General features: G+C 37.8%; 1 protein-coding gene across 5 annotated transcripts; it reads right to left on the reverse strand.

Moving 5' to 3' along the window:
- Positions 1 to 6,998: 6,998 nt before the first annotated feature.
- LOC128026493 (tight junction-associated protein 1-like) lies at positions 6,999 to 98,116 on the reverse strand. Of its 5 annotated transcripts, XM_052613692.1 has the most exons (10): positions 97,658 to 98,116; positions 56,941 to 57,089; positions 48,775 to 48,834; positions 40,373 to 40,568; positions 38,283 to 38,311; positions 29,463 to 29,624; positions 23,493 to 23,559; positions 18,492 to 18,599; positions 16,296 to 16,379; positions 6,999 to 12,203 (listed from the first exon to the last, which is right to left on the reverse strand). In XM_052613692.1, exons 4-10 carry the CDS (start codon positions 40,526 to 40,528, stop codon positions 10,767 to 10,769), a joined length of 2,043 nt encoding a protein of 680 aa, XP_052469652.1. In that variant the 5' UTR covers positions 40,529 to 40,568; positions 48,775 to 48,834; positions 56,941 to 57,089; positions 97,658 to 98,116; the 3' UTR covers positions 6,999 to 10,766. The 5 variants fall into 5 exon arrangements, with proteins under 5 accessions (XP_052469652.1, XP_052469653.1, XP_052469651.1 ...); XM_052613693.1 differs by lacking the exon at positions 56,941 to 57,089 and having other exon boundaries at positions 97,662 to 98,113; XM_052613691.1 differs by lacking the exon at positions 56,941 to 57,089 and having other exon boundaries at positions 97,658 to 98,046.
- Between the last annotated feature and the right edge of the window lie 11,866 nt (positions 98,117 to 109,982).

A 109,982-nucleotide genomic window follows, 5' to 3' on the forward strand; every position in this document is an offset into this window, starting at 1 on the left:
CAGCCAAATCCTGCCCCCTTCATGTCAAGGTCAGACTTAAAATTTAGGGGGAGGAATTATTATTATTCTTCGTATATACAGTGGGTGAGTGTGTGAGAGAGTGAGTGTGTGAGAATGAGTGATTGTGTGTGTGTGTGTGTGTGTGTGTCAGTCAGTGAGTGAGTGTGCGAGTGAGTGAATGTGTGAGTATGAGAGTCAGTGACTGAAAGAGAGTGTGTGAGTGAGTTAGTGTGACTGAGTGAGTGTGCGTGTGTGGGTGAGTGTGTCTGTGAGAATGAGTGAGTAAGATTTGTGAGCGAGTGAGAGTGTGAGTGAGTGAGTGTGTGTGAGAGAGTGAGTGTGTTAGAATGAGTGAGTGTTAGTGTGTGTGTGTGTGTGTGTGTGTGTGTGTGTGTGTGTGTCAGTCAGTGAGTGAATGTGTGAGTATGCGGGTCAGTGACTGAATGAATGTGTGAGAATGAGTGTGTTAGAATGAGTGAGTGTTAGTGTGTGTGTGTGTGTCAGTCAGTGAGTGAATGTGTGAGTATGCGGGTCAGTGACTGAATGAGTGTGTGAGTGAGTTAGTGTGAGTGAGTGAGTGAGTGTGTGAGTGAGTGACTGAGAATGAGTGAGTGAGATGAGTGAGTGAGAGTGTGTGTGTGAGAATGAGTGTGCGAGTGAGTGAATGTGTGAGTATGCGAGTCAGTGACTGAATGAGTGTGTGAGTGAGTTAGTGTGAGTGAGTGAGTGTGCCTGTGTGGGTGAGTGAGTCTGTGAGAATGAGTGAGTGAGATGTGTGAGCGAGTGAGAGTGTGAGTGAGCGAGTGTGTGAGAGTGAGTGTGGGAGAATGAGTGTGTTAGAATGAGTGAGTGTTAGTGTGTGTGTGTGTGTGTGTGTGTGTGTCAGTCAGTGAGTGAATGTGTGAGTATGCGGGTCAGTGACTGAATGAGTGTGTGAGTGAGTTAGTGTGAGTGAGTGAGTGAGTGAGTGAGTGTGTGAGTGAGTGACTGAGAATGAGTGAGTGAGATGAGTGAGTGAGAGTGTGTGTGTGAGAATGAGTGTGCGAGTGAGTGAATGTGTGAGTATGCGAGTCAGTGACTGAATGAGTGTGTGAGTGAGTTAGTGTGAGTGAGTGAGTGTGCCTGTGTGGGTGAGTGAGTCTGTGAGAATGAGTGAGTGAGATGTGTGAGCGAGTGAAAGTGTGAGAATGACTGTGTGTGAGAATGAGTGAGAGTGCTAGTGTGTGTGTGTGTCAGTCAGTGAGTGAGTGTGCGAGTGAGTGAATGTGAGTGAGTGTGTGAGATGTGTGAGCGAGTGAAAGTGTGAGAATGACTTTGTGTGAGAATGAGTGAGAGTGCTAGTGTGTGTGTGTGTGTGTGTCAGTCAGTCAGTGAGTGAGTGTGCGAGTGAGTGAATGTGAGTGAGTGTGTGAGATGTGTGAGCGAGTGAAAGTGTGAGAATGACTGAGTGTGTGAGAATGAGTGAGAGTGCTAGTGTGTGTGTGTGTCAGTCAGTGAGTGAGTGTGTGAGTGAATGTGTGAGTATGCGAGTCAGTGACTGAATGAGTGTGTGAGTGAGTTGGTGTGTGTGTGAGTGTGGGTGAGTGAGTCTGTGTGAATGAGTGAGTGAGATGTGTGAGCGAGTTAGAGTGTGTGTGAGTGAGAGTGAGTGTGTGAGAATGAGTGAGAGTGCTAGTATGTGTGTGTGTCAGTCAGTGACTGAATGAGTGTGTGAGTGAGTGGGGGTGAGTGAGATGTGTGAGCGAGTGAGAGTATGTGAGCGATTGAGTGAGAGTGAGTGTGTGAGAATGAGTGAGTGTACGAGTGAGTGAATGTGTGAGTATGCGAGTAAGTGACTGAATGAATGTGTGAGTGTGTGAGATGTGTGAGCGAGTGAAAGTGAGTGGGTGAGAAAGTGTTTGAGAATGAGTGAGTGTGTGAAAATGACTGAGAGTGCCAGTGTGTGTCAGTCAGTGAGTGAGTGTGCGAGTGAGTGAATGTGTGAGTATGCGAGTCAGTGACTGAATGAGTGTGTGAGTGAGTTAGTGTGAGTGAGTGTGCTTGTATGGGAGAGTCTGTGAGAATGAGTTAGTGAGATGTGTGAGCGAGTGAGAGTGTGAGTGAGCGAGTGTGTGAGAGTGAGTGTGTGAGAATGAGGGAGGGTGCTAGTGTGTGTGTGTTTGTGTGTGTGTGTGTGTACGTCAGTGAGTGAGTGAATGTGTGAGTATGCGAGTCAGTGACTGAATGAGTGTGTGAGTGAGTGTGAGTTTGTGTGTGTGTGTGAGTCTGTGAGAATGTGTGAGTGAGAATGTGTGAATAAGATGTGTGAGAGTGAGTGTGAACGAGTGAGTGTGTGAGAATGAGTGAGAGTGTGTGTGTCTGTGTAAGTCAGTGAGTGAGTGTGGGAGGGAGTGACTGAATGAGTGAGATGTGTGAGTGCAAGTGTGTGTGTGTGTGTGTGTGTGTGAGTGAGTGTGCAAGTTACTTAGTGAGTGTGCGAGTGAGTGTTTGAGTGAGTAAGTGTGTGAATGAGTGAGTGAGTGAGCGAGTGAGTGTGAGTGCGAGCGAGTGTGTGTGTGAGTGTTTGAGTGAGTGAGGTGACATGTAACCAAGTATGGGTCACTCACTCAATAATTGAGTAAATAACTGTAAATAATTGTTTCTTACTAAAGTAATTACAAAGCTAAATTATAAAATGATTTCGATTAGAAACAATCTACATATTTATTTTTTGTGAAGCTGTGTAATAAGTGACTGTGAATTGTACAATGACTGTACATTGTTCCTCACTTCCATCGCTTTCAACTGACCAGCGCTGGTTTTATGATCCAGACAGTCCCTTCTCTCCAGTGAACACCTGTCTGTTTCCATTACACAGGTGTGTGTGCTTCAGTGTGGTGTCTGATGTCCTCTAATGCTGTTTGATGTAACCATCTTTTCACAGTCTCATTCATTTGGATTCAGGCAGTTGTGCAGCGTAAATACGATACTCCTACTCGGAATACATCCAAGCATTAAAAGTGCTGTGGCGCAGTGAAAAAAGGCAGACATTACCATTACAGTCACATCGCCGTCATGTTTCAGTGCTTCTACTGTTACAGCAGCTCCTGTGCAAAGCTGATTATGTTGTTTATACCATTTAGAACAACTGTGATCCACATTAAAGCCTTCTCAGACCTTTGTGCTTCATGCAGTTTTAACCTGCTCTTTCTTTTTCACACAGCAGTGTGATATGGTTAAAAGCTTGCTGTTTTTAGTGATTTGTTTTTCTTACGAAATCACCTTTAGAGTCAGTGCAGTTTTTGAGCAATTCCGATGCAGCTGAGTATTATTAAAAGAATCTGTGCAGATTAAATAATTGAATCCACCATAGTTCACAAGCTTTGTGTAGCATGAAGGCAAAAAAAAAAAAATTTTCACTAAATCTAGGTTTGCAAAGAAAAATCTTGTCTTTCTTTTATGATGAGGAGCAGAATGGCCAGAGCAAATAATGGTACAGTACTACATGCACTATTTTATGTACAATAGTATGCATTATTTATTGTAACAATATTCATTATCTACATATATTTGCTTTAAAATGGCTTTGCACACCTGAAACAGCTAATCCAGGATTTGAAGATTACTAAAAACTAATTGCAAAATAAAAAATGACTAGAGAACTAGATTCAGGTGTGTTGAAGCAGGATTGATCCTTTATGTGTGTGTGTGTGTGTAATAATAAAAAGTCATAAACAGTAATATTTGGCCAGTAATTTGCACATAAAATCCAATTTTATTAATTTTTCTAATATATTAGGTTCAGAGTCACTTTTTTTAAATCAGAGGAACTATTACCATTTTAGCTCTGTGCGTTATTAGCTGACAGACACAGCTCAATGTTTTGTTCATTCTGAAAAAAATCATAATAATAACAATCGTTGGCAGGCATATGCATATAAAGACTGGTCCTCATTAATAACTGTTGCATAAAGACAACAATTCTCTTGCAATCATGCTGTTGGTCTGAATATTATGTCAGTCAGTACAACAGCACTCTTGTTTGTGTGATTTTACTTAAATATATTGTGTTTAAAATGTATAGAACAGAGATACAGACTGAATAAAGAATAAAGAATAGTTTGATTTCACTTTTTCTCCACTGTGCATGTAAAGGATGGCAGTAGGGAAATGCATTGAAACGTTTTAAAAGTTTGCAGTATTTTTCAGAGGATCTGATTAAATATGATCAGACTTTTTCATTATTTTAAATAGCAACTGATTTCTTTTCTAAAAGTACAAATTTGAAGCTACATTTCTTTGCAGGAACTCCAATGCTTGAATGTCTGAAACAGGGCTGGAAATATTCTGGGGCCTGTGGCAAAAAATGTCACAAAAATGAACCAAAATGCCTCACAAATTCAAGGCAAAGGGGCAAAGATGCCCAAGTACAATTAAATCAAATATAATACATGACCCTGGACCTTAAAGGGGTCATGATGTGATTTCAAATGTTCCTTTCTCTTTGGAGTGTTACAAGCTCTTGGTGCATGGAGAAGATCTGTGAAGTTGTAAAGACTGAAGTCTTAAATCCAAAGAGATTGTGGAAAAATTTCCATCTCAGGCTTGAGGCATTCAGCCAATCACAACGTGCTGGATAGCTGGCCAATCACAGCACACCTCATTTCTTAGACCGATGAGCTTTGTAAAAGTCGACCCGTTTCAGGAGGCGAGGCATAGAGGAGAAACAATAATGTACAGTCTGTGGAAGATGAACTGTTTTTTTTTTTTTTTTTACCTTAAACCGTATAAACATATTTCACTACACCAAATTCTTTTTAGCAGCATCATATGACCCCTTTAAGTCTCTGGGGTATATGTATATAAACAACCAAAAAAAATGTGTATTGGTCAAAATTATAGATTTTTATTTTATGCCAAAAATCATTAGGATATTAAGTAAAGATCATGTTCAATGAAGATATTTTGTCAATTCCCTACCATAAATATATCAAAACTTTTTTTTTGTTTTGATTAGTAATATGCATTGCTAAGAACTTTTTTCTCAATATTTAGATTTATTTTTTTGCACCCTCAGATTCCAGATTTTCAAGTATCTCAGCCAAATATTGTCAGATCCTAACAAACCATCCATCAATGGAAAATTTATTCAGCTTTTTTTATTTATTTATTCATGTATAAATCAAAATTGTTGACTTTATTTCAAAGGTTTTGTGGTCCAGGGCCACATATGGCTGTTGTGATGTAAAAAAAATAAATAAAAAAATTTAAAAAAAGGGTTTAAAATGCATGAAAAATGTCAGGACTTCTGGTCAGGAATCGAATAAAGAAATGGACACAAACACCAATCTAATGTCTATATCTCTCATTCAGCAGTTGCCAGGAAGGGCAAATAATAAGGCTGCAGATCGTTGTCTATAATTAATGAAAGGTCTCTAATCAATCTACCAAGCTGCTAAAGAACTGAGACAAATGGAAAGCCAATTTTCCAGTGGTTAATGCTGTAATGAATCCTCTTCAGTGACCGGAGTATGCTAAAGGATTCAGCATGATGAAATAAGCATTAGTCTAAACTATATAAGAATCTGGATGGAACTGAAAGGAGATTTGAAGCTGGACACACAGTGCACAAAAATGCTGAATGAGTCTGGAATCATCTCGAATCTTTGTTGATATGCCAATAGTTGTAATTGAGTCATGAATCATCGCTGAAAACACTGATTCATTAAGGAATCAAACAAAGCACTACTATGTCCATTTCCAAGATGCAATGGGTATGCCATTCTACACAGCTATGGCTTTTTCGTTGGCTGAGCAAAACAGTAAGTAGCTAACAATTTTGTGTCAAAAATTTCAGTTACAGTTTAGACTTTTGGTTTATTTAACTGCTGAAATAAAGGGGCATTTTAGCAGTTGCATTTTTTTTTTAGCCTTTCACATGCCCTGTAATGAAATGTGTCCCCATATTTCTAGGCCTTTACTACTTTTTTAATGTGATTATGGATGGATATAAAATGTCAGAAATACACACACACACTCCTGATTATATGACCTTTGATATCATCAAAATTATAAGCCTGTTTAACGATAGTAAGAGTAATTTCCAAACACAAGCATTCAAATAACATTTGAAAAGGTAAAAGTAGAGTTTCATCATTGGTTCTCATTTATTTTTTTAAATAATTTTGTAATATTGTTTTGAACCACATGCTATGGTTACAATTAACAATTTGCACAGTGTGATTTTTGGTTAAATTAATTAAAACCACACCGAAAATCATAATCATCAAACTAAACAATAATTAATTGGAATAACAGTATATGGAACCGTTAACAATTAAAAAACAAAAACCTTCAAAAATGTCTATAGTCTTTTTTTTAACTCAAAAAGATTTGAATGATACTTTGACCACTGAAATAGGAAAATCTGGTCACCTTATCCAGGTGTCAGTCGCATTTAGCATATTATCTCTACAAAAACAATCCATTAGGCTGCATGAGATTACAAACTGCCTTTTGGTGTCATATTAGTTTTAAGTTATTGTAGTAATCATAAACACACTCTGGTTAGTAGCACAAATAGTGTTACAGTCGATTGCATTATTCTTCCAGTCATTTACCTATAGCGTACATTAACAGAAAATATGCATGCTTTTGCATTGCAAAATAGGTTGGATATGATAAAGATCAGTTAAGTCAGATAAAGATTTGTCAGTAATATTCAGGTAACATGAAATGCCCCTGTATACTGAACAGGCAATTAAAAACTGCAACAGTTTTAGCACACATATACAAGAAGAAAAAAAAAGTTTTTGACAATTACAACAACTAAGGACTGTTGGCACACTGTTGCTACCCACCCACTTAAGAGCACTGGACCCTCATGACCAGCAGTGGGCGCTCCTGCATCAGCACTGCCGCTCCACGGCTGGAATGACATCATATGACGCAAAAAAACACACATCCATGAATCATAGTAGGGTCTGGAGGTGACACTGCAAATATGTAGAGTTCAAAACGCTTGTTTAAAATAGTTTTATTTGTTTTAAAATATACATCAGTTTACAAATTCAGAAAATAAAATTAATCCAGTCATAAGAATTGTGTTTTTTTAGGGGAAAAATCTGTGCATGGTACATCTACACAACCATGGAAGCTTTACCTGATCAAGTAAAAATCTAAATAAATTTTTAACCATGGTGAAAATGACAAAACTAATGTATGACAAGGAAAAAAGCACCATGTTGCTACAGTTTTAAGACATGTAAGACTGGCAGACAATGTGTGCACCAGAAACCTGTCTGAGGAATTATGGACAAGCAATCTGAAATGGGACTGAGTGAGCAAACATCAACATGAAATTGGTTTTTGCACCCTTAGAAAATCCCCTTATAATCGTATGAAATTCCACCACCATGTTAAAGCATCAGGACAATAAGATCAAGTATCACAAAACTTAAACTCCAACAATTGAAACATCAAAAACAATGCAGAGGTTTAACAAAATAAAGTCAATGAATCACAACCAACAAAGCAGAATCCAGATTTCTCAAAGAACTGCAAGGACTAACTCATTTTACTTGCATGATGTTACACATTTTCAAGAAAAACAGGATATAAAACGACAAAAATTAGGGCAGAACTTCATTTTGCCATTCAGGAATTGATTGGGTCGACAGGGTTGCCAGGTCTTCATAGCAAAACCTGCCAAATTTCTACTCAAAGCTAGCAAAAAACTAGCCCAATTGCTTTTCATGGACGAACCCCGGTAAAAAAAATTGCATTCCAGGGGTAAAATAATTTTTTTTTTGGTGTTCCTCCCCTGGTAAAAATCACATTCCAGGTGCTAAATATCACGTTATTGACAAGATGAAAAAAAACAACAAAGAAGATAACATGAATTGAATACTCTTTTCCATCACTGAGACGTCAGCTTTGGGTACAGTAGAAGGCAGATTGGAGTGTTGGTTGGAGGATAACCTTGACTTTTTTTTTTTTATTCTCTATGATTTCAGCATGACTTGTGCACAGCCTGCCAGAGGGTCACATTGGATTACAGAAGATGTGCACGTCTCTTATGCGTACGATTCAATTTGAGTTATTAAAGTTGCATGAGAGCAGAGGAGAAAGGCTTATTTATGCACTCGGTGTATTGCACATCCTGACCATTGTCCTGTCTTTTTTGTATTTATTTGCATGACCCATGAGACATCTGACAAGACTGAAATATTTAAGAGTCCACGGGTGTACTCTGCCGCTTTAAAGCATCACAGAACTATTTTAGAACATGATAAAATATTAATTATTCAGCATGGCGGGTAGTTACACTTCAATTAATCATGGGCTATTAATGGTAGTCCAATATATTGGAGAGCAAGACCAATAACTACATACGAAGACCACAGAAGAGTAACTGTAGACTTCGATCGCACATTCTGTCCTTCACTGAGTTACATATAGCTGAATTATTCAAGGCAAGGAGTGCTGTGGCAGACCAGCTATGAGGTGAATATATATACAGCAAGCATTTTACAAAAGTCTGATGTCCTTCTAGGAAAACCGTTAAAAAGTAATACATGCTGCTGTACCTTCCGATTCGATGATATGTTCATAAATAACAGACAAACCCCCAAAATCATACTCTCTCGTATGTGTATCACCAGTAGGGCAAATGTCACTATGGGTGGAGAGAATGGCGATTTTTAAAAGTACACTACTGCAGGAAGTACTTGACCCAGGGTGGGACATCTGGATAATGACTGGTCAACAGACTAAAACTAATTAGAAATAAAAAGAACACAAAGCAAGCACTTAAAAAGGCAACACAGAGTTTAATCGTCTCTAAAATATATCAAAAAAAGAAAATGAGGATGCTTGTAGTTGTTGCATTTGAAACTCAACGTTTGAAAAAAGCTGATAAATGTTAAAATGCTGTTTGAACAAGACTTGAAATGACTGAAGAAGAAGAATAAAACGTGTAGAATGTATCTTCAGGACCGACTGATCATCCATAAACATGAGAAATTAGATGTCCACACAAAAATACACACAGAAAAACGAACCAAATGATGCACATTCCCCTTAAAATACATACAACAGTACGATCGGCTAAAGAATAATAAAGGAATCGCTGAAAACAGATGCTGCATAAAGATGATTACATTCGTTAAGATCAAAACATGGCTTTTCTTAAAATCAGGGTTTAAGCAGAAATCATCTAAATAATGTGTTCTTGTCAGTGCCGCTCTCCAACAAAGGCATGTTTCTGGCTGAATCTCGGCTTTTTAGCTCGTTTTTATTTATTTTTAAAGTCGTCAGTAATGTAATCATAACAGACAGAATACTTTTTGTGGTGATTTTATACAGTACTATATGCATAGTTTTTGAAATGTTAATGTGCCCTGCCAGCCATCAGCAGCGAGGGGACACATTAACACCGCTCTAAATTGAAATACATGAAATACCAATGACACATATAAATGTTTTAGCCTAACTTGTAGAGAATTTATATATATATATATATATAAACCTTTTCCAGATTAATATTTAAAATGCCAATACAGCACTGGTTGCATTTCTGTTGTAGTACTGTGTAACAACTATGGTGTAAAAATGTAAGGGATTGAATACCATGTATATAATTTCATGACAGGATTCAGTAACCTGAGCACTTCTTATACACTTCTGCAAGTGCTTAACTGCTTTGATGGAAGTAATGGGACACTTTAGACCAGCAAAAGAGAAATAAACACACAAAAAAACCTCTAGATATTTACTTCAAAATCAAAATCAGTTTTAAATACCATTAGTCAAACAGGTGAGAATGAAAATCAGGAAGTACATCCAAGTTCTTGATCATTAAAACATATACTTAACTGAATACATCAAAATCAAAAATCTTTCATAATTCAAATCAAGTATAAAAGCGGTCTTTAGGTTGGGTGTTGAAATACAATGGTAGATCAATAAAGAGAGGTAACTGAAAAATTGAGGTGAAGGATCCCCTCAGTTTATGATGACAAAATGGTCTTTTAAAGGGTGTTGGAGATCCCCCTCTGTCAGAGCAAGGGTTAGGCACTGAAAATTGACAAGAGAGTCTCATAGATTACATTTAATCTTCTTCAACCAGTGGAATGCCTGACACAGTGGTATCTGTGAAGCTGTGGCCATTTGGTGCATCCCAATCTCAACAAAGGACTTGTACTGGGATACTGGAAAGATGTCATTATCTGGGTAGAAAACTCCTACCCGAGGGCAAAAGCAAATGTCAAAACATCCATTACGTGAGATGTTCCATGTCCGCACAGTGCCACACGGATCAATCCTAATGCTGCTCAATCTTGTTGCCTCTGAAGAACTCTTTCTCCTTCAGAAGTGTGATTGTATGGTTATATCGTGCTGTTGCCCACTCAATCAAGTCACATCAAACAGAATAAAGTCATGTACTGGTGAAAATCAGTAATTCAGACTATAAGATTCTTTTACGATCTCTGAAGCACCATCCACTCAAAGCCAGACTGACTGAAGTTGCAGCTGGCACTTCGCCACAGTTTCCATCAATACTATAGGTTCCACAGATAAAAGAGCTCCATGCCTCAGAGAGAGGACAGAAGAGTTACAATGATGCCTCAGCAACAGCAGCATGATCAGGGATAACTACAGCAATGCTGATCCGCTTCCTTCCACTTGTTGGTTGTGTGCTGCTATGCCAAGCGATTGCTAGCAAGAAGAAGAGCACTCAAGGTCAAACAAACAAAAAAGAAGAGAAGATAATAAGCCTGGAAGTCTCAGTCCAGCAAGTTTCCATGCTCTTGCGCTCTGGTAAGGCTGTCTTTGCGGTGTAAATGATGAACCCCCATTCTCTTGGGGCTCTTCAGAGGTCGTGAGGAGCCAGTCAGAGGGGGCTGGTCTGCATACTCCTCAAGGGCAGCTAGGACCCTTGAGCCAATGGCAGGAAAGTCCTGGGGTAGGATATCTCGCTCCTCAGCTGAACTTCCTGCTGAGCCGGCATCTTCAGCAATCTCTTGACACTTAACAGAGGCTGGACTGCTCTCAATGGTGACCATAGTATCACCACTAGCACCATCATTCTCAAGTGGATCAAGGGCCATCAATAGGTGTTCACCCTCTTCCTGGAAAAAGTCACCACCATATTGTGTCTTTTTTGCCCGGAGGTCTGCCATGCTGCTGGTGTCTGTATCCAAACTGGACTCTCTACTGGCTGTCCAGCTCTGGGCTGAGGATCCCTCCTCACCATCAGAGTAAGCACCTCTCAGAGCCCCTACTCCTGATTTTCCATTGTGACTTCTTTGGAGATCTTTTACCGCCTCACTGCTGAAGGACGTGCGGTTGACAAGGCAGCCTTCTGTGGATGGTGCCATTCTTTCTACAAACATGCGCTGCCAGTTGGTCAGTAGGTCCTCCTCAGAGCTACCAGAGCTTGCAAAGGCGCTTGGGGGCTGAGGGGGGCTGCTAAAGGGACTTGAATGACTGGAGAGGGTGTCCGTAGCATCCATCTGTGGATGCGTGCACTGGTGAGAAGCATGCCCTCCACCAGAAGATGAGGAGGTCCCAGAGCGCCAACCCCCATCAGATACAGCAGGGCTACTAGGCACAGTGCGCTGCCGATCGGCTGCCTCTTCTTCGTTCTGTACAAGACTGAGAGAAATGGCCTGACGAGTAGCATAGGTGCAATTGGGCAGTGGGCTGTTTTTGGGAATCTTGACTTTGTCATCAGAAGAGAACTCAATCACTTTGCGACCAGGGTACAGCGGGTTTGGTGGTGGAGGTGCTGGGTAAGGATTCAACTTTTCAAAAGAAGGGGCTGCCCCATCTTCTCCATTCGGACCATCCAGGCTGCCCTGGCTTCGACACATGCCGTTTACATGCTGCTGATCAGAGCCAGGTCCCACAGGAGACCTGGCATGAACAGGGCCCCCATTTTCACGGCCTCCATTATCGTCTTGGGGTCCTGTCATGTCCACGTGTACAAACACATCTTCAGCCACTGGCCGACCTGCACTGGTGCTAGACTGGGCTGAGTTGAGCACCAGGGGCTCCGGTTTCTCAAGAACACGAGCGATCACTGAAGTGGGCACTACATCTGCAGGTGTCAAGCTTAGAGTGTCAGGATCCTGGGCTTGAGCTCCCTGAGAGCCCTGAGTCTTGTTAGGCAAGCTACTCTTCATGTGCTTGTTCACCATGTCCTGTAGCTCATATGGCAACTGCAAAACATTATGTAGAAAATAAACACACAAACAAATGTGAAAATGTTTTGGGTTTTTTTCGGCAGTAGAGTTCTTTTTTTTTGACATTCAAAAAACTATTAAGTATAAAAGAAATGAAAATGAAATGTTATCCATCAACCTGAAAAAATCCTGGATAATGAGAAATGTATTGTAACCAGCAACAGGCATTCAAATGGCTTTATTTGAATAGATAATTGGGGTTAATTCATTTTCTATGCATAAGACTTTTTGAAGACCAGCATTAAAATATGAATGCAGAATTCTTACATCAAGTCATTTGCAGTCAAGCTCCAAAAAGGACAAGACAGTAGTATAAAAAGTCCATACAATTTTCTGCTCCCAAGAAAGTACGTTTGGAATAGGTTTGGAATAACATCAAGGTAAATAAACGATCTCAATCTTTTTTCTTTTTTGGGACAACATTTGTTGTTATGAAATCAATGTAGCTTGCAAATTTTGTGGATGAATCATTTTTTTTGCAAGTAATCTTAAAAGGTGCAATTTCACTAAAATGCACTGGGATATAAATAGAATGTTTAATGAAAGCCATCGGCCATACTGCCCGAATGAAGGTTATCTCAGTCTTTATCATGAAAAGCAGAAAATAGTGGTTTTTCATTTAACACCATCCAATGTCTGCCCTCCCTGATGTGGGAAAGAATAAAGAGAAAGAACCTCACCTTAAATTAGATTATTATTGAAGAGGGGTGAGACAGACAGAGAAAGAGAGAGAGAAAAACTAAAAGAAAAAAGGCAGATGACGAGGCCTTTATTTCATTCTGTAGTGTGACAAAATTTAACGAAGCCAGGCCAAGTCATTGATTTGTGGAAAAAAGGTCCTGTGGGGCAGCAATTACCCAACAAGCCCTAACTTCCTCTGAGCGTGGGGCACGGGAGAATTGATCAGTCCGGACCACACTACCAAACCTGACCCCCTCATTGCCTTCAATTTTAGAAATCCACATGATGCTCCCTAAATTAATTGTTCCAGGGGGCAGAGTGCATTTGTATCCCATGACCACAGCAGCATCACAGGCTAGTGTGGAAAGTCAGATGTTACCAAAAGTGCTGCAATACTCCAGTCACCACGGTACGTAAAACAAGACTTTTTTCTCCCACAGAAAATGAGGACAGCTCAGAAGTTTCCGGACCGTTCAATAACCATCTGATGCAGAAATGCACTTGCACTGAAATAATTCCATACATTCTAGATCACCTGTTTGCTATTTTCTGCTCTCATGGTCATATACAATTTCAGACTTTACTTGCCCCTAATCTTTACAGAAAATGAATGGAATTGTGGTTGGTAAAGTATACTTCAGTCTTGATGCGAGCACTTAGCGTTTACATAGAGCCAAACACATAACCACTCAAAGTAGACTCCATTTGTTAGTGAGTCTCACTACGCCTGACACATGCACACTAGAAATTGTAATCTTTGACCAGTATCAAAGCTATTTCTCTCCAAAGCCCCTTTCACACTGCCATTCCGGCAAATACAGGGGTAAAGTGTTCCTGCAATTGTATCCTGGTCGCTAGATTTGGCACTTTCACACTCCCAGTGATGACCCGGTATATGTGCGTGCTTTCACACACAACCCTTGAAGATCCCGTAACGACACGTGACATCAGCGCGTGACGTGTAATGTACGAGTCGACAATGCTAGGCAAGTTATACTTTCACTGAAGCTGGCAAACGATCTCGGCGTCAGCGCGGAAAGTGAGGAACTAACTGATCTCTGCTTCATTACAGTTTGCACATATGTTTTCGTCGCGAATGTTGATCTTCTTTCAAAACAGCCAGTTAAAGAGTCGCGCGATAACGCGCGTCATCACTTCGACACGGAATTAGATCTGGCTTTTGTTCACACAGCGCTCATACCGGGTCGAACCCCGCAATGTTACTAGGTCCCCGACCCGGGGTCAATTCGGTAATCAATTCCGGGACGTGGTTGCTTTCACACAGAAGGCAACCCGGCAATGTTCCAGAAATATTGCGGGTCCGACGTGCAGTGTGAAAGGGGCTCAAATGTTATATAAAATGATGGTAGTTTGTCTTAGGAAGTTTGTTGTTGTTCCGTCTCTTCCATTTCTTTTTTAGATTGTGAAATAAAGGCCTAATGTAGACACCTTGTGGACCAAATAATTCAAGGTTGTGCATGTGTGACCTAAGTGTACAAGGTAAACATTGTTAAAAATCCATCTGCATGCATATCTCTGTATGCATACTCTTCCATTCACATAAAAACGGAAGCATACTTTCAATCAAACACATGGTTCTTGGCCAGAATAATCTTCAATATGGACTGGACTTTATTCTGTATGTCAAAAGCCTGACTACATGAGACTTTATGTATAATAGCTCAGCTGTATTACGTTTAGGTCTACTAGCTTAGACCTCAACAGCTAGTTAGCATGCTAGTTGTCATTTATCTAAACTACCCTAACAAATAAAAAAGCCACAATTTTTCTTAGTTTTGCAGTGACCTACACGTAACAGTCAAAGACTAGCTAGAGATAGAGAATTGCTACATGAGAGCCACTATAATAACTCTCAGATTCCCCAAATCTAGACTGAAGCATAATGGCTCTCATGTTCTCAAAGCATTTCTAAAGCTGTGACAAAATACACAAGTGGCCTGTTTGATGCATATGCATTTCGAGAGCAGATTAGTTTGACATGCATACAAAGAATTTTCCAAATTATGTTTCACAAGTGGATATTTTACAACACTGACATTATGTTAGCAGTACCAACATGAAAACAAGTAATGGCTTTTTGGCTTTTGGTTAAAATAATCAAAAATCTGTGGTCTCTGCATACAGAGAAAAGAATTACAGAGTTCACGAGAGCGGGGCAAGAGGATAATCTGGACAGTGAATCAAATATCTTCTAAAAATACCATGGTTCCAGTGAGCTCACTCTATCACTATAGTTCTCCTAGAGAAATTATTCTACAGATTAGTCACTGCTGTCAATTCAATAAATTAAAAAGGAGGAAGAAAGATGCTTTGTTAATTAATTGCTGCCAAGAAGGAAGATCCTGTGCCCACTCACTCACTCAGCCAATATGAATTTACTGCCATCTTTCTCTGCATAACCAATACGTTTGGACAAACATAACCGAATTTTCATGATCTTCAAAACATGTTTTCATTTTAAGAATCCTGCTAAAATAGGAAAACTTCAATATTTGAGAATTTCAATATTGCTCGACTTGGCTAAGAGAATTATCATTTAAATTTTATACCTCTAGAAAAAAAATTTCATAAAAGTAACTGATATATAAAAATGTGCCTAAAGTTAATGTATTTAAAACAAGAGCTAAATAGCAAATATGCAAAAGTGTTGCCCTCGGTTTGATAAGTTTGATTAATGCTGTTTGCAGAATAAAACAACAAGGGCAGACAGAGTGATAGATAGGTTTAATGTAGATCGCAGGCCACAGGTGATAATGTCCCGATGTGTTCAAAACCCATATGAGGTCAAGCTGTCTTATCATGCGTCTCTGTTCTTGTACCCACAGCCTGAAATCTGTACTAGTTTCCCCCATGGACAGACACAAAGGCAAAACCAGACAGTTGTGTCTGGAGTTTGGCACCTTGTCAATATGGTGCCTTTTCTCTGTCAGCGAGACCGTCCGTATCCAAAGACCAACCATGTCTCGCAGCAGACTCTCCATGCTAAACACTGTCATAAAGCACATCCTGCGGACATGGCTGATTATTCATTTTTGTCAGTTAGTTGTGTTGCATAAATACTCATTGACTTTTTGGTTTGGGTGTGTTTCTCACACAAATGGCTTCAGAAGATTATAGAGTACAGGTAAATGGACTTCAATGGTAATTCTATTTTTGGAGCATGGAAACTATAAAAGTAATCCGTTTTCGTTGAACAGAAAAGTGATGCTCAGACAATGTGCTTAACATAACCTGCTGTTCTTTACAAAAGTCTGAGAGGGTGGGTAAATTACAGAATTAGAATTTTTGATGAACGGTTCTTAAAAATGTTGGGGGGGGGGGGGGGGGGGGTTGATTTACAACTGAGAAACAGATTCTACTACTTACATCAGCAAACTTGTGGTTCCTGAAATGCGATTTATTGCACTTCAACAGCTGCACAGCCAAATTGCAATCTTGCCGATACCGCTCCTGCATGAGGAGAGGAAATTGATATAAGAACAGGCCTAAGGGAAACAGATACGAGAATACATCATATAAAGACTAGAGTTATCATCATCCACTGTTTGGAACGACACTTTCCTTACATTCATCTGAAATCGTCATTTATGAAAGAAGAACAGCAAATACACACAGAGTCACTGTTTGGACATACATATGCTTCATAGGATCCTTACAAATCTGCTGAGTTAAAGGCTTATAGTTTGAAATCTAGTATGCTGGTGAACTCCAACACTGTTTAAAACGCATCCCAGGATGTTGATTGAGCAGAGTATAGACGAAGAATAATTCCGATACGGATTAATATTTTATTGACTTCCTGTTACTCTAAAATTAATCAAAGCTTAATATTCTCCCTACACTTTTTAACCAATGAATGAACCAATCTTCCAGTTGTTTGTAAAAAATATTTCAACCAAATAAAATCTTTTACAGCTTGGCATACCTAAGCCCCTTTCACACTGCCATTCCGGCAAATACAGGGGTAAAGTGTTCCTGTAATTGTTCCCTGGTCGCTAGATTTGGCACTTTCACACAGCCAGTGATGACCCGGTATATGTGCGTGCTTTCACATACAACCCTTGAAGATCCCGTAACGACACGTGACATCAGCGCGTGACGTGTAATGTACGAGTCGACAACTCTTGGCACATTATACTTTAACTGAAGCAAGCAAACGATCTCTGAGTCAGCGCGGAAAGTGAGGAACTAACTGATCTCTGCTTCATTACAGTTTGCAGATATGTTTTCGTCGCGAATGTTGATCTTCCTTCAAAACAGCCGGTAAAAGAGTCGCGCGATAACGTGCGTCATCACTTCGATACGGAATTATATCTGGCTTTTGTTCACACAGCGCTCGTTCCGGATCGATTACCGCAATGTTACTATGTCCCCGACCCGGGTTCGATTCGGTAATCAATTCCGGGACGTGGTTGCTTTCACACAGAAGGCGACCAGGCAATGTTACGGGAATATTGCGGGTCCGACGTGCAGTGTGAAAGGGGCTCTAGTAAAATATAGATTTGTTTTATAAAAATGCCCATAACATTTTAAGATTCTATTATTTTACATAACTTTTCCAGGTCTAACAACATTAAATAATAATAGCAATTAAAAAATGTATATATTATTTTAAATCATAAGAAGTCACCTCGAGGTCCCCTTAAAAGTTTGCCGAGACCCCTAGTGGGCTCTGGACCCCTGGTTAGAAACCACTGCTCTAATACGTTGAAAAATATGTATGAGTAGTTCTATCCAAACCTTTGACTGACACTTTATAACTAAAACAAGAAAAATGGCACTCAAGGTAGCAGTCTTCAGGATTAATAACTAAAAAGCCCATAAAACTGGTAAAAAAAAAATGGTCCTAACATCAACCTCAGAGGAACGAGTTATGATTGATGCATGCTCTATCTGTTTACGGAGATGAAGCGTTCTGTTTAAACACAGCTAACAGATGGCTATCAGTTTCTTCACTGCTATAATTAGTTCCCTGTGGCACTGTTTCATACATGTGGTGTAATAAAGGCACATTTCAGAACAACCTGCATTCTGGTGCTTTGTTATTCCTTGTGGAGTTATGCAAAATCAAAAAAAAAAAAAAGGCATTGTTAGAATATCAATCTGTCTACTTATTTACCCTCATGTGTCACTTGATAGCAAAGAGAAGAATACAGTGTTTATATAATGCAAATCAAATTTCTTATTATGAATAGCAAATAGTCCCACAAATTTTTTAAAAGGCTGTTTTTCCTTCTAAAAATGCTAGCCTTGTGGGAAGTGTGTGTTGAGTGTTGCTGTTTATGTGCTTTTGACTCAAGATTGAATCTTAAAATGAGAAGTAAATTAGTAAGGAGACTTCCCCTTGTTCTGCAGTAAAGCTCCAAAAGCCAGACATTATTTCTGGAATCTGACAGTAGACTTCAGTGAAATCCCAGCACAGATCCTCCTCATGCAACTTTCAATTTTTAGCACCAGTAGTTATCAATCCCTGTAACACTGCAGCACTGACAACCCAGATCCAAAACGTGCTTCAAACACACACACACACACACACAAAAAAAACTCTGATATAACACGTACATTCAGTTCCTCCAGCTTGTCGATAGTGTTTTTGGCATCCACGAGTTTATTTGTGAGCTCCACTATCTCTTGATCCATGGTTTTCTTGTCTCTTTCCACTTTACGGAGCTGTAAGGAGAAAAAAAAACCCATTCATATAAACTTTAACGTGAAAGGTCTCGGATGAGGTTCAACCTCTCTCAACAACAGACCAAAACAAGTTTTCCTTCAGTCCTAATTTCATTGCTGACATGGCACCAGCTGCAAAGAAAAAGTCATTCAAGAGCCTGGAAATGTGGCTGAGGCAGAGCCCATGAGGAAAACAAATAAAGCAGGTAAGGAATCAGATTGACAATCTCATTGCAAATAAGCATCACTCTCTCTTGACACTCTCTCTTTCTCTGTATCGCCAACATCGCCATTCCAATTAGGTCTGTCTTTGATAAACCAACTTTACTAAATGAAGACCTTCAGTCAGTTTTCCTTCTGTCTGTCTTCCTGTCCGAGTTCAGGGTTTTTTTCATTGAGGAGTGAAGGAGTCTGAAGACACTTCACTCCTGCTGTGATGGCAAAGTCATTAATGTCTTTGCACTAAAATGATTGAACAAAAGCTCTCGGAAGAACTTTATAGAGGACATACTTAACAGAAGCTTTGATACTTAAACACTTCAGCCCTGCTGGCTATTGGTTTAAATGGAGACAGAGAGATACAAAGAGAGACACTGAAGGAAAAGACAGACAGACACTGTGACCCTTAATCTGAAGCTTGGCATGTCCATAACAAAGCGTTTATCTTTATAGTCAGTGTTTGACTTAAGTGGACAATGTGGACCAATATAAGAGAGATAAGAGAGGGCAGCCTTTCAACACAATGCAGAGTCCACATGTAATAACAGCAATGCAACAGCCAGTAGAATGCACAGCACATCTGACGGAAACAGGGATAGAAAGAAACTGTTTTTATCAGTTTAACAGTGGGATTCACACCATCCGTTGTAGCCAAGCAGTCAAAATGCCAACACGCGTCAGCACTTTGTTGCTACTCTAAAAGGCTTTTTACATCGTACTTGTATTTTAAAAAATACCTGCATGTAATAACATGTGTAATTAATTTATGTAATTACGTTTACATTTAAACTGTTGAACTTTCCCTTAACATGAACTCACACTTAAACCTAACCAGACTATCAACCTGTCTCAAATGACCTGTTTCACACCTGAATAGAAGAAAAAGTGTTTTGAAATACAAGATGAACACAATATGTAAATTGTTCTTATTTTTGATGCAAGTACATAGTAGTTAAGGCCACTTAATATAAAGTGGGATAGAATATTAATGAACAACGAAAAAAGATTGCAAAGTAATTGTGGCATTAATTTTTTCACAAAGAAATAAAAATTTCAGCAAGCATTTAAAGAAAGTCCTAGCATGAAAAATATTAAAAATCATGTGTAATTCCACAATCCCCATGAAGTACTACACTTCCCATAATCCTAAAGAGAAATCAACCAATCACGGCAAAGCGGCACATTCACTGTGCACGCTCATAAAGGTCTGATAATCGAACCTCTCTACACTCTCAAACTATTCTTATGTTTGATTATTTTGTTATAAACACTGTTTTTATATATTGTTTTTAAAACAATGTTTGAATTGTTTCCAAACTGAATCAGTAATTTTATATTTAATCACAGCTACCTGTCAAAAAAAAATTTTAATTTGAGGAAACTTTGATAGAAATTTGGTATTTTACTATGTACAGTAGCACTTCTCAAAGCAATTATAACAATAAAATAATAATATGAAAATATTAAAAGTATATATAGTAATATAGTAATATAGCATTTTTCGTTAATTTTAAAATGAAAAGAAATTATTAAATTTTCATTTGATTACATTTTAAAAGATTACATTGTTAATGTTTTATTCCTTCATTTGATTACCGCTATTTTATAATATATTTACATTAAATTATGAATCCAGAAAACTTTAAACGGACAACAAAACATTTCATTATTTTTTTTTTTTTTACATTTCAGGGCCATATTATTGTTCAGTTAATAATAATAATAAAAACTAAAATACAAAACTAAAATAAAAAATTTAATAAAACTATTAAATAGTTCATTTAAGCTTTATTAATTTTATTAATTAGAGATATTTGATTATTAAAATTTTAGCTATTTATTCGAAGTCCAGAACATTTACACAGAAAACATGGAATTTAGAAAAAAATAAAATAAAAGATTTCATAGGGCGAAAAGTGATTAGATCCAGAGCCGGATGGTTCGGTTTCTTTAAATGAAAGTGGGTGGCCTGACTGTAGAGCTTTGCCATTATTGGCTGATCTCTCTTCAGGATTATGGGTAATGTAGTGTGTGTCCATTCTTACAGAAGACTTCACTGATAGTCTTACAGAAGTTTTTTTTTTTTTTTTTTGGCTCACTTTTACATAAAATGGCCTTATATAGTGTTTCTATCTCATAGTGGCCTTAAATTGTGTAAAAATATAATTTGTAATTCACAGTTTTTAATGAACATTTTCTATTCTTACCGTGTTTGCAAAGTTGTGCTGTGCATTTTAACCACTGTGTTAAACATTTGGACTGCAATCTATTGCGTGACATCTATCCCAGAATCCCTGTCCACACACACACACACACACAAACAGGCATGGCCATAGCTATATTCAGCCATCTACTGCAGGAAGAGAGGAGAGGAGACAGGAAGGAGATGCAATGAGTCATGGGAATGATATCCACGGCGATACTTATTGGGAGAGCAGACACAGACAGACAGAAGGAACTGGATAAATAGAAAGACTGAGAACGCAACTGCATAGACCCAAGTTTGACTGATGGCAGCCTGATGACGATGATGATGATGATGATGGTGATGATGGTGAAATACCCCAAGTCACAAGGCAGCATGAGGGGAGAGGAAAGAAAGGCAGAGAAAGATTTAATTTTGCACTTATTCTTATGTTTTCATTAAACTGTATGTCTACAAATATAAAGACAATCAAAAAAAGAGGACAGAAAGATAGAAACTAGTCACGATGGTAAAAACGATGGGCCCTTCACGAGGTGAAACAGGTCGGCATGGGATAATCCCTGAGCAGAATGACACCCGTTTCACCTGTGACTGGCAAAGCTCTACGCAGAGGTCATGGACATATGAACATGAACATAAATCATCGTGAGCTAATGCTGTCCTTATACACGCATGGAGTCTCCAGTCGTGATTAAGAGCGAGCGGCTCAATCTGAAGTCTCCCAGTCATGTTAAATTGCTCTAGAGATCATTTTGCCCAGCACCTAAAAGTGATAAAAGATTCCTAAAATAACTTATTTTAGATGCATGTTTGATTAAATTTTCATTTGAGCGAAACTGGAAAAAGGCAGAGTCTGGGAAAAATTTAGATTCAGATTGGCTTTAATAAGACATGAATCCTTTAAGAATTTATTACAACAATCAACAGCAGTTTCCAGCGATGCGTCCTGTGTTCAGAAAGCATCATACTGCACTCCCGACGCATGGTTCCTGTGATGCATTATCACATTCAAATAATCCTAAAACAGCATTCATCCTAACTGAAAAACATTGTAGGAGGACGACTGCGGTCTGGGACAGTTATGATACATTAGAAGATCCAGTGGGAATTGTTTTATACTTACTAAAGAAAAAGAGGCGTAGGAACAAATTTATACATTTATTCAATCTTTAGCTTTTGATGTTGTTCATTTCTCTCTCTCTCTCTCGCTCTATCTCTCGATTGTTCTCAGACAATTACTTCGTCTTTGTTTGAGCACTAAAGCACAAAAAAAAATTCATCCAAACAAAGCTTTTATGAAAAAGCATGCAAAAACATGCTGAATTCTGTCTGCTACCGAATCGCCTGACTGATCCATCAGCACAGCCTTAACCGTGACTATTTTGACCACAACCAGATCTTTCAGGGCTCTCTGCATTTGTTGTTCTCTTTTTTTTCATCAACATCAATGGCAAATCAATCATTTTTAAAGGGAGCGGAATTTGCTTTGATTTCTTGAGACTGAATTTTAAACCGTACTAGAGAGGCCGATAGATGACAACAGGTCAACACTCAACTGTAATGGGTATTTTCCTGCAGAAACGTTTTATAGCCTATGCCATGAAAAAAATTATACATTTAACATCAATGCTTGAAAATCTTTAAAGGGACAGGTCACCCAAAAAAGTAAATTCACATCATTCTCGCACACTCATGTCAATCCAAACCTGCATGACTTTCTTTTCTGTGCAACATAAAAGGTGAATTTTTGATGAAAACCCTAGTTATTCTTTTCTAATTTATGTAAATGAAGGACTGAAAAGCTCAAAAATAGCACAAATAAAACATGTGAATAAAAAATAAATAATGATGTGCATGAATTGTATAATCTATACAAAAAGTAAGAACTGTCCATTCTGATTTCATTTAAATTGTGTGATATGAGCAGCTGAAGTTTTTAGGAGAACCTTGACAACAGTTTTAAGCAGTGGGAAGTGACTATGATCATCCATGGCATGATTATTTGCCCATCACAGCTCAACTATAAAGGCAGGGTCCAAAATGAACATCCAGAAAGAGCCAAAAGTGAGTCAGAATTGGCTTTCCGCTTGGCGAGTAAACAAAACTCACAGTTGGTTTGAAGCAGAACTGCACCGATTTAAAACACAATGCAAAAATAACGGCGTTTTGATCTCAAGTGCCAATCAAAGCAACACAATCACTGTTGCTTGTCTTCCAACAACAATTTTCCCAGTGGAAAACTAACTTCCAGCATGCATGAGTGGCATGAGCAATACTGTTACTTGTTTGCTAGCCCCAGGAGAATGAAACAAAGCAAAAGGTTCCTACTCAACTACAGTTCATAATACTTATGACGAACTGACTGAGAGTGGCATCATTAGGGCACAAGGAACAATTAAACGGCAATAAAAGAGATCAGTGTTTAAGATAAAGGACTTTAGAAAGGGAAAGTGAAGTGTAGAGGTTACCAGGGCGTGAAGTTTCTCCTCCAGGTCTTGATTAGCTCTCTGAGACGCCGTGTAGCTGTTCTGAAGTCTGTGGGGGAACAAAACAAATGAATGTCACGGTCAAGGTATAAAACTATATCCAGATCTTATATGATATATCCTGGTGCGGTGTGGGATTGAGATGGACATCAAACAACACATACAGGATCACAGGACTTTATATCACAAATTTAAGAATGGGTATAATTCAGTTTAAACTTAAAATAAAGTAGCACATATACAATGTATGCAGTCTGTTACGCTCACCTAGGCTGAATTTATTTGCAGTACAAACAGCAATATTGTGGATATGTTATTATTATTTATAATTAAAAAAATTTGAATATATTTTAAAATGTTCCTGTGATCAAATCTGAATTTTCAGCATCATTTCTCCAGTCTTCAAAAATCATTCTAATCTACTGATTTGCTGCTATTGTTATCAAATGTTGAAAATACTTGCACTGCTTTTTTTTTGCTACTTTTTTTCAGATGCATGTGATAAACTCAGATAAACCCCGCCCCCTTTGTTGTGTGTTCCTGGGGGCGGGGCCATGTAGTGCTGCTTTAGAGAAGAGGAATAGAAAACTAGGGGTGCATGTAAAAATCTGTTCATATATGAATCACGATTCTGTCTTCTAATGGTTCTAATGATTCACAAGCTTCAAAACCAATCTTCTAAAGCAGCAGTTCTCAATCCTGTTCCTCACGTCTCCCTGCTCTACATCTCTCTCTCTCTCTCTCTCTCCCTCTCCAATAGTCAGATCAGCTCCAACAAACGGTTTCATTTATACACTTATTTTCACAGTAGCATTGAGACACGTTATACATGGATGCACGTACAGTTGCTGTGCTGTATTAAAGCTTTAATCAGAATAAAACTATTTATTAAAAGCTAACAGAAGTAGTAGCATTTACAAACAACAGCGTATCTAAAAGTATGAGATTACAACAAACAAACACAGCATTAAGAGCCGTGCTTGATCAGGTTCTGCCTTCTTCATTAATATTTTCAATCGGGCTCAAATTGATAAGCAATATAGAGGACGTTATTGTTTACAATACATCCGGAGCACATTCTGAACTTGAGAGAGGCGGGATGTTCAGACGCGCTCGAGACGGTTTAGCCAATCACAACACACCGAGCCAGCTGACTAATCTCAGCCCATCGTGTATTTCTGAGGGAGGGGCTTCATAATAACAGGAAATAAATCAAGCCGTTTGTCAGAGAAGGGACAGATCGGTGTGGAATAAAGCTAAATTATGTGAAAAATAATGTGTTTTTTTTTTTAAACGAAGCATGAACATGTTAGATTGCACCCCATAAACACAATCAAGCATAGAAAAAAATCTAAAATCAAAAAGTAAACCACCCCTTTAATAGCTCACACAAAATGAAAATCTCTGTTTCTGAAAACTATCCTGGCCTGTCTTTTTTCATATAATTGAAGTGATTAGGCATTATGATACTTTATTATATGGAAAAGAGCAGCCAGGATAGCCATATGGTATTAAAACTATTCTTTTAAAAATGTAGGTAGTCCTAAACAGGTTTAATATTAATTCAATTTTAATAATTTACACAGTAGATTTTCAGAGGTTAAAAAGTATTAGACCAAACACATCTAAGAAATGAAGGGTGGGCTACATGAAGTGTTGCTGATCCCTTTTGATTTCATATCTTCATTGAATCAACACTGAATTCATGAAATTAGCTTCAGCACAAGGTGCCAAGGCTTCAGTTTATAAAATGTTTAGAAGAAAGCATAAAAAAATACAGAATGTGCTTGCAAAGACCATCGGGCCTTATTGCCACATTATCTCCAAGTTCTGCCTCTCTGTTTACAGCGCAAACCTCCATCTCAATCAATCTTTCCCTCTCGTGGATCAATACTGTTTCGGTGCCTGGCAGATCATAAGGGACTTTCACTGTCTGGCTTCATAACAATTAGAATCGAATCAATTAATTTTAGCAAGCACTGGTGATTTGCGTCGAGCACAGTCATAAACTCTCGCAGCAGCTCATAGCTGCGGATGGCATGTGCTGATGGAACGCAATAATTACTCCTGTCTCCGAAGCTGAGTAAATTCAATAAAAATGCACCGAATAAACAAGTAATTAAGCAAACCAACATCTATAACAATACCTCTCATTCGAGGGTTCCCAGAGCCTCCAACACCTGGTGCAAATCGCCACAGCACATGTGACAATATTACGCCGTTAGATCAGAGATGGCATTCAAACGCCTACGCTGCAGAATCTCTAACCACTTTCAATCCAATTAGGCTATTATCTGCGAAGAACTGGCATGCAGGTTTAGGATGTGGCAGGCGGGGAAATGGAGGAGCAAATGTGAGCACCACACTTCTCTGATGGAAAGAATGCTGGGTAATTCAATCGCTCTGCCGTCTGAAAGCATATAAGCCTGAGATGCATCCTGATTGGAGATAAAGTGGCACGATTGCAGCCAAATTACACACCGACTCAATCACAAAGCACTGCACTCAGAGCGCCAGGGGCATATCAGGCCGATCCGAGCCCATGATTAAATCTGCACTCGTATCTGCTGATCTAAAGCTAAACTTATAACACTGATTCCGAACAAAGGATGTAGTGACGTTTATTGCGACAGTACATTTTTTTGTCCATCTTGAAAGCCAAAAAGCTGCATGAAAGAGACAATCACAGCTAGGGTTGGGAATCGAGAACAGGTTCTTATTCAGAACCGGTTTTGTTCATTGAAAAGAACCGGAACTGTGAGCAATTTCTATGTTTCGGTTCCGAAAACGGTTCTGGTGCGACACGTGACCAAACATTGTGAGCAGCCTTGCACCGTTGTTCTGATGATTTGGCATTTCCAAATCAAATAACAGAAATGCCGCCCTGCCTCTTTAATTACTGAGCACATTGATTTCAATGAAGTGCATTCCACAGATGCGCCGCGTTGCATCTTTAACTGCAGAGCACTTTTCTCACAACTGTGCGTGCACTCACACTTTTGATAACTGTGCACGTGGTTTTGTCTGACTGTACATGTACAGGGAACGCTCAGCACTTGCCGCCACTAAATTGCATTATATTTGTCCCATATTATCATTATTATACATACTGACTTCAACTTGGACCACTAAATAAATAGACTGCTATTGTTTTGCAAGTACGAGGGTTAGATTATTTAGTGTACAGGTCATTTCAAACGTGATAAAGTGATAGAAAATATTTATCTTCATGCATTTTAAATGTTTAAAAATGTGGAAACCACTCAATGCATCACACCATCTCCTGACTGCATTATTATTTGTAAAATAGGGGCTTAATGGAGAGCGTGTATACAAGTATAACAGTTAACAGTTTATATTTCATTAATTTAGGAAAATTAACAAGTGTCTCAGCCCTCAAGGGACTATTTGGCCAACAAGCTTATTCCTGCTTGAAAAGCAAAATGTTATAGATAGTGTAAAAAACATCAACTTTGAAATACATGCTGATTGAAAGACTAGAATTACACAACACTACATTCCATTAAGGTAAAATAGTAAAAAACATAATAATAGTTCATTTAAATGGAAACAAAACTAGAAAAAAATGATCAAAGCAACTAAATGAATGAGATGTATATATATAGATATACATATACACACACACACACACACACACACACACACACACACACACACACACACACACACACACATATATATATATATATATATATATATATATATATATATATATATATATATATACACACACACACACACACACACACACACACACACTATATTCCACTTCTGTTCATACAACCTGTGTAAAAAAGCAGCAAACAACAAAACAACCTGTCTGCATGTCAGAGGCAAGTTACACAGATTAACTGCTAAGCCCTTACACAAATAGCACAGCCTCACAGCGAGCTCACTCTCATTAAAATCAGCCACAGTCTTACTGCTGTTCTCCTCCCTTACCTGTAATAAAACTAACACACTATGGCTCTCAAATGCAGTTCTTAATTAGCTGGCAAAAACACAAGGCATTTGTCAAACAATAGAGCTGCTTGACGGCCTGTTAAACATTTTTTATTTATTTCCAGAAGACTAGGCTGTCAAGCACATTTTTTAAATAGCACAAATGAAACCTCATTTGTTGAGTCAATTTAAATGTCACTACTGTAATAATTCATTTTTTTAAATTACATCGTTATTCGGATTAGAAATTACACTGAATGAAAGAATGAAATAACTTGAACATGACTCAAATGAACACTGCTGTGGTGTATTAAATCCAAACTGATCAAGAGTTATAAATTCACAACTTGTTCCATTTCTATGAAATTCCTTAACCAAATGTGTTTGTTTTTTTTAATGTTTTTTTTAATGACATCTGGTTTAGTTAACGATTCTTTAAAATGTCTCCACCATGCTAAAGTACTGTTTCCTGTGCTGCCACTGATTCTTCAGCACAATGAGAACATTATTACGTTTTATACGAATTGTTAGTGTACAGGTCATTTCAAACATGATAAAGTGATAGAAAATATTACTAAAATTATTAAACCCTGATAAGAAAGGTCTTCCAGATGTTTTATATGTGGTTATTATCTAGACAAGTTTGCAGTCCCCTCGTCTTCTTCTGGACTGTCGTCTACCCAGCATGCTTTGCACTGCTGATCTTGCGGTGCTTTGTAATGCGGTCTGCAGCAGGGGTCCACAGCTGATGGTGAGTGGGATTAAAGTGAACGCTGCTAGCTTCATATAACTACAGAGAGCTCATTAATTTGGGTGCTTTGATCATAATCATTCAAATGAATTGCAGGGGTATGTGTTATCTCCCTCCCTCATCCACGCCTGCAACTTCATTAAAAAAAAACGTGCTGCATCCACCTCTTTCCTCAAAGACTCTTGTCATTTTGCGGTCAGAGAATTTGATTAAACGTTTTTGTCCTATGATTTTCACAATGCAGAAAATGCTGATGGATTTATAAATCCCAGTCAAACAAACTGAATTCACAGTATAACGCAGAATGTCACAGAATCAAAGTAGGGCTGTACAATCAATCAAATCACAATATAGACTAACGTCTGTGAATATTAAACTGCAAAAATCCTTGACATTTAAATGTGTCTGTTGGTTGCTCTGCGTGTTTCATTTACTGCACACACAAACATGCGTTACGCTCGTAGTTTTTTCTGCGTCTGTCGTCATTATATGAGGACATGAACACATGAACTTCAATCTCCAGAGCTGGTCTGAGTCACTTATCCTGCATTTCACTTTTTACAACATATCAGATACACAAACTCAAAGGTCTTCATAACAACCCGTCAAAATAAAAGCTTGTTTTAAGAAATTGTGAATCTTTCCACTTAATTTTCAAGCTTAAACCTATGGAAGCCCATTTCATCCTCTGAATAAGTTTTTTTTAAAAAAAAAGGTTATTACATCATTTTATCTTACAATTCTTACTTTTCATTCTCAGAATTTCACATTTATATCTCACAGTTCTGACTATTTTACTCGAAATTGAAAGTTTATATCACGCAATTCTGAGAAAGAAAAAAAATTGCGAGATAAAAAAAAAGTCTCAATTACCTTTTTTATTTTTTGTGCCGGAAATGGACTTCCATATAAACCATTGGCCACCAAAAATAAAAATAAATTTTTTCATTTTTCATTTGATTATATTTTAAATTAAATTATTAAAATGTAATTAAATCAACATGCTCCATGCCTTCGTTTGATAAATTTATGATCTCATGATTTCAGTTTAAATGTACTTTTTGATTTGCTGCTCAAGAAATATTTCTTATTATTAGTGTTAAAAAAATCGTCTTTTTAAGGGTCCTTATACTTCAAAAACTGTATTTGGAATAGACTATTTTTTGTACCAATATAAAAAGTCTATACAGTCACTTTTGACCTATTTAATGCATCCTTACTGAATAAGAGTAACGTACCTTCTGAACTTGTCTCTCATTTTCTCCAGGTCGTCTCTGGTTCGACCCAGCTCTGCCTGCATGTAATGTCGACCGGTTTCAAACTCCGTCTCCATTGCCTCCATCTTATGAGTGGTCTGGGAGAGCCGGCGACGGAGGTCTTCATTTTGCTGCTGCAGGATCCTGAGAAAAATGAAAAATGCATCACTGACTTGAGTAACTGTTTGTCAACTCGAGTTCACACTACTGTAGAGGTAAAGGGCAACACTTTAAAGCATTCTCATGTATTTCCATTTTCATTTTACTACAGTAGCATAAAATAGTCTTTAATATGAATACCAAAGTCTGTTCATCATTCCCTTCATGCCTGGAAAAGCATTAACGCACCCATTCCTGATGCGCATCTGTGCAAGCTCACATTTCCACTCAACACATAAAGCATTCATTTAATAGCTCTCTGTCATGTTTGGTATCATTTTACAGATCTTATTCTGAACAGAATTGCAAAGAAGAGGTGGTTGTGATACTTAAAGAAAAGGCTGTTATGGTGTCTCTCCGACATCATGAGCATCTTAAAAAGTGTGTGCAATGCACCAGGTTTGACATTAATGAAGCCAAAAGGCAGTAAAATGTGGCATGTGGCAGAACAGTTTGCATCATGCATGATTCATATGGGGTACTTTAATGACAATTTAATGGTGTTTTTTGGACCTCAACACCATCCATCTTCCATTTAGTGTGACATTTCAACTGTTTTTTTAAAATAATTTAACATAAGTGTTGAAGGCTTATCCCCAAAGTCTCTTGTTTATCCTGTCCTCTTCTCATGGAAGTCACAGCTTCTATAGTTCAACGTTTTATACATTAATGGGATCTGAACCTTTGGGTTAAATCCTGTTTCCAGTGAACGCTCAAAGAAACTGGACAAGACGTTATATAACTTTATTCGAGTCAGATTAAATTTATATGAGCCAGATATATAAAATAATGCATGCCATTGTTCAGCTGCTTTTTGTCTAGAGTATTCATTCAAACATCAGCTGTAATTTTTAGTCCATCATCATGTAAGCTTTGACTTCACTATTATTATTTTATCTATAAAACCCCACTTTGAGCACCATTTCTGTCTAGTTTAGTTTATGATCTTTCATTTTAAACCATTTTGGCTTCAAGTTGTCTTAATTTGATATATTCGTCTGTGTATTTCTCATTTACTTTTATACAATTACAAAAAAATCTTTAACTCCAAGTTCCACGTCCCATTTTTTTTATATAGATGTGAAAGTGCATTATTCAGGCTTAAATTGGTATAATTCATGGACGCTTTGGAATACAGACCTAAGGTTGGACTCTTTATAAAAAAATAAATAAATTAAAAAAAAGATAATCTGCAGATTATTGCAGAAGTTGAATCATTTCAAAATATTAAAGTATCAAAAAATTAAAATGTTTAAATTTACTCTTAAGAAAATGCACTGTACCATTTTTATTTTATATATAAAATATATATATTTTTTGGTTTATTCAAACAGCCAACGGGTGCCATCACAACTTTAATTTTTAAAAAGCATTTTAAAAATTTTTTAAAAGCATTTGTCAAGTTTATAAAAAGTTTTGATTCTAAGAGACCACCTGACTCCACCCACTAAGGGGAAGGGACTGCCAAAAGACATTAAAGTACCATTTCCATGGTAACACAATGTCCAATTTCAAAATGGTTTTCAAAGGATGAATTTTGAGGTTTTAATTTTGAGAGCCGGTGGCACTTAAGAGTTTAAAATAAATGCTGTTCTTTTAAACTTTCCATTCACATATGTGCACGCCTCTCACTCTTCACTGGTTGCTATTTGATCGCGTCATATCATTATTCGTTACAATTACATAATGTGGCTGCATGCAGATGAAATATTCCTTAGAAATATTAAAATTAACAAATATAAATATTCAAACAAATATATTAGAAAAAAAAAGGAGGATGTGTTACATATTTTATGACTTCACACGACTTAATTGAAAAAGTAAGACACTTTCTATAGATATGTTTCTCCTGTCTGTGTGTTCAGTATTCACTGAGTTTTGGTTTATTTTTGTGACATGTTTCAGAAAGTAGTACACAAAGACAAAGACTGCAGAAAGTGCACAATGTTTCTTTACTTTACAAAAACACAGCGTTCTGTTGTTATTATGAGTGTATACAAATAAAAGTAGACCCCTTACAGATTTGAATGATGTATTGCTTTTATCTGTAAAATCAAAAATGACAGAATAATATAGTTAATTTTGGCGTTATCAGGGGAAAAAAATGCCACAAACGGAGCCAGTTCGTTCGTCGAACTCAGAGAGCTAAATATATAATTAACAAAAATAAATGTAAAAATACAGTTTCATGGTCTGTACAACATATTTATGTCTGATAAATGTTCTTAAGTCTCAGACCTTATATACTCCGTAATCTTAACAGTCATGCCAATAAAGCATCTTGGACTAAAAAATAACAACAGTGCAAAACTAAGAGGACGGCCAGTAAACAAAACCCCCTATAGACTCCATCTTAGGACTGGAGGTGGACCTCAGCTACAAGAGCTTTCACAACCTACATCTAAGACACAGGGAGAAGGTGTCAAACACATAATGATGCCTCAGCCTACACCCCAGCCAAGACTCCTGAAAGCTGCCAATTACTCCAAAGAAAACCGTATCCACAATACTTTCAAGCAACCTGAAGGTGATGAAATGGGGACTGGTGAGGCTGAGGCATGGTTTCCAAGCCTGACGCACAAACTACATGTGTGCAAAACACTGAACGATTCTGAGCCCGATGATTAAAAGGTTCTCTGCAGTACAACATTAGGCTAATTGTTGTGCATACAGAGAGCGAGTTAAGTGTTAGCCATGCAGGTGTGTGAAAGTGTGATCAGGAGCAGTGTGTGTGTGTAACTGGCTCTGTGGTGCTTAATGGGCAACTGCAGCTTTTGGGGGTGGATTTCCATTTATATGTCAAGCATCAGACTTTTGGAGAAACAGATATGAATGACAAAGGGAAGTCTGGAACTAGCCTGTATAGTCTTGTTTTCCTCACAGAATCAATAGTTGAGTTATTCAGAGTAATAACTGAACTAATCTGAACAATTTATTTCACATTTCATGTGCTGATATAATTCCACAGATTTCCCCTAATACGTTATCACCATTAAGTCATCATTTAACTTACATAATACATTATTTTTAATTGTATACAGTATAATAAACACGAATAGAGGCAGAGCCTACAACAACATTTTAAATCAATGTAGTACTACTTACAAAATTTTACGAGTTTCTGTGGAATTCTGCAGGCAGTAAAACAATTCATTCAAAAAACGTGAATGTCACATTGACTTTATTTGATTTTATTTAAGCTTCCTGACAACTGGGTCATTAGAGTAGATTCGAAATCGCAAAAAGACCTTCTTAGTCTGTGAAAGTTTGCTTTAATTTGGCTAATTTAATGAGTTTGATTAATTTCTTTCAGTCAGTTCCATGTCTCTATTTCAGTGAGCTTACTCAAAACTGATTCATTTGTAATCACTATGTCCCAGTATGTCATTTTAATACATTAAATAATACATTGTAATTCAGTTTGGAGAAAAGCATCTGCCAAATGAATAAATTTAAATCTAATACTTTTTATAAAAACGATGTGTTGCTGAAACCGCAGTTTATTACGTTGACTTGATATCCTGCATAAAAATTCAAATGGATAAATACGGTTTGTTCTTGCCTTCATTTAAAGAAAACCAGTGTCAAACATGCCTTAATTTACTTTAATCAGACTTTGTATGGCATTCTTTTCTTTACATTAACATACTTGATGTAATATAATGTCTCTATTTAAAAATATCGAAGACATATGAAATGTAAATGGATGATAGAAACTGCATAATACAATTTAATTCTGCTTTACTCAATCTAGCTCGTTTAAAAGTAATCTGGCAGCATCTTCTATCAAATTCAGTTGGTTAATTATTACACAAAGAAAAGCACAAAACTTGATAGCAGTCTTTTTTCTTTTCTTTTTTTTTGGAAACAGTAAAATAAACCATGTTGCTGATCACAGCTTCACCTCTTACAGTTAAACCTGTTCTCATAACAATTCTATCAAGTGCTTCAAACTTAATGAAGAATCTTATCAGGACCAGCGAAAGCCTGAGCAGGAGGCATTTACACTTCCTGATGCCTGAAGCACAAAAGAGTAATTAAACTCTGGTGTAACGATGGGAGTTTAGACACGCTCCACCATTCAGGGAAGATTAGATTTTATTCATTATCACATGGGTTTATGTATAAACATACCCAATCTCAAAAATATTCAAGCTAACCCATTACTTTATTTCACTTTTTTCTTTTAACGTCATGAAGGAGTAAAATATTATACATTTTAGCTCCTTTTGGACTTCATAAACACACTTAACATTATAAAGGTAGTGAGAATTTGATTCAGTTCAGAATTCAGACCATTGACTCCTCTATTCAATTCAGTCTAATTTGCAGACCAATTTTAAGGATTAATTAAAGCTGCGGTAGGGAACTTTTGACGCTCTAGCGGTTAATAAACAGAACTGCTTGCGTCTTGCGGAAGAACATCGTAGCCGGAACTACTTCTCTCTGTTTATGTCTATGAAGAATCACAAAGGTACTGGGTTACTCCGCCGCGGGACCCCCGAAGCAATCTAAAATAGTCTGAATATAAACACTTATTATAGGTGCACCCTAGTGATTGAGGACAAGCTAAAAACACGGTTTGGAAAGTGGATTCATGGTGTACTCGCTTATTATATACATTTTTCTACATTTTGAACACAAAGTTACGGACCGCAGCTCTGATTGGTTGATTTTTACCGGGAGCACATTACTTTCTGCAAATGGCAACAGGATCACTGGGAGGAGCCAGAGGAGCTTGATTTTTTGCACAGATTATCTGTCTCATATTCTACTGTCAGGACATAATGACAGGTTTAATAAATATGTAAAAAATATTTTTTTTACAAAAGTTCCCTACAGCACCTTTAATAAGAACTGAGCAAGTGACAGTACATTGAGCTGCATGTTCGTTTTTGCATGAGCTCAGTGTTTAAAATGCAACAGAAAGCTGTGCTAACTAATTATTATCAAGATATATGCCTTATACAACTGATAATATTTATATATAACAGCAAAAATAAGGACTTTCAATGACTTTCATGACTATCAATGTTGGTTAATTAGCGCTTCTCTGATAATGTGTTTTGATTCCATCAGTGTCTATTAAGTGCACACGTTTACAACGGGTAAGCATGTGAGCCAACACATATCAGCTAAATGTTCCAAATCTCCATCACTGTGTTATCAGACGAGGATTGATAGCAGACAGACTCATGGGAATCGAATTCCACACAGCAGCTCAAGCGCCATATAACACACAGAAATCCCATTTGACAGAAATCAAATCTTTCATTGACAGGCTGCCGAGATTCCTAAGAATATGCAACAGCTTTTCCTTTTCTGTGTTTTTCCAGTTTCTCTCACAGTTCAGAGTGAAGGAAGCACAGAGAGCGGCACTCAAAACACACATCCAGACCAATCTTCATACACCTGCCAATGAGACACCGCTTAAAGCAACAGGAACATCAATGATTCATGCTAGAGACCTAGAAGAGGGCAAGGGTTTGAAGCTATAAATACACCAATGTAACTCTTTTTAGTGGCAAATCGCCTGCTCACAGTCACGTTTAGAGCACAAATGGAGCAAGACAAAAGAACAGATAAATGTTAAAAAAAAAAAAAAAAAAGCAAAGAGAAAGTGAGCTTGTGCTTTTAAGAGACATACCCCTAAGCACTAAGCACAAAAAAAAAAAACCTGAAATCATGCAGCCTACTAAGACTGGCTTCTTTTTTATCTTTTTTTTTCATCTGACATAAAAGATGCTTAATGAAATGTGTGAGGCACGTTCACCAAAAAACTGCAAAACCCTAACAGCTGTTTAGAAAATCCCCCACTTCATTGAACTGATAACCATCACACATACAGCTTTCATTTTCTGTCACACTTTTCTGACTTTGCATACAGTCTGCTGCTTTCAGGCATGTAGAAAAGCGGCTTTATATGTTGATAAAGTGAAACTGGAGAATGTTTACTGTATATGGAGTGTTCACATACAATCCAATATGCTTGTAAATTGCTCAGAGAATCCTAAAATGAAAAGATTTATCAGCACTGGTTGGCAGGAACTATGAGTGAGTGGAACATGGCTGTTTTTGACACTATTCATCTCAACACAAGTCACATGAATCTTGCAATGGAGATGTGCAAAGCTTCATTTCGCACCCACATTACCAATATGTGTCTCTTATGAAAACAATAGAAAACTGCTTATAAGATCACTATTATAAATCAATACAATTTTGATTCATAGTTATTGACTGTCAGTCTTACTAAAATGATCAACAATAATATAAATATACATGCATTTATATCAGTGCATTCCTTGAAATTATATATGCACATGCAATATACAACCATTCCAATGGACCAGAAAAAGCCTTTTCAAATCACATGCAGACTGGGCTTAACGTTTGTTACACTTGGACTGGAAGCTCCTCTTGTTTTGCTTCCCCAGGAAGGCAAATATTCCATCACTGAATCAGGATAATGATGCCGCACTGTTCCATGCAAGCTAAAAAGTGGACTTAAATCTTTCGACCTGTTCCAAAACCTAGTGAGCTACATCCATAGGCAGCAACTTCCAAATGGAAGATTGTTGGCCAAATATTACATTTATCCATTTTGGCAAAGTCAATATTAGTGTTCATTGTAAGGAGCCCAGTGAAGAAAAAAAAAATTAAACAATTGGCAGACAAAATGAAAGAACTGTCAACTAGAAACATCTCATTCAACATTGAAAATAGTATTTATTTTTTTTATTCACTACTTTACACAAGATATGTGAATGGTATAGCAACATGCTAATATCAAACTCTACTGAAATCAATCACAAATCGGTGCAAAACATTACTTGTGTGCTGTACAATGTTGCAGCTTTAGTAAAGCATTGGAAAGCAGTCACTTTTGAGTGTCAATTAATCTAAAATCCAAAGTATACTTCAGATTTGATGCTAATATATGCGAACAGCCCAGTAGATAGCCTTTCCAAAAAAAAAGCTTAAAAAAAAACATATTTGCACTAGAGTTAAACTAGTTAAAATATAGTCGCATGGATATGGCATGGATATTATAATCTGGCTGCATGGGTATAGTATGCACAAATTATGGTGATGACGAAATTTGTGTGACACGCACATCTAGTCTACATTAAAACCAAAGTATAATTGGGACTTAAGTGGGCAGTAGACAATGAGGCAGCTCACTAGGTTCTGAACGGAGTCAATGTTTGATGAAGAGAGATCAGCTGAAGTATAAAGAGCTCATTGTACAGTAACTGTTTATCAATGGTCTCTCAGAGTGCTAAAATCCACAGGCAATCTCTTGTGTGTCAGTAGAGTACATTAGGAAATACTGAAAGGGAAATACAGAGGGAGTTGGAAACACATGATGGAGAAACCCATCTTCAGACCACACCCACCATCCAAACAGACAACTAGGTCAATCAATACAGCCGCCTGCTTGACCGTGTCCTGCACGCTTCCGCTTGGAATCACATGAGCGGGATGGTGAAGGGAACACCAAGTCAGACTCAGCTCTGTTAGGATCCTGTCAATCCTACAAGCGACTAATCTGGGATGGATTGCAATGGTTTAATTGACCATTTTTTATTGTGCCTTAACTTTTAGACAGTTTACAGGGTTGCTTTGAAACACACTGAAAATTTTGGTCTCCAAATCATCCATTTTAATGTACGGTGACCGTATCACATAAAAAAAAGTGCTTTACTCTATTGAAGGCAGTGTTGTTGGTCAAACCAGGTTAAACCAGCCAAATTAAACAAGGATTTCTTCCAATTAGTCAAACAATAATTTAGTTTGGCATCAAAAGCCTTGCAGTTGAAGGTGATCCAAATGTGTGATACTTGAGGTACTTTTCAGTCCCTTCCCACTGTCTCCTACACATTTAGTTCAGTATTCACACAAGCACCACCTGTGTGTTGATGTCGAAGTGTGGCAACTTGAAGAAAAGGTTACAAAAATGTGAATAACTTTAAAGCTATACCAGATCTAAAGTGCAGACTTTATAGCGTTGGCTAGTGGGAGAAAAGCAGCAACAAAGGCAACACAGAGCAGGAAGAGAACATGAAAGCTAATGCGGTGCATGATAAAATGGCAGGCCTTGTGTTGAAAGCAGAACCTCAGTCACTAGTTAGGGTGCATCTGCTGGTTGGTTTTGGAGCCTAGGAATCCCTATAAGTCTGGAAAGGCGGCATGATGTCTCTGATCAAAGTGAAATCGACCTAGTACCCCAGTGAGCACCTGAGATGTAGTGGGTAGAAGAGAGGATGTCTGATATCATTAAAAGGTGGCCACTTTTTCTAATTACAAAACCTCACGGCTTGTCATTCTGACAGTCGCCCAGCTTCTGACTGCTCATAAGCCCAAGACTCTCCCTTTCCTTCTGGAGCTTCTAGGCCAATCAGCTGGTGATCTCTTACAGGCGTCCCCTAATTGGATCTTAGACAGCTATGCCATACAATGGCGAGAGGCAATAAATAATGCTAATGCCACCTAACACGTTAACACTTCAGTGCATGTCATAAATAATACAACAAATCTAAGTATTGAAAAATAAAATCAAACACTGCCAATCCACTTCAGCAACATTTGTGAAGACAAAAAATTCAAAACATCACAATGGAGAGACTAAAATCAACTTACTTGATCCTGTCGGCATCTGATAAGGACTCCTGTAAGAAACAACATTCCTTTAAGTATATGCAAACTGAATATCATCTTACACATAAATATTAGAAGAATCAGAGTTGTATATTCCAATAAATATTTCACATTTCCTTAATACCCACAGTGCTGTATATTTGTCTTTTATACCAATAGGGCAATCATAACATTTATTTTTTTATGGCCTCAAAATAGCCACTATGTCCCACAGAGCAGAAAATGTAAATGTCCAAAAAAAATTATTTACAAAATAAGACATTCTGAAGACTCACTACAAGCAATCTATACTAGTCATGCACTATTCCAAGTGTTTGAAGTCACACTCAGATAAATCACTTTAGCTCTCAAATCTCATTTGCTTAAGCCAATATTCAAACCTTCCGCATGGAAATGTCAAATGAGGTTTCATTCATTCAATCTGATGTATATCCTAACTGAACACAGCATGGCAAGTTATTGTCCATGCAACTGCAAACAGCATTTTAGAAGTACACTAATTATTGTATGACTTCAGAACATTTGGAAATACAGTGCACAAATCATGCATCATATGGACTACTTTTACTTCTAACAAGCAGTGTCAACATTCTTCAAAATGCATCAGGGAAGTAAGTCCATGGATCAATGCGAGGATGATAAACTGATAATTCCTACAATATTTAGTTATTCTCTGAAACAATATTGCAATAGTAGTCAGGCACACTTTGTTTTAAAGGCATTAAGTATAGTAGATAGATTCTTCAGTGCAAGAGTGGATTGCAAATGAGGAAGGGTTAAAGTCAAAAATGTTGTCAGTGACATACCTTGATCTGTGATAATATGGAAAAAGCAGTCACTTTTGATAATGGTGTTTTCTCCTCCTCCACACGAATGGTGGGAATCTCACCCAGACCTGATTTATCTATATTGTCCTTTTGCAGGGCTCTGCTTTCTATACGGGAAAACTGGTGGGCTTGAGGCTGATGTTGCATGCCCCGTAGAGTCCTGTCACCCCATTTGGAATCATCACTGCCCCCCACCCTACTGTAAATCAGGCCTTCGGCTTTGGGATGGGCCCCTTCGCGATGAGAATCAACATGTTGCCTTTCTGACACTCTCTCTTGACTGCCTGCTGACATGTGCCATGTCTTGGGTCTTCCCTCTCTTGATTTCCTGCTGGCTGTGCTATGCTGGGTGGCCCATTTGTCCCAAGGTTGGCTCCGCTCTTGCTCTTTGTCATGATGCTCCTTGAATTCAAGTTGTTGGGGATTGCTGTGCTGCTTGATTTGGCTCCCTTTTGAAGATACAGCTGGATCTGGAAGATTCCCACGCAGCATCTTTAGACTAGCTGGGCTCAGGACCCGGTAGGTGATTTCATCCAGAAATTGAGAAAATTTGATCTTTTCCTCAAGAAGCTGCATCTTCCAATCTGGTGGCATAGAGCTGGGAGATGTGGATGATGTGGAAGTGGCACGTCCCATGGGAGAGACTCGTACACCCTTCTCCCTGTCCAAGGACATACTTTTGGGCTTCCTACTGCGTCCACGACGTCGCGTCTGGCCTAACATCTCTGCTGACTTAGACTTGCGCAGACTGTCGGTAGAGTACACTCCCAGCTGATGAGACTGCTTGAGGATGCCCTTGGGTGGATGGGCATGCATTAGAGGCGCTGCATGTGGTGGACACTGCTCTTCTTTGGGTGCAAGTATCTCCGCTTTCTCTTTGAAAACCAAGGAGCGCTCCGCACTCCTGCTGGAGTGTGACGGGGAGTTGCCTCGGATGCACTGCTGTGAGCTTTCAGAGGAAGTGAGATCATTGTCAGAAGAGAGTGCCAGTAGGTCATCACTACGACTTATAAAGCGGTTCATTCTTTGTTGCCGGTGATCCTTTGGAGGTAGTCTCACACCAAAAGAACCATGGCCAAAGATCTTTGGTGGGGGGAGGACATTGATCTCCAAGCTAGACAGGCTTGAGACATCCAGCTCGCTGTCGGACGCTTGCGACCAAACAGGTCTCTCAGCGCACTGTGTATAAGGGCCTGTAAACTGGGTACGCTGCAAAATAGATGCATGATTTCGGGGGGAAATTACCTGGCAGGGGTCAAGCTGGGCTGACGGCGCAGGGTTAGCGGATGGCAAGGCACTCCCACTAACATCCTCTCGAAATACTGGCACAGTGTGGCGCGTCTCCCGGTGCTGCGGAGGTGCCTTTCGGTACGGTTTCCGGGCAGGAGCAGCAGTCGTCATTCTGGGAGATCAGTGTGGGTCCAGACACCATCCGTAAGTCCTGCCGAGAGAGAAGCATGAGAAACCAAAGTAGCAGTAGCCTTCAGCCCTGTTCTGTGCAAAAATATTTGTCCCTTTCCCCTGTCTCGCTCTCCAATGTGCTACCCTGCTTCTTTCTCTCTAAGCGGCAATGTCAAAAAAAGCAGTTTGAATCAATAGACATTGATGAGAGCTTCACCACTGGGCGGTTAACAACTCAACAACCAATAAAAAACAGCTATGGCTGTAACAGACAGCTGGAGCTGATAGAGGGAAAACGAGGGGCAAAGAAGACTCCTTAACCACCAAACATCTGTATATATTTCTATATTTCTCTGATGTGGGGTGCTATTAAAATATGTGAGGTAAATTGAGGAAAGAGAATGGGTAAGGCAAGACAAAGAGAGATACCGGATACAGGGTCTAATAGTCACAAATATAGAGGCACAATGGAAAAAGTGGAATCGCTTTAAAGCGGGTGATTGATTACATGTTGGAGTTAGTTTCCAATAGAGAAATTGTTAAACCACTGCCTGCATGACTCTTATTGATCACAGGAAGCTATGTTTGGATGGAAAAAAGTGGGTGTGCTGTTGGGATCCAATCACTTACAGAGGCACCTAGGGTTGACCCACAGTATCTTCATTGTCAATCGAAATATACTCAAAAGTTCATTTTAAACAAGAGTTTTCTCTATGAAAGTTAGGTTAACTTGTAAAATCATATTAAATCATATTCGAATAAAACAAGTTTTGGATTTATCAAGTTATTGAATTAATGACCTACTGTTTTTCAGCTAACTCGGGGTTCTCTGAGAAATGCAATCTCAGGCTTCTAGAAATGTCTATGACTGCAGTACATCATTTTTCACCTCATTTATTGACTATGCCAGAATACCACAAACGAAGCTAAATTTTGCACTCCCTGGTGAATCTTTAGGGATCTAAACAACTATGTAAAACAGAAGTATATATTTAACAGATGTTTTTTTATAATAGTTAACAAAGGCCACTGTCATCCCATGTTATTAATATTTGTGAATGTTGTTTAGAAATCTAATACTGTTCAAACTAAGTTATCCAGCAACACCATTGGATTGTAAGATGAACCCACTTGCGTCTGTTAATGCACAGAGCTTCCAAACACATGCGGCAAAATAAAATCCTGTTTAAGCACTTGCAAGTAACTAGGTTAACCTCAACCTGTTGATACAATATTCACATATTTGGCCATTCGATTTAATCTTGACATGTGGTTTCTTGAGGCACTACTCACAAAACTATTCACTTTATGGCAGAGTAAGTGTGAGTCAGTGAAAGAAAGTAAAGTTTTAGATCACTCCATTTTGCTTAAACACTTCAACCAGAGCATAGCACACAATAGCAGGTCATGGTTAGCACTCAGATTCTGTCTACTACTTCCTGGGTCACACCTTCCCCTGCAGGAGAGCAGCTTTCTTCAATGGTGTGGCTATTTTTATAGTTCTGACTGTTAAAATGGGAAAAAATGAAGAGGGAATTGGCTGGTGTGTCCCAGTGTGGTGCCAATAAGAAATCAATGGTGTCCCCTGTGCTGCGGGTCACCGGCTGGGACACACATACACACGTGAGGGCGTCACTGCCAAAATGTGCCACTTATTGGCAAACTGATTTTCCCTCCTGATGTCATTCTCTACCCAAAATACACACCAGGCCTAAACAACGATACACAGCAAGTAGAACTAAATGCGTTCGTAAATGCCGGCTTACAAATTGATGTTGACTTTAAGCAGATACACCAACTGATAATATATTTTAACCTCTACCTGACTAGGTCTCTTATTATTCACTGTCAACCTTTGGTCTCAAGTTCAAAATCTTCCTACACCAACAATAATGTAAACATCTTTCTATCTATTAGATATTAAACATGATGGTTGGGTACATACATCGGTTTTGAAGTCATGGTACATTTTCGGTATAGCAGGGGAGGAAAAACTAAAAACGTATTATTTTTTTTCCCATGTCTTTACATAAATATAACAATTGTTTTTTTATATTCATAAATTTTCAAAACATACATTAAAGACATTACCAGTGCTGTAAAATTTAGCGTTAAAGCAGTCAATTAATTTTTTTCAGTTTAACGCATTAATGCAGGGGCGGTGCTAGGGCCACCCCACTCACAACTGCTGCTTCTGTCTCTTTTTTTGACAATAATTGTTTATATAGATGGAGAACATCTTTAAAAAAAAATCAAACAGACTTTCAGAGGCACACACCATCTTCACCTCAGTGCCAGGCCCTAGTAAAATGAGCATGGAAAAGGTACAGGTGACGAGGAAGCTTCAGTAGAGCAACAGTGAACTGTGGTCAGATAAGATGTTGTCAGGCTATATGTCAGTAAAAAAGTTTTTTCCTGTTCTGTCAGCCAGTATACTGTGCTCGTCGCACTGCTCTTCAATTGCACACAAACGCGACAGTGTGTGCTGTAGCCAGTGTCATTTTATAGCAAAGTGTGAATGTAACTACGAGCATTGCAGTGTTCTAGTTATGTCATCAGTTAAGTCATTAAGTTACTAAAAAGGCAATTTAAGCTGCCTTAAAACTGTGCTAGATGAAAGATGTCACATTTAAGAACATGCCCAGCAGATGAGCCCAGTCTACCTCATCTAACACAACCGATTCAACTCCTCTGCTTATTAGTTGCCGTGAATACCTTTAAACTGACACTGGTTTTACTTAAATGAAATGGTAAAATGCTTGTGAAGTGACTCAGAACAGGTCTGGTGATGTTGTTTATGTATTTATGTCCTCATTGAGACGGCAGATGCTGAAATTACTGCAAGCGTCCCGCACTTCAGTCTATGTAGTAAACAAACCATTCATTCATTCACACAGAGACCTGCAGAACATGCAGGATTCATATATCAACCAACTTTTACAGATACTGGTCCATATGGAGATTTGATTTTATTAAAGGGGGGTTGAAAGGGGGGTGAAATGCTCGCTTTCACTCAATATCCTGTTAATCTTGAGTATCTATTACCTAGTAGTACTGCATCCTTAATAACTCCAAAAAGTCTTTAGTTTTATTATATTCATAAGAGAAAGATAGTCTGTACCAATTTTACCCGGAAAAACACGACCGGCTGGAGGCGTGACGTGTGAGCGGAGCTAAGGATGGCGGCACATATACTAAAATTGGATCGATACAGAGAAGATTAGCATGGCCTAATCGAGCCGCGCCCGGGCACGGTTCAGAGCACTCACACTAGTCAAACGAACCGCGCTTTGGTGGTCAAACGCACTCGGGCACGGTTCAAACTGGCTAGTGTGAGTACACCCTAAGTTAACAATACAGAGCTATTTGAAGCAGTTTTACTCACCGCCTGCGGTTCCAACACACGATCGTGACCCTTTTTCGTTGGGACTGCATTATCCTTAAGAAATAAATGATATGCAAATCCAGCGTCAAACTGGGCCTTGTTTGTAAAACAAGCATCTTTGAAATGCAGGGAACAAACACAAAAACTTGCACAACTCCGTTGATGCTCTGTAAAAATAAACTCCATCCACTGGTCCCTTAATGCTGTTTTTTGTTTTGTTTTTTTGGTAATCTGTGCAGGGTTGTCTTGCCCTGGCAACCAAAAACACACTTCTTTTGTGACTTTTCGCGACTCTCTCGCTCTGATCAGTGAATGTCTGTGCTCTCAGTGCTCTGCTATACGGGAGCGCGCGCTCTTCCAGCAGAAGTGCCTTAGGACCCATATAAGAAAAACTCCACTCCATCTAACGTCACACAGAGCCATACTCGAAAAAAACTTTCCGAAACTTCTGAGAAACCGGAAGGAGTATTTTTGGAACAGAAATACTCCTTCAAACGTCGGCTTAATTTTTGAAACTTTGTCCATGTTTAGCATGGGAATCCAACTCTTTAAAAGTAGGGATGCACCGAAATTTCGGCCACCGAAAATTTTCGGCCGAAAATGGCTTTTTCGGTTTTCGGCCGATAGACTTTTATCACCGAAACAACACGGCCGAAATGTTGTGATGACGCAAACAGAAACCGCGACATGCACGTGCACCTGCATAACGCAGACCACGAGCTCCACGCGACATTCACTTAACACCAGTGAGAACATTCTCTCTCTTCTTATTCCTTTATTCGCAGCACTAAAGCCTCTCCTAACAAAGAGATTAAGACGGACCACGAAGTAAAAACAAAGAAAAGTACAGTCTTATAGAGTCTGTTAGCACACGTCTCACTGAGATCTTGACGGATCCTCTGCACTTCATCGCGAATGTGCTTGATCCGCGTTATAAAACCATTACTTGGATGCGGAAATAAGGCAGCGCGCACGAGAAATGATCCAGGCCGCGCTGGATGCGGAGAACCCGCGTGGAGACGGAGAAGCGGTGTGTGTGTATATATATACACACACACACACATACACACACACACAACAGCTAGATGGTTAACTGTCTGAAGTCCCCATCCCCAGAAGAGACAACCTTCTTGCCTATACTGGAGAAGTGATGCACTTTCTAGTCCTACAGAGAACAATTTCAAATGCACTTCACCTAAATGCACTTTGTTTTTATGAGAGAACTGTTCATTTTAAAACCTTTCTGCAGGCCAGTAGGCCTGTACATTATTATTAAATATACACATGAGTGGGATACATTTTTAGTTTGAATTTTATTTTATACTGTGCATTGTTGCAATGTGCTTAATAAATATTTGCATCATTTGTAATTATGTATTTTTATGTTTTTTTTTTAATAAGTTATTAAATTGTAATTATCTTTGAAACTTTAATATTAATTTATGCAATTGCAATGTCTTAATTTTAGTAAAGCTAGTACACGGTCATAGCAATAAATGCAATTGTACTAATAATTGGCATAATTTCTTTCGGTGTTTCGGTTTCGGTTTTCGGCCTTGGTTTTCTCTTTTTCGGTTTTCGGTATCGGCCAAGAATTTTCATTTCGGTGCATCCCTATTTAAAAGTGTAAAAAGTACTCAGTATGCATGAAATAGCATTTCACCCCCCCTTTAATTTATGCTAACTTTGACAAATTCGGTGACTGTCCATATTAAAATATCCGTTTCTTTTTCATGACTGGATTTTGAGATTCCGTCCTGAGATTCCGTTTTCTGCTTCGTGGAAATCATTGCGCCGTATGTGTCAAGAACTGGGTTGACCACCGGTACTTAAAGAAACCTGGTACCGTCACATTTTCATTTTTTTTGTACCGACTTGGTACCGAAGTACCGGGTCTTTTGACAACACTCATATAACTGTGTTTTGCGAGAACTGAATCTTGTCCTTTTTATAACAGAAGTTTCCCTGTACATTCAACATTTTATAAATGTCTTGGGCAAAAGGCCTAATGCTTTTAATGTAAGTCACATAAGGGGTGAAAAGCAAAGGATCCTAGTGTGAAATTTCTGAGGGGCGAATAATTTTACATAAAGGACACCACACCTCAGAAGAGTCAGCAGTATCTGTTCTGACATGCTGTAACTTAAAATGTATGTTGAATCCCTCACACCATTTGATTGTGCTTTAGAAGGTGTCTGTTGTTGGCTAGTGATTCCAGCTCTATCAGGACTTACTTAATTCTGGATTTATGACACTTTTAAACACTGCAAGCCCTAAAAAGCATTCCAGCTAAGCCTTAAATTTGTCATGACAGAACTAATGACAGTGGGTGAGGGTTACAGCTCCAAGAGAACAGAAGGGATGAAATTACAGTACATACTGACCTTCACACAATCACATGCCTACACAGATGTTGCATAGTGTCATTTCAGAGGAATCTGACATCTGCTCCAAAGATAAATCAGGCCTCCCAGTTAGATGCACTCCAATAGTGATCAGAATTTCAAGAATTAAAGGTGTAGCTCACCCAAAAATGAACATTTGTCATCATTCTCCCCCCACAAGTTGTTTCAAACCTGTACAATATTCTATATTCTGATGAACACAAAAGAACATATTTTGAATAATGTATGTAACCAAACAGTTTGTTGTCCCCACTGCCTTTCATAGTATTTTTACATGCAAGCCAATGGCTACAGTCAACTGTTTGAGTACCCACAATCTTCAAAATATCTTAAAAACTTTTTTTAAACTAAGAGTGATTAAACTATGGCAATTTCCATTTTTGGGTGAAAGGTCCCTTTAAAAAGACAAGAATACCTAACATCACAAACAGAACTGGGCAGTATAATGAATAACAATAAAATGTGTTTGGCGATGAGATGAAATTGGCATCCATTCTAAATCACAAGACACCTCCCGCTCTCTCTCTTGTGAAGCCAACATGGAAGTGAATAAAAATGTATCATCGACTGGCCGCTTGAGGCTGGCTGCATAAGGCAGTCAATCCCATAGACTCCCCATGTTAAAATACCCAACTGTACAACAGAAAAAAAAATGTTCACCCTGGTGCAAAAAATTATTTTGGTCTATATAGCTAATTAATAGGTGCGCTCTGCACACTTTAAGCTACAAAAACACACTTCAGGAGTCTACGGGTGACGTCACGGACACTACGTCCATGTTTTTATACAGTCTATGGTCTAGACGTGCAAAGTTAGTAGAGAAAGAGACAAATCCCAACAGACTAAAGGTTGTAATTAAAGCAAAAGGTGGTTCAACAAAATACTGACAAGGGGGTGATCCTTTTTTCAAACTCATTGATTCTGTTTTTTTTCTTCCCTGACATGTTGGTGTTATATCTTTAACCTGTAAATCCAGCTGGACAAAACAAAAACTGTGTCCATCTTCATTTCAGACTGCAAAGCAACAAAATGTGATTATTTTAAAGGGGGGTGATTATTTTCTATACCCACTATACATGTTGCTAAATTAAAACCAGAATAATCCTTACTAGCTAAATCCATTCTGGCTTTGTTAAAGACACAGACCGTAATAACTATGTTCCAGTAAATACATTATTATGTTATTCAGACTGTGAGCTGATTTTGTATGTAGTTTAACCCAAATTCAGTAAATATATGTATATATATATACTTAAAAAAAAAAATAAGAAAAACTTTATGGATACCAAAAACTAACAAAATGTGGCTTTTCACATATTTGGACAGTATCTGTCATTCTTAAAAACAACAGTTTAATATTTCCCACAAAGTGTAAGTGTACTGCATAAGTTTGGATACTCAGTACGACAACAGGAAATTCAGAATTAGCCGTCTACATTTTTTGTTATGTGGCCACTGAGCCAATGTGACGCCCATTCCTGCACGGCCCCCCACACACTTCCTCTCACTCTCATTTCCCCTCTGACCTGCATATCTGATGATACAAGCCTAGGAAAACAGCCTGGTTAAATCTAGCTATTTAGAGAGGACAAGCAGAAAGGGTCACCCCGAGCTCTATGAGTTGTGTTGGGACTTGGTCTTGAAATGGTCCTTTTAATTCTGTTGCAACATGAACACTGCAACAATATTAAAATAGTAATTTATACTATTTATCTACATTAATAACAATTTCAATTAATAGTACTAAATTAATAATTATTTAAATTTTTAAAAGTGCTTAATATTGATTGCATAATTATTCTTATTCAGCTACAATATAACTGTTTAAATAAAACAAGTATGTTTAAAGTAATTTTTAGTGTTCCTGCAGCTTTAGCTTTTCCTGCGTTTTAGCTCAATGGTAGAGCATTGCATTATCAAGCGCAAGGTTGGGGGTACGATTCCCTAGGAACACATGATAGGTAAAAATTGTTAGCCTGAATGCATTAAGTCACTTTGGATAAAAGCGTCTGCTAAATGCATAAATTTAATTTTATTTTATTTAAAGGGACAATGATTCAACATATTAAAAGGATTAAAAATAATCTAATCTCAATACTGCTAACTAAAAATCTAAAGCAATTGTTAAATTTAATAAACTGTGCAATGAGACTATGAATGATAGAATGCAATGACAGAAGACAGTCAGATAGGAGTTCATGGGAAAATGAAAAACATCATCATCAATCAACAGAAAAAAAAGAAAAGAAAAAATTCTTCTAGAACAGCCAAATGTCAACGAATCTCTTTTATCATGCCTGAACTGAATATGACTGTATGAGAACATCAAGAGACACAGTTTGTATCACAAAAGAGCTCAGTAGAGGCATGTCATTTTCTAATTAGAGCTATTTCTTGAGGCCGATTGTCAGCTACGCGAGACAAGGATGCACAAACACAACGTATCATTTTCATACCTGAAACTGAAGTTGCTTTCAGCGGCGTCCTCATTCACAGGTCCTCAGGCCCCAAGCGCTCTGGAAAACACATTTACTTGGGTTACTACAATGTGATTTTAGGTTAAAAGAAATATCATCAATTAAAACTTCCAGGACAAGAAGTGAATCTAATCCAGGTCATCTGGTAAGAAAATCCTGACATGCATGTTAATATTAAAGTCAAATTTATTTATACCCCAAGGGGGTTATACAGAAAGAAAGAAGAAAAAAAAACAATATGCAAGGAATAACTGACAACAGAATGTTACAAAATAAATGTAGAAAGCAAAACTAGTAGAGTGACTGTTGAAAATATACAATTATATCTGAATTTTTATGTAATTGCTTTTAAAATGAATAAAGAGTTTTGTTTTTCTTCAGTCATGTGAACCATATATCAACCAAACAGCCCATCCAGCCAATTAAACTGAAAACATTTATTGCAAAAAAGTAAAATAAAGCAAATTTTCCACAATGTTTTCTCTCAAAAACATTAAAGAATAGCATTTAATTTTTTGCATTAAATGATTTTGTTTTTTTGTTTTGTTTTATGCACCAATACACAGTAAAAAAAATTACTCCGTAAAATATATTTACTCAAACATCAAAAATGGACAACAACGTCACACTGGTAATGTTTTGTGTGACAAGATAAATTACAGTTTTATTACTGTGATTAAATCACAGTTTTACACTGGTTCATTGAAAGTCAATGAACACTTGACAGAAATGAATCTCTAATTGCGTAATTTGGTACTGAGGTTTACATCAGAAGCACCATTTAAAACATTTGCATGCTCATAACCTGAAACATAATGAAGATTCCAACTCAACAGTGAAAAATAACACATCAGGATGGTATAATGTAAAACATCACATTAGCATCTGGTTTATGAATTCACTTTGTCTGTATAAACTCCAAGTGAACTCCTGTTTTGTTTTGTCTACCATGAGACACACTTCACAAGTTATATTAATATTAATAATATCAGTCACCACATTCACACACGGTCTTCTCGAAAATCACCTCTTTCAGTCACAACTCAAAGCAATTGTTCTTCCAGTGCCTAATTAACACAGAGCAAGCGACAGGTCTCCTCCCTCACAGTTACCACAGCACTGCAGACACACACTGTGACATTCTACTCATTACAATCAATGACTGTATGAAGTGTCAGGGCACTGAAAAAGGGACATTTTGGTTTTTTATTAAAGAAGGTAAAGTCAACTGTAGTTTGAATGATAGCTGGTACGTGTTCAGGGTAATAAGCAGTAAGATAAAATTTGATTAAGGACACACTGCACCATAGTACTAAATAAAAAACTATTTTAAGCGTTATCAAATGTCACAACAAAAGAAATTCAAGAAATGTGCACTGTTCTTCAGAAAAATCCTTCAGGTCCCACAAATTCTTTGGTTTTCAGCATCTTTTGCTTATTTGAACCTTTTCCAAAAATTAGAACTATGATGTTAATATTCAACTTTGCACAACTTTGCACACGCTCACTGATGCTCCAGAAGGAAAAACAGTGCATTAAGAGCCTGGAGGTGAAAACTTTGGAATGGAATGAAGATACATTTTTTCTTAAATTGCCTAAATATATTTTTTATTATTATTTAGTACTGCCATTCGGAAGCTACACATGATACTTACATGTTTCCCAGAAGACAAAATAAGTTCAGTTTACCCTGATCTTCAAATTCTAAAAGTTTTCTCTAGGATAGATCAGTGTGCCACGATGAGCGCGATTTCACCAATCAAACATCCTTAAAATCTATATTTTTAATAATAATGTTGATCCAGGATCAATAAAAGATGTAGATCCAGGAACATGCCGTACTTGGCAAAATCACGGTGACCCAGTGCGCCACACTCAAATGCTCCTTAATGTATTAATGTCGATTGATAGGATACATGAAGGAATGTTTTTGTGTGTGGGGAAATGGCACGTCATATTCTTAACATTCTTCGCGTTCAGGGATCGTTTATCAGGCCAGCAGACATTATTATTCATTTTGGATTGCAAAACTGTATTCTTTCTTTGCAAACGTGTTCATCGACTGCTGCAGTCCCCAGTACTATATAACATTGAGTGATGTGTGTGAGCATGCGCTTTAAAACATGTTCTTCCCTCTTTTGTCCTCCTCCTCCCCCTCCTTCATCAACTCTAAAAACTGACAACTTTGACCCATTCTTCATTTATAAAATTACAAACCTCAGTGCACAATTTGCAACACCACAAACTGTCAAACACACCAGCAAACATACACTGGTTTTCATCCTTCTCTCCACTCTCTGAGGCAGAAATCTCTAAATTGATCCTTTCCAATCATACTACTTGGCCACATGATCCTATTCCTGCTCATCTCCTTCAAGGCATTTCTCCCGCTGTCGTACCTGCACACACATCATTAACATCCCTTCACACTGGTGTTTTTCCCTCAACATTTAAACAGGCTTGTATAACCACACTTCTTAAGAAACCCACTCTTTACCCAAATGTTTTCAGGGCTGGGAAGGTTACTTTTAAAATGTATTTCACTACAGAAAAAAAAGTTACGGACCGCAGCTCTGATTGGTTGTTTCTTACCGGGAGCGGTAAGAGAAACAACCAATCAGAGCTGCGGTCCGTAACTTTTTTTGTGTTCAAAGTATACAAAATGTATATAATAAGCAAGTACACAATGAATCCATTTTCCAAACCGTGTTTTTAGCCTGTCCTGAATCTCTAGGGTACACCTATAATAAGTGTTTATATTCTGACTGCCTTGCTCTCAGTTGCTGAGCCCTAAGACTGGCAAGAGTGGCTGCCAAATCTTCTATACTTGTCTTGCTGGATCTGTCCGCTGCTTTTGATATGGTGAACCACCAGATTCTCCCATCAACCCTATTGGAAAATGGCATCTCAGGAGTTGCATGCCAGTGGTTTGAGTCTTACCTTTCAGATAGGTCCTTCAAGATATCTTGGAGAGGTGAGGTGTCCAAGTAGAAACATCCAGCTACTGGGGTGCCTCAGGGCTCAGTTCTTGGACCACTTCTCTTCTATGTCTACATGGCATAACTAGGTTCTGTCATTCAGAATCATGGCTTTTCATATCACTGCTATGCTGATGACACTCAACTATACCTCTCATTCCATCCTAATGATCCGATGATAGCTGCTCGCATCTCAGCATGTCTAAGAGACATTTATTGTTGGATGATGAACCATCACCTTCAACTCAACCTGTCCAAGACAGAACTGCTTGTGGCTTCAACAAACCCATCACTTTATCAAAATGTCACCATCCGGTTATGCTCATCAACCATAACTCCTTCAAAAACTAAAAAAAGCTAAAACTGCCAGGTTCTGCAGATTTAGCTTTATACAACATTAGGAAGATCAGGCCCTTTCTTTCGGAACATGCTTCACATCTCTTTGTTCAAGCTCTTGTTCTGCCCAGGCTGGACTACTGCAATACTCACTTGGCAGGTCTTCCAGCCAGTTCCATCAAACCTTTACAACTGATCCAAAGTTCCGCTGCAATATTAATCTTTAATGAGCCAAAAAGAAAGTATGTCACACCTCTGTTCATCAATCTGCACTGGCTACCAGTAGCTGCTCCCATAAAATTCAAGGCATTAATGTTTGCCTACAAAACCCCACTGACTCTGCACCCCTTTACCTAAATTCATTATTTCAGAGTTATGTGCCCTCTTGAAATTCTTTCATTAACTGTTCCTTCCTGGTGGAATGACCTGCTGAACTCACTCCGAGTCCTTAGTCATCTTCAAGAAACAACTAAACAGATTTGAAACTCTAACTCTAACACTTTCGTCTCTATTTTAATTCTACTTTATCTATTTATCTACATATATAAATACATATATATGTGTGTGTGTGTGTGTGTGTGTGTGTGTGTGTGTGTGTGTGTGTGTGTGTGTGTGTGTGTGTGTGTATAAATCCCTTGCTGCATGTACTGTGTTAGACTAACCGAGAATTGTCATTTGCACTTACATATTGTTACTCTTTTGTTAGTTTTGACTGCTTCTATTGTCCTCATTAGTAGGTTGCTTTGGATAAAAGCGTCTACTAAATGACCACATTTAAATTTAAATTTATAGAATGGAAAATTTGCCTTGTATCCCAAAATTTTAAGGGTGCTGAAAGCGATGGTGTCGGAGAAATGATAAGAGGTCTTATAACAATACTCGGAATTGCATTCTCTGTGCTGACTTTGAGAGGAAATCTGTGGAAATGGATTTAAATTGGTAAAATATATCAGATTGGTCATAGTACTACAATTATATGTGCTGAAATCAAATTAACCAAAATATTCAAGTCAACCCAACAAACAAAAGGCAAAAATTTAAAATAAAAAGGTTGTATGCAGTTAAGTTTCAATACCATTTAGTATCAATACTGAGAAACCAGAGCTCCAGAATACAGAATAACAGGTCTTCCCAATCAGAGCAGTCTGTCATTTGAAGAACTTTTTTTTTTTTTAAATAATGATGCTCTGAGGGGCTTTATAATTTCCACCTTTATACATTTAACATGCGAAAGCTGATTCAAAATCCATCACCTTCAGCCCACTTTCCAGATGATTTGTACAATGTTGGTATTCAGTGTTTAGAACGACCCATCTCCTAATGTCTGCACACTCTCATCATTCACAGCATAGAGTATTTTTCTTGGAACATGGATTGCGGACAACAGATGTTGTTCTTTGGACTGGGCTTCTTGGCTTGGTGCCTCCTGTTTCATGAGTGGCAAAGATGATGAATCAATCAGGTCTAGACTAGCAGAGTATGCTACAATGATCTCCTCTTCCTGTTCTTTCAATGCACTAGCCTCACTAAATCTCTAACAAATGTCTATAAACACTTGGGTAGTGGTGGGAATATTTTGGCATCTAACATTTCCGGAATCGGATTCCAAAGCTGATCCTCAATGCTTATCAATATTTCAGTGTTTGAATGGCTTGTTGTTTAATTCTGTGTGAAGATTCAAAGAAGCCACACAAACATGTCTGCTCTGATGTGCCAAAAGAAACAGAAAAAAAAAAATATATATATATATATAAATATTATCAGAAGAGGCAATGCCACTTTAGTTCAGAAGACACTGCACAATTGCATAAATGAGTGTGTCACAGAACAATGAATCATTTCTCTTTCCCGACCCCAGTATGGGGCCAATCTGGTTACAGACGACAGTCCCAAATGTGTCATTAAAATCTAGGAAGACTTATAAAAATCTACTAGACCAGTGGCCTCAAACTTAAGTATCTCTTAAGTGTAGTTTATCCTTTAATCTTGGTCCACAAAAACCTGGTGACTTTATTCATGCTGGTTTAGTCTGGAATGTTATCTAGTTTCCTTATTTAAAAAAAAGCAACAAAAAGTGAGTTAAATTATTAACTTAAGAGGGAAAACACAAATGCAAGAGCTTCAAACTGGAAATAACTGTTCTTATACAGAACACAGCTCATGAATGGAGGTAAAAGAGTGTCACTAATGATATGGAGAGACATAAACTGGGCAAATGATACGGTTCATAGTTTGTATCATATTCAGTAGTTAGTATTTCATGTCGTATTCTATTGCTATAAATATGGTGGTTTATTTGTGTTCTCTTTTGTCTGAAACTGAGCTGTAATTGAACACTGACTTGGAGTTATAAATAGACCATTCAGCTCAAATATTCCCCTCATCAGCACTACATGAACCTTTAAAATTTACTTATTAACTGAGATGTAGAATAAATCTAACATGATTTTTTTTATCTAAACTAAATATGACAATCAAACCAATAAACACAGCTATCAAAGCAGATTTTATTTAGCGATTCACAGGAAAATGGCTTTATTTTCTAGTACTTAATAATTTAAGGTACATTTTAAGCAATTAATTGCTGTTCCACCATAATGCATAAAATTTAAGTTTCTAGAAAATAATAGTAAATATTGATTATTATGGTAAAGTGTAATATTCAAGGAATTAGTCCATATGTGTTTATAGGTTCATAAGAGATTCAGTTTTCCTGTCACTGCCATTCAGAGAGCATCGAGTAAGGGAATAAACATAAAAAAATAACTTTACAGAGAGGCTTGACAATACTTCATTATTAACAAGCAACTGAGCTGAGCGTTCGGTTCTTCTGGCCCATGCTCACGTTTGTTAACGACTGGAGTTACACAGCAACACAACACAGCAAAGGTTCATGTATCGATTTTTCTGCAAAAAAACTAAAGTCATTTATTTTCCAGGTTAATCTAATACCTTGACTCAATATAGCATATGACACTTAGCTCAAGATTCATTCTCACACTCTTCATGGAGAATAATACACAATTATATATAGAAAATACAGAATAGTCAGCCTTTTGACAAAGTTCATAATTAATATTTGACCATGTATATTACTAGGGACCATATATATTAAATAAAAAGGAAAAATAAGTTAGAATTGTGTGTGTGTATACACACAGACACACATCATATTACATATAAATTGTTATATTATTATGTTTAAAAAAAGGAATTCTTTTTCTGCAGTATTGGTAGTAAAAGACTCAAATTTGAAACCTGCGCTGTCTGACTAAATGCAGGATCATTTCTAATGATTTGTGTGCTCACACTTTGCGAATATGTCATCAATATCTTTCTGTGAGGTATTAAGTTTATGTCTAAAGTGACTGGGGGTTATGGGATGCTTTTTTTAAAGATCATTATTTTGTGTATTTGGTTTAACAGAATATGTTGACATGCTTTAATGTTAAAAAAAAACACATTATTTTTCAAATACTGTACATAGGTCCTCTATGACCTGCCACCCTCAAACACGTTCCTTTCTACAATGTCCCTCCTTCCAACAAGCACAGTCTCCTCTGATTGGCCAGCTGACCCAGTGCATTGTGATTGTCCGAACACCACAAGCACTCGTAAATGTAATGCCCATTTCCAAATTGGGAACAGAGTTGAGTGACAGACACAGTGATGAAGCTCATATGTGTTTGCAGTACACAAGCCACGGACGGTTGAGACAGCTGACTCCGCTGTGTGACCCTCTCTCTCTCTCTCTCTCATAGAGATGCGCAAAACTCTGCATTTGAACATTCAATAGCAAATACTTAAACTAATAACAAAACATGCTTACAGTAGCTGATTCAGAAGCGCCAGATTGTTGTGGCAAAGTCAGAATGACCTCCTCTCCTATGTTCACGAAACTGTCATTCATAAAATGCATTGCTGTTCTGTCGTAAGTAATCTTAAAGATTCCTAAAAGCATCTACTTTTGGAAGGCCAAATAAAGTGCTTTTGCCTTGATACACACAGCATCTCCCGGACATGACTGCTTCAACATTAACTGTGTTACTGAAACCACGCCTTCTGGGGCGGCATTACGCAGATATTACCACATAGTGACATAGACATGTGGGGACATGTTTGAATGAGGTGTTTTAGGGGGTTATGGCAGAGTCTTAACTTTTAGAACGAAAGTCTCTTTGGATTTGAGACTTCAGTCTTTGCAACTTCACAGATCTTCATGCTTGTAACACTCCAAGGAGAAAGACATTTTTTTTTAAATCGCATCATGTGACCCCTTTAACATTTCATTGCTTTAATTCAATTTATTAACTTTCATTTTCAATATAGTTTGTTCAATAGGACATTAGTTCTTGCTGTAAAAATGTCACTGCCATTGGTATAAACTACTGAAAATTTTGTAAAATGACAACCCTAGTTTTCAATAGAGGCCGAAGAAAACCAGCCAACCACTAGAAACTGTTCAAGGCAAATTAGTAAAAAAAACAACAACAACACAATTATTACCATCAGAGCAAATGGCCGATTCATTATGCAAAAGACAGAATTGTAAAACATTTCAATGAAGAAATGAACTAAATTTCAATGAAGAAATGAGCTAATAAACTAAATTATATAAATGAATCCCAGCTCATAGAATGACCATTAGATGACCATTTATCAGTAAGAGCTCGAGATTAAGTGCAAACGATTTATTTCCAGAAAAATATCTGACTGAATTCCACCTGTTTGGCGATATCTGCCACAGGAAACGTATTCTCAATGACCATCACAAGAGACACAGAAAGTTACAGAATACAGCATCAAAATACTGCATGGTATCGCCCCTCACCTCAACTGTGCATGCTGCATTCTCCAGAGTCATCGCCCCAAATGGGTCCCTCCGGTCGCCAAGGAAACTCAATCTAGCTCACGTCTCGCTCCTCTTCCTCCCGCTCCTCCTCCACCATTCAGCATGTGAACCTCAAGGCTATCAATGACCTGAAACAAAAGCAGGTGGATGGAAAAACACCACCGTCATTGGCGCCGAAACAGCTCACTGCCAATCATTCAGACCTGGGATTAAGTGTCAGCGAAGACACGGCGGGACCCTTGGGACAACCAGAGCGTTTCTCAAATGAACGTCTGCCTGACTGCTTTGCATTCATACTCACTGATTCGCTCACTATAACGCCGACCCCTCGCGGTCCCCATGGGCCGGGGCAGAGACGCAGGCATAAAGCAGTTAGATGCTAATTAAGGTGTGTTCCATCCAAAAAAAAAAAAAGTGGCTTGATTAATGGATGTGAGGGACAGCTCTGCGGAAAGCTGGATATTCCCCTGACACTGCACACCAAACAAACTGCCTGGCACACAACGAGACTCCATGATGCTTGGGGGGGGGGACTGCAAGAATAAGAGTGAGAGCTTAAACGTATGTGATGGCGACTCAAGACCAATCTTAAAGTGTTTCTTTGCCAGCCAGTTCTTGTCTAAGCAGATCTATCCTAAAGTAAAGAGTTTGATTGATAAAAAGATTGAAAAGAAAAAAACAGATTATTGTCTGGTTCAGTTTTATTCTTAAAATTCTTCCAGCTTGTCATGTATGAACAATATATATAAAATAAAAGCCCCAGTCTTACTTTCTCCCACTCATGCCTTTACAAACTTGTAAGCCATTTGTTTTTTCAAGGAACACAAAAAGTACCCAAGTATAAAAATGACAGAATCTTCCATTTTTGGATAAAGTAATCCTTAGTTCAGCCAAAACAAAATACAAATTCTGTCATCAGTTACTCACTCCTGCATCATTTCAAATCATAAGACTTATTTATGGTTAAAGGGGAGCTCAAAAGTGCTTGCTTGATGCACTGATGAATGTTTTATATGTGAATGAAAGCATAAAGTAAATATGTTGATTAGATCAAAAAAATAGTTCATCCAAAATTGAAAATTATCCCATAATTTACTCAACCTCAAGCCACCCTAGGTGTGTATGCCTCTCTTATTTCACAATAAACACAATCAGAGTTATATTAAATAATACTCTGGCTCTTTCCAGCTTTGAACTAGCAGTGAACAATGCCTTCGTTTTTGAAGCTCAAAAAGAGCACATGATAAAGGTATCCATACTCCATTGGGTTAATGAATGCCTCCTGATGTGAAGCAATGGATTTTTGTAAGAAAAAATATCCAAACATAAAACTATAAACTATAACTCGCTTCCCGCAGCTGATGTACGAGAGCATTGAGTCCCAGCAGAAGGGTGACCTCTGACCCAATGTATGATGCAGGCTTAGAAGAAGCTAAGGTGATAAATGACGAATGCAGAAGCACACTTTAAGATGGATACTAATATAAAACCAACAGTATAGCCAAAACAACTCACTCTAAAGAGAGGCATCAATTTTTTACCTTAGCTTCTGCTACGCCTACGTCCAACATCAATACTCGAATCTCTGGAGAATGTGCGTACAGCAGCTGCCGAAGGCCAGCAAAGATAGTTTAGAAAGTTTTAAACATGGATATTTTTTCTTATAAAAACCCATCACTCCACTTCAGATGGCATTCATTCACCCCTGGAGTCTTCTAGATTACTTCTAGCATGGATACTTTTATCATGCACTTTTTGGAGCTTAAACTAGGGCAGCGAGTCAGGATATTATTTAATAGAACTGATTGTGATTATCTGAAAGAAGAAAAGCATATACTTCTCTCAATCAAGAAGCTGGACCAGAAACAAAAAAGACCGGAATCGGTCCATGAGCCGGAATCGAACTCTTGCCTCCTGCATGGCCACCAAAGCTTTACACAAAGCTCAGACTTAACATTAAAAAGTTTTAAAAGGTTAAATCTTTTAAATATGCATGAAATTACATTCACTGTTTGTTAATGTAATCTAATTCACTTACTCTACTTAAGAATGGAGAATCCGGCTGACCAGTGAGCACACTGAACAAAGTGCTGCAAGAGCAATAAAAGCCAAAGGAAATCAATTACATGGCTGTTTTAGCAAAGCAAGACTGCAGTTCTGTATTCCTGGATAGTTCCATCGGAAAACAAGATAAGGAGAAACAATAAGCAGATGCCGCAGCTAGTGAGTCTCAAAGACAGCAGCCGGTTTCCCAGGCCCATCAGCGTGATTGATGTCAATGAAGACACAATGATTGTAGAAGTGCAACGCTTTAATCAAGAATGTACAAAACAAAGAACAGGCCAATATTTAGCCCAGCCACAAATGATTTAGCACTGGCTGAAGAAATCTTAAGTTACTTAAGGGCTGTAATGCTCAAAGCTCAAAAGGCCTTTCAAGACTCTTCCCATTCGTCACTTAAAGACCAGACACCCATGCTGGGCAGGCTTGCACTTTGGCTAATGGTGTCTGGCTTTTGACTAGCATGAAAGCACTGGAATCAGATTAAGGCGTTAAACTTGCCATTATGTATTGAAGACCACTGCACAGCAGGTTGTAACACGATGGGAACTTCTCTAGCATTATTAGGGAATCATACTGACAAACTGATAGAAATATGTTTTCTAGGGCTGTCAGTTTAATGTGTTGATTCACTGTGACTACTCAGAGAAAGTAAGTAATTTATTCAATTAATCATGTCCCTTGATGCGTAAATAAATTCCATAATAAAGAATGCTCCAACTATCACACCAAATCAAGCTAGAAATGTGGAAACGGCAAAGCACAGCATCTGTACAAGGTGCTTTAGGCATCTGTGGATAAGACTCCCTTTGAAAGCCCTGCTAGAGTTGTGTTTGATTACGTGAAAAATGAACACCAAAGTTACAGCAAGATACTGGAGCGGCAGATGAAGGGGACATTTAATAACGCTGCATTGAGAGGTGGACGTCTTGTGATTGTGTCACGCCTCTGCATCATCAGCCGCCACGTCATTTTGCATCTAGAAAAACCCATATGGAAATTGAATAGATCAGTTGAGATTCAAGATTGTTTCTAACCCTTCAGAATATGGGCATGTAGCTTCATGCAAAAAGTGAACGCCCAGAACATTTAAGGCAAAGAGCAAATTCAGAATGCAATCATCATCCTGCATTATTCTGCCAAGGGTTAAAGCCTTTTATCTTTTTTTTTTCTTTCTGTCGACTGCCTTTAGCTAATGCAATCTCTGAAAAGGCTGAGTTTTCACGTCAGTAAGAAACATGCAAGCAAACTCACTTGCTGAAACCTGCAATCTCGCCGTAATGAAGTGGAGCCATAAGTGAACATTTGACAAATCAAATTTGCAGTAATAATATGATCTAAAGGGCAAATTCAGGGGATGTTATCAATTGAACATCTGAGGCACATTTCAGAGTGTTAAACATGACAAAATAAAGTTCATCTAAAAGTTGAAAGCAGAACTCTTTGGTGAAAAAGGTACAGTGGTGAGGTATGAAGGTTACTTTATACAGTATATTTTCATATAGGTACTTTTAACTTTTAGCATTAAAGCATGGTCCACATTATAGCTTATTCTGGTTAATCTTTAAAGTGATTAATTTTTTCGGTTTATATTTCCTTTAGAGTAGTTTTATCTGAAAAAGTTGAGACCAAGATAACAGACTGACTCAATAATAATAATAATGTATGTATATATATATATATATATATATATATATATATATATATATATATATATATATATATACACACACATATATACATACATATAATAACTGAACAGCAGTGTTGGTCCAGAACAACACAGAATTAGCAGAAATGTCTGTAGACCTTGTGATAAGAATCTAAGACCTTCCAAAAGTAATAGCTGGGTAAATGACAAATAAAAGTTTTCTGGTTTTCTGAAGCCCTGTATAAAGTGCATTAGTGCCCAGCCACTTTTTCAGCAGTGCTGGTTCTGGAAGTATTTGTCCATTCATTAATCAAATATATATATATATATATTTTGCAGAGCATCGCGGGAAATTTAGTTCAACCACGAATTCCAAAGTAGTAAACATGATTATTTTAAAAACAAGCTGAATTAACTCAAACGGATGGGTAAAGACTTAAACTCTGAAGATTTGCCAATAACCTTGGCACAACTTTGGCAACTCCAGAGATTAGATCTTCCTCAAGAGCGTTCATTGTTTTAACCCAGTACTCTTGTAAACACAACTTTTAGGTTACTAGGTTACTTGACGTTTTCATCCAAAAATGGGAAACTTTTTATGCGTTTTGCCTTTTCATTTACACAACAATGGCGTTTTGGGGACTCGAAATGCATATTTTACAAAACATTTTCAAAGATAATTTTTTTTTTTTAAACAGCATCGTTGCCTTTTCCATGTAAACACCCGATTTTATAGGCACGTGTGAACAAACATGCAAAACAATGATGGAGTACATTGTAACGTTACTGTTGTTGCGGTTTAAGAGTTTGCTAACGCTTCTTCAGTCAAGTGTGGATTTACTTCAATATTTCAACCAACGACAGAGATGCATCATATACAACATATAATCGTTACTTCCCTACAGGTACTGTTTACTAACAAGGGGACAGCGCCAACTACTGGCCTGGTATACGTAATACAGTGTTTTTGGCTGTTTTCAAGTATGTGTAAACACGAATTGTTTTGAAAAGATTGTCGTGTATGCGTGAAACTTTTTAAAAACGCAAGGGAAAAACTTCTCTGTTTTTGAATACATCAGCGTAACCTTAGAAAAGAGCTGGCCAATCAGTTTGGAAATTCTGAATTTTAGAAAGCCCTTCCCAGTTTTAGTGTGTAACACGCATCAGACAGTAAATAAATAAACCACAGCAGATTTCTGCTAAAAAAAGTAATCTAGAATCAACAGTGGTGCGGTCTTCTTTTGGTCTTCTGTGAGTCTGTGAAAATTGTCTACACAAAGACAGCTTCCCCCACAAAGGACTTAATCCTGCTCTGTTGATCACCATGTAATCCCATCAGCCCCTCTGCTCCTCGGATGCTGGCAAACACGGCACTGGTCACGTGGGCTCAGGGTCAGAGATGAACGGAGGGCACACACACACACACAGAGCAGAGGAAGGGATGGGCTGAGTCACAGACGTAGCTGTCGTTTGTGCGACAGATTGAGTCGAGTCAGGGGCTGGGTCTGGAAGCTGTCAGCTCAATGTGTAACAGACGTTTGATCCCCAGGTTGCTCTTGCTTGCCTGTCCATTGAGCATGTGGCAATGGGCAGCTGTCTCTGAACAGCATCTACCAAAACAACTTAGTCATTATGACGTTTCTATTGTAACCTCAGCTCACCAATTCTTACCTGTACACTCATGTAGCTTTCCTGAGGTTTCTTGACTGAATTACAAACCATCAGAATTTCATCAAATTCTTTGGCCAAATAGAGTATGAACTTCATATTTTCCTATTTTATACAATATGAACCCTAAAAGTATATGAGCCTGATGTATCAAATAATAATAAAACACACACACACAAAGTAAAAATATTAATGTCTAAAAATGTTCAATAAACTGTTCCATTTGAAGAGTAAAAATAACGTGTACGTGACATCTAACAACATTCAAATAAATAACCAAAAATTGGCAAAAAAAGTACCATAGTATTATCCTGTTTGTCGTGTACTACAGTTTGTTTGTTTATTAAGTTTTTTACGCCATGTTAGCATTATGGCTATTTACATGTCAAAAAGGTTCAGTATCATCCATAAGATTTACATTATATAAAACATTTCAACTTAACATAAGATAGAAAATCTAAAATACATTTAGGTGGTACATTTTCAAATTTTCCATGCAAGCATGTTTCTGAATAAAAGCGTTTCTAGCAGCATCATAAAAATTACAATTCAACAAAATATGCTTAATAGTCAAAGGAACTTTACATGGAAGACATAAAGGAGGAACTTCGCCTATTAATAAAAACCCATGGGTAAGTCTTGAATGCCCCAGTCTACACCTAGTAAAGACAACTTGATTGGTGTACTACAGTATTAGCAAGACTTGTTGTGCAAGTAATGCCACAGAACTGTGTAGTATCATGTAAATTACATTGTGCATGCTTAATATTTAAATCGTTCAGTGCAATGGTATATTAAATAAATACACACACATTTATAGAGTATATACACATGTATATCTGTGTGTAGTGTGTACCTCAACAGTAAATGTCCTACAGTGGGGAAACCACCAACTGTGTAGTATCAGCTGTGGCAGATCCACAGTATTTAATAGTTTGTTTTTCTGTGAATGGCAAAAGCCACCAAAGCGAAACCTAAATACAGAAACTGTTACTAATATTTTCACACGCATATCTAGTGTTTGTCATGTTGAACTGAAAAACCTAATCCAAAAAGGCACAAACATATAGTGTTGCAATGACTCAAAAACAGATCACCATGGAAACCATTACCACGGAGACAGCTTTATTTAATTAATTTGGTCTGATTAATTTTGTATAGAGGAAATTAAAATGAAATGAAACTTTAAAGCAGTTTGCAGTTCACAAATGGTTTTTTGATAAGTGTGTCATGCATTTACTTCCCAATGCAAATATTCTCTTTGAGTTGTTCATCTGATTGAGCTCCAGCCTCATATATCTGCACAAGATGATAACAGTTTATTTGTATAATGAATGATTTGGAGCAGCAAAATAACTCCAATAACAATGTGCAAGTTTTCACATTCTAAGACAAAACTGTCGATCCCTGGCAAGTGTCAAATGGCTTCCTATTGTGCTTTATTTTCACCTTACATTGAATATCCTCTCTTTGGACTCCCAAAAGTATCAGTAATTGTTTTCTTAAATATAGTAGCTGTAGGGCTGTGACGGTGGCAGATTTTTAACACCGAGATGGTAATGGACCAACTACCGCTGGTGGTGTGTATGTGTGTGTGTATATATATATATATATACACACATACATACATACATACACACACACATACATACATACATACATACATACACACACACACATAAATATTATATAAATATATAAACACCAATAATAACAAATGAGGCTCAAGCATCCATTAACAAATGTGCATGTTTATTGTAGCCCTTCCATCAGTGAATAAGCACATTTTTCAAGTAAAAAATGTGCTGTAAAATAAGTACTGACGGAGCATTTGCATACCGACATGGTTGGCAACTGTTAATGCACAATTATCAACTGTACTATATAAGATTTCTATTCAATCAAAGTCGGAAGTTGTGGGCTACTGGTTAGAGAGTTTGACTCCTAACCCTAGGGTTGTAGGTTCGAATCTCAGACTGGCAATACCACGAATTAGGCCATACATGACCATACATGCACCGATAAACTAGTGCTGTTAGAGACTGGAACATAAGATTAAATAACACCAGACATAAGCAGGGCGATTGTTTACAGGATACACCTGAATATTTTTTTTGTTTTCGCTGTTTCACTGATTCCTTGGCAAGACCAAACCGTCTTCCATCTATTCACTACATCTAGAGATTTTAACATCAGCAGTGAGGAGCAGTGATAATTACGGCTGACTATATTAAAGCCTAATTAAAATGCATTCAGAGACATATTCCTTACCTTTATTCAAATCGTGTGTTATCCAGTATCTGTGGAGCACAGGACTCTCAAGAGTCGGCAGCACTTGACCTTATCATTTATTCTAATAATAAATCAAACACTGAATAAGGTATTTCTGCATAATTCACAATTTTTCTTTTAAAGGTCAATGAAAGTCTGACAACCAAACCCGTTGTCATCACCACCTAAATTTCAGAGATGTTTTTTCTGCAGTCTCTCTTTAATGAGCTAGGCTATATGCATGCAAATTTAAGTGAGCAGTCTGAAGTTTGAGTGAACAAAACCCAGAGATTCATTGTTGTGCTTCTTATTTTTTCACCTTTAAACAATTTGAAGTAAATTGTGTCATTACCATGAATTACCCTTCACTGTATGTCAAATGCTTCATTATGGATTAGCCCTGCATTTCCATCAAAACAGTATTGTGTGTGAATCTCACTTAGAATTTATTTTTTTTCCAGTAGTAAAATTATTTTCAATTTAGATTTTTGAAGATTCGTCCATTCACACGGAAAGGTATAAAAACATGGTTTTACCCTGGTACTTTTACTAACAAGTGTTAGTAAAACAAACACTGGCAAACCGTTATCCAACTTACCAAAACAGAAGTTATTTTCTCTGAATGTGCAAGACTTGAAGAAGCCACACACATTCAAATACAAATGTAAAAAATCAGTGGAGTCTCTGGTTTAAATCTGAGACACAGATTTGCTTGCATCAAAGTGTGTCTGTGTGTGATGGCTCTCAGGTCCCCGTCAGCTAATGAAACTGAAGGGGTCTAATTAAATGAGTAACACCCTCTATTAATTTTGATCTTGCTCTTCACACGCACCTGAACAATACAAAGCACTTCGAGCGCTCATCCCCTCTGCCAAGTGCTCTCACAAAGCTTCACCAGAGCAAAAAAGCCACACTTCACTAAAACAATACATTCAATGACACGTCCCCAAACAACCCAAAAGCACACATTACACGTTAGAAAAACCAAACACTATTTTGAGGGGAAAACAGCTAAATCACGGTTCAGAAAAAACAGAGAAAAAACAGTGAAATATTGTATTATACTACACTGATCAGGCACAACATTAAAGTGATAGTTCAGCGTTTCCTGTGGTATCTGGTGCCAAGACATTAGCAGCAGATCCTATGAGTCCTGCCAGTTTTCAAGGTGGAGCCTCCTTGGACTCAGTCTGTAGGTCCAGCACATCCTATAGATGCTCAATCAGAGCTCCTCAATGCTCCTCAAACCATTCCTGAACCATTTTTGCAGTATGACAGTGCATTATCCTGCTGAAAGAGGCCACTGCCATCAGGGAAAACCATTGCCATGAAGGGGGATATGTGGTCTAATACAATTTTTAGGAAGGTGGTACGTGTCAAAGTAACATCCACATGAATGCCAGGACCAAAGGTTTTCCAGCAGATCATAAAATTACTTTCACAGGCCCACCTTCTTCCAGTACTGCATCCTGCTGCTATCACTTCCCAAGAAAAACAATGCATACAGCCACCCACCTGATCTACAAGAAAACATGATTCATCAGACAAGGCAACCTTCTTCTATTGCTCCATGGTCCAGTTCTGGCACTTACGTGCCCATTGCGGGTGCTTTCCCAGGCCATGTTACTCACTTCACCTGTCAGTAGTTTTAATGTTGTGGCTGATCAGAGCATACAGTGGAGTCTAAAAGTCTATAAACACACTCGACCTCAATCACAGTCAGTCAACAGTTCCTGTCTTTAACCATACCTCTGCTTTCACGGACTCATATCAAAGGCTGTTTGCATTGCACCTCGGACAATTCTCTTCTATTTGTCCCAGCAGGGTGCATGAGTGGGTCGTGAAATTACACAGCAGGGGAAGACATTATAAATAGCTGAAAGACATAGAGCCAAAAAGAAAAGGGGGGAAAAAAATCCCAATTTAATTTCAGTTAGCTCGAGACCAAACTGCTTTCACATGTGCTGTCTTTATACATGCCTAAAGAAACAAAGTACACACTGGAAACCACCAGCAACAATGAGATGGATTCAGATCCAGGGAGTGGAAAAACGCACTGGACAGAGAAGAAACCAGCAAGGGAAAGTGAAAAATACTAAATCAGTGAGCTGACACAGGCTTGTCTCTGAAAGACATAAGAAAAACTGTCTGCGTATGTGTGTGACTTCTTAAATTTTGACGTTTTTCCACTGCATGGTACGGTGCGGTATGTTTAAATACGGTTCACTTCGGTGGGGGTTTTCCACTAAGTACCTGGTACTTTTTTAAGTATCACCTCGGTTGAGGTTCCTAGTGAACCGTACCATTACCAAAAAGTGAAGTGTAAACTCTGATCACGGATTGGCCAGAGAGAATCGTCACTACCTGAGTCACTGAACACTGACACAAACACAACTGTTTTAAAAGACACTTTTTTTAACAACCAAAAAATGGCTGTTTCAATTTTGGTTAAAAAGTAAACTATTTATTTATTATAGTTCAGATCGTTTAGAGCCCCTTTGAAGCTGCACTGAAACTGCAAAGTAGGACCTTCAGCCCATTGGCCAAAAGTGAAGTCTATTATACAGAGAAAAATCCTGGAATGTTTTCCTCAAAAGCCTTAATTTCTTTGCAAATGAAGACATTAACATTTTGGATGACATGGAGCAAATTATCAGGAATTTTTTTTATTCTGGAAGTGAACAAATCCTTTATCAATTTAGAGTTTAAAGCCCATTAGTTTGTGGTTCATAGTCTGTTTAAGCCAGATAGAGTGCTCATTACAGCACAAGTTTTTTCAGGGCAATTCGAGGGAGTTCAGAGCATGGGAAATGTGTGGCGAGAACCCACCGGGGAGAAGACAGGAGAGGATAAACTGTTCTGCCTTGCTAGAATAGAATAGTGAAGCTGATATATCGGTGTAAAGTATAGAGACAAGACAGATGGAGACTCCCATGCAAGTGTGAAGTCACACTTATATTAGCTTGCATAACTTACAAACAAACTTCAGCGCTTTCCCTATTCATCTGCCTCTCTGCACCACTGGGCTCTTCAGAGGAGAAACACTGAGGCAGAGACGATCAGTTTCAAGGAGCTATTTAACAGATGTTCCCACAGTCTGCATCTCAAAGACACTGCAAGCAATGAGAGGAAACATTAGCATTAGCCTACTCGTTTAATTAGAAAAGAGCTCTCAGTGAGCTCAAAGCAAGACACAAACATACTGAGAATTATTACTGCGCTGAAAAAAACAGTAGAAAAGCAAGAGCAAGAAGAAAAAGGAGGGAGCAGGGAATTTAAGACATGGAATAAACAGAAAACAAACAAACTGTTTTCTGAGTTCACGCACCAGCAGTCAGGAACAAGACAGCTGCAGTGTGGTTTGTAAAGAGAGTTTCAGGAAAAATCCACCATGAGAGACCACAGAAGCTAGAGACACTGAGCTATGTGAAGCAAAGCTCTCTTAGCTTTTCAACTGCTTTTTCTGCTCTCCTCGAGCTAGAAGCCCACTATCAGATTTTTCCACCCATTTTTACCCATTAGCTTCATCTACTTAATCCAAAGAACGGTGACATTGGGGATCATAAAAAACAAAAACTGAACATTAACAGTTGAATCTTCAGTTCAATCATTACATGAGAAATCTTTTATCTTTTGACATATAAGGGTCTGTTTACACTTCGATTACAACGAACTCTGGTGTGAATGCTCTGTTAGTGAGGTTTGTTTGATTAAGTCTGAATAACCATTGGTATTTCACTGAAAAGAAAACCATGTTCTTGTTTCTGTATGAGAAGCGGTTTTATTTAATTTTAAGATATAAGGCATGTTATGCGTCACAGTCTCTCTGGGAGGAAAGGAGGAACGAGAAATCGCTGGAGTTAGCACAAACAATTGTCTTTAATAATCCAATGGGGAGACAGAGCACAAGGAAGACATTCAGCAAACAAGACCCAACAAAACCAAACTGAACAGACTAGGGCTTTAAACAAAGGATAATCAGGGGAACACAGGTCCATGGAATGAGTCAATCAAACAAAACAAGAACAGGAAAGACCATATATGGAAAACCAGGAACAACGTCAAGGGTAAAACAAGAGAAAACAAGTCCAAAACACTGACACAAAGCAGTTAAAGGTCAGTATATTGAATGTTCAAACCTTAATATGATTCATATTGAGAGGTTAATAATAGATGTTTTATTCATGAGTGTATAAAGAATGAGAGAAACTCTTAATAAATGCATTACATTAGATTTTAGTTGACTAATCCTACTGTAGATTTAGTCTACTAAATTCTTAGGATATTTAGTCCAAATCAAAACAATTCAGATGACTAAAATAGGGCTAAATATAAATGCCAAAATTAACACTGACATTTACAAATGAATGAAGTCACTGCATCTGAATGTCGCACCCTAGGCCCCGCCCACTAGTATTTACTCTCTTAATAACAGACATCTGCACTGCATTGCGTCAAAAGCAAATAGAACCCATTATAATCATTGCCGCTGTCTGAATACAGTATACAGATACACATTCAATTTCTGACGTACTCCTCGTGCTTGCCTCTGCTGACAACAAAACAAATGGGAGAGTTAAAAGAATATTGACGCATCAGTTTAAACAGAGCACACAAATATTGGATAATAGTCTATTTTAATTATATGTTCCATCTTGGATTGAGCATGTCAAATTGCATTCTGGGACAACTTTCTCAGCCAATTACCAATTTGATGTTGAGAATTTGTTAGCTTAGAAGTGAGCTTCCTCAGTGAATTGCAACATGTCTGCATTTCCCAGAAGGTATATTGATTTATATACAGGTCTATTTACAAAAAGCCTTTCAGCGCAATGTGATCGCTACAGAAGACATGCTTTAATGTTGATGGAAAGTGGTTTGCAATGAAAAATGTTTCATGACAGACATGGATCTCTCCGCTAGATAAGATAGGTTGAACTCGGTTGGACTTTATTATGAACTTCCTGACTGTGGGAGTAGTCAGAGCTGAGGGCAGGCATCCCGAATCACCGCTGCTTCCTTGTGGCAGCAAGCCCCTCCTGCAAATGCCTTAGTCCCAGCAGTGACAAATGAACGCCCATTCTGCTATATCCAAACATGTTCTCATGGAAGGAAGCAGATGAAGTGTGTAATTTATGTGCCATTCACAAAAACAAGCGGAAATGCAATCTGTTTGTTTGAGTGGACCAACTGTGCTGGACGTAATAACATTAGCAGTTAACATTAGCAGACCACATTAACAGTTACCGCTTAACATTACTGTAAAAAGTTGATTTTGGAAAGGTAGTTTTTCACACACCAACTCCTGAAAATCAATTCTAACATACTTTCTCTTCCTACAGTCTTGTGCATGATGTTTCTTCCATCAATCACTGTCAAAGCTGTGATTCTTCATGATGGAAAACAACAGAGGAAGAGGGACACCGGCAAATCTGGACATTTTCAGTCTATGTCATGTCAGAGATGAAGTCCCAGAAGAGCTCCATGTATGAATGCAGACAGAGGTTGGGGGGAAAGTGTGAGTGGTTTCCTGTGTCTAAATCAAGCTTCTTCTGGAGTGGGAGGGAGATTCAGTCTTAAAGCAACTCTCTCACACTCTGGGAGGCTCGTGGGGCTTCTGTGCTAAGGCATGTAAATACAAATCCCATGACGGTAGCTGCAGACCTGACTACACTGACCCTCTTTCATCAGCAGAACAATATCGCCAGCCAACCCCAGGAGCCATGGGGGAAATGTACCATCGCCTCATATAGGAATCACCTCTGAAAATACCTGAGAGACTACAGAGAATATTGGACATGGAAACTTCTAATCCAGAATGGGGCTCTTTCATTTTTTGCTTTTAGATGGTTTCGTTTATCCCCATACCTGCAGACCGAATTAGCACATAACCCACAGTAAAACTTTCTCCAAGGTCATTCAGTGTTCTCATTATTATACCCGATTTGTAGAAAAATGTGTATGATTTGGCATAAAAGGACTTTATCTTGTTGGAGTTTGTTGTTTCTAAATCATTGACTTGCTACACGGGTGTCTGTTACAGCAAAATACGGGAGTATTGTGGGAAGTCGTGGCCTAATGATTAGAGAGTCGGACTCCCAATCGAATGGTTGTGAGTTCGAGTCTCGGTCCGGCAGGAATTGTGGGATTGCATGTACAGTTCTCTCTCCCCCTTCAATACCACGACTTAGGTGCCCTTGAGCAAGGCATCGAACCCCCAACTGCTCCCATAAATGGCTGCCCACTGCTCCGGGTGTGTGTTCACAGTGTGTGTGTGTTCACTGCTCCGGGTGTGTGCACTTCAGATGGGTTAAATGCAGACCACAAATTCTGAGTATGGGTCACCATACTTGGCCGAATGTCACGTCACTTTCACTAGAAAAGACTATAAATAGTTTTTAACACAAACAGTAACTGAAATTTTAAACTGTTAAACGAAAAGGCTCAATAAATTGTTGCACAGATACAATACACTACATATCATCAATATTTCTTCCCTTTGTGCTTTGAACTTTTTAATGCAAATATTAATGTATTGTTTTCATGAATGCATTTTACAACAATACAAATAGCAAAGTGTAACATTTTACCAGATTTAGTGCTACACTTATTTGTTCCCAACTGAACGTTTTTCTTTTCACAAAATGTTTGAAATTATAAAATTATTGTGCATTGATTTTTCTAGAAGAACTTTTGCTGTTGGATTATCCATTAACCTAGTTTATAATATATATATATATATATATATATATATATATATATATATATATATATATATATATATATATATATATATATATAAAATTGGGAATATCGCAATTCAGAAGATTTATTTTGGGAAGATCAGTGACTCCTAGTCTAAAAATGAAATTGTCTATCATATACTACATCTCCTCTGTCTAAAATCTGCAGGCTGCTTAACAATTAAATATTCTCCAACATCAAAAATATATATATCCTCCGATACAGTACCAATGTATTATGCATCCCAACAAAACCTGAAAGCTTAGTTATAAACACGCTTTTCCTTCACAAGTAGGATAATACCAAAAACTAGACAAGTTTCACACTGTTTAAATACACTGTTGGATTAGTTTTCTTAAAAGGGCAAAAGTAAATGTAGGTTGCTCATCTGAAAAACCACAAGTTTACATCATGTTGGTAGGAGGTCAGATTATAGCTGAGGTGGCTCTTTCAGTTGAGTGATTTCATTTTCTGCTGCTCCAGGATGGGGGTGTGTCCACACAAGAATAATATCCAATCAGCACAACCGCCAGGAACCACTCAAGCCTGAATCAACCTTGAAAATGCTTCTAATAATGAAACAACAGGCAAATCGAAAGAAAGGGTAAGTTTACTCAGAAATTATAGATTTTTTTCCTTTCATCAAATTTAATAGGATAAATTTGCAAGGAATGTTTTAGCTGATGTTATCCATTCAATGAAAATGGATGCAATTTATTTATTTTTTTGATGTCAAAGACCATTTCGTATGCAGAGCTTTCAGTGGACAAAAAATAGAGCTTGAACATTATTCAAAATATCATTTTTGGAGTCCACAAAAAGGAGGACAATCATGGTTTGGAAAGGAGTGAGTGTAAGCATAATGAAAATTTCCATATTCAAGTGTACTATTCCTTTAAACACTAATTTTGACACCGATTTAGATTATACTTGGTGCAGGTGTCAGCTTCACACGTTTCTTCATAGGGAGAGAAAATGGAAGACTGTCGTGCAAATGGAAATGCCAATACTCAACTGTGTCAAGTGGATAACTTAAGACGTCTGCTGCTCCTGTAACACAAGCTCCAGGGCAACACTGAAAGAAATAGGCCATTCTGTCCATATGAACTTAATACGATCTCATATAAAGGTATCCAAGCCACTATGACCTTTCAGTGAATGACAGAGCTTACAAAACCCAGCACCTAAAGGGTCATTTGTAATTATCAGAGATATTAACATATCGCCACGAAAATGTCCAATGGGGACAAAAATAGTAGAAGTGCTGACGTCAGGAGGAAAAACTGAGTGGGATACTGAGGAAGGGACAGGAAGGGCAAAGCAGAGATATGAGTCAATGAACAGCCTGCTGTGAGCTGGCAGCTTATAGAGGTGACGTCCCCAATAGCACAAAAGCAACTGGCACGTCACAGTTTGGGTCTTTTACATGCCAATAAGCTTTGTTACGTTTTATATGAAACCAACCAGACAGAATTTATTTTATTTGTATACACTCGCAATAAATTCGTCTCGGCCTCCTCGAACTTCTGAAATGCTTCCCAAAAATGAATGAAAACTCAACGATTACTTGACACACAGACGTGAAATATGTCTATAGAAGGTAAATAGTGTCTACTTTTAAATGAATGTCAGTTATGTCGAAAACAAATATTCTCTGATAAAGAAATCCATATGAAACCAACGCAAGGTCCAGTTTTTCCCGTCTAAGCTCATTATCTGTAATGTGATCAGCGTGCGCTATTCATACGGCAATCATCCACAGGAGACGCGCAAACCTGTTAATGTCCAAGGTTCATCAAGTTCAACTCGGATACTTTTCGTTACTGGAAGACACGCTGAGAGGAATCAACCTTGTAATTAACTCAGAAGAAGAACGCGATCCAATGCATGGCTTGATCCAGTGGAGGAGATCATTTGATTCCGGATTCAGAAGTCATTTATTCTTACTTATATTAGTGTTATTTACTAGTTGGACTTTTCCCAAAATATGAGAAATCAAGCATGTAACATCTTGAATTATGATGTGTGATTTCATTGCATCCAAATTTTGTACAACTCGTCTGCATTATAGCTCACATTCTGGGGAGATTTTTTAAAGTGCATACTGATGCGCAAAACATAAATTAAAATGCAATTACTTCATATTTGTTCTTAACACTGCATTTGTAACTCAAGTAACAATTCAATTGACTGTGTAATTAATGCATTATACCATCTCTGTTCACTACCCAGCCCTAGTAAATGATGAAAGATTTTTACTGATTATACTGGTGAACGGTCCCTTTAACAGTGCATAATCATCAAGCTGGAAGACATGTAATGCAGTACACAAGCACACACTGCTGAATTATGGAGCGTTATGAAATGTCCTTGATGACCAGCATCACTCTTCAGATGAAATGGTAGGATGTTCCAAAGGAAGTGCAGGAAAAGACAATTATAATAAGTAGATCAGCTTGGACCTGATGTTGTCTGAAGACCTGAAGTCTACGGGACACTTTATGGCCCTAGTGTGGAAGCAGTGGACTACAGCCACCTGCCATTGTGAGATCTAGAGCACTAAGCTCTTTCTAGCAGCTGGTGTGTGTGAAGTCAGGCCTCATGTGTGCTGAGGATTACCACTCCTGGCTTCTCTTGATACCGTGGGCAAAAACAAGTGCAGGTAAAAGAGGAAACAAGCGAGGAAGAAGAGGAACATGCTGGAGACTTGAGCTCCCTGGAAAGGCAGTTGTGCTCATAAAGAGCAGTCAAACGTCCATGTGGCTTCTGATAGCGGCAGGAATGAAAGATGATGTAGTTTGAAGACACAGAATGTGTTCTTCCTAAAATAAAAATGCACTTCTGTTTAGGACCAACAATGCTCCTAATGACTTAACATTACAATAGACAATAGAATATACAATAGAAACAGGGCTGTGAACGGTTGATTTATCAAGGATTTCATTATGATTCTTTAATAAATGACGCAATGCATCATGAAATGTCACATTTTATTAAATTAAGTTTGAATCATTACAAAATAAAAATGCTGATAAAATGTGCTTTTCAAAAGTGATCTTAAATATTATAATGTCTTATCTTTTTTTATTTTATTTTTTTATTTTTTTATTATAAAAAGAAAGTAATATTTAATATTACTGTTATAAAATTCTAATAAATTCTGTAATCAATGTTTTATTTTTTAATTGTCAGACAAATTTACACCACTAGAAATGAATGCTGGCTTTGACATCAAAATTATATTTAATATTGTACTGTGTAAGATATTAAGTTTAAAAAAAATAATAAAAAATATATTAAATTATAAAGTAACAATGAAAAGCCTTTTTATAACCATTTTTTTTTACATCCCTAGATATATTTGTTGGCTTTGACATCAAAAACAAAGATTAATATTATAATGTGAACAATATTATATTTTACAAAATCTATAAAAAATGTTTCTACATAAGGCGCAAGTGTTTATTAAAAAATTTAAATATAAGAATTATATTTTGTATCATAAATGCAAATAATACTTTGCATAGTATTACTGTAATTAATATCGATAAATCTCTGTAAATAGTGTCTTTTCACTGTCAGATGCTTTTCACACCCCTAGAAATGTACCACAACACCAACAGTGAAAAACAGCTCTTCTTTTAAGGTTTAGCAGGTACAGGAAAAGCTAAGTTAAGGCAGAGGACTATAATGTCAGTGTGAATTTCGGAAATGAATAAATGCACACATTCTCCCTTCTCTAAAGTGCTGACCTTTACGAGACATTTCAGCTGCTTATTTGGTGATTACGGGCAAATGGGTGATTTCATTACCTTTGAGCAAGAATCTCCAAGCACTGCTTGAAAACTGATGAAGGTAGAGAACAGAAAGTGCTATGAAAGAGACTGATGGAGGAAAGAATCAGTAACCTGTGTCTGTAGCGCTGAGAAAAGGTCCAGGCTATGTTGCGGGTCATGGATAATTGGATTCAAGCAACAAACATAAAAACAGACTTGACAGGCTGACAATGGGAGCAAGCAAGCGGTGGGTAAATTTGCACAAGAACTGAATGGTGGTTACTGAGGACAGTTTCACCAGAATGGGAGCTCAGCCTAGCAAAGGAATGTTTCCACACAATCCTCACTACTCTCGCTCCCTCCCGCTCAAAAAACAGATTTGAGCGAATTCCAGAGGAGCTTCCAAAACACCGCAACATGTAGGTCACACAAAAAGTCCTTGCAGTCTATTCACCTCTAGCAAAATGTAAGCTTAAAAATATTACAAATATTTCTAAGGAAAACTTGCATTCAAGGGCACTGGAGCTTCACAACCTGGTAACAAAAGTCTCCAAAGAAGACCTGGTACTACCATGACTTTTATCTTCAATGCTATTATTGTGAAAACCAAAACCTAAAAATTTGTGCAGTCTAAAAATGTTCAGTAGTAAAATGTTTCTGGTTCAGCTTTCCAATACCATCCCATACAGTCAAAACAACTGTTGAATTTATCTTCATAAAACCATTCAAATGGCTGCGAAGGCCATGTAATGTGTGGGCAAACTGATGAATACAGTGTATCTGAAATTTTATTCCAATTTCAACTGCCAAGGTCATTTTCAACAGCCCTTCTTTGTGCTGTATTTAAAGCAAAAAGAAAAGAAAAAGAAGCCTTGATTCCTGCACTGAGTTGAGTATGTGTGTTGAAGGTTACAATCCAACATTGGTGATTTGAACTGCAATATGAGAATAATTTTACATCTCATACTGCTGCTGCTTAGATATAAGGGCAAAAAGGCATAAAATCACACACTGAAAGAGATGTTTCATGGAACTCCAGTTAAATTTACAACTGTTTTTTAAACTGAAAGACTGAATATTAAAAATAAAAATATAATTTTTTATTATTATTACAATAATAGGGCTGGGATAAACGATTATTTTTTAAACAATTAATCTAGCGATTATTTTTCGATGCATCGATTAATCTAACGATTATTTTTTTCCCAGTCCGATTCGATTCGATTATCGATTATCTCCCCATCGATTGACTAATAGTAATTTATACATGTTGATTTACATATCTGAATGAAAAAAACATGAATTCCTTAACATTGCAAAATATGTTTATTGCTCTTAAAATTCCAAAATAAAACATTTTACAAGTGCAAAGTAATGCTTTTCTTAGTCAGAGGTAGCATTCAATAAAACCTTGAAGCCTTGAAAACACAAAGGCCTAGGTTACTGAAAAAGGTGAATCTTGTAATTCTTTCAGATGAAAATAACAACGTGATGTCTAGCATTCAGTAAACAAATTAAAACGTCACCCAGGCTTTCCAGACTTTCCACTGTTCGATCGCGCCTCTCACACACACACACACACACAAATATCATCAAACACTCTGTGACTTTTAGCTCGCGTCCGTGACTCTCTTTCTTTCTCTCTCTCTCTCTCACAAACACACACACACAGTTAATTAGTAATTAATTACACAGAAAACATACACTGTAGCCTAAAACCTTAGGTTTCGACAACGTATTATAGCCTACTCCAACATCGAGTGCAAAGTGGGCGGCGCCTCTTCGGGTGCTGGTGCATTGCCGTAGTGCTGGAATGGAAGGCCATCTCCATTTTGCAAAGACGACATATCACGGAATTGTTTCCTTTTAAATTAAAGAATTCCCATACTTTAGAGGAACGAGTGCGTGTCATCTTGCACGTCTGAAAGTCTGAGGAGCGAATCGAGTTGCTTCTACTCTCCGACGCCACCATTTTTGTATTGGGTCTGACGAATCGACGTGCATATTGCGTCGACGTATTTTATGTGCCGACGTCGTCCCAGCCCTATACAATAATAATATCCATTATATGATATATAATCATGTACTTTGGGCTTTTGTTATGCACTAACACATTTCTCAAAATATTGATATTTTTGAAGCATCTAAAAATTCTGATTTGAGGAAAAAAAAAATCCAGGCTTGCTTTGCTTGATTGGAGGCCTCCGGAATATGACCAAAATTGTGTGATTATATATCATATGGATATAAAATAACTGTCAAATCAAATTGCAATACTTAGTCATACAATTTATCTTAATTTCTGTGTCAAATATTAAATTCATCACTTTTATTTTGAATTGATATTTTGCCCTTAAAGTGCTTCTCAATTCCACATTAATGTGATCCAAAATCGGAGGAGACGTGAAAATGAAGTTCATATTGAGTAGTATTTACTGTGAAATGAGCCCGCTGATTAATATTTTATTAAAATCACCTAATTTGCTGTATTATTGTTTATTTTGGATTAATCATGCAGCCCTATCTGTAATCATCTGCAAATTATCTTCAGCATATTTGAGACAAAATTATGAATTGTACTACCACCAATCTAATTTATGACCAAATTTGATGCATTTGATGCATTTTAGTAAAGAACAGTAATCAAAGCTGAAAAACAAGAAATGACTGTTACTAATTCTACACTTCTTTCTCCTAACAGAACAAACAAAACCTGACTGAAACAGCAGAAAGTCTCAGATTATTAGACCTTACTTAATGGAAGAAGACTTAACAGCATCAATCGTCCAACAATTATCCGACTCTCAACCACCTTTTCCCAATTAAACCCTCCAGGCTGCACACAAGCCCCATCTCTTCAGCTAAGCCCAGCTACACACAGCGGCACTTGACAGAGTAATCTTTCAACAAATCCCTCCCCAAACATTTTCACACTGGCTGTTTCCTAATTGATAAACCTCCACGGGGGGGCTGCACTATCACATGACACCACCTAGCACAAATCCACCAGTCTCTCCAGCAACCTCAAAGAGTCACACACAGCAGCTCTATGTGTGTGAGGCGCTAACAGAGCCCCCAGTTCAGCATTCGGAGCCGGAAGAGAGAGAATGCAGAATGCTGCTTAGACCCAGAGGCTGTTTTTAAGTGAACCAACAACACATGAGCGAGTAGAGGTCACTGAACTTTCACCCCTGTATTTAAGGCATGAGCACAGTTGAGTTTATGGAATAGCCCATGACTGTCCAATTAGACATCAGCAAACACCTGCTATTCAACATCAGCTGCTGTAACCAGTAAAGCAAAAAAAATTAGAACCAGCAACCAAAATTTTCAGTTCCAGCCTAAACAGAAAGAACTTTACTACAATCAGTTTATCACCTGAGAACATCGCACAAATAGTAACATTGACAAATCTAATTACAGAGATGATATTTTTTCTAGGGATGCATGGTAAATATCGTCCGATATTTAAAATTGGACTTTAGCGGGTTGATCTACAGTAGATGATGATGATGTCTTAACGTGAATTTTTTTATGTGCATCTTGTCAGTAATGCCAGTTCTGTAATCAGCGGTAAGTCTCTAAGCGTGTGTGATTTCACTGACAAGCTGCGCAAAAGACGCACAATATATGATCGTGGTTTGGTGCAGCTTGTCAGTGAACAATGTGTAGTAAATACTGCTCCACATGAAATCATGCACGTATAGAGATTTACCACTGATTACAGTACTGGCATTACTGACAAGATGCACATTGAATATCGGGCGATATTTATTGAGCATCCCTAATTTATTCATTTTAATTTTTTTTGGCTAAATTAAAACTTTATTAATAACTATCAATACAGGCCAAGCCAATGCACAGGCCATTCACACCAACAATGATAACTATAAAGATAACTTTATAATCATCCACACAAACAAACCGTTTATATTCTAAGTGTGTGCAAAGTTTTGTTGTCTGCTGCTTTAATGCTTGAGCTCTTTTAAAGTTGAATTCTGATTGGCTGTCAGTGTTTTTAGCATTAAACATATTTTGAAAGTGATTCTAACAAAGCATCGTTATCATGACAGTTGTGGTGTGAACACATATGGATATATTCTCGTAGAGTTAGAAAGAGTTTTAAGCTTGTATCTTTATCATTATTGTTATAGTTATCATCCCTGGTGTAAACAGGCCTTAACTCAGGATTAACCAGCTAACATTTGCAATAAAAATAAACTCTTTGTATAAACTGAACTGTCGAAACAATATTTCGGTTTCAGATTTCATTTAAATGTAAACTTTAATTTAGGTTTTGATTTTAAAAAATAATAATGTATGTGCGTCACATGCTGTAACACCTATATTTCCTTCCTGAAATTAATATTTTGGAGTCCTAACTCCAATAATCAATAACTCTCTACAAACCAGCTGAAATTTGCCATAAAATGTATCTGTTTGCATAAATTGACTTATTTACATTGAATTATATACCAACAAAGACCAAATGCTTAGCCTAGGGCTGTGCAAAAAATCGAATGCAATTTTCATGCGCATCGCGTAAGTAAAGGCGCTCCTGTGATTAGAACAACATATCCAAACCCTTACCAACTTGCTTCTCAAAACTAGTCCCAATCACATTTCCAGGAGGTTCCCCGATAAAAATTCCGTCCAGGGGTTAAAATACATGTTTTTTGGCCGTATTGGCCTTGTAAAATTCACTTTTTAGGGGGTAAACATCACACTATTGGTATTGGGGTCGCTTCAAACTGCAGACATGAAAAACAACCGCAGACTTGGCAACACTGGTTCAGGTGGAGCGGCATTTACTACACAGAGCCATAGTCCACTGACAAGCTACACAAAATCGCTTTCAAAATCGACAAAGAATCGGCTGCGATTTTGAAATCAATTTTGTGTAGCTTGTCAGTGAACTACGGCTCTGTGTAGTAAAGGCCAACCAGTGTCGAAGTGACCCCAATAAAAATAACGTGATGTTTATCTCCTGAAATGCAAATTTTACCAAAAGAACCCCGCCAAAAAAATGTTTTATTTTATCGCCCAGAACGAAACGCAATTGAGCTAGTTTTGAGAAGAAATTGGGCAGGTTTTGTTTTGAAAACCTGGCAATCCTGATCTGAACGCACATGCTGGAGATATACTACTAATAACAGGAGTGCCTTTACTGACAAGATGCGCATGAAAATCACATTCGATTTTTTGCACAGCCCTAGCTTAGCCCCAATTAGCAACATGAGTAGTAGTTATTATAATGCAGCTTCTGTCATGATGATTTATGACTTTGACCTTTGACCTTTTGACAGGTTGAACTTCCGGTAACCTTATGATGGATGGGCGGAACTTTCCGACTTCAAGGGTTAACCTATGACCTTTGCAAGCATCGATCATGCGGTTTTGACAGAAAGTTTTACCCTATTGACCTAATTAGTTCTAAATCATGGTTTTGACGGCTAGTTTAAACGGAACATGAAAGACTCCCCACGCATCGATCATGTGCTTTTGACAGAAAGTTTTACCCTATTGACCTGTTAGTTCTAAATTAAAATGGTATATGAAAGACTCCTCACGCATCGATCATGTGGTTTTGACAGAAAGTTTTACCCTATTGACCGTTAGTTTGTTTGAAGTCTGTGCCAGATAACTTGTTTGAAGTTTGTGTCAGTTAGCTTGTTTGAAGTTTGTGTCAGTTAGCTTGTTTGAAGTTTGTGCCAGTTAGCTTGTTTGAAGTTTGTGTCAGTTAGCTTGTTTGAAGTTTGTGCCAGTTAGCTTGTTTGAAGTTTATCACAGTTATACGGTTATGTGTGTGTGTGTGTGTGTGGATATACGGCTTCTCCCCCCTCCCATTACGTTTATGAGCGGTGTATAAATGGGATCGGTGTGTTCTACATTTTATATATATATAAAACATTATATAATTTATATAATCTCAAACAATTAAAGATTGAAAACACATTTTAATTATTTCACATTTATATATATAAAACATTATATAATTTATATAATCTAAAACACATTTTAATTATTTCACATTTATATAATATACATAATCTAAAAACAATTTAACTAAGGTTGAAAAAACATTCCGTTCTTTTAAAAAAAAAAGGTTATAAATGAAACCGTATAAAAAATATATACTGAAACCGACTGTTTCAGATAAAACAAGATCTTTTTTTTTCTTTTTTTTTTTAGAGAGCAGAAAATAGACGTTTTCACACACCTTTGATCCTGACCCTCTGTGTCCCCACTGTCTGCGTTTGCACGCCACAGTGCACACTCGTCGGAATTTACTAACCAATCATAATATCTTCAAAGCCATTTTTTTATTAAAACCAAACGTATCTCACGCGGGAGTACCATGTTTTTGACAGTTTTCTTACGGTTCACCTATGAATTACGGTTGGTGCGTGGCTAGCATCTCTTGTACCCCTCTCTCTCTCTCCCTCTCTCTCCCTCTAATGCCTGTGTACACACATTCGTCTCCAAGTCTTATTTTCTTCTTTTAATGAATATAAACACATTATACATTCACAAACAATATAAAACAAAACATTTACATTAGTTTTGTTCATCACTAAAAATATACATTTTACCAGGATCGGGGAAAAAATATATAATTGAACAGAATGAAGAATATGGTCTATTGAGGAACCCGGACGTGTCATTGACACAATTCAGTTAAATTCATTTCACATTATTTGTTGCAAGACATTTTCTATATTATATTTAAAACCTTTTATATCCATCTTTATATCATATCATTTATTTTAACCGTACACCTACAGTACCACCATACAATAAAATGCTGCATGCACGTACACTTTTAAGCGATCTGAATTATGACTAGCCTATAAATTTCATCATAAGCCACACGTACCTTGTTATATCACTATAATATCCACGGCGCTATACAAATTTGTATTCTGATAAACCGGACATGCGCATGGACATATCAAGTTAAAAAAGAGACTTATCTCTATTTTAAACAATATTAAATTATATATGACGGCATGTTACTTAACCGGAACATACATTTTAAACGTTTATCAAACTTATAAAACACATCGCAGTAACAGACATGTTACTAAACCAAAACAAATAATTTTATCATACATTTTTTTTAATCATGTATTCAACCAATACTTATACAACATATACAAACACGTTTTAAACATATTTTAAACAAAAACTAATCATAAAATTACAGACGTGTACAATCATGCTGATCACATATTATGGATATTCCGACTTTTATCCACTAATACGTTTTAGGATATTGAAAAACACCAACGTCTGAGGGCTGCCAAAATATCTCCAGTCCCCAAAACCCACTCAGACTCCAGGGGTTAAAGAATATGAAAATAAATAATTATATAATGACATCGGGCTACTAAAGCAATTCATTAAACAAAAAAAGGTATTCAACATTTAAGTTAATCAAACTTATAAAACACACCATACTCCTCTTTTTTAAAAAGATAACTTATTTTAAATGTGATAGCATAGTATATACAATAAACATTTCTGATGATACATATAAAAAATTACCCCTTACATTTTTAGAACGGTGAGAGATGTCCCAACATGAATGAAATATCCCCAAAATAAAATAATACCACTTAAAAAATAAAATAAAAATGATTAAATCATAAACAGAATCTCACAGGTCCTCGTAGTGAAATGTATGTGAGACCCGAGGGGCTGCTTCACACACACCCCGCGCAGGCGAGGGTGGAGTTCCAGACCGCATGATCAAAGTGTACATTAGAATGGATAGAATGGTGTACATAGAATAGTGTACATTATTTCAAAGCTAACATTAATGTAATGTTTTTTAATAATCAGTACCCCCAGTACATCTGATGTCCGTTGATTCTTAATTCATGATATATATTACCTAAAATATTTTATATTTTTATATAATATTATATAATAAAAAATTATTTATATCATATTATATCATATCATATGTATGATCATATTATATCAGATGCGTCATGCATTAATCACTTTAGATTCTTTAAAGTTCTTATTTTTAGCACCATCTTCAAAGTTTTCATACCATCTCTCTCTCTCTCCCTCTCTCTCCCTCACACCCACACACACACACAAACACACTCACTCTCTCCCTCTCTCTCTCTCTCTCTCTCTCTCTCACACACACACACACACACACACACACACACACAATATGAAACATGATGCCAAAGTCTTTCTGTATGTTTTTTAAAAATAAAAAATAAAAAATATTGATTTAGCTTTAAATCTATGCTGAGGAGCTCGTTTGTTTGTTTGTCACAGTATAGACTGTGAAGTTTAGATGAAGTGGCTTTATCTTTTAGAAGAAAGACCCTCGATCGTATTCAACCATTAAAGATGGTTCAGGAAAGACCCACGCGTCCTAGAGATGTAATTTATGTGCGTTGCTACGGTCGTAAACCTTTCACATATCCACGGTACTTTCAGACACAGAGCAGGAAAGACATTTGCAGGCCCTCTGCTTAGCCGTCCCAAAATACCTCCATTTAAAAGCAAAAATATTAAAATGACCGCCTGTACATCTAACAGGCTGTAGTTCTATTTTATATGTTTTGTATTAAAAGTACTTACTTTTGTATTTAAATCCTTATTTAAAACAATATATTTAACCGACAGTATCCCCCCAACGTGTGTTTTCCATCAGTTGTTTGCCCTTCAGCCTTATTACGTAGTGCTTTTCATTTAGCCTACTGTGAGATCCCTTTACAATAGTGTAATGAAAGTTAACTTTTCTTAAAGTTTATAGTTGTATTTTACTGTATCCCCATCCTTCTATCCTGTAGATTGTATGCGTACTGTAAAATAACAAATATACATCTTGCTTAAAGTCACTAAAATAATTACACCTACAATTTGAAACGTGTTTAAACACATTGTGTGTCACTAAAGCAAGGCACACCGTCTATCGTCTTATTTTTTTTTTATAACGCGATGACCGGCATCGTCTCTTCATATAATTTATCCACCCGAGTGCTTTTCTCACACGAGTAGAAAACTCTTTCTCTTTGGATATGTTTGGCAGAAACATAATTTCTACATCAGAAATTTTTTTAAATGTACGACTGAACTTTTCTCATTCGACAGAAATACTATTTTCAAATTATTTACCCGGCCTATAACACTCGGTGTAAATGTTCTTACCTAGAACAGAAAACATAAACTTTGACTGTTTTGTAGATGCCAACAGATTATGTGAAGGGTGTTTCACATCTAAGAATCACAATGTTTTGTAAATCACATTTTTCTTACACCTCGAGATTTAGCCGTATCAAGATTTTGGACGGACGTTCGCAATTTGTTTGTCGGACCGTACGTTTTTATGCGATCTTTGTGCGGCGTCATCGTAATAGGAATAAATGAAAATTAAGAAATTAAGTTACAGTTTTTCTCTTCGAGATATTTATTTTAGCTCAACTTTGTGTCTGTCCAAAAGTGTGATCGCATGAAGCATCGAAGCAAAAATGAAGTCTAGCTGTTTTACCCTTAAAACTATTACAACCTAAACAAATCAAACGGTACACTCGTTTAAGTTTGAGCGCGTTAAAGTTTCCACACTCTTGTGATATACATTTTATCCATAACCTTTCGTGTATTCGAGCAACCAAATCACTAAGAAAGAGAGTATAGTGAGAAAACAATTCAGAATACAATTGTTAAAGTATTTTATTTTTTGTTAAATGTTGATTTGTAAATTATATTTTTATTATTCCGTTAGATTTAGTCATCGTGTTCGGATAGCCGATGACACAATTCACATTTTTATTTTTAAGACTCCTGTAAGTCCATGCTAACTCTGGCGTGGGAAAGAGAGCGGGGTGAGCGCATTCTATTCATTTAAGAAAAATTATTAAACATTTCCCCCGAACATTTCTATTATTTTGACAAAACACGACACAACGACATTAAACAATGTTATCAGTTCCTACGGCCATCTTCTTCGATTCAAATAAAGCAACATCTCTAGTGTATGTGCTAAACATCTTTGCTTCTCCACTTCTCCAGATTTGTTAGATGGGCTACCGTTGTAATACAAACACATTTGAGAACTACGACGTTCTCACTTTTGTAACGGTTATAGAAAAATGCCGTACACACTTTTGCATTTCATAATTCAGTGATTTTAGCTGTAATGGTCACATAAGACAAAAAATTGTCAATGTGTGACTCGTAAACATGTATAATTTTATTTATTTATTTATTTTTACCAGAGATAGTCGACCGATCTGTTGACACGTTGTTTTGCAGTTTTCTCTGACTGCGGTCAAACATACACTGCCTGTTCATAGGAATTTTACAGCATAACAATATAGCCCCTACATCTAGAGCTCTTGTTTATATAGCCGATGACCACGTTCACATTGTTTCAACATTTCCGCATTACATTAAAGAGTAGGCCTATGCGTACTCCCCTTCGGTCGTAAGCATTATCATCTACCGCGCGCTGAGATTTTTCTGCTTTGTCTACTGTTGACGGATTTGCTAGAGGGACTATGTCGCCCCGTTGTAACGTGATTACATTTAAGATCCATAAGATTGCGCTACATTCACCTGAAAAGGCTATAGATATAGTCTTTTATACAGGAAATGTGTATCAGAATAACAATGACCTAATAGTGAAATCCACTCTTCTAAACTAATGTGAAAGTTTTAATGCAACTCTGTAAATAGCTTTTGTTTTTTTCTAATACCGTATACTGCACATTATTGTTTGGTTGTCTTTGTACAGTATTTCAATAAATAAACCGGTGTTGATAAGTCGTTCATTTAAGTGGAGGGCGGGATGATTTTGACCTTCTTTAGTCATTCGTCGTGCTTAAGGTCTGATCCGGGAAACCGCACTACGACTGGAACTGCGCTTTGTCGCGTCTAAATAACCCGCTCTTCTTTAAGAAAACCGCGAGGCGAGCAGTTTCTGACATCCATTAATTCACCTCATTTTTTCACAACCGCAAATGTTTTGTTTAGCATACATATTAGTTACATAGGTGTCACGCATGAAGTTTATAGTTATTTTAAATAATTATGATAGAGTTACAGGTTTAGGTTAGTGGGGTGCCTGTAAGCAGTGAAAACTTCGAGCATCGGAGACGACGGTGTTACTCAAACACCCCATAGCGTTATCTTTTAACAAACTATTGTATTGTGCGTTTCTAAGACAAAATCTGTAACAGCGTTCATTAATATGTTGAGATGAAAATAAACATACAAAACTTTATAATGAGCGTGAGTTCAATATAGCCTAACCAACAAATGTTTGTTCTAACGCTTTCGCACTAAAATTGCGAGATTTCCTGACTTTGCCGTGTTTAATGGATGCTAGATCTCATCACGCCGCAGCGAATTGTAAACCACACACTTCCTCATCGCATTACGCTAAGAAACTGCACATGGTTAAAGCTATTACACCATAAACTGTCTAAAGTTGTTAATGTACAAGCACAGTAAACTATTTCTACAAAAAATATCATTGCACTAATGTTTTTGCATATAATACATCATTCAACAATACTTTTGCACACTCATTCAACTATTTATTACCAGCCGTTCTCGCGTTCCTGCTGTTCATAATGTATATATAATCCTTCATTGCTCCGTTCATAATGTACATACGATCCCTACATTGCATTCATATTTATATTCTGTACTCTGATCAATATCGTATATAGCAACTACGCTGTATAGTCTGTACATCATAGCTTTACTTACTCTGCACTTTTATGTATACAAAACACTATATTCTTGCACTTCTGGTTAGATGCTAACTGCATTTCATTAGCTCTGTACTTGTACTCTGCATAATGACAATAAAGTTGAATCTAATCTAAACAAGTACAATCGTACGCTTCCAGGACTTTGCTCATTCTTTCTGTTTCAATTTGTTTAAACGACTTTCGCATTCTTATCTTATTTTCACCAACTAAGTGTTATTCCTAGGCCTCGCGGATTGTTTTCTAGTTTTGGCCCTCAACCTCCTTGTTCATACGCAGTGATATCTCTGCTCGATTTCATAAAATATCTTTTACGTTATTTCATCATACTATCCTAGTTTATATCAGATACAAGTTTGTTTCTTCATATTTCTCTTACATCTACTCCCGTCCATTCTACCCCCGTCAGAGTATCCGCGACTGTACACTCATTTTTAAGTCTCTTCGGACGTATGCTAAATCATTAAAATCCAAAAATTAACTCTGAGAAAGAATATCCGGTGAAAGGATTCAAACTTTTATTTCAACAAAACAGTGTTGAATTTACAATGAAGTAATGAAGAAAGTGATCAAATTGTTTTTACAAACAATAGGGATGACATGATATCACAAGTTATCTAGCCAGAAAAGAAAATCTCGGCAGGCCCTCAAGTTTTGTTCTACTATGAAATTGACGACGGTTTCAATAATTTCATGTATGGCGAAACCATAATGTTTAGCGACTAACATCACACACAAATCCGTTATGCACGTACACAGACAGAGAGTCTCGTTAATGTACATCTCGCCGCTACATTCGGCCGTCACATACAGAATTTTTCTGGTCGTTACACAAATCGGCGCCTTGCTGGTCGTATACATGCTCGTCAAATCGGGCCACGGGTTATTTTTCAGACTTCTTACAACGTCCATTTCTTTCTTGAGATTTGTTACGCGCTTGGAATCCGCCGTACAATCATGATTCGGATCAGACGCATCGTCTATGATTTTACGCATCAGATCAATCATTTGCTCTCTGTAACATTGTTTAAACATAGAGTCTGTGTTGGCTTTTACAGGACACATCTTTCCTTCGTCACAGCCGCACTCCACTCGATCATCTGCAGCAGCGCTGGTAGTGGCAGACATCCTTTTCAGATTTTGTTCCAAGAAGTAAACCAAGCGTTTTAAAATCCACTACGATCCAGTGTTTTTTTTTTAAATCCACAACGATCCAGTGTTTTTTCAAATGGTTCAGATCCGTCGAAGCCTTATTATTTGAAAATTTGAGAGTGCGTCAGTTTCAGACAAATTTGATCGTTGAAGACGATTCTGTCAGTCCACGTAGATACTGACAGATACTCCATCGACCGCGCTGTAAAACCCTTGTTCGCGGATCATAAGAAAACCTGCGATAACTGCAGAGTTTATGAGGTCAGCCGCTCACAGGGGATAAAGACTAGCCGTAGTCACAAGGAAGTAGCGGTGGATCTTCTGTACAATCTACCCAAAAATAGGTTGTGGGTGTTGCGCTCAAAAAGCGGAGGAGGGTGAAGGGCCGTGGTTAGGGGTTTGACTTACGAGAAATTATTGAAACCGTCGTCAATTTCATAGTAGAACAAAACTTGAGGGCCTGCCGAGATTTTCTTTTCTGGCTAGATAACTTGTGATATCATGTCATCCCTATTGTTTGTAAAAACAATTTGATCACTTTCTTCATTACTTCATTGTAAATTCAACACTGTTTTGTTGAAATAAAAGTTTGAATCCTTTCACCGGATATTCTTTCTCAGAGTTAATTTTTGGATTTTAATGATTTAGCATACGTCCGAAGAGACTTAAAAATGAGTGTACAGTCGCGGATACTCTGACGGGGGTAGAATGGACGGGAGTAGATGTAAGAGAAATATGAAGAAACAAACTTGTATCTGATATAAACTAGGATAGTATGATGAAATAACGTAAAAGATATTTTATGAAATCGAGCAGAGATATCACTGCGTATGAACAAGGAGGTTGAGGGCCAAAACTAGAAAACAATCCGCGAGGCCTAGGAATAACACTTAGTTGGTGAAAATAAGATAAGAATGCGAAAGTCGTTTAAACAAATTGAAACAGAAAGAATGAGCAAAGTCCTGGAAGCGTACGATTGTACTTGTTTAGATTAGATTCAACTTTATTGTCATTATGCAGAGTACAAGTACAGAGCTAATGAAATGCAGTTAGCATCTAACCAGAAGTGCAAGAATATAGTGTTTTGTATACATAAAAGTGCAGAGTAAGTAAAGCTATGATGTACAGACTATACAGCGTAGTTGCTATATACGATATTGATCAGAGTACAGAATATAAATATGAATGCAATGTAGGGATCGTATGTACATTATGAACGGAGCAATGAAGGATTATATATACATTATGAACAGCAGGAACGCGAGAACGGCTGGTAATAAATAGTTGAATGAGTGTGCAAAAGTATTGTTGAATGATGTATTATATGCAAAAACATTAGTGCAATGATATTTTTTGTAGAAATAGTTTACTGTGCTTGTACATTAACAACTTTAGACAGTTTATGGTGTAATAGCTTTAACCATGTGCAGTTTCTTAGCGTAATGCGATGAGGAAGTGTGTGGTTTACAATTCGCTGCGGCGTGATGAGATCTAGCATCCATTAAACACGGCAAAGTCAGGAAATCTCGCAATTTTAGTGCGAAAGCGTTAGAACAAACATTTGTTGGTTAGGCTATATTGAACTCACGCTCATTATAAAGTTTTGTATGTTTATTTTCATCTCAACATATTAATGAACGCTGTTACAGATTTTGTCTTAGAAACGCACAATACAATAGTTTGTTAAAAGATAACGCTATGGGGTGTTTGAGTAACACCGTCGTCTCCGATGCTCGAAGTTTTCACTGCTTACAGGCACCCCACTAACCTAAACCTGTAACTCTATCATAATTATTTAAAATAACTATAAACTTCATGCGTGACACCTATGTAACTAATATGTATGCTAAACAAAACATTTGCGGTTGTGAAAAAATGAGGTGAATTAATGGATGTCAGAAACTGCTCGCCTCGCGGTTTTCTTAAAGAAGAGCGGGTTATTTAGACGCGACAAAGCGCAGTTCCAGTCGTAGTGCGGTTTCCCGGATCAGACCTTAAGCACGACGAATGACTAAAGAAGGTCAAAATCATCCCGCCCTCCACTTAAATGAACGACTTATCAACACCGGTTTATTTATTGAAATACTGTACAAAGACAACCAAACAATAATGTGCAGTATACGGTATTAGAAAAAAACAAAAGCTATTTACAGAGTTGCATTAAAACTTTCACATTAGTTTAGAAGAGTGGATTTCACTATTAGGTCATTGTTATTCTGATACACATTTCCTGTATAAAAGACTATATCTATAGCCTTTTCAGGTGAATGTAGCGCAATCTTATGGATCTTAAATGTAATCACGTTACAACGGGGCGACATAGTCCCTCTAGCAAATCCGTCAACAGTAGACAAAGCAGAAAAATCTCAGCGCGCGGTAGATGATAATGCTTACGACCGAAGGGGAGTACGCATAGGCCTACTCTTTAATGTAATGCGGAAATGTTGAAACAATGTGAACGTGGTCATCGGCTATATAAACAAGAGCTCTAGATGTAGGGGCTATATTGTTATGCTGTAAAATTCCTATGAACAGGCAGTGTATGTTTGACCGCAGTCAGAGAAAACTGCAAAACAACGTGTCAACAGATCGGTCGACTATCTCTGGTAAAAATAAATAAATAAATAAAATTATACATGTTTACGAGTCACACATTGACAATTTTTTGTCTTATGTGACCATTACAGCTAAAATCACTGAATTATGAAATGCAAAAGTGTGTACGGCATTTTTCTATAACCGTTACAAAAGTGAGAACGTCGTAGTTCTCAAATGTGTTTGTATTACAACGGTAGCCCATCTAACAAATCTGGAGAAGTGGAGAAGCAAAGATGTTTAGCACATACACTAGAGATGTTGCTTTATTTGAATCGAAGAAGATGGCCGTAGGAACTGATAACATTGTTTAATGTCGTTGTGTCGTGTTTTGTCAAAATAATAGAAATGTTCGGGGGAAATGTTTAATAATTTTTCTTAAATGAATAGAATGCGCTCACCCCGCTCTCTTTCCCACGCCAGAGTTAGCATGGACTTACAGGAGTCTTAAAAATAAAAATGTGAATTGTGTCATCGGCTATCCGAACACGATGACTAAATCTAACGGAATAATAAAAATATAATTTACAAATCAACATTTAACAAAAAATAAAATACTTTAACAATTGTATTCTGAATTGTTTTCTCACTATACTCTCTTTCTTAGTGATTTGGTTGCTCGAATACACGAAAGGTTATGGATAAAATGTATATCACAAGAGTGTGGAAACTTTAACGCGCTCAAACTTAAACGAGTGTACCGTTTGATTTGTTTAGGTTGTAATAGTTTTAAGGGTAAAACAGCTAGACTTCATTTTTGCTTCGATGCTTCATGCGATCACACTTTTGGACAGACACAAAGTTGAGCTAAAATAAATATCTCGAAGAGAAAAACTGTAACTTAATTTCTTAATTTTCATTTATTCCTATTACGATGACGCCGCACAAAGATCGCATAAAAACGTACGGTCCGACAAACAAATTGCGAACGTCCGTCCAAAATCTTGATACGGCTAAATCTCGAGGTGTAAGAAAAATGTGATTTACAAAACATTGTGATTCTTAGATGTGAAACACCCTTCACATAATCTGTTGGCATCTACAAAACAGTCAAAGTTTATGTTTTCTGTTCTAGGTAAGAACATTTACACCGAGTGTTATAGGCCGGGTAAATAATTTGAAAATAGTATTTCTGTCGAATGAGAAAAGTTCAGTCGTACATTTAAAAAAATTTCTGATGTAGAAATTATGTTTCTGCCAAACATATCCAAAGAGAAAGAGTTTTCTACTCGTGTGAGAAAAGCACTCGGGTGGATAAATTATATGAAGAGACGATGCCGGTCATCGCGTTATAAAAAAAAAATAAGACGATAGACGGTGTGCCTTGCTTTAGTGACACACAATGTGTTTAAACACGTTTCAAATTGTAGGTGTAATTATTTTAGTGACTTTAAGCAAGATGTATATTTGTTATTTTACAGTACGCATACAATCTACAGGATAGAAGGATGGGGATACAGTAAAATACAACTATAAACTTTAAGAAAAGTTAACTTTCATTACACTATTGTAAAGGGATCTCACAGTAGGCTAAATGAAAAGCACTACGTAATAAGGCTGAAGGGCAAACAACTGATGGAAAACACACGTTGGGGGGATACTGTCGGTTAAATATATTGTTTTAAATAAGGATTTAAATACAAAAGTAAGTACTTTTAATACAAAACATATAAAATAGAACTACAGCCTGTTAGATGTACAGGCGGTCATTTTAATATTTTTGCTTTTAAATGGAGGTATTTTGGGACGGCTAAGCAGAGGGCCTGCAAATGTCTTTCCTGCTCTGTGTCTGAAAGTACCGTGGATATGTGAAAGGTTTACGACCGTAGCAACGCACATAAATTACATCTCTAGGACGCGTGGGTCTTTCCTGAACCATCTTTAATGGTTGAATACGATCGAGGGTCTTTCTTCTAAAAGATAAAGCCACTTCATCTAAACTTCACAGTCTATACTGTGACAAACAAACAAACGAGCTCCTCAGCATAGATTTAAAGCTAAATCAATATTTTTTATTTTTTATTTTTAAAAAACATACAGAAAGACTTTGGCATCATGTTTCATATTGTGTGTGTGTGTGTGTGTGTGTGTGTGTGTGTGAGAGAGAGAGAGAGAGAGAGAGAGAGGGAGAGAGTGAGTGTGTTTGTGTGTGTGTGTGGGTGTGAGGGAGAGAGAGGGAGAGAGAGAGAGATGGTATGAAAACTTTGAAGATGGTGCTAAAAATAAGAACTTTAAAGAATCTAAAGTGATTAATGCATGACGCATCTGATATAATATGATCATACATATGATATGATATAATATGATATAAATAATTTTTTATTATATAATATTATATAAAAATATAAAATATTTTAGGTAATATATATCATGAATTAAGAATCAACGGACATCAGATGTACTGGGGGTACTGATTATTAAAAAACATTACATTAATGTTAGCTTTGAAATAATGTACACTATTCTATGTACACCATTCTATCCATTCTAATGTACACTTTGATCATGCGGTCTGGAACTCCACCCTCGCCTGCGCGGGGTGTGTGTGAAGCAGCCCCTCGGGTCTCACATACATTTCACTACGAGGACCTGTGAGATTCTGTTTATGATTTAATCATTTTTATTTTATTTTTTAAGTGGTATTATTTTATTTTGGGGATATTTCATTCATGTTGGGACATCTCTCACCGTTCTAAAAATGTAAGGGGTAATTTTTTATATGTATCATCAGAAATGTTTATTGTATATACTATGCTATCACATTTAAAATAAGTTATCTTTTTAAAAAAGAGGAGTATGGTGTGTTTTATAAGTTTGATTAACTTAAATGTTGAATACCTTTTTTTGTTTAATGAATTGCTTTAGTAGCCCGATGTCATTATATAATTATTTATTTTCATATTCTTTAACCCCTGGAGTCTGAGTGGGTTTTGGGGACTGGAGATATTTTGGCAGCCCTCAGACGTTGGTGTTTTTCAATATCCTAAAACGTATTAGTGGATAAAAGTCGGAATATCCATAATATGTGATCAGCATGATTGTACACGTCTGTAATTTTATGATTAGTTTTTGTTTAAAATATGTTTAAAACGTGTTTGTATATGTTGTATAAGTATTGGTTGAATACATGATTAAAAAAAATGTATGATAAAATTATTTGTTTTGGTTTAGTAACATGTCTGTTACTGCGATGTGTTTTATAAGTTTGATAAACGTTTAAAATGTATGTTCCGGTTAAGTAACATGCCGTCATATATAATTTAATATTGTTTAAAATAGAGATAAGTCTCTTTTTTAACTTGATATGTCCATGCGCATGTCCGGTTTATCAGAATACAAATTTGTATAGCGCCGTGGATATTATAGTGATATAACAAGGTACGTGTGGCTTATGATGAAATTTATAGGCTAGTCATAATTCAGATCGCTTAAAAGTGTACGTGCATGCAGCATTTTATTGTATGGTGGTACTGTAGGTGTACGGTTAAAATAAATGATATGATATAAAGATGGATATAAAAGGTTTTAAATATAATATAGAAAATGTCTTGCAACAAATAATGTGAAATGAATTTAACTGAATTGTGTCAATGACACGTCCGGGTTCCTCAATAGACCATATTCTTCATTCTGTTCAATTATATATTTTTTCCCCGATCCTGGTAAAATGTATATTTTTAGTGATGAACAAAACTAATGTAAATGTTTTGTTTTATATTGTTTGTGAATGTATAATGTGTTTATATTCATTAAAAGAAGAAAATAAGACTTGGAGACGAATGTGTGTACACAGGCATTAGAGGGAGAGAGAGGGAGAGAGAGAGAGGGGTACAAGAGATGCTAGCCACGCACCAACCGTAATTCATAGGTGAACCGTAAGAAAACTGTCAAAAACATGGTACTCCCGCGTGAGATACGTTTGGTTTTAATAAAAAAATGGCTTTGAAGATATTATGATTGGTTAGTAAATTCCGACGAGTGTGCACTGTGGCGTGCAAACGCAGACAGTGGGGACACAGAGGGTCAGGATCAAAGGTGTGTGAAAACGTCTATTTTCTGCTCTCTAAAAAAAAAAAGAAAAAAAAAGATCTTGTTTTATCTGAAACAGTCGGTTTCAGTATATTTTTTTATACGGTTTCATTTATAACCTTTTTTTTTTAAAAGAACGGAATGTTTTTTCAACCTTAGTTAAATTGTTTTTAGATTATGTATATTATATAAATGTGAAATAATTAAAATGTGTTTTAGATTATATAAATTATATAATGTTTTATATATATAAATGTGAAATAATTAAAATGTGTTTTCAATCTTTAATTGTTTGAGATTATATAAATTATATAATGTTTTATATATATATAAAATGTAGAACACACCGATCCCATTTATACACCGCTCATAAACGTAATGGGAGGGGGGAGAAGCCGTATATCCACACACACACACACACACATAACCGTATAACTGTGATAAACTTCAAACAAGCTAACTGGCACAAACTTCAAACAAGCTAACTGACACAAACTTCAAACAAGCTAACTGACACAAACTTCAAACAAGCTAACTGACACAAACTTCAAACAAGTTATCTGGCACAGACTTCAAACAAACTAACGGTCAATAGGGTAAAACTTTCTGTCAAAACCACATGATCGATGCGTGAGGAGTCTTTCATATACCATTTTAATTTAGAACTAACAGGTCAATAGGGTAAAACTTTCTGTCAAAAGCACATGATCGATGCGTGGGGAGTCTTTCATGTTCCGTTTAAACTAGCCATCAAAACCATGATTTAGAACTAATTAGGTCAATAGGGTAAAACTTTCTGTCAAAACCGCATGATCGATGCTTGCAAAGGTCATAGGTTAACCCTTGAAGTCGGAAAGTTCCGCCCATCCATCATAAGGTTACCGGAAGTTCAACCTGTCAAAAGGTCAAAGGTCAAAGTCATAAATCATCATGACAGAAGCTGCATTATAATAACTACTAACATGTTCAGCTCTTGACAAACTGCACTTTAAATCTGTTTATCAGCATTAATGGCTGAGACATGCATGACTTATCAACTCACTTTAAGTGCATTCAATAAAAAGGGAGGAGGTATAGAAGCAGCTAGACTGTCATATCAAGCAAGCACTGTACCCTGAAACACTGCGGTTTATTACACCTCCACTGAGAGACGTTTAACACAGAGTCTTCGTCTCAAACTAGTGAGCTGCCTACACTAACAATAGAGGACCAAAGGGTACCATGTTCTCTGAAGTATGAGTACTATGCAAAAAGACATGTCCTGCACATTTACTTCTGAGCTTGGGGAATTTCCAAGATACAACCCTATAATGACCCAAAAATGCTGTCTGGGTAGGTAGCTCACAAAGGTTTTAAAACACAGCCATAGAAGTCAAAGACTGATATAGTTTACACAGAGCTGGATTAGGGATGCTACACTGTAGATACTGAAATAGGGTCGTGCATTTTGTTGCAAGCTCCAAGTGACTTAAAGTAGAAACTGAACATTATAATTGCATACAAGGAACATCTAAAAACTATTCCTTTATTGGAGATCCACTAGTTAACTGCACATAAATTGGTTTCATTTCACATTCAAATCAGAAAGGACGCTCCATACAACTTGACCATTTGATTTTTGGTGGGTTTAATACTTTTTAATAAATTAAAACAAACTTCAATTTGATTGTTAAAATGACACAGATTTTTAAACCTACTTTTTGGAGTAATAATATGTAAAGATATCTTATTAAAAAATAACAGTTTGACATAACATCGCCATTGGTTTGATTAGGGTTTTGTGATAAAGGTTTTAGATTTTTCGGGCTAATTCTACACTACAAATTGTATTCACACACTCTCATTTTTCTGAATAGTGTTCCCGTGTAAAAAAGCTATCCATTTCAGTTTCGCTCCCTTTTTTTTAGTTTCTTAAGAAGGTTATAATGTGCCATGTGTAAATCAAATAAATAAAAGCAGCTACTTTTGCTGCGGTTCGCGTCACATTCAAACGCAGTGTGAACGCACAGCGATCCGGTTTCACTCTGAAAATAGTTTATAGTTCGGACTTGGTGACACGTCAAAGTGAGAAAAAGAGAAATATTATTAACCTTTACCTGTGTTAGAAGTAAAAAAAAAATACATTATTATTTATAGCATTCACCTGAGCAATAGTATTTGTTGACAAAAACCTTAAATTAAATCATAGAATGTATAGCCTTACGCTGCAAGTTCACAAAAACAAACACGTAATTCTGAATCGTAATTATCTGTATGATAATTAACTATTCGCTGCAGATCGTGACCGTCGGAGATCCGACACAAGACCGCAGTCAGGTTTCTCAAGCGTTAGTTACCAGCTGACTGAGAGCATGATTGACCATTAGAGGACAGTTTCCGTCCAAATATCGCATCGCTTTCTCTTCACAGATGCATTCCACGACGTTATACTATTTCACGTTAAGACACGTGAATTAAAATGTTAATCCCCATCGCTTTAGGACATCATCATCATCTACTGTAGATCAATCCGCTAAACAGCCAAAGAAGTCCGTGTTACAGGATCGGTTGCACAACCGGATCTTGGTAATAAGCATTAACGTGAGCATATCTCTGATCAGGAGCACAAAAAAGATTAAAGAATTACATGTATGCATTTTAAATCACAAACAGTGAATACACACTTTCCACTGCCGAAGGTATCGTATTTTATTTTTTATTTGTATGGCCATGATGACTGACTCCAGCGAATAAATGCGCCTAAAACACCTGACATCGACACTTTTAAGATTAGTAACCTTCTCTAATCTGCTTTCTAATCAGTGCCTCTGGGATCTGATGATAATAGAGAAACATTTCACAGGTCTGATTACATGTTTAGGTTTCATACAACACCGCAGGGTGTGTTTATCGGTTCATCTGAACGGTGGCTGCCCGCGTTAATATCAACAATATGTGAACATGGATTTGATAGTACACTTCTAAAAGGGACTAACGCTAGTGTGCATTTATGAACTTCTTACCTGCCTCTAGTGATTTTTCCGCAGTTAAACCCAGAGCCTGGTGTAGATCAGTCTTGACTCTTGCTCAAACTGAATAAACTTTGCCCGCTTCTCCTCCTCCTACTCCCCTTCTTCTTCTTCTCCTCCTCCTCTTCTTCTTCTTCTTCTCCTCCTCGCTGGCGGCGCTGAAGTCTCTCCGCTCGCGCCTTCAGGAGCGACGGCGGATCCCGCGTCCTCGCGCCGCTATCTCTCCGCGAGGAGCTAACGGCGTCACCACGGATCACAGGTGTAGATAACCGCTGCTCCTGATTTCAGATAAAGTTTATCTCCCGTCCAACGCCATCTTTCCCGCGGGGCACGCCGGGTAATCCTCAGGAATCCCGACGTGACGCGACGCGTTCGCTGCTGTAATGATGCGATGAGACGGACAGCGCGGGAGGAGCGCGATGAAACTCGCCTCTAGCGTCAGAGAACATGCGCTCACCTCGCGTCTAGATGATGGTCTCGTTTTCAGAAATTGATCAGAAAAAGCATAAGTAAAAATATGTGTACCATATAGGCTACTTTCTTAATATAAACTATATGGAGTAATCCAGTAGCCTATCATAACACAAAAGTGTTTAGAATTAGCCTGGCTATAATGAATATCAATGTTACCATATTCATAATATTATATACGTAAAATATTCTTGAAAACCGTGATAGGCTACCATTCAAAAGTCTGGGATAAATGCAAATGCAAAAGAAAGAGGAAATAAACTAATACTTATATTAATGCATTCAAGTGAGTGAAGTGACAGTACAGATATTTATAATGGTACAAAAGATATGAAATATTGAATATTGAAAAATGCATCATGGTTGACACAAAATTAAACCGCAAAAACATCACTGATAATGAGAAATGTTTCTTGAGCAGCAAATCAGCATATCAAACTGATTTCTGAAGGACACTGAAGACTGAAGAAAATACATCTATGCATCACATGAATAAATTACTTTGTATAGTATATTAAAATAGAAAATAGGTGTCTTAAATTGTAATAATATTTTGCAATATTACTGTATTTAATAAATACAGCTTTGCCCGTGTATGGGAAAACATTCAAGCAGGGGCCTCAATGCAATATGTCCTGGAGAGAAAACTCAGCACCAGATGGCAGTCAAGGGTGCAAGTATATGCCTTCTGCATGCCGAATGTTTGTGTTGTTAATTGTGTCATATTTGTGTTTAATGAACAGAAAATTAACCGTTTAATTTTCCCTCCTCCTTTTTATTCCCCATCCTCCCCATGTAAGACTCATATCTGCAATCAGACCTTGTCTTCTTCCTCTCACCTTAGAGGAGTGGTGAACGGAGCAGATAAATAAAACAACGTTTTCCCACACTGTCTGGGTCTAACAGAGCATTTAGAGGAAGAGTCGTTTCACTGAAGAAACAGATCCATACGCGAGGTGCTGTTGTCTTAGCTGTCTTCATCTGACAGGTATAGCGTCAGGTGAATGCTAATGCTGAACCGGTCTGTCACCAAAGCAGACAGCTGACCTCAGAACAGCCGGCACAAAGCATGTGCTTTAAAAGAGGTTATGGTCTGCTTGCCCCAGACCTCCTGCTGGCTTGTATCGAAGAGCTGGGGAAGCAAACATTTGCATTTGTATGACTTCAAACCACCAGCCCTGGATGATTCATTTCTAGAACACCTGCGGACTTGTGTGGTCATGAAGCGGTCAGAGAGAGCCTACACAAATACAAGCATATCCCTCCAAATCCACACAAACAGAACTAGCATGCATGCATCCCTGTGTGTAGACAAAGAAAGGTGACTCTAATCTCGCTGATGTCTCCAGCAGGATTTTATATAAAAGCAGGCAGAATCTGAGAAGGCAAATTATTCTAAGTAGATTGCAATGTTTTCAAATAGGAAATAAATTTCCCTGGTGGAGAGCGTGTCGTGATGAAGTCATATAAAGATCTCAGGTTTCATGCCATGAAGTGCAGAGTTACTCAGGGCATTATCAGCTCAGAGCACTTGAACACTTAACCCCCGTGCAGAGCATGCAGTGTCATAAGGGGCTTTGGGTGACACTAATAGGAAAAAGGAATTTTTCTGCTCTTTACTGTAAGTTGTTGTGGTATGCACATCTATTCCTTATGTAAGCAGTAAGGCTGTACTGTATTGTAAATATTTTCACTGTTGTTATACAGCCTTGAGCATTTAAAAAAATCCAAAAATTAAAAGAAAGACATAAATATGCACATTCACAGTCAACACAAATTTTCATTAATAATATATATATTTCATTGATGTCGAATAAAATTATATTTGCACTCTTTTTAAAAAACCTGCAAAAATATGGAACAATGTACTATTAATATTAAGAAATTGGATGTATTGTTTTTGTTCCATAATTTTTTTATCAGTATATTAGAATGATTTCTGAAGGATCATGTGACACTGAAGACTGGAAAAATAATCATAGGAATAAATTACATTTTAAAAATGGAAAACAGTCATTTCAAACTGTAATACTTCACAATGCTATTGTTTTTGGTTTTTGTTGTTGTTTTAATCAAATAAACACACTTTTAATGTATACATTTTTGGTAAGATGCCAAGTGAAAGATATTAAATGTGACTGCAGCATCAACAAACTGTTTAACCAGGAGCAGTCGAAAGGATACTTTGAGAGTCTGGTTTGTTTAGGGTAAAAAGTGCATAATAGCGGTTGAACCTCTGTTTGTTTCTAGTGTAACCAGATGCGTTTGGCGAAACACAAAACAATGGTGGTGATTATACATGATGTCAACAGTTATTCTGACAGTACAGAGTAAAAGTGGCAGATGACACTGAAGAAAGTAATTATATATTCAGATTGTCTGACGTTTTGTTATAAGAGAAGCCAATGAGGTTTCACAGAGGGCCTTTGGCTGTTTGTTTTCCACAGCTGGATTGGGTTCTGGGCTGTTGGAAAACCCATTTGTGGCACAACTGGAAAACCTGCCTCTCTCACTAATGCATGCAGAAGCACAGTCGAGCTCTCAGCAAGTGTGAATCAGGAAGGATGATGCAGTCCGGCCGTTTGTCTTCAAGCCTGCAAAAGACTGTCAAAAACCTCTCTTGCAAAAAATGTCCTCTGTTATTGGTGAGCTCTCTTACACAGAGCAGATGTTTTACTACACACTTATATCTCTTCTACTCACAGGACTGTGAAAGATCTGGGGTTTCTGGGGTTTAAACAATGCTTTCAGCTGGGCTAAGTGGCTAGCAGCAAGGAGACAGTCTCTGTAGAACAGTGTTTCCCAACTGGATTTGCTTCAGGATGCAGAATGCTCAAAGCACGATACCGAAATTGCTTAGTATACACAAAAATGCCCTTATTAAACTTAGATAAATAAATTAAATGTATTAGTATTACAATGAAATGCATAGGTCCAAAAAGTTAACTACAACGGTTTACATTCCTGTCTTTCAATCCATCTTTTTCTGTTTGGATCCACCAGTTGAGAATCCCTGTTGAGAAAACAGTATGGTTTAAAAAATAATAATAATAATAATAAAAAAATAAATTTTAACCAAAGTGTTTGGCATTCTCTTTAAAAAAAGAACTATTTGTTATTATTGTTTGACAGTACCGAGAGCAGCCACAAGGGGAGGACAGCGCCTCAATCATGCAGTATTGATCCACTCTCATTATTTATGGGGAAGAGTGCTTGTATTAAATATGGCACACGCATGGTTTAAATGGGCCATGGGCAGTGATTGAGGAAAAGAAAACTGTCATTGGAAGAGCCTCTATATATGCATGGAAGAGCCAATATAAAGGAACACTGTGGAACTAGAAGTGAACCTGGTTTAACAAAATGACCCTGTCCAATCTAATAACTCTCATTATATACTGTACAGAAGCTGCCCACACTGTGATGGATCCCTGCAGTTGGCACCAGTTACTGTGGGCTGCAGGCATCAGTGCAAGCACTGCTTGAAAAAAGTTGTTGTCATGCTTTAGCCTTCAGTTTCCAAATGGCAGTAGTACCATAAATTCCAGCTTGGTGCAGCTCATAACTTACTGTCTTTGGGGAAACGGGGCAGAGATGTGCTGATTGTGTCCCTGAGGTATCCCTGTCAGTGATCTTCAACTAACAACCACTGTTTCTATTTAGAGGCAGTTTGTTTTTCTGCATAAAATCTGCTGAGGAAAAGATCATCTGACTGATATTAGGTTTATCGAAAATAGTTGTAGAATGTAGACTGTGGCTGTTTTTGAAATCACCCCCTTTACCCTCATTCACTATTCCCTTCTGAAAGAGTGAATGAAGACAAGTGAGTATTCGGACACTGAGTGCACTGCAAGTTCTGTGAATGGCATCTTCTAACAAGAAGCGGATTGGCGTGATGCTCACAGTGCATGTGTATTTTCTAGTGGTTCAGGGTTAATATCAGTTATACATTTGGCGTTGAAATGTATTCTGGCTTATACCACACAAACACTTCCCTGCAGACTTTAGCTCCATCCCTAACCAAACACACCTGAACAAGCTAATCAAGGGCTTCACGAATGATCAAGGTTTGAGCTAAAGCTCTCCAAGAAATTCTGTCTTTTCAAAAATGAAAAATACGATTTTAAAAAAGACTTTTCCTAATGGTTTGGCCATACAGCTTGATAATACCTGGAGTACTATAAGTAGTTCACTTCAAATATTCTTGTCTGCTGTGGAAGATCAACACTTGCTCACAGATACCAGCTCTAAAATATATTGGAATCGGAAGTAAGTTTTACTCATGTGTGTTTCTGGTACACATCACATAGTTCGACATTAATCAAATCTGATCAGATGGCTATACCAAATTGATATCCCCAAAGTCTGAGATCAATAGTGATCTTTCAATTTTCATTTAAATGTATATAGTTGCTTATACAAATTGTATTACTAGCATGACAATTAAAGGTCAGATTAGAAATGTTTTGTAAATTTTGTGGATAGTGAAAGCCTGAAAGGTAATCAAAATACTCAGGGGAGTCACTATAGTCATTTATTAGGGCACGGTACACAAGCCAGAGTGAAATACAGCTGTGGTTCAGAAAAATAATATTGATCATGTGTCTGACAATTGAGGTTACCATATAGCAAACGGATAATAATTTTCCATGATAATATTTTAGCAGTCATGTCATGTGTGTGTTTTCCGTTTTCTAGCGATGCTACTATATTCATGAATGAATTACACCTCTGAACCATTTAGTCAAAGGGGTTTACAAAAAGGTTTCCCAATTGATTATTATTCATCAATAAAATTCAGAGTTTAAAGTACCCAACAGTTTAATGTTTAACAGTTTGCAAATGACTCATAATTGTATCCTAATTTAGTAACTTGGTGTTTGGTAATGAAGGGCCTATCAGTAGCACGATGACTTAATGACAAACAAGTCTTTCATACGAAGACAACTGATGTCATGTGTATTTATAGCAACTAATTCTAATGAACTAATTAATCATTTGATTGTTAATCATAATTATAATATATTATGTGTCAACTCTATTTTTCAGTCACTGGAAGTTGAAAACATTTCAGCATTACAACAATTATTAAATTATCCATTTTGGGGGGGGGGGGGGGGGGATTTCAATATTTCAATTTAGCCAGACACATTATCAGAAAGTAGAACAGAATTTGTCTAGGAGTATTAACCACCAACTCCAACCACTGAATCTATTGAGAGTCATAGAAGTAGAGAGGACACATACACATATACATTTATAATAAGTGCAATTTGCACCAAGAACATTCTACTCATTCATCCATGCTTCCTTTTCCACTCCAACATTCCAATCATTTCTGCGCACTAAAATCTGCTCGGATATATTTTATCCTATCTCAACATCTACAACTGACCTTGACACCCACCTTATCTTATTCCAGGAAAGTCGCTCACCCAATGCTGAATAATTGAGACTTTTATATAGTGATTGATTGTGTATTGTTTTACACCCAAGGCGCTTTACAATCATCATGAGGGGGTCTCTCCTCTACCACCACCAGTGTGCAGCAGCCACAGGACAACAGCGCCAGTGTGCTCACCACACACCAGCTACAGGTGGAGAGGAGAGAGAGAGAGAGAGAGAGAGAGATGGATGGGGATAAATAGGAGGCAATGATTGACAAAGGCCGGGGGCAATTTGGCCAGGACACCAGGGTTACACCCCTACTCATTACGAGAAGGACCATGGGATTTTTAATGACCAAAGAGTGTCAGGATCTTGGTTTAATGTCTCATCTGAAGGACTGATTTTTACAGTCAGTATACTGGGGCATTAGGACCCACACAGACCACAGGGTGAGCACCCCCAGCTGATTTCACTAACACCTTTATCCAGGAGGTCTCCCATCCAGGTACTGACCAGGCTCAGCCCTGTTTAGCTTCACTGAGGAACCAGTCTTGGGCTGCAGGGTGATATGGCTCAATGGAGCTGTACAGCTGCAACTCGCGTGATGAATGTTGGAGTCGGAGGGAGAGTGTGTGTCTGAACTAAATCTGCACTCTGATATAGAGGTTGACAGGCACAAAGTATTTTATGTATTTTGAAAATTCAAAAATACTAATCTTGAATGTATTTAAATACAAATTACATTTGATTTTTGCCAAAGGCTTTAAAATAGAAAAAAAGTATTTTGTATTTCAAAAACGTTGTCACGGGAGGAGCGCAAGACAGACACAGTGGGCGTGGCGTCAGGCCTCGGAGAGGCTTTTATTAACAGAAATCATAAAGTAACAGGGAATAAAAGTGGCCAAAGGGGGAAAGTGTCCAAAATAACAGGGAATCTGGTGTCCTCGTCGTGCTGCGGGGTTTGTGTAGGTCGGGCAGTGTTCATCGAGGAAGGGTCCAGGCAAGGGGCGGAGTCCGGCGGCCCCACGCGCTCCCCTCCTTGGTCCGGGGCGCGAGGGGCGGCGGCTTCTCCTAGCGGCCGCGTCTCTCTCGTTGGCCGCGGCGCTGGTAGGGGATGGACGGCCCGGCATCCTGGCCCGTCGGCCGTGTATACGGATGAGGTTCCCATCCGGATCGCGGATCCGGCAGCTCACGTCTTGGTGGCGCGGGAGTCCCTCAACGCACCCTTCCTGGACCCACGAGGCCACCAGTGTGCATGCACGGGGAAGAGACCGGTCTCCTGAGGAGAGGCGCATTGGGCTTTTAAACAGCGGCGGTGATGAGGCTCCATTCACATCAGGTGTGCCCCATCACACGCCGCAAGCCCTGACTCGTCCAGCGCCCCTCCTCTCACACACCCACTCCAGTCGGGAGCCTGGTGAAGGGCGGCGATTTAGGACGGGGTGCCGGTGATAATCAGGGAGGAGGCAGCTGACTCGTCACAACGTATTTTAAATACATTTATCTGAAATACTCCCCATCCCTAGTAACGATATACTTTATAAAACAGAGAACAAAAAGAGCACTTCATTAGCTGGAAATGTGCCCACAATTCATTGTAGGAAACAAAACTTCCAAATGTTTTCTATGTTTTGTCAGCAATGAAGCGGCTCTTTATAGTGTCTACAGCTTGTGAGCTCTGTACTGTCTGCAAGTACAGACAATGCATATCCATTTATCTATAACAGTATAATATTTCCCCTTATAAATTAGATGCTTAATTTCTCTCAACTCATTTCTCATTAGTAGCTTATTACCTCTGTTTCTTCTTATAACTCTTCATTTTGCCATACAAATAATCTGTGCAGTGGCTCTTTGTAGTACTTGCAGGGGTTATTGTTTAGGCTAAAAGATCCATCAGTAATCAGGGAGCTGCTCCATTTTGTTACTCCTTGTCTTGGTTGATTGTTGCCCTGCAGTGGTGTAGGCAGCTGCTTTCTGAAGAATGATGTGGTTATTTTTGCAAGCAACAATGACAGACAAGTCGATCTCGACAGGGACCTTAGAGAGGTTGTAGCACAAGTGCAGCTTAACTCTTTATAGGGAAAGACAATACCCACATGATCCATTTTGTATGGAACAATGCATTGCAAAACGTCAATGTTGAGCATGCCCATCACTTTCAGGGGACTCCAGACCTTTGCAGCTGCCATTCTAGGTCTGACCCCGGTCCCTCTGTTATGGCCATCAGTGAACCGTTGAAAAAAAACAGCAAATGCTGGTTTGAACTGGTTTGAGCTGGTCCTTTGCTGGTTTAAGCTGGTCATGTACTGGTCCTAAACTGGTCTGACCACCACATGACCAGTTTAGGACCAGCTTAAACCAGCAAAGGACCAGCTTACACCAGCAAAGGACCATCTTAAACCAGCAAAGGACCAGCTTAAACCAGCAAAGGACCAGCTTACACCAGCAAAGGACCATCTTAAACCAGCAAAGGACCAGCTTAAACCAGCAAAGGACCAGCTTACAACAGCAAAGGACCATCTTAAACCAGCAAAGGACCATCTTAAACCAGCAAAGGACCATCTTAAACCAGCAAAGGACCAGCTTAAACCAGCAAAGGACCAGCTTACAACAGCAAAGGACCATCTTACACCAGCAAAGGACCAGCTTAAACCAGCAAAGGACCAGTTTACACCAGCAAAGGACCAGCTTACACCAGCAAAGGACCATCTTACACCAGCAAAGGACCAGCTTAAACCAGCAAAGGACCAGCTTACACCAGCAAAGGACCAGCTTACACCAGCAAAGGACCATCTCAAACCAGCAAAGGACCAGCTTAAACCAGCAAAGGACCATCTTAAACCAGCAAAGGACCATCTTAAACCAGCAAAGGACCAGCTTAAACCAGCAAAGGACCATCTTAAACCAGCAAAGGACCAGCTTAAACTATCAAAGGACCATCTTAAACCAGCAAAGGACCAGCTTAAACCAGCAAAGGACCATCTTAAACCAGCAAAGGACCATCTTAAACCAGCAAAGGACCAGCTTAAACCAGCAAAGGACCATCTTAAACCAGCAAAGGACCAGCTTAAACTATCAAAGGACCAGCTTAAACCAGCTCAAACCAGCATCCCAGCTTCTAAACATGCCTAACCAGCATGTGCTGCTTTTTTTTCAAGGCCTGAGATATTGGTCTGTACAAAGGTCTTATCACTATTGGAAAACTCTGTGAGATTGTGCAGGTCAGCAGGACTGTGAGATACACTGCTCATCTTTCAATATATGGTTGTTGACAGATGACAGCATCGGTATAAAAGTAACCTTCTTGTACTTTAGACTTCAAAGGCCAAGAGCCTCATGTTAAACTTGAAATAGCACATCATTTCACCACCTTCACCACCACTGAGCTGCACACAAAGACCAGTTTGCATTAGAGAGGCATAACATGTGCTCAGATACAGCTTGAAGAAGAAATAACGTTTCTTATAATGTATAGTGTGAATGCTGAATATTACAGAAATGTGTGGCTAGATATTAACATAGAATAGCATAAATGTTGAAATACTTTTCACATGCTCCCTCATTGTATGTAGTGAAATCGTGAACATGTTTGTGACTTTGTAGGTGAAGATTTTAGCTTTGAGTTGGAATTCAACATACTGTATAGAGTCCTACATTTGAAATATAGAAAAAAACCTATTCACTTCGATTCCTGGAGAGGACCAGCAGAGGTTAGCTCTATCCTTAGTCAGACACACTTGCATGAATTAATCAAGTAATCATAAATACATTGATAAACTGGATAAAATTAGGGTTAGAACTGAACTCTGCGGGTCTTGCTAGAGAAACAGGTTGAAATAAATAGATTCTGGTCCTCCATTGAACCCAAACTGAATCCATTCACCCAAAACTTTGATGTTTCTAGTTCAAGACATCTAAAAGTAGCTCAAATGTTCTGGCGAGACAAATAAGAACCAATGAGGTTTGTTCTTGCATGTCACAGAAGCGTATTTGAGTCTCCTTAACTAATCAATTTAACTTCCATTTAACATATCTGATGTGCTCAACCTGTTGTGCTCTATGTTTGTGCACTGACCAATGTTTATTATACATTAATAAAATCCTACATAAAATGTTCATCATTTCTCTCCAGAAGACTTGATTCATATGGATTACTTTTGCGATGTCTTTCTGAACTTTTGAAAGCATTGAGTTTCAAGCCTTTTGAAGAACACTCAGGTTTCCTTAAAAATATATTCATTAGTGTTTTGAAGATAAAATAAAATTGTACAGGTTTAGAATGACATGAGGGTGAGTAAGCCAAAGGGGGCCCTACACTATAAACAGTACCAGGGCCCCAAAACCCTTACAACAGCCCTGGTAAATGATTCAATATTTCTTATATATCTATATATATATAGATATATAACCCTAATAACTAAGGAAAAACCAGGGAGGGTCCAAAAAAAACCAAAATAAACCCTAACCCTGCATGGAACTACATCCTTACACCACAGGATCTACCACTGCTACTTTAAATGAGTGTCACTAATTTGAAAAAGTCACATTAACTAGCTATGACTGTTTGGGCTGTTTCCGGGAAGTTATTGGCGTAACATGTAGGCAGCATGATTGTGTGATATTACTCTTATACAAAAGTTGAATAAAATAAATGTTAATATTATGTCATTTTCATGTTTCTAACATTTTCTCAGCAGCATTTGTCTTCACGTGACAATATCCCTTTTTTCGCCCTGCTCTTGCTTGTCACCTTTCTTGTCTGTCTGATTGATTCACAATGTCTTACGAGGCATCTTCACCCCCATCAGCAGTCAGGGATCAGGTGTTCAGCTATTATAAGCATCTAATGGTGACGCAGGCCCCTTTGGGTGTCACGGGGAGAAACTCACACGTGAGACTTTCCTCCAAATCTTGCACTTTTCCAAAATAGCGGGTGACGGGGTACATCAGAGGTTTGGACGTGTGAACTGGCTGACAACTGCATCTCTGTGAATTAAGGTCTGAGTCAGAGGTGTGAGGTAATGGTCAGGGCTTGTAAATGATGGTGGTGCTGGGTGTCTAGTCCCCTACATGCTGAAGACTCCTTCTCAGAATCAGACTATAAATGATTTAAAGCAGACAGATGGTGTGTGCGTATATTATCTGAACAGTTTCATTTAACACTTTAACACTAAATCAATTTAAGCTGTTCACTGCCAAACATGGAAAATAACTGTGGGGAACTATCAGTGGGGAGTCAAAAAATGGCTCAAACGGATCTAATAGAAAAATGAAAGAAAAGGGAATGACAAATAACTTAATGAAAAATATAGATGGACAAGTAGTATATATATATATATATATATATATATATATATATATATATATATATACATATATATATTTGTGTGTGTGTGTGTGTGTGTGTGTTTAATTTAATGTAACAATACTTAAATATATATATATGAAATAATGTCATGCAAACTAATTCCCTTCGGTGTAAACTGACTTATTTGAAATAGGTATTAGAACAAAAATGTAAAAAAATAGTCATATTAAAGCTGTGTAACGACTGGGTGAAGGAGTGGCAGGAATCAAGTGCGAGTTAAACACAGTTTAATGATGACGATACAAGACGACAAAAAGACACAAAGATGAAGCTGAGAGGAATACACTGTCCAGGATGGTGCAGGTGGGTGAAGTATCCGGATGGCGGAGATGAGTTGGCAGCAGGAGAGGGTGACACAGGAACTGTGCGGAAGCGAGCCAAAGGTAAGTGATGTTGCTTGCTGGTGATGTGCGTAGAGTGGATGAGAAAGCAAACATAGGTTACAAACATGAAACAACGCTCTCACGAACACAAGACGTTAGACACGCCAATAAATAGGGATGAGTAATGAGTGACAGCTGTTGCTGATGACAATTAACGGAGATGCCCACAAACTAATCAGTGCTGACGCTTATCAAACAGACTTCACCCACAACGTGCAAAAGCCTGAGATCACGGTTTACCAAAAAACACGGGTTCAATTTTGGACACATGAAAGGCGGGATGAATTCTCCTGTACGCTGGAGGTAGTTTGAGGCGGACTATCACTGGACTAATGATCTTGGTGACAGGAAACGGCCAATAAATTTGGCAACTAATCTATTAGAAACGGAGCGGAGAAGAATATTGTTAGTAGAAAGCCACACTTTTTGACCCACGACGTAAACGGGAGGCTTTGACCGGTGTTGATCAGCCTTGGCCTTGGTGCGCTCCCTCATCCGGAGCAGAGTATCGCGGGCTCTGGACAAATGCGTGAGCGGAGGGGGCCGCGACTTCAGACTCCAGACTAGGAAAAACCGGTGGCTGGTAACCTAAGCTGCACTGAAACAGAGAGACACTATGGCTGACACTGGCAACGAATTGTGAATTCCTGTTGGCTACAGGAAGGAGGATTCTTGGAGACTAAACATCTCGAAGATAGACTAATCG

The sequence above is a fragment of the Carassius gibelio genome, chromosome A13 (genome assembly GCF_023724105.1).
Source record: "Carassius gibelio isolate Cgi1373 ecotype wild population from Czech Republic chromosome A13, carGib1.2-hapl.c, whole genome shotgun sequence".
NCBI classification, from domain to species: Eukaryota; Metazoa; Chordata; class Actinopteri; order Cypriniformes; family Cyprinidae; genus Carassius; species Carassius gibelio.

What these genes read in the sequence shown, in the direction of transcription:
- LOC128026493 (XM_052613692.1), bottom strand. Translation starts at nt 40,528, where the DNA reads ATGACGACTGCTGCTCCTGCCCGGAAACCGTACCGAAAGGCACCTCCG. An exon ending in TCAGATGCCGACAGGATCAA is followed by an intron (nt 29,625 to 38,282) that starts GTAAGTTGATTT and finishes CATTTTTCTCAG; the next exon opens with GATCCTGCAGCAGCAAAATG. An exon ending in ACAAGCTGGAGGAACTGAAT is followed by an intron (nt 16,380 to 18,491) that starts GTACGTGTTATA and finishes CTCCTCATGCAG; the next exon opens with GAGCGGTATCGGCAAGATTG.